We start from the raw sequence: 144,179 nt of genomic DNA, 5'->3' as shown, positions 1-144,179 counted from the left end.
AAAAGGCTCACTTGAGCAGTTTGTCACTTCGGGCTCACAAAACATTCGAAGGCGACTAGAGTCACCTTTTTGTCCTCTTCACGACTCTTAAAACATGAAAAGGTCAATTTCAGTTCCTTTGTCTTAAAATTTATTCGATTGCGTTCAAATTTACCCGGTTAGATCTCGTTTGCGTTAACTTGAGTAGGCTTCTTTTCATTCTCGATGGCAACTTTTCCGGGGTTCACCAACCCAGGGACCCCCTCTGACGAGAACCCTGGTCATTTCGCTCCTTTTGGAAATGTTGGTGCTCCTTATATGGCAACGTTGTCCCTCCCAGGGTTAACTGTTGGATTGCCGGTTTGGTTGTTCTCAACCTCTTTGGTCACTGCTGTCTCATCGTCTAGTCAATCCGTCCCTCCACCTGAACAAAATCATGTTGATTCTAAGGTGGATCTCTCCCCTTCTACGCCCAGTTCTATGTCCTCATCTTCTACTTCACCTGGTGAAAGTCTAGATTCGAGTAACCAGGTGGCTAAGAAGAAGAAGAAGAAGACAAAGAATAAGAAGGCCCCTAAGGGAGAGGTTGCAAGTGCAGCTACCCCCTCGAGTATGCCTAAAGTCGGGCCCCCTTCCGCTCCTCCGCGGAAGGTCAAGTTTCCTTGTCGATTATGCAAGGAGGACCATCTTCTTCGCGATTGTCCTGGCATTCCCAGGGTACTAGAAGTATGGTCTCGCGATCCGGCCCGCCCCTCATCGTCCTCTGAAGCTCACGGCGATGCTACCTTATCAGTTGGGAATGGTAAGGGAAAAGGGAATATTCAAATCCCCTGTAGACTTTGTGAAGGCAATCATCCCCTTCACCTTTGTCCACTCATGGGTAAAGCCTCTGTTTTCTTGGAAAGTCTTACATCTCCTTCACCCCAACTACCCGTTGGATATCGACGTCTCTCTGCAGCTGCGAATCATCCCCCTGCTGACAAAGAGATTGCTTCAAATTCTTCTCTTGTCCAGGCCCCTCTTCTCGAACCCGGCTATCCCCAGCCTGTTCCAGACCAACCATTGGTCAGAAAGAGTGTCGACTCGAGTCTGCCGCTCACTCACTCTGTTTCGGAAGAGAATCACGCCCATGTTCTTCTCGTCTCTTCAGATTCTCCTGAGTCCCGAAATGACTCTCCTAACCCAGCTGCTCCCGAAGGTTCTCCTTCGGTTCCTTTAGCACATGGGGGCAATCATACGATTCCCCCACCAAGTAGTCTGGTCGCTTCCTTTGATTGGAATTTCCTGATCGTCGGTCGCCTTCCATCCCATATGCCTTTCCAGATCACAGTACATGCCTGTGCTAAGGCAGTACCTGGCACTGTTTTGGATGAAGAGGCGTCTGTCAGTCTTATGCCGTACACTACTTGGCAAGCTTTAGGTTCCCCGCAGCTTGGGCCAGTCACTCAGAATCCGTTGGCCTTCGACGGAGGAGCCTGTCCATCTCTAGGAGTTCTCCCGAAGTTCCCTATTACTTTAGGAGGCAAAACTGTCTATATAGACGTCTTGGTTACCCAAGGTGTTTTAGACTTTAGTCTTCTCCTTGGTCGCGACTATGTTCACGCCATGGGGGCCCTCGTTTCTTCTCTTTTCCGTGTGGTTTTCTTTCCGCACGATGGAAGAATTGTGATTATTGATCAAGTGTCATTCTTTAGTCCCCTGATGCCTCCTGCGCCGTTGTCGTCCCCTCCTAGTTTTCATCCACCAGTTGCATCTACCCCACCACAGATCAACTACGTGGCCACCTATCCCATGCCTGGATCCAGTGATGCCGCCATCATGCATAATGTTCTGGGGGCATTGGGCCCTGACTTCCAAGATGTTTCCCTTCCACCGGGAGTGGCAATCTTGGAAGCCCCGACTTTCTATTCATTATGATGAAGTTCGGGTGGAGCATAGTTCCTTTGCGGTGTCAAGCTCCTTTAAAAATGAAACTAGGTTTGGTGGAGCATAGTTTTTTTTCTGGTGTCAAGCTCCTTAAAAAATGAAACTAGGTTTGGTTGGAGCATAGTTCCTTTCCGGTGTCAAGCTCCTTAAAAAATGAAACTAGGTTTGGTTGGAGCATAGTTCCTTTCCGGTGTCAAGCTCCTTAAAAATGAAACTAGGTTTGGTGGAGCATAGTTTTTTTCCGGTGTCAAGCTCCTTAAAAAATAAAACTAGGTTTGGTTGGAGCATAGTTCCTTTCCGGTGTCAAGCTCCTTAAAAAATGAAACTAGGTTTGGTGGAGCATAGTTCCTTTCCTGTGTCAAACTCCTTAAAAAATGAAACTAGGCTTGGTCGGAGCATAATTCCTGATCTTGTGTCAAGCTCGTTAACAAATGAAACAAGGGTTATGAGGATAGTTCTTTTACTGTGTCAACCTCATTAAAAAATGAAACAACCCCTTTTCCTAATCGAGTCTTTGATTAAGATCTCGTAAAATAAAAGTCGATTCTTTCCAAGATCTCGAAAGTGAACCTTCATTCCATCCACTTTGTTGAATGCAATGAAGCTTGGGGGGCATGTACCTCGTTTTGCATCATTATGCCTGGGGGCATGCGAACTCATAACAGGCATAATTTTTCGTTTCAAGCTTGTGTAAACATGAAACCGAATCCAAGCAAAGTTCTCCATGGTTCAAGCTTGTGTAAAAATGAACCCATACCCGATTTACATCTCGTGATTTCCATTTTTATCCGCTGAATTCTGTTAGATGAGCCTTGGTTGTTTCATTCCATCGCCACCATCTCTTTGGCTGATCATATGCTTTCACTTGGTTGTTTTTCCTTTCCTGAGGAACCGCAGCGATGAGTGGTTTTATTAGCCAGCCTCTTGACCATTACATGTTTTGAGCAGTTCCACCATTGCCGGAACCAGTTGCTACCCTTTATACCACTCGTTCCTCTAGCATGAGTCACCTTTAAGCTCTTTTCTGACTCGTAAAATATGAAAAGATTGCCAAGTATTTTCCCTTTTTGACTCGTTAAATAGAATAAAAATGGAGGTCTACTTTCAGCTATTTTCCGACCGTTTAAAGACGAAAAGATTGCCGAGTTTTCCCTCTTGACTCGTTAAACGTAAATAAGAGGTGGTCGTCTTTAAACTCTTTTCCGACCGTGTAAAAAAGAAAAGATCGTCGGATCCTTGTCGTTTCAGGTTCGTTAATGGTCACGAAACGACGTGATATTGATCGCTTTTTTACTTTTTCAGGTCGATGTCACTATAAATGAAAAGTACTCCTCGATCGTAATGGTCGGGCGGTTCTTTCGAGCATTGTTTTATACTTTTTCGGGCCCGGGAGACACAACTTTACGAAAAAGGACCCCCCTCGAGTTCTCTTTTCTGCTGTCTTTCCAGACTCTCTAAATAGGAAAAGACGTCGAGTTCTTCCTTTGTCAGACTCGTTAAAACTTAATGACATCGGATTTGTCATAATGACGCTCACAAGCATATGCTATCCCCGTCAAGCTTGTTAAAAATAACTGGGGTACTCGCCAGAAATGGTGGGGAAAACAGGCCCATTAATATTGTCGTGTTGGTAGTATGTCGCTCTTGAACATGGCACTATTCTGCGTTCGTGTCTAGGTGGGAACATCTCATCTTGTTTTTACACTTGCCTCCGTGGGTTTGGGTTATCCTATTTGACCTCTCATCTGCTCATTGCCTTGTCACCATGACCTCTACTCATTTGATGTCAAATACTGCCGAATCCACCGTCGTGCCGCCGATATGTTCAAGAGAAGTTGACCTCTGCAACAGTACAACCTCCTCTGATACCTCACATAATTTTGATTCACCACAACATTCTTCCTTTGTCTCGTGTCACTGATGTGGGAAACACTATGGCCCACCTTTGATCAAGGTCACTTTCTGTCGACTTCAGCTCATTATCCAGGAAGTTGATCTAGAGACTCCCTTCCGGTGCCTTGGAGCCTGCATGCCTCAATGGCAGGTTCTTCGTGTTCGACGAGAGGTTTTCATCATTGGCCTCCGATCGAATGATTCTACGGGTGTTCGACGCCAGCTCACTTATTCGCACACCATAGATTGTACCTATAGTACCTTGAAGGCCATTGTCATTATTGGTGGTACCTCTCGCGTCTGTTAACAGTTTTCATCATTGACTGGTAATCAGACGATGTTCATGCATGTTCGACTTCAACTCATGTATTCGCATACTTGGACTTGTACTCTGTTCGGGTCGAGATGGAGCGCAAGACCCTGGATTTTGTCTATTGGAATCCATGCTGCGATTTGTGGATTATTATGATCATTATATGACTCATACACTGGATGGATGCGACCATGCCTGGGTCTATTTATCGATCCTCTCTGGATGGCTGCGTCCATGCCTTGGATCTAGATTATTATGTACTCTATTATGGATGGCTGCGCCCATACCACATATATCATGTATTTGAGATATCAGTTGTACTTCTTTACGCAGGTTCTCCAGCGGCCATGTTTTCAGTCACACATGTTCTTGTAAAGCATTTCACCCCTCTCTCTCGGGCCTCATGCTTTAAGGGGCATCTGTTACACAGCAATTTGTCACCGTTTGTCACCGTCCCTGTTACCCCTCACCCGCACACTGGAGGACTCATTCCGGGAACTGTGAGAAGTGACATGACCTAAAACCACTTGCACCATATTCCTCTAAGTATGAGCTTCATTTTCCCTGAAGACATCTCCTGCAAAATCTCCATGAAAACAGCTCTTTTTGCATTAGCGCGGGTCTGCAATTCACTGCCCGCGCCAATGAGGGAAATCCTCTAAAAAGGGCGCGCCATTGGCGCTCTGTCCCAGAGTCGCACTCGCGCCAACCAAATTGAGTAAATTTTTTAACCAACAAACTCCCGAAGGTTATCTTCAACCCATTCACCAACTGAATCTATGTTGAGCTAGAATGGTTTGGCTTCGAATCTCCATAGAAGGGAAAGTGGTTTGCCACCTTTCGTGGAAGTTTCCAAGTGATAAAGCTAATCCCATGAATAATGTGGTTGATCCTATCTCTTTTCTCTCTATCTATAAAAGCTTGCCTCTATGCCTTGAGCAAGCTAGTCAGAGTTACAATAGTTACAATAGTTCCAGTTCTAGTATAGTGATAGAGAGTTTGAAGCTGCAAGAGCCTTCTTTGCACCCATAAGGCCAAATCTAAGTAAGGAGATTCTTGTCACCCAAAGAGAGAGAGGCTTGTTCCTTATCCCAACAAGCTTTGCAAGACTTGTGTAGCTAACTACCCAGCCAAAGGAGGATTTGACGTCAGAACAATGGTTGTATTCTTCTTTGTTATTTATTAATAATAGATGACTATCATTATGGTTCCACTCTCATTGTTTTATGTTTGATGTTGAGTTATATCTTTTCTGACTGATATATAATTGCATCTACTAGATTTTATGCTTGTTTTCGTGTTGCTCTTTGCATGTGCAGGTGTCCAATCACGGAGATCGTGGGGATCGTGACCGGCCAAGGCAAAGGAACGAGGGCGACATCTCTTCGACGAACACTAGCGTTGGAATCCAAGTAGGTTCTCACCATCCACTTTTTATTTACAATTAGGAACTTGCGTGATAGCATTGTGTGATTGTTGCTAGACCCGGTCTGGGCTAGTAGGGATCGTCTCTGTCCGCAGAGAGGATTTACTTCCACAACAAGATGGTAGCAAGGAGAGAAAACGTAGGTCTGAGGAGAAACCCTAGGTAGCAGCATTGAAAATGATTTTCGAAAAAAAAAAAATAATAATAATAATAATAATAATTAGAGAAAAATAAATTTCGAATGTAGCAGATAGGTAGCTAAAGAACCAAAGATATTTTCAGATTTAAAATGTACTTCTGCTTAAGACTTACCAGTGAAACCCTTAAAAAATTAAATTAGTTACAGAGTTAAGAAAAAAAAAAAAAAAAAAATGGACTGCAAAAATCTGGATAAAATCCCTACAAAAATGATTTTGAGGCTAGATCTTACCCTCCAAGGCCTAGATTTAGCTTCAAATCAAACTTCACCTTCAGATCTGCAACATGTACTTGAAAACAAAAACACCTAGAACCCAGATATACAAAAAATAAATAAAACCCAAGTCATAAAACCCAAGTCATAAAACCTCTATGCACAGGAATGAAATATCTACCAGATCTGGAGAGTGTGAGTCCAACTTCATTCTCAGATCCGATAATCTAAGGCTCTCAACAACCAGATTCATCAATTTCGCACTTAAAAAAATAATAATTTTTAAATTTTAAAGGAGGTATTTAGCTCAAAACCCTTCATGCATCACCAATAAAAATCTTATGATAAACCCAAGGTCAAATTAAGTTGGGCACTTTAGAAAACACAAATCGAGAGTTGGCTAGTCCAACTAAAAACTTTCCCGAACGCCCGATGATCTAAAAATCAAGATTTTCCTGCAAAACTCAATCCAGCAATCAAAATAGAGCGAGAAAATGATAATAAAATTCAGATAAATAGAGATACATGTTATTACATTCAAAATTTAAATTATCACTTAAACCCCAGCCACTGAACAAGATACCTGTACTCAAATCACTTTTTAGAAACTATCATCAATGACTCAAAAAAAATTACACATGAAAACAACACATTTTACAGTATTTCCATGAAGAGTAACACCAGCGAAAATTAACCCCAAAGTCTTTCTTTATTATCCGAATAAAAATTACACAACTTTACGCTTAGCACGCGACTCAAGGGTCGGATGAATCCACTGGCAAATGACTTCCTATTTAAAGATAAATCCTCCAACGACTAGTTCGAGTGATCCTCGTCAAAGCAATCTCGATCGTTGATAAAAATTAAAATTTCTTTTAATCTCATTCGTCGAAATATTTAAATATTTTGGGAAATTCAAATTTTTCAATTAAATGCATTTTAATTAATTCAAAAATTAAATTTTTGAATTAATTTCCCCAAAATTTTGACTTTGACTTAACCCTAGGGATCAAATGCTTAAAATTTATCAAAATTATTAATTTACTTTAGTCATTAGCACTCTTAAAATGTATTTTTTAAGGACTGACGAATTTTGCCTTCGAAGAATTTAAATTTACTTAGGACCTAGAATTAATTAAATTTTTGGCTTAAGATTTTAATTAATTTTTGGCCGAAAAAATTAATTAATTAACCTATAAAGGGATAAATTATTTTTCCAACCTTCAATACACTTTACATCATGATTTTCACATTTTTTACATCTCAAAAGAGAAAACCTATTTGTAATAGGCCCTCACAGACTACTCATTTTTGTGACACAAATATAATCCAACAAACCAAGCAATTTGTAATAAAATAACATGACCAAAGAGTTAGGATTATTTTCAAATCACTTTTACATAGACTTAATCTATAACACTAGGGTTCACCTAAGATCCCAGTGACAAAATCCATTCCGACTTTGGGGTAAGACTAAAGGAAAACTCTGTCAACCATCCAAAAATGGATCGGTGAGACAAAAAACCTCCCAGAATGTAAATCGTCACCAAAAAAGTAGGTTTACTTAAACCATTACATACACGACATGGATATGTTGAGATTATTTATATCAGATACATGCAGAATGGGTTTACATTATAACATAATGATCAGATCGATGATGATAGTTGTACGACATAAACATATCGATTAGGCTCTATCCCTCTTGAGAAAAAAGGGGATGTACTGCTATGGGTCGTTGACAGGTAGTGGTCAACACGACCTTATTAGGTGATTTCAACCTTTAAGGAACTGACGAGTCCAAGGTACACCCTTCAAATCGCAGGTGTTATGTGAAATAAAGATGGAACTAAGTGGGACAATGGGAAGGCTCCAAGCCACATGCCATGGTACAAGGGTAGATATGGTGAGGAAAACTCATACCTTGGGTGTATGAATGTAAGGAATGAGAAATCATGGCACATGAGTTATCCCAACCTTTGTTTTTCCACTCTTCTTCAATTTACTACTCAAGGATTAAGGGAACGAAAACATGATTTGTAAAATATAGTAGTGATTACCCCCTTAAGGTAGAGTAGTTCACCACCCAACAGGGGTTGGGACATCCATGGGTTTCTTAATGATGCAAGGGGAAATCATAGGGTTTCTAGGAACCAAGGTGATGTAAATAATGATAGGGACTAGAGATCATGTTTGGATTTTTCCTACATGCTAAATTTTAATATCCCCGCCATATTTTGTATTTTGTGGTACATTTCCTATTGTATGTGGCCATATTTTTCCTTTATCTTTCTTTTTAGCCACATCAACCTTCGAGGCATCATTAAAGGCTCAATCCAAGGTGTGGACAAGGGGAAGGGGAGGCTACGCCTTGTGGACCTAGATAGAGAAAATGTTAAATGACTTATAATGAACGAAGGGGAGTGAGATATATGGTATTAGAAAGTTGAACAATGCAAACAAAATCAAGGTTTCCTATGTAATGCCACTCCTAAAGCTAGTATCGAATAAAGGAGATCCCACGGAACTAGAATTCAAGATTAACCCAATAATTAAAACCCTTCTTCCAAGTCACCCAATAATCCATGTCCAAATGTGCTCAAGAAAAATAAGCATAAACATTTAATTACATAATGAAAAATCATACCTATGGGGTTGGATGGCCCACCTTTAAACATACAATCATGATAGATGAGTGAGGGTACACAATATCTATCTCAAGTGGCAAACAATGGTAGCACATCAAGTTATCTGATGGCAACAAGGCGTTGTTGGCTACCAGCAGAAGACAAATCTAGGATAAAAAAATTCCTATAAGGATCATCCACTGGTGGTTGTTAACAATGACACGCGTGACTAGCTGAGAAAGGTTTATTGATGTGTACAAAGGTTGCTAAGGAGTTATTGAGACTTTTCAAGGCTTGGACATGTCCTAAAAGTGTTGAAGAAGGTGTGCCAAAAGTTGGAAGTAGTTTTCTCGAGGTTTGATTGAGTTTTGGGGTGAAAAATAGGGTAACTTGAGTCATAGTGGAGAAACTCATGTTATAACTCACTTCCTAAATAGAGAACCTGCATTACTACTTTTAGAGTGGATTTTCCATATTGTATGCGCACTCAGAGTATTCTCAGGGCATTCACTATGGTATTTGCACATGGTATTTTTGTTGAAATTTGGAGCAGCTATTGAATGAATTTCCCATGAGAAACCCATCTACCCTAAAAGAATCCCATCTTGCCCACCAAAAAAAAAAAAATCAAATAATTAAATGTCTTTGGCACTGCTCTCATTATTATTTGTTTACTTGAGCAAGCAATCACCAAGGAAATTTGGTAAATATATATTAAAATAGTTTTTTATTAATTTATAGTGGGCTAAATGGTGAAGAGATCAAGTTGGCTCTACTAATTGAAGAGACACATTAGCATGCATGGAACCCCTTATCTACACCAACACATTGTATAGATAGAAGGCCTTGGAGTTCATTCAAAACACATCCTTAAGTAATTTTTCTATCTGAGGTAGCCACAGACACAAGATTCCCTACCCGAGCTTGAGAAAAGGTAGATCTAAGGTCTTTCACTTATAATCTAGTTTGGGACATTAAGAAAGATGTTGGCCAAGTTTGCAAGATGAATTCTGGGCATATGATGTGTTAATTTTCCTTAGGGATATATTGTTCTTTACTTTAGATAATTGCATTTTAAGCCTTTTCATCATTTACATATTACATTCACCCTATAACATCTTAACATCATTAGAAATCATATAGAAAGAACAATAACATCAACAATGCATCAGAAAAATAAGAAACAACAAAAGAAAAGCATACACAATAGAAACACCAGAATTTGGTTGGAGACCAGAAAAACCTTGTAAGAGGGAAACTCAAAATTCAATTCTTCTTTTATTAGATTTCAACTAATATACAAAATACAATGAAACATATTAATCATATTAGGCCACCTAGAGCCACCTAAAGATCTTACATGATCCTCATAAGTCAAACGGCATCCCTATCATTTCAAATGAGTTGCCATACTATCACTGTCATATATCATTGTCATCAAGGTCATGATACCGCTATCACGATTATTTCCATATCACAAGGTAATGTTGTTGTCAACCTTAAATATATACCGACATTCAGAAACCAAGGTATCCGGCATATTACGGTAATTTCATTGTTATTTATTGCTATACAAGAGATTATTGTCAAGCCGCCTCACTATCATATAGTGCACAATTTCATTGTAGTGTAAATCATTATCTCAAGTCATGTACTTGTCCATACTTCACATAGAGGTATATAGCAAGCCTTACAGTAAGTTACAAAACCATATATGTACACCATAGAAACAGAGTGCGATCACTGATCTTATACATGAGCCATTGTGTAAACAATGAAGAAATTTCTGTTTTCCCACCCCGGTTTTCAGTTTCTCCTTATTTCTCCCATGTAGTTAAATGCCCATTCCCATAACCATACATTTAACAGACTGAAAAAATAAATATTGCTGAAAACACAAATTCTGGAAAATTTTCAGAATGCTGGAAATTGCAGAATTAAAAATCAGCAATCAAAAACAGCCATTAAAACACATTAAAACACTGATATTTTTTGTCAACTTGACCCTGGAAAAACCCCCTACAACTCTTGGGGAAAACCAGTTTGAGAGCTCTTCTTTATTTCTGAAAATTGTCTTTTTACAGTGAGAATTATTCAGCAAAAAATCAGCCAGCAAATTTACAACTTATCTCCTTTCCCGTGCCTCACAGCAATCTGGAAATTACAGCAAACAGGACAGCAATAAATGTTGTACGGCCTCCGTTTTGTGTGCAGAAAAATCAGCAAACTGCTCCTCGATTTTTGTGCAAAAATCTGCCTTTCACTATGTGCTGAATCAGCTGTACAAATCTGCTCAACTGCTGCCTTGGAATGTGTGCCAAGTTGCTGTCTCCTTCTCCTCCCTGCTCAAAAATCTCTCTTGCTCTCTTGCTCTCCTTCTCCCAATCTGCTCATGAAAGAATGAATGACCTTTTCCTCCTTTAATATAACTCAAAGTGACTTTTTGGTGATCCAAGTGACTTTTGGGTGATCTCTAAATCCAATGGCTGAAATAGATTTAGATCAATGGCTGAGATTAAATGCTCATTTAAATCTCACTTTCTATTTTTTAATTCACCCCACTTTAATAAAGACCCACTTAGTCATTTATTTCCAAAGTCACTTTTCCTTTCTAATTTTTCATTAACTTTATAAAAGTTACTTTAAAATTAGACTTAGTAACTTTATCACTTAAAGTCACTTTTAAATTATATTTAACTTTATAAAATTATAAAGTCACTTTAGGAGAAAAATTAAATTCTTTTGGACACTTTTCCCTAGGCCAAAGATCAAAGCCTAAGGGAACCACCTGTCCTCCGGTACCAAATTTCAACACTCCCTCTTACCGAGGAAGGTGTTCCTCACCACACCCATCTTGTCCCTGAAGTAGACATGCTTGCCCCGTGGTAAGGCTTTGGTAAGGATATCTGCAACCTGCTCATCAGTGGAAATATACTCAAGCTTCACAACTCCCTTCTGAACATAGTCTCTGATGAAATGATATCTGATCCCGATATGCTTTGACTTGTCATGAAATACTGGATTCTCCGTGAGTTTAATGCAACTCTGATTATCACAGTAAATCACTGAAGGTCTCAACGGTTGACCAAATAAGCCAAACAACATCTTGCGAAGCCAGATGACCTCACAACTAGCTAGACTGGCTGCCATATACTCTGCTTCCACTGAACTCAGTGCTACTGACTGCTGCTTCCGGCTGAACCATGACACTACTGCTGAACCCAACCCAAAACAACACCCTGAAGTGCTCTTCCTATCAGAAGCACAACCTGCCCAATCAGAATCAGTGTATCCTGCCAATCTCACTCCATCTCCCTGCCTATAGTCCAGACCATAATCCACTGTCCCCTGCAAGTACCGCAAAATGTGTTTTGCAGCCACCCAGTGAACCTTCCTAGGCTCACACATAAACTGACTCATCGTGTTGACTGCAAAACAGATGTCTGGTCTAGTGTTGACCAAATACATCAAGGAACCAATCAGCTTCCTGTACAATGTGGGATCCACCAACTCGGAATCTGAAGCATGAAGCTTCTTCCAGTTGGTGATCATCGGTGTCGACATGGGTCTACAATCCTCCATGTGGAATCTGCTAAGGATGTCCACAATATACTTCCCCTGCCCCAGGAAGAAATGCCCCTCCTCTTGCCACACCTCCAAACCCAAAAAGTAATGCATCAAGCCGATGTCCTTCATCTCAAACTCCGCCGCAAGATCTCTCTTGCAGTGCTCTATGAGTCTCTCTGCACCTGTAATGATCAAGTCATCCACATACAGCACCAGAATGAGAGGCTCCTCACCAATCACAATAAAGTAAAGGTTCGGATCTGCCTCACTCTTTGTGAAACCCATCCCCTGCAAGTATGCATCTATCCTGGAGTACCAAGCTCTGGGAGCTTGCTTCAGGCCATACAGGGCCTTCTTCAATCTGCACACATGGGACTCCTTCCCATGCACCTCAAAGCCCTGTGGCTGCTCAATGTACACCTCCTCTTGTATGAAGCCATTGAGAAATGCGGTCTTCACATCCATCTGGTGGATCTTCCAACCCATCTCTGCTGCTATCGATATAATGGAGCGGGTCGAAGTATATCGAGCCACGGGAGCGAAGGTCTCCTCATAATCAACTCCCTCTACCTGGGAGAACCCTCTAGCCACAAACCTCGCTTTGAATTTCTCAATGCTGCCATCTGCAGCATGCTTTACCTTGTAAAGCCATCTAGAAGTAACCACGGATTTGCCCTCAGGCCTCGGCACCACCTCCCAAACATCATTCTTCATGATAGAAGAATACTCCTCCTGCATGGCCTCTCTCCAGACCTGCTGGCTAGCTGCCTCCTCATAGCTAGAAGGCTCAGAGTCAAGGATGCTGGTAACCATCGCCATATAGCTACAAAACCTCTCAGGTGGTCTACTCTCTCTGATCGGCCTCTTCGGCTCAGCGACAGATGTGGCATCTCTCAAGGTGTCCTGAAGCCACTTGGGCTTCCTCTTCCCTGAGCACACTTCTCCCACCGGAGAATGAAACTCCTCCTCCTCATCATCATCAGTAGCCTGAACTCCTGACTGTCTGTCTGCTGTCCTCCTGCCTGCACCTGAACCTGTAGAAGCTGAGGTACCGTGTGAACTGTCCATCAATGGACTCCATAGTGAACTGCTCTGTGAACTGCTCTGCATGCTACCCGAAGCACCACCCCTTGGCTCGACGAGCCACTGCTCACTGACGGACCTGACATCCTCATAGATGTACCTCCGGATCCTCCTGATCCCTGCCCACTGGATCCCTGCGACTGACTCAACTGCTGCTGAGGGTCTGGCTGATCCAGATACTCTAACTCCCGTGACCTCCTAAAGGCCCTGTCCTCCTCGAACTTCACATCCCGTCTGACAACAACTCTCCTCTGTGCAGGAATGTAAATCCGAAAGGCCTTTGAGGTCTCATTGTAGCCCACAAAGATACCCTTCTCTGCGGTGGGCTCTAGTTTGGTTCTCTTCTCCTTGGGTATATAGGAGTATGTAATGCATCCAAAGATATGAAGATGACCAAGATCAGGCTTCTTCCCAGAGAAAGCCTCCTCCGGAGTCATGTGCCCCAAGGCACGATGCGGACTCCTGTTCTGCAAGTAAACAGCTATGTTGCAGGCCTCTGCCCACAAGAACAATGGCAACCCCTGATCATGTAACATCGATTTGGCAGCCCCTATGATGGATCTGTTCTTCCTCACTGCAACCCCGTTCTGCTGGGGGTTGTAAGGAACAGTGAACTCCCTCCTAATGCCTGCCTCCGCACAATAGTCAACAAACTCTCCAAGGGTGTACTCTCCTCCATTGTCCGACCTCAAGGACTTGATCTTTCAACCTGTCTGAGTCTCCACAAGAGCTCTGAACCCCTGAAACCGCTTGAAGACCTCACTTTTGGTCTTCAAAAAATAAATCCAGGTCCTCCTGGAGTGATCATCAATGAATAACACATAGTACTCATATCCACTCAAGGAAACATGAGACATCCGACCGCTCACATCGGAATGAATCAAATCAAGTATCCCCGTCGCTCTACTGTCACTGCTGGGAAAAGGGGATTTGGCAAACTTGCCCATCGCACAACCTCTGCAAGTATCAAAGTGATCAGTACTGAAATCTGGCACACCTGTAGTGATCTCCCGCAATGTCCTCAAGGCTCCATGATACATGTGTCCCATCCTGCGGTGCCAAATCTCACACAGCTCAGAACTGCTAGCTCTGCTGTCGGTACTACAGCTCAATGCCAAAGGGGGCTGGAATGCAAACTTGTACACCTTTGCATGGCGTACACCTATCACTCTAGCTGAATCAGCTGGAGTGTCCCTGGGATACATCAACACCTGTCCTCCCCTGAACAGTACCTCATATCCTCTGTCCTCCAAAGCTGAGACGGATATGAGGTTCTTCCTCATCCCTGACACATAAAGAACCTCTGACACCTTCAAGGGAGGTTTGGACTCCCTCTGAAATGTCACTGTCCCCACCCCGACTGCTCTAACAACTCTGTCATCACCGAGTACTACCTCAATATCAGTGCCACTCTCTGAAAGCTCTGAGAAGTACTCCCAGACTCCTGTCATGTGACGTGAAGCCCCACTGTCCACATACCAGATACCTGTAGATGCTCCGCTAATCGAGGGAAAAGCATGCTCCCTCTGAACCTGTGTGGCAGGTGATCCTGCACTAGAGGACTCACATGTAGTGAACGCAAACTCCCGGTCAAAACGACCTGCAAAGTCCTCAATCTCAGCTGAAGCTGCCACATCCTGGTTCTTCCCCTTCTTCTTCTTCTTCTCCGGACACACAACTGCATAGTGTCCCATCTTCTGACAATTCCAACACTTCACCTTGGAATAGTCCTTCTATGTGTTCCCCTGTTTACCTTTACCTTTGCCTTTGCCTCCACCACCGCTTGTGGAAGCCTGCTTCTTCCCTTTGCCTTTCTTGCCTCCTGCCACCAGTGCTACATCCTCATCCTGCTCAACTGGCTTGGCTGCCCCAAGCTGACCTTTCCTGATCTTTGTCTGAATGCAATCATCCCAAAACCTCTCCCATGTGGGAAGGGTCTCACGTGCACAAACCCCATCAACAAAGTTCAACCATGAACGGGGGAGGCCATTCACTGCAATCCGCACCAACTCAGTGGGTGGAATGGCCTCTCCAATCGCTGTCAACTCATCTCTCACATTAGTAATCTTTGTGAGATATCCAGCTGCACTATCATTACCCATCTTAATGTTCTTCAGCTTCTCCTTCAGGACCATCTTCCGGTTCTCATTGGTACTCTGGTAGAGATTGGACAATGATGTCCACATCTCATGGGCATTGCTCTTTCCTCTCACATGAGGAATGCAATGGTCTTTGATTCCGTCTAGAATCAGCCTCTTACCCTTATTGTTCTTCTTTTTATACTCAGCCAACTGAGTAACATCAGTGGGCACAACAACAGGGTTCTGTGCGGTATGCACCATGATATCCCAGACTTCTGCCTCCTCAAAGATACTCTGCATTCTCTCCTTCCAAACGCTGTAATTTATATGCCCATCCAGCCTATCCTCCACCCTCAATCCCAATGACATCCTGTTGTCCTAAAACTGAAAAATAGCACTGTTGTAGTAAAGATAAAATTGTTGTTTATGAAAAAATCAGCTTGCTGGAATTTTCTGAGCGAAAAATCAGCAACTGTAATTTTTCCTTTTGCTGTCCCAAACTGCCCTTCAGCACTCAAGTTCTGATACCATGAAGAAATTTCTGTTTTCCCACCCCGGTTTTCAGTTTCTCCTTATTTCTCCCATGTAGTTAAATGCCCATTTCCATAACCATACATTTAACAGACTGAAAAAATAAATATTGCTGAAAACACAAATTTTGGAAATTTTTCAGAATGCTGGAAATTGCAGAATTAAAAATCAGCAATCAAAAACAGCCATTAAAACACATTAAAACACTGATATTTTTGGTCAACTTGACCCTGGAAAAACCCCCTACAACTCTTGGGGAAAACCAGTTTGAGAGCTCTTCTTTATTTCTGAAAATTGTTTTTTTACAGTGAGAAATATTCAGCAAAAAATCAGCGAGCAAATTTACAACTTATCTCATTTTCCGTGCCTCACAGCAATCTGGAAATTACAGCAAACAGGACAGCAATAAATGTTGTACGGCCTCCGTTTTGTGTGCAGAAAAATCAGCAAACTGCTCCTCGATTTTTGTGCAAAAATCTGCCTTTCACTATGTGCTGAATCAGCTGTACAAATCTGCTCAACTGCTGCCTTGGAATGTGTGCCAAGCTGCTGTCTCCTTCTCCTCCCTGCTCAGAAATCTCTCTTGCTCTCTTGCTCTCCTTCTCCCAATCTGCTCATGAAAGAATGAATGACCTTTTCCTCCTTTTCCTCCTTTAATATAACTCAAAGTGACTTTTGGGTGATCTCTAAATCCAATGGCTGAAATAGATTTAGATCAATGGCTGAGATTAAATGCTCATTTAAATCTCACTTTCTATTTTTTAATTCACCCCACTTTAATAAAGACCCACTTAGTCATTTATTTCCAAAGTCACTTTTCCTTTCTAATTTTTCATTAACTTTATAAAAGTTACTTTAAAATTAGACTTAGTAACTTTATCACTTAAAGTCACTTTTAAATTAGATTTAACTTTATAAAATTATAAAGTCACTTTAGGAGAAAAATTAAATTCTTTTGGACACTTTTCCCTAGGCCAAAGATCAAAGCCTAAGGGAACCACCTGTCCTCCGGTACCAAATTTCAACAAACAAAAATGATCCAAAAAGAAGTTATTGTATAATAATGCAAACCATTGATAAATATGAACCATACTGTTGAGAGCGAGGCCCTTAAGTGAACCAAGAGACGCGAGGTAAATTGATCATGATTATTCGAGCCACAGAGAAAGAGAACAAGTCACTACATAATACGATCACTGAAGATGTGATGTCACTCAGAAAATAACATTACGGCCATAGAAAATAGGGTGTATGATGCCACATTATATAAGATACTAACGTCAACAAATGTGTGTGTATAATTTCCATGTGATGTCTCTGAGTTTAGTTACCATGTGATTCCTCTTATTATAATTGCCATGCGAAGTGTAACGATGCCTCTATGAATGCGATGCCCATATGGAAATGTGATTCCCATCCAACAGTACAAGAGTGATGCCCATAGATACAATGTGATGTCCATACAATTGTTCGATTCCCATACAACAATACAACACCAAGAATAGTGTGATGCCCAGAGATACAATGTAATGCTCACACAACAATATAACAGTGATGCGCATAGATACAATGTGATTCCCATACAACTGTGTGGTGCCCATACAATAGTATAACAGTGATGCCCATATATACAATGCAATGTCCATACAATTGTGTGACGCCCATACAACAAGCAATGCCCAGAGATACAATGTGAATCATTGTTATAGAAAGCCATTGTTCATATGTAATTCCAGAAAAGTGAGCCATAAAAGAAGAATGTAATCCTCAGATGCATAAACCTCAAAAAATACATGAATCTCAAGGAATTGTGATCCAAACAAACAATAGAACCTCAGAAAATACTTGATATGCGAGTCATTGTCAGATATGCGTAATCTTGATTAGATGATATTGAATGAGCTCTCATCAATCTTTCTTTATACTAATTGATGGGGAGTTATTTTATGCCAATCATAACCCTTGCATTATAATGAGGTCTACTTTATACATGGAGGGAAAATTACAAAATTTGAATTTCCTTTTAAATATGTTTTCTTTAAAAATTACTTATGCAAATATTAAAGAATTAAAGAATTTATGTATCCTTGATGAATTTTCCTTTGGGGCATTTGATGGGGAATATGGGCTCTTATTGGGGCGTGGGTTTCCCTTTGGGGAAATTTGTCGTGACGTTGCCCGATTTTCAACACTCCCGCTTATCTAGGGGGAATTTCCATTTTCATCTTAAGTCTCATCTTGGATGACGTATCTCAATATAATAAGGCAAGTTGTTCCATAATCATTACATATTGTCTTGTCTCATAGAAGAAGAATAGTGCACAATCAAATGTACAGGAGATCAATCCCCAAACCCTACTCATGACTTCCATTTACTATAACAATAAGATATCCATCTCATCACATCTTGACTCAACTTGACTCCTTATATCATCAGTTGAACAATGATGTCTCAATATAAATAAGAAATATCATCATAGGGGAGCTCCGGCTACCACCCTATATCTACAGACAATAGGAGGGATACCATTTACCATGAGAGGTAAGAATCATGCCTCTCGTAATGTCTAGTGACAATAGGAAGAATACATTTACCACAAAGGGTATGGATCACACTACATCCTATTGTTTGTTGATCTTCCCATCTTGACCCTCAAGAATCAGTGGTAGAACACTTGCATCTAATTACTTGAGCAAGATACCAATTACCGTGAATGGCAAGGACCAAAGACTATCTCATGGTCACCCATTGGCTAGATGGAGAAAAACAATCCCAACAAGCCTAGCTTATGGGTAGGATGCCAACTGGAGTGTACTCTGTCAAATCTGATGAGTGACAAAAGATCGGATACGACTTACCGTGAAAGGTAAGGATCACAGACTATCCTATTGTCAAACAGTGGGTAGGATATGACCTACCATGGAGGGTAAGGATCACTAACTATCTTATTGTCCAGAGTTCCCTCAACCCCAAGAGCTCTCATGCTCAATTCCTATTCCTATGAGCTCAAATAGGGAGGGAAGATCATAGCTTAGTGTTCTCGATCAACCGTGACCCCTTCCTCTCATAAGTGTGTTCACTAGGCTTACGGTTGTTAGTCCTAACCATAGTGCATGACACCTAGAAAATATCAGGTCAACCACATGCTTACATGATGCAACACAATGATCCAATTGTCTGCCTGCTCATCAATCAAAATGTGAAGGAGTCTTATGCTCCTTTCTGCACACCAAGTCCCAGATATAGTGATGCTTGAACCTGTCATGGAACACAGGATTCTCTACATGTTGGATCCCATCATAGTTGTGCCTAGCATATGCCCAATCAGCTCTCGAAAGAGCTTTCTCAACCATATTGTCTTGCAACCAGTAATGCTAACAACGATGTACATTGTCTCTCAAAGCAACAAATTTATATGCCAATAAATCATCCAGGGAAACAAGGTAGACCTAAGGCAACACTCAGATGTGCTCTTCCAACCAACAACATTTTTAGTCTCGATCAACATCGATGTATCCATCAAGTTTTTGGCAGTGTGTCTCAATCCATGATTAATAGTTACAAGTAGATATTTCAGGACATATTTATCAACAGCCCAATATACAAATCCAGTCTCTATCTTGCTCATGTTACAAGGCAAGAATTAATCTGACTTCCAGCTCATCATAGGATCCATCAAACCTGAGTCTGAAGAGGAGTCTCTCTTAACTGCATCAAGGAAGTCAACTGCACAACTGACACATATTTGTCATCGACCTGTCTACCCAGTTGACCTGCTCATATATTCAACAAGTAGGTTATGTTCATGGACTGCATGGTTAAGTCAACTTCTAAACGAGTGTGGTATCATGAACAAGGTGGTGGAAGATATATTTGGTATCATAGTACAAGGAGGCCAAAAATGCGATGTTTTCAAATGTATCCTGTACTCTCAATAGGATACATAGGTGAATGGGTATCCTAGATACAAACTTAGGATGGAAATACTCTCAATAGCATACATAGGTTAATGGGTATCCTAGATACAAACTTAGGATGGAAAACCTCAAGGGAAATCTACTCACCAAAATGCAAATTGCTAAGTAAAATATTCATGTTGGTTCTTCTAAAAGGACTCCCACCTGTAAATTTATTACTAATACAAACTTAGGATGGCAAGCCTCGAGGGAATTCTACCCACCAAAATGCAAGTGGATAGAATGTCACAAGCATAGCCGTATGCAATATGGTCAATTACAATGTATGGAACAAAGAAGTACCCTTGCAACAGTCCTTTGTGATGAACTTTTGAACATGTGTCACCATCAGTGTCACTCCCATATTTCATTTGTATCTTAGGAATGAGCCTGGGAATAAGTTTCCTTGCAACAGTCCTTTGGGATGAACTTTTGAACATGTGTCACCATCAGTGTCACTCCCATATTTCATTTGTATCTTAGGAATGAGCTTGGGAATACATCTATTTATCCGTATCTATGGATGTTACCACATGAATGTGGTTTATCGAATGCAACCTGTTAAGGCATCAATGGCCTATTTATAGGGCCCAATTAGGGTTCATGAAAACAGCAAAAGTGTATGGAGATATAGTAAAAAAAATTGAATATTACAGCATTGCTGTAATGGCCCTAACCAAACAAGTATAATCTCATTTCCACATATATAAACCCATTCATGTATTTATTCTTGTTGCATATGTCATTTTCTGTTCCCGGTTCCATAGCTGCACTCTTATTTTTTTTCATACCTTGCAATCATTGGACAACAATGTATCTGAGGTTCAATAGAAAATTATCAGTTATGGAGTTGATCTGGAATATGGAAGACACAAAGTTGAGTGGTCTAACTAACAATCTAGCCATTGAAAGCTTCAATCCCTCTTGAATATGGTTTTACAAGGTTTGGGTAGCCTAAAAGCCTATAACTGATGCAGTCTCCAAGGCCTACTAAATAAGATTACTTTGCATCAAAGAGGTTAACGGTGTGCCTTGGTTTCTGTGTTAATTTGCAAAACTCGCTGTTTCCATGCAAGGCAAAGAATCTGCCATGAAAAAGAGTCATTGCAACTAAAACTCTGGACTAGGCTGATAAGCATGCACACGAGACTATGTGCCATAACCAACCAAATATTATGCTACTAGCATCCATTAATTCTAGGCTAGAAGAAAAATGAAATGCATATAGATTCTTAGATCTCCTGTCATTGCAGGTCTATGTTTTACCTGCTAAGGCTTGTAATGGTTCCTCCTTGCAGAATCTGCACTCTTCACTGTGCAGGATACAAGCACTTGTCTGTTGCATTTCAGAGTGAGAAAATAAGCTAAAGGACTCCATTGAGCTTATGTACAAGATTTGAAGGAAAAGAGATGACTGCAATATCTTCTTACATGCTAATTTGCAAAAAGCACCTCATGATCATGTCAATTAATAGCAAGTATTTCTATTCATTGCAATTTTAGAATAAAGATCACACTTGCAGTTAGTTAGAAAAGCTCCTATGATAATTTGAACAGCACAGCTCTGTGAATTGCAGAACAAATGAGCAGGGCTACAATTCATATGTTGTCAATCAAGGATAGCTATGAGCAATGTTTGCTCATCAGGGTAACTGATCCGTTTTGCCTGCTTCACACAAAAACTGATAAGAATAGAGTCGGAATTATCTTTGTGAAATATTTTTGGCAGGAGCTGTAGGATGATATAGGTAGTAACATTTGAAGGCAGATCAGAGAACAGAACTTCTGCATATCTAATATAGGGTACTTTCAGAGAAATCTCTGTTGAATGATGTTAACACTACTACGTTAGTGAAACAGTTAGTCCACCATTCCTGAAATTTATCCTTACAAAACAATCTGTGGGAATTATACTTTCAAAACATAAAATGAAGATTTTTGAAATATTATTAAAATGATTAAATACATTACCAAGGAATTGTTGAAATGTCAAAGTTGTAAGATACCTTTTAGGACATCCTGTGATTCTTCTATGGAATAGTTTTACATATTAAAATATGCATATATAGACACTAGGGTTACCCTTCGGGGTAGATTGTCAGAATTCCATTCATAATATAGCAAATCCAAATTTTCTATGTTAACATAGATTTTACAAATCCATCTGTTGAGATAGGTTCTCCAATGCTAATACTAAACTTACATAATCCATTACCCATTACACTTCATATTTGCAAAATGAACACTATATGATCCTCAAATCTAGACATTTCTGCAACTTCTTTTGAACCTCCACTCAAGCAGAGCAACAAGAATTTTAGTTTTGTACCCAACTAAGTGATTTTGTAAATGTTTATTGAAGGCCATATAGAAGCAGTGCACCAACAGCTCCAACACCAACAACTAGTGCAAGTATTACACCAATTGGAGGCAAACTGCCGCCTATTGCCTTTCCTTTAGCCACATCATACTTTGCAAAACGCTTCTTGGGTGCAGAGCATTGAGGGCAGACAAAATCATCCCGCTGCAAACATTAACAACAAGAACCAGATGGCTGATTACAACATCAATGTTATCAACATGAACACATCGAAATTTTATGAGACACTATTCATATGTACACAAAAATTAAAACATTATCAACAGCAGAGGCTAGGGTTTACCTGGTCATCAAATGATTTAGTCAATGTGTATATGTATCCACAATCGAGACAAATGTGTGTTGCCCGGGCCTGTTAGAGTCCAGGTAGTCAGGTCAACATGTTTTTCAATGGATCAGAAAAAATGGCACCAGAAATAATAAAAATGCACTGAATCACTGGAGGGGAAAATAACAGACCTTCTGAGCCTCAGTCAGTTTCCTCCCAAATCGAGGAGGGGCCGGTCTTTTTGGCAATCTTTTCACATCGACCTCTACACCTCTGCAACCACATATTCATTTGACTCCTATTCAAAATGGTGCCCCAAAATAAAGAGACAAAACAAGGTTCACTCAAAGCTCAAGTCACTGCCAACATTTGGTTTTGAGTTCAATTCTCAAACTCATGGTCATGAGCAGATACAGTAATCACAATATCAAATCAGACCCTGTACAAAACTATGCTAAAGAACCTCAATCTTTCTAATACAAATTACATATCAATGGCTCAGAAGCGAATTCCCTTCACAAACAGAACCCTGTTGACAAACAAAGGCACACTCTTGAAAGTGACCCCATTAGGCTAGAACAAGTAAAAGTTTCAATTACAAGACAATTAGCAAGGATATTGAAGAAAGGCTAACCTGCTTACTACAAAATAAACTGAATCCGGTTTTGCTTGGATGGCAGTTTTGGTAAAACCCAACTTGTCAGCTGGCCAAAGTTCATCTCCAAAAAAACTACTGGTGTACAGAACCTGATCCCCAACTTTCAGACCAGCTCTTTCAGCATTACCACCACTTTCAATTCCCTGGAAAAATGGGTGTCCAATTTTCATCATCCACAAACAAATAAACCCCCAAAACTCAGAGAAAGAGAGTGTTACAGAATTCGAGAGGCACAAACCGTGATTAAAACACCACCACCCGACTTCTGCCCTAAAGTCACCCCAAGAGGTTTATCGACGTCAACTTCTATGGTCTTTGAGGCACCTGCAGTCCTTGCTCTGACCTAGAAACCAGGTAGCCATTCATCCATAATATGCTCTTAAACAGTGGAAATAAGCCAATGGGAGCCGCAGTCGGAGAGAATTATTACCAGTGGCATACCAGTTCTGGTAATTTTGGTGTTGGGATTGTATGTTTTGGAGATGGAGAGACCCCTCTTGGCCTCAAGCAAGGACATCCCAAAGAAACATGATGTCTGATCATGTGACCCAAACAAGCAAGAATAAGTGTTTTTGGCAGGAAATTTGCTTGTCTAAATTAAATAAATTTGAAGTGGGTGATATTCTGTTTGGTGTACTCACCTGGATTCCTGAAGCATTTGGAGCAACCACTACATTGTAGGGCGATGAAATGGGCTGTTGCTTGCTGTGCAGGGTGGATGAAGATGGCGAGACAATTGCTGTGGACGCCATTTGGTGAACGATGGTGGATTGGAGTGGCGATAAAGTGCTTTGACAGTTTAGAGAGAAATTATAGAAGGTTGCTTGAACGAGATAATCGATTGCCGATAAGATGATATGAGGTGGGGCACGAGTCTAGGCGACGTGCCAATCGATAAGCCACAGACGGTTGCACTTTATTGTTCGTTTATTCTTTTTGTTTTGAAAATTGCAGTCCCAAAAGTGTCAATGCATTGATAATGTTTGCTTTTTTAGATTTTAGTAGTTAAATGGTTACACGCGGTAGATTTTTTTCTTATTTATAGAAGGTTTTAAAGAACTAATTTGTACAAAGAACTAATTTGTATCAATTTTGGTGTGAAATGAGATGTGGTAAGAGTTTTTTTTGGTGTGAAATAGGATGGTGGAAAAGGCCTAAAGAAATTTGGGAAGAACGGGTGTGTATTTTTTTTGCACGTCTCGGGCAGTGGAATCAGTAAAACATTTTATTTTGGAATGTGATGCATTAAAAGACATTAGAGAAAGTTATGGGAATATGTTAGCATATGTTTCTTGGAATTGTCTTTTTAGTCAAAGCATTGTTGGAAGGTTGGGCAAGCGCATCATCAATTTGAATAAGAAAATGATTGAATTGCAAAAGACTAAAAGGAGGGAACTAATAGTCTCATAGGCTATTTTTAGTCTAGTGGACGTTAAAATTTCATTTCATATATCAATTTGATAAATTTATTATTTTGCAAACAATAAAATCTTAGTATCCAAGTTAACTATATTTTTAAAATTAAATTATAATAATAATTCGTCATATATATATATATATATAAGGATTGGCTCTCTATTCACATATTCCAACTAAAATGTTTATTTTAAATATAATCAAAATAAAATGGATGTAGTCCATGGGGACTTGGATAGACGGTGATCACGTGCTCTGTTAAGGTGATATATTGGACAAGACATAGTCTTGCCAAGCTTACAAAAAAAAATAGATGTAAATTTGTTTGGAACAAGTCTTAATAATGTTAATGGAGGGATTTTGGAACAAGTCTTAATAATGTTAATGGAGTGATTAAAAGATGTTAGGTAGACATTTATTTTAGAATATTTAACAAAAGGATTAGTGTGATGTTATTAATTATTAGTAAGAATAATGTCTATAGGTTTTGGATAAATGGTGATTGGGTGTGTTGTCTAGACACTCCTAGATGTTAAGTCATTGGTTCAATTATGCGCCTTATTTGGGTGTTATTCTTGGGCATGACCATGATGTAGCCTCACCAATGTCAAACTTACTCTTAATAATTATTTTAATGGCTATCAATTATATTTCTATTTAAAAACTGAATATTTTAGGATATCAAATTATTATGTTCATATGTGTGTTTATTAGGTGGATGGTAGGGATTTAACTTTAACGAAATATTGTAGAATATTCTTAGTAATAATTACAAATCAAAGGTTGAGATTTATTTCAAAAATAGTTATGTCATTTTTATCTTTTTAATTAAATTGAGTAATTAAAAAAAATGCTATATGAACAAGTCAGTTATGGTTTTTTGGTATTGGCCCATGATATTGTAACAAGACCTATTTACAAGTTAAGAATCTCCATAATTAAGTGACAGTGAATCTTACATTTTTTTAAACGATATATGTTTAACTCGTATTAATTCATTTTATAATAAATAATAATAACAATAAAGTTATAATTTGATTCATTTTTATGTTTCCTTTTTCTTAGCAATATGAGATTTCTCATGAAGTAAATGTTTCGATGTTTATCATGAATTCATGTCTATCCACTTTTTCCAATCATTTAATTTATATGGTTGCACTAGATTATTTATTTTTGTTTCTTTTAAGGCATAAATATAGATAAGTAATTAAGATGAAGTTTAAATTTTGTAGAGTAATTTTGATGGACCAGATCATTATCATTACATTGTAGTTAAATTAAAGTGCTTACATTTTCGGTTCTCTTTCCAAAGATTGTTTCACCTATATAAGTGGGCTACCTGTGATGCTCAATCTGTTTAAGTAAATAGCAATGCTTCTATTCAATTTAAATGATTACTTTCAAAGAAAACATTAAACTTGTAGTAATAGAAGACCATTATTTTATGACCTAATAACAAAATGAATAATACATATCTTATTAATCGATTTAGTGTGCATGGTCATTTATGCACCAAATGCTTCTGCAATATTTGTATCAATAATGCTAGCATTACATCTTTATCAAATTAATAGCAATAACAAATAATATCATACAACAACTCCACCCCAGCTCATTTCACCACACAAGTGCCAACACAGTAGCACATTTGATGATAACATTTTACCCACTCAAATAAGGAAAAACACCTAAATTGGTGATCAAATTTGACATATTTAGCATGTATCCTACTTAATCACATTTCTAAGAATAAGGTGGAAACCCACCTAACGTATTGAGCCCAATGCCCATTCTAAGGGATGAACTCCAATCAACACAAATTGTTATATTTCAAAATGACACCCCTCGAGTCTACAAGGGTAGCAATACATGAAGAAGGTTGAGATGTAGAAAAAAACTTCCTAGAACCCCTAAAATAACCTAGTTTTACTCTTTAACGCCCCCTTGACACTAACAAAGAAATTTCAATTGCCCCAGATGACCTAGCAAGGATATTTGAATGCTTTGGCACCTCAAGCACAAAGTGTTGAAGCATCTAGGGTTGTTAAAGCACATGGATACAAGTTGATAGGGTCAAAAATGACCATAAATTCAAGATAAGGATGAAAATACCAAATCACACCCATTTAGAAAGATGTCCAAATTCATTTAATCACTTTGTTAACTCATCTATAAAAGAAAAGATCTCCATGGAGCAAAAGAGAGAGAAATGAACATAAGGGCATGATGTTGAATTGAGAACCTAGTTTTTCCTTCAGATAAACTAAAGTAACAATGAGGTTGATTATGTGCTTTGGCTAGAGGAGGAGTTGAGGACAAGGGCTCAAGGGAGTACACTTATCTAAGTGAATGGACGTAATAAGAAAACACTATTTCCCCCCCACTTGTGTGTATTTTGTATGATTTTGAATATATGTGTTTGAGTATTATATGTGTTAACACTAACATTGTTGCAGGTAGTAGAGTTTTGTAGTTGTTAATTGTCTATTTTTCAGGTCACAGGTGCAAGGAGTACGGAGCACAATCTCGAGCACTCTAACAACCAAAAGCATTCAACTATCCACCTTCCCATCTCTTCACTTGTTTTTTAGTTTTGATGTGTATGCACATATAGGGGGGTAAATAGGTCAGAGGAATGGTCTATCATAGGTCTTTGGTAGCCCTATGGGAATTGGTACTACGACAATAGAGAAAAGTCCAACTAAATGGAATTGGAAACAATACTGGGGAACACCTAAATAAGTTTCTTTTGGTACTTTAGTGTTTTGTTTGTTTCATTTCTTTCATTTTTATTACTTCAAAGTATTTATTAAGAATTTTGAGAGGAACAAGTCTCAAAATTTTCTACTTAAGAAATGAGTATTGGGTATAAAACCCTTTCAACTCTCCTACCTAGCCTTGACAAAGCATTGGACCCCTATTCAAATCCCTTCACATGTTATCATAGAGTGTTCCACTCTCTATTAAGCCTTTGAAAAGGTGTTGGAGCACATCCAAGAGGGTTTTTTTTATGGTTTTCCTTGCAAATTTCTTAGCTTTCCTACATATTCTTGAGCCTAGGGCTTAGGTCACTGTGGGATCTTGTCCACCAAAGCTTATACTCAATCAATCACCCTGAGATTCACTTCAAATAAGTGGATTTGAAGTTATTTCTAGGGTCTTGAATCCAAACTTAGGTTTGATACCCTACAGAGACATTGGAGCTAAGAGCAACTTTATTGCCATTTTCATGTAACCCTTTAGTTTTTTCCTAATGTGTAAGTATGTTCAATGAATAGACTCATGTTACATGCTTTCTTGTAGGTAGGGTTTTAGTTTTTAGATGTATCTTTCTTTTTATTCATTTTGGATTTTATTTGAGTGTTTCAAATCAAGCATTCTTGTGAATGTTTTGGAGTGACAAAATTGAGAGTGATAAAAATTTGCCTTCATTTTGCATTGAAAATATATCACCTTACTTCAGTTTGTTTTCATCAAAAGTGAAAAGTTATATTTTCATATCCTATAATCCTTTCTTTGTAACCAAGTCAATCACACCATTCAAGTTTCACACCATAACCCCTAACTTAATAACAACCACTAAAAGCAATGTTAATAAAATTTATCATACATATTTTCATTTTTCTTTGTAACACAACATTATATTAGGATTTTAGGGACTTAAATTAACTTAGACATGACACTCTCAAATGCCATAAAACAAACACTAGAATTTGGATTTAGGGAGTGCAAAATCCATTTACAATCAAGTATTTCCTGGAAAGCCCTTCTAACACAAGGGCCAAACACTAGGATCAAACACTAGGTCATGTTGGTATCGATGGAGTGATGGGCCCACTTCATTTGATCTCGATAGTGTGGTCTACACACATACGAGGGTCTCTTTTGGGAGATTTTGAGCTCGATACCCTACCTTTGTGTGTGGACCCAACCCATGACTATTCCCCAAGTCGATTGGTTTTCAGTGTTGTTGTGAAAAAAATTGGTAAAAAAATTTCAAAATATTGTAAATAATAAAAAAAATGCACTTTGTAATAGTTTTTTTTGGTTAATAACGTTGTATTATATAAAACCGCTATTATAAATGGCGGTTCCTATTATGTATCCTATAGCATAGTAAATGCCCCCTGACATGGGGCCGATATAACACCATATAACACGCCGCACGTTTTTTTCTCTCTCATCACCACGCGGAGTGTTATATGGTGTTATATCGGCCCCATGTTAGGGAGCATTTACTATGCTATAGGATACGAAATAGGAACTGCCATTATAAACTTTGTTTCGAGTGAAATTTTATTAGGTAAAGTCAATAAAGAGTGCTTTATTAAAGTGCTAACTATTGTCAATGGTGGATGATCGCACTTCATAAAAGAACCACCCAGATCAAAATGTGGGACCCTCACTTGTCCAAAGTTTAATGAGGGTGGGGTCCGCTATCCATGGATTTTCAAAATAGTTGATGGGGTATGTGGCGGAAGCTAGTAAACAGCAGACACTCCCCCTCCCTACCCCGAATTTTTTTCAAAACAATCGTACTCCCCTTCGTTATCCCATTGTAGTTTTAACCAAATCAACATTACGTCATCTCTAGCATGGCAGAGGGACCCAACAAGTATCGTGCATGTATCGTCCAACATAAATAATAATATAAATTTCATTTCGGGTAAATCCTTTGTCTTTATCTCAACGTTTTATTGGAAAAATGGCTAAAGCCCAACCAGAAATCAAACCCTCACATGAAGTTTTTGTAAACCTAGGTGAATTACCATTGATACATAGAGATGCACATGTAATTGAAACTAAATGTGAATTTGACCTTTTCAAATTAATAGATTGGACACTACATTGTTTTCGAGATAAAAATTATGATTTTTTAGTGTGGGAATATTTTTTAAGTTCAATTCATCATTCCTCAAACCCATCATTTCTTGCACTGGTTAGTTGGTATTATGAGCATTATTTTCTTAGTAAACATATTGTGATATCCAAGGATGGGGTTCAATTATTTGAGGTTACTCCAAAATCTATTTTGGAAATGCTTAAGATTATCATGCCTATCCAAACTCAGTCGTTGTCTAATCAAATCTTATATCAACTATTCTAACAATTAACTATTGAAGAAAGAAATTTTTTGCTAGAATCTTTTTTACCTAGTGAAACTAAGACTCCTCAGAGTAACCCACCCTATTCTTCCAGTATATTTCCTGAAATTTCAAGATAGGGCATCTCAATGATATCTTTCATATTAAGGTATGATGATGACCAAATCGTAGATGAGGTTATTTTAGGGTTTTTGTCTTCAGTTTCTCCAGCGAAAAAATATTTTTTTGCATTCAATTTCATCCAATACTTGTCTGATGTCATTAATGATCAATTGTCAAAGTTTAACCTTTTTAGGTCATTCAAGTACCAGTCAATCCTGGTATACTTGTTTGTCTACTTTCAGTCAGAAAAAATTTCTCACCTTTTCTTACAGAAGCAAGATGCAAAGGGAAATGAATTGTCAGTTATTTATTGGACTTCTATCATAAGACGACACTTTGAAGAGTTTATCTTTTAATATTTTGTTAATAAGTTTTTATCAATATTTTTCAATCTTTTAAAGATGCAGCACCACCAAGAAACTTGCCAGAGATTAAAGCAATCTTACATATCAGTAAAGATGCTAAAGTGGTAGATTGGTATCTGTTTGATAATTTTACATAGATTAGGTTGTATGGATGTGAATTGGCCCCTTACAAATTACCAATTTTTCTACCTTTGAGAATCTTTGCACTAGAGTTCATGAGGCAAAGTTTAAATTTGGATAAAGTACATTTCCAACCTATTAAATGTCGTGCACTATTTAGATTGAAAGTCGAAATTGGATCATTTGTGGTAAACACTAGAGAAACATATGTTGAGGGGGAACTTATGCTATGGGAGATGAAAATTTCCAAGGGAGAAAAATGGCATTATGATCCTCTAGGTAAGACCTGAGCTTTAAGAGTGGAACAAGGTTCATCAACTTATATCCATTTGTCAAAACCTTGAATGGAGAAATATGCAAATGAAGGAACCTGGGAATAACGTACATTGGTGGACACATCAAGGAAAGGAGAAACACATCCAGATCTTAAATTAAGTATCTTAGCTACTCCACAACAAAAATAGGAGTTAAAGATACCTATCATGAATATTCAACAATCTAGTTCGAAATCAGAAGAAACAAAGTTCAGAGTATTAAAAAGGAGGGGTACAGAAGAAGAAAAAGTTTTAGTCTCAAATACTCTTTCAAAGGAAGTTTTTTCATTTATGGAAATGGTCACATCAAGTGAGCTTTTGATCACCTTGGAACATTTATCATCAAATCAGGGATAGTCATCATCAGTTGCAGGCATTAATAATGACACATTTGCACAATTTATGGAAATGAAGAAGAAGAATGTGACCCTTAAAATTATCTTATAATGAGTTCAAGAAACAAGGATCCTTTACAAGAAAATAGATTATTGTCAGCTTTACATGTTGAAAAAGCAAAGTTTTAGTTGGCATTCTTAGAGCCAAAGGTCCAAAATGTTAAAGTTGTAGAGGATTATAAAACTTCAATGTTTTATTTCCATGTAAAGAAATTTCATCTGATTGATCGAGTTGATCTTCACAGACAAATAGGGGAAATGTTATATAGTACCCTAACAAGTTCAACAATCAATGTGGAAAATTTGCAAAAATCATTACAGAAAGTAACCAGTGAACTCAAGAGAAAAAAGAATGTCTTCTAATGCTAAAAATAACAAAGTTAAATTTCTAGAAGGAATAATTATCAAGTTGGGAACTGATCCAAATGATATTAATGCAGTTGAAGAACTAACGAAGATCAAAGATACATATATTCAATCACTCAGAAAGAAGCTCAAATTACCAATTATTAAGAATCTCAAACTCAACAATGGAAGGCTATAAAAAAAAAAAAAAAATTACTTCTTTTAGTGATGATTAAATAAAATAAGCAAATGGAAAAACTAGAGTTGTAGGTTGAACAATTGTTAAAGGAAAGGATAGAGAAGACAGGTACAATCACTCCTACATCTTAAGTGTGGAAGAATATTCTTCAAATAAATTGGTAGAAACTTTGGCATCCCTTACTTAAGGATCAGGAAATTGACAATTTAAAGAAAATATTAAACCAGACTCATGAAGAATCAAAAAGAAGGATGGTATTCTAAACGTTGAACTTCAAAATAATACTACTCGCAAAAGTAGATTGAATGGTACATTAAACAAATTATCGGCACTCAATGTTTCATTTGAGCCAAAAGATGCATATGGATAGGCATCATTACTTTCATTTCTGAAATTTGTGAATCAATTGAAATCATTACTATAGAAACTAAAATATCAAACCTTACAAATACAATAGTAGATCGATTTGAGAATGAATTGGGGAAAAACCATCACTAACCAACAAAATCATCAAATTCCTTAAATCAAGAATAAAATTGCAGTTAAGAGAAATGGGAATTACTGACAGAACAATTGTAGTTATGGAAGCTAAGAAGGTTTTAATGAAGAGAAACTTCACAAGATATGTAAAGTACAAGTGCAGGATACTACAAGTTGAAATTAATAAAATCAATGTGAAGTTCAATATTTTATAGCAAAAGGGTTTGTCATCATTCAGGAACTTAGAAGGGAAATTATGTCCTTAAATGCATATAAGAAGTTGTTGAATGATTGTGGAAGTGATGACACAAAATTTATTGGTTTAACGGGACCCTTAAGTGGTGAAAGAATTCTCAATAAGTTAATTGATGATTTTTACCTGCATTGTGAAGTTATTCCCTTTTTGCAGTAAAACATACTTTCTAGAAATGCACTAAGTTATATGAAGCTTACAGGAAGTTAATCTCTTATACATATTCAACCATAATAGATTGGTATAGACTTGTTAGAATTCTCCCACGAATTTGTTAAATTGCAAAAACAATATCCCAAAGATTAGCATAGTTGGAGGTGGAGAATAAAATCAATCCATATTTCTAGGCATTAAATGAGGAGTCAACAAATCAATTCTAGATTATAAGGCAGAGGATTTTCAAGTAGTTCCATATTTCTTGTGACGGATCAGAATTTGTTTTATTTTTGATATATTTTGTTTTCTAAAAGCTAATAGAGCTTGAGCATTGTAATACTCTATAAATATTATATTATTGATGTAATAAGGGTTTGCTTTTGGGCCAAAAGAGACATATGATAGTTTTGTTTCATATGTGAGTACTTTCATGTGTTTCATTATCATATTTTTCATACATTTCGAAATTGTGTGGAACATAAAGAGATTCTAGGCTGATAATCACCCTCTCTTATTTCCCATAGAAATGTTATTTTCAACACTAAGTATATGATATAGATAGATTGTTTATATTTGTCTCTCTACATCTAGAGATTGTTGCCTTCTATATAATCGTGATTTGTATTGTTGTTGAATTGTTAAAGAATATTCTTATGCTTTCTAGTCTCATTAGGTAATATAAATATTCAAATTGAGTATTTATGGTTGGATATTAGCACTTTGATTAGACCATAGAAAGAGAGGATTTTATTTGTTTAAGAAAGGATTTCAAACCCTTAGCATCATTGGGGGAATTTTGAGGTCTAAAATGGGCCTCCTAAGTAAATTATAAAATAATAGTGGAAATAATAAAATAATATTAGATTACATCATCAAATTTTAGAGGGAAAAAAAGGAAAAACTATTTTTTCAACTCGCATTTTCAACTTATCTCCCTATGGATTTACTCAAATTTCAAGCGACAACACTTGTTGGATGCAAAATTTGATTCCTCATCAAAGGAGTACTCGTGTTGCATAATTTTGATGGACCTTTCTACATGAAAAATGAGAAATACATGAATCATGTATTTCTCATTTTTTGTGTAGCAAGGTCCATCAAAAGTATGCAACATGGGTACTCCTTGGATAAAGAATCAAAATTTGCATCCAATGAGTACTCCCACTAGAAATTTGAGTAAAACCTTAAGGAGATAAGTTGAAAATACGAGTTGAAAAAAGTAGTTTTATTATTTTATTATTTTTTAATCTTTTTACTTTTTTACTCCAAAAATGGTGAATCGTCCCCCATGGTTGACATCATCATCTTGAATCTTATTTGTTCTTATAGAGTTTATTTTGGTTGTATATTTTTCTTAGGAGGCCCATTTTAGACCTTAAAATTCCCCTAATGCCACCTTCAAACAAAGCCCTCATCTTGATGCTTTGGCACATTTCCCTAGCCATGAAATATCTTCAAAGTGGTAGCCATAGTGGCCATAATCCTAGGGACCTTACACAGGTGACAAAAAGTGGGGCATGCATGCTTTACTTGGGACAAATGTTGGTTAGTACTCACTCAAATCCCCCAAAGGGTTCCTACACATAATTAAGGGAACTTACATCAGGTATTGAGTTGTTAAGTAGGCGTCTAAGGTAACTATCCCATCCATATCTTCACGATTGACTTGGGCCATAATAAACCAAGATCCAAATAAGATTCATTTGATACACTTGTTTTGCTTTCTTCTCTCTAAATTTTCTAAGTTTGTGTTTTTTGGTTGAGTCTCGTTGGTCTTACGTGTTTCTTTATTCTATCACGTACATCATTTTTTGTAATTGTGGTTGAGTTTATTCCACATTGTTGTCAACACCTTATGGGCCTTCCACTTGAAGAGGAGGGTCCACCAATTCATAAATGTAGGATTAACCCAATTACCAATTTATACTTACCTAACTTAAGGGCCACTGTCGTTGGCTCTCAAAGGGTTGAACCTATCGTTCAAGAAGTGATTGGCAAGGTCATGGGACACATATTCCAAGTTGAATTTTGGGAAAAACATAGTGATGGGTATCAGTGGTGATTAATTAATGGCTATGGAAATTAGTAAGGGTATTAGCAAAGGCAAAGTGGCATTTGGCATTTTATTTATGAAATAAAGGAAAATAGGAGAAAAGGAAGGTGAAGAGACACATATTTGCATGAGAGGGAAATTGAAGGAAAATGAAGAAAATAGAGGCCTAAATGATAAAAAGGCTTCTGAGGATCAACTCACAACTTTTGTTGGTTAGATTTTTGTCAATTTTCTTTTGCAGTTCTCTTATATTCTCTCATTCTCTCACGCTCTTGCACACTTAGAATATTCTTGGAGCATTATTGGAGAGCTTTGGCATACATTGGATTTGGAGAAAGAAGGAAAAGGAAAGCAAGAAAGCGCAAGGGAACAAGTGGATCAACAACTACAACTGGATTTATTTTCAAGTAATTGGTTGCATGTGTGATTTACTTGTTGATTTATGGATGCATGGTATATGCATGTGATTTGTTGGTTATGTGTTGTTATTGGCATGGAGATTTGCCTAGATTGATAATGGTTTTACCCTTGCCTTTCCATTTCCTAGATATCCATGGTATTGTGGGTTTTTCCAACGTGATTATTTTTCTGATTGGTGCTCATAAATCCTTATGGTTGTGAGTTGGAACAATCGCTCTACAAGCCCTTGAACAACTTGGGTTGAGTTACTAGTCTTGGAGTCTAAGTTGGGACAAAGGTTCTGGAGCCCTTGGTGGGTTGAGTTATTAGTCCCTGGAGCGAGGTTGGACAAATTCTCTAGAGCCCTAGAAGGTTGTGGGTTGAGTTACTAGTTCTTGGAGCCCTAAACAGCTTGGGTAGAGAATGATCTGGTTGGTGTTAGTGATGTTCGACCATGGAGGTGGAATAATTATGGTCGAGGGTTGAGGTGGTTTGGCCTCTGGAATCCTTGGTTTGGTTTGTTTTGGTTTATTACATGATATCACGCATTCATGCCTAGAATATGACATAGGAGTGATTGGTTGAAAAAGAGATTTAGTTCAGTGCAATCTATGTTCGAGTGGTACATGGAAGCCCCTAACTTAGTTGGTATTTTCATATGTTAATATGATACATTCCTTATTGTGATCTATGATAATTTGTAGTGATTACGTTGGTGATATTATGGTTGAGTTTCCATGGTTTCTATGTTGTTTATTTAATGGTTATATGTCGATTATATGATGTGTATCATATATGGATCTTGTCATGAATTTCTTAGTTATTGATTGATTGATGAATGTATGGACTAATAAGTATTGTTGCAGTTATGCAGAGAGGGAAAATGACCTTCTTAGTGATTCTCAGATGAATATCAAACTATTATGATCATAAATGCATTCATGACATGTAGCTTACATGTTTCCATGTGTTTGAAAAAATGGTTAGTATGTTCTGGCCAGTCTAGGTCAAGTTCATGTCGACTCAAGTTTGTAATTTATGATTCTAAGAAGTCTCTAAAAGTTTTGAGAAGTGGTATAGAGGATGACCTGGAATTGTGGCTCAAATCTTAAACCGCACCCTCTGAACTGGGTAAGTTGGGTCACAGCCGCACTTAGAAAGTGTTGTGTGTGTGATTGGAGGCCTTCAACCACACCCAAGACTTGTCATGCATGTGGTTGGGAGCTAGGTCAGTGGAAATGAGCCCCTACTCAGGGTTTGGTCACCTGGTTTAGTTCTTTGGCTTGTGAGTGTCATGTAGCCCTGAGGGATGTTGTGATTTATCAGTCAATGGTCAGTTTGTAGGCCCCACTTCCATAATTACAGCTTGGAGGTCGGGTCAGTTCATAGTAACTCTTTATCTCATGTTTACTCTAGCAAGCCGATGAAATTGGGTAAATGTGGGAGGGGGTGGTTGCAGATTGGTATCAGAGCTTCCATGTTCAAAAACTTGGACTGGATGGGCAGGATGTGTTTCTCATGCATGCATGTTAGTTGTCGATATGTTTGTTATGCATTCATTATGATATTCATTGTTGCAATTGTGTCATCATGTAGAGGTTGATGATGTTGATATTGAGACAATTGATATGTTGATTTCATTATATACACATATGTTATGATAATCCAGATTGACTGTGCAAACAAGATAACCTACCTTGAAGTTCATTAAGGTACATTCAGTTATGCTTATATTTAGTTTATCTGACATGGTATGTTTTCAGGAAGTGGAAGATCAAAGATGACAAGAAAAATGGTGGATTACAGTTCGTGTGACTCTCCTTATAGATCATATGAGAATGTAGGTTTTAACCATGTACATACATTACCTACAAATGAATTCTTGCAAACATAAAATATACAATGGCGAGAAGCACAGAACAAAAACACAAAGATTTTCCCATGGATCCCAAAAACTGGACTACCAGGTTGATTTTTCATTTTTTTGTTTCAATGTTACAATACATATATATATATACATGTCGAAGAATTCATAAAACGCCAATCCATTAACCCTGCATTAGAACATACTTATAGTTCCCTTGACCGTATCTACAAAATACCATGGGCATAAAACCATCATGCCCAAAACCATGTGTGCAACTCATGCACAAAACCATCGGTAGGTCCACCCACCTAATATAGGGTCCAAAAAAAAATTCCTAGGGCGATGCCTTGGACCCCATGCAGGGGGGCTACCACCCCTCGACTGGGGGGTTGTCGCCCCCCTTGTGACCCCCCAGCTACGCTCGGCGCAACGAAGGGGGGACTAGTTGCCCACCCTCTAACTCCACATCTTTGTGCGTGGGGCTAGTCATGGAAAGAATATAACACACACCCAACATTCTCCCTCTTGTTTTTTTCTTTTTCACATAGGGGGTCACAACAGAGCTTAGTCATTGGTCCAGCCCTACAATGCCCATTGTTTCTCTACACCAAGAAAATTTCTCAGTGCTCACAGACTTTGTTAATGCATCTCCAGTATTCTTCAAAGTGTCCACCTTTACCAGCAACACCTTTTTATCCTCAACCATATCCCTCACAAAGTGATATTGAACATCAATGTGCTTTTCCTTTGAATGATAAGCAGGGTTCTTCGTTAAGAAAATTGCACTTTGGTTGTCACATTCTATCCTTATAGCTCATTGTACCAACCCCATACTTGAACATAATCTCTGCAACCAAACTTCTTCCTTGTTTGCATGAGTGGTTACCATGTATTCTGCCTCTGTAGTTGAAAGTGCCACTATAAATTGTCTCTTGCTCATCCAAATGACTGCACCTACGAATAGGTTAAACACATACCCACTTATAGTGTTAGGGTCCAACCCTAACCCCCTTATTTATGTAATAGGATCAAGTCATAGTTATAGTTAAGTAAAGAGTCAATAAAGCCCATATTAATAATTGTAAGTGGTTGACCTGCATTTAAAGAAGGGACCACAGTTAGTTGCAAATGGGTCATGGTATTAGATAGATGGTATTAATAAGAACCATGGTACTGACCCATGGTGTTGTGGGGAAAAATGCCTATGCATGACGATCCTATCCACATAAGGTGTGACAGTGCCTTAGCAACAAACAGAAACAACTATTCTAGTATTCTTCCTTTATGAATTAAGAATGAAGAGAGATGGATGGACTAACCGGTGTCTTCCGTTTGTCCCTCGATCCGGTTTCTCTTCTCTTTGAGAGTTCCCAGCTACTTGATTTCTCGCTCGCCCAGCTTCAACAGGTCCCTGCAAGATCACAAGAAGAGAACACTACACAAAGACATAGATTCATATTCATAACTAGTTCAGGATTAGAAATAAACTAAACATACTAATGCAATCATACATCAAAGATACATTAGTATATAGGAGAAACCAAGATAGCTTTATTGATGAATAACAAGGTTCAGGAGGAGATACAACCAAGAGAGTTCCAATCCAGCATCTCCTTCCCAGCAAATGAAATTCCTATCTTCGCCTCCCTTCAAAGCATTAAGCACCCAATGATTCCAGTCTAAAACCAACAACAATTCTTTTCAATAACAAAATTCCAGCCTCCTGGATCTCATGGAGGAGAGATCCATATATAGATGTTTGGAGAGAGGATGAGTCAGCTTGAGATCTGACTAGTGTCCTCTCCCTCTGTCAATTCTTGCTTCCACTTGGAGACTAAGAGCCTCTTACTCATCACTAGTCGAATTCATTGAGGCAAGTGTCATTGGAGAAGATTCTGGAAGCTTCCAGGGTCTTTCCACCTCGTTGAATGAACTTGCCATTTGTCACTTCCCGCTCAGCGCACCCTGGTAGTGCTTCTACCTGCGTTGCAGTGCACCTAGCCAGTGTAATCTCTGCATTTGAGCGCAGACAGCTAGTGGAGCCTCTGAATTGATCCTGAATTGACTTGTTTTTGAGCAGTTTCTGGTGGAGAACTTCTGTGAATTGCTGTGGTTTGTTAGCCTTGTTCCTCTAGGGGTAGGAAAAACATGTTTAGGGACTTTGGATCCCTTAGATTATGGACATTTCATGCTTATAGCTGTAAGGCACAAAAATGTCTATAACAGTTGCCCCCCTAAAGTATGAGGCCGTTTATCGGGTGAAATGCTTTATTAGGAGGATCCGAAGTTCATCCAATGCTGGGAGGAGACCTGTAATAAGATACAATACAATACATTATTTTTCATACTGCTTTCATGATCTAGCTGAGGCGGGAATTCCCATGCTCAGCTTTATAAATTCATTTTTCTGTACATAGAACAGACAATCGTCTGATGGTAGACTGATAATTTTGATGAAATTATCATCCTTTGGGTAGGATGATTATCTGCTGCAATGATGTACATGTCAATGTCTTTATCTTTCCTGAATATATATCGCAGCCCGGATGGATGAAACAAGATCCGGGGTCTTCAAACTCATTCGATCTTCACTCTAAGTACAAGTCGATCCATGTGAGAAATGTTTTGAAGTCGAACATGGAAAGACATCGCTTGATTACCGGTCAATGAGGTAAACCGTTAACAAGCGCGAGAGGAATCACCGATAATGATAATGACCCTCAAGGTACTGCAGTACAATTCACGTGGTGTGAATAAAGGACTTGGCGTCGAACACCACGCAAAATCTTTCGGTCGAAGGTCATTGATGTATACCTGTCGCCGGAAGTGAGAAACTTGCCATTGAGGCATGCAAGCTTCAAAGTACTGAAGGGGTTGTTCCTAGATCAACTTCTTGGATAATGAGCTGATGTCGACAAGAAGCGATCCGTCAAAGGAGGGCCTTGATGTATCCCACATCAGTGACACGGAACGGAGTAAATGATTTTTATGGAGGTGAAAACGATCTGAGGACATATGATTCAGGGTGGCGGTCATGAAAGGATGAAGGATAATGTACGGCAGTGGATGGGACACGGTTGACTTCTCTGAACGACTTCTCTTGAACATATGGCGACACTTATGCGATGGATCGGTAGCATTACCCCAAATATGGATGGTATGGTGAGACCATGGTGATGTGACCGGTGAACGAAACAACCCAACCCGATTGTGGTACGGAGGAAAAGTGTCATGTTCAAGAGCGACTTGCTACCATCAAATTTTTCTTGAGTTTCTCCCAATTTTCCCCAGTCATTTCTGACTAGTACCTCTTTATTTTTGTCAAGCTTGAGGAGGATAACATATGCTTGTTCTATAACTTGCCCTTCGGGCAAGCCCATCGCTATGTTTTAACGAGCCTAGCGATAGTGAAACTCGTTCTCGTCTAAAGACAAGTTTGTCGCTATTTAATGATTTTAACGAGTCTAACGACAAAGATAACTCGGTCCTTTTCATTTTTAGAGAGTTTGAAAAGGTACGTAAAGTCAACTCCGAAAGTCCTTTTTCGTCATCTAATCCCTTAAGTCTGAAAAAGTATAAAACAATACAGAAGGGATGAGTTTTCGATAGTTTTAACGAGCCGAACAAAACAAGCGCTCGATCTTTTTGTGCAATAATCCCTCAGGTCCAAAAAGATTAAAATCTAGAGGAGGGATAGCACTTCCGGTCGCTTTAACGAGTTGGAAGGCCAAAACTCGGCAATCTTTTCATATTTTATGAGTCAGATGAAAAGAGCTTAAAGAAGACTCGTCTTTTGAGGAACGAGTGATAAAACGGGTTAGCAGCTGATTCCAGGTACAGGTTGGAATTTTCCAATCACGGCAGTGTCACAAGGATGGCTAGTGAAATCACTCTTCGCAGCTGTTCCTCAAAATGGGTAAACAATCATATGGAGGTGAACGATCGGCCAATGGAAAAGTGGAAGTGACGGTGCAAACACGACCAAGGCTTTAATGGCTGATAATGTTACATTCACAGTGGTTATTTACCGGAAGATAGTTCATTTTTTAACGAGCTTAAACGCGGAAAAACACTGCTCAATCTTATGTTTATTTTTTAACGAGCATGAACTATGTGCTAAAACTGCTCGGATCTTGCGTTTATTTTTTAACGAGCATGAACTGTGTGCTAAAACTGCTCGATTCCAGTCGTAAGATAAGAAAGTCTCATTTAAGATGCCATTTTTTATGGGGCTTGCACCTCATAAAGCTTTGCCCCGGAATCCTTTCGTTATGCAAGTTCGGAAACGACTAATCCTACGAGTTTAAAGGGTTAGACCTACAGGTTTAAAGGGAGGACCTAAAAATTTAAAAAATAAATAGCCGCCCCTTACTCGCATTCCAAAAGGTTTGCATGCCCCCAGGCATAAAATAGAGTTTCAAGGTTACCCCTCAATTTGCAAGAAAAACATTTGTTTAACCGGGAGAGGCCTACCTCTTTCAGGTTACCAAAGATTGTCTCATTTGCGCAGCAAACAAAACATTTCTTCGGCAATGTCCACCGAGATGAACAAAGGTGAGTGACAACGAGCGCCAAACACATAACTTTGACAAAAGAATCTTATTCTAGAACAACCCCTCTTCCATGACGGACGGGGTACGGACTAGTCATATTCTCCTGCGGAAACCTACCCTATACCCAAAGTTTTCCTGCCGAAGCAGACCAGGACGCATGCCCCCTGGGTTCCAGTCATATCTTTCCGAATCACTCGCGCTCATCGGGAGGACGGACCGTGGGTTGAGACATTTCTTGCGTGAAGAGACCATTTAGGGATGGTATGTGACTATTTGCGATGCGTGATCCGGGAAATGAAAGTTGGTCCACGAGCTTGACCACTCTTCCTTTGTGCGAAAAACACATTACTCTAAAGAGTGAGGAGACGATGGCTCCCATGCAATATATATAGTCTCGTCCAAGGAGTAGGTTATAATCCAAGAGTCCTTGAATGACCATCACGTTCATTTGAACGGTCTTCCCTTTCAATGTGATAGGCACATTGGGGAGGATCCTTAAAGGTCGACTGGTTCCTTTATCGAAGCCTGATAGATTTCTCATTTCAGGCAAAAGCGCTGGCGAACCAAGCGCTTTCCAAGCAATAGAGGAAAGGATACTCACAGATGCCCCCTCATCAATGATTGTGCCAGCCATTACCATTCTGTATATTTGAACGATAATTCTGAATGGTATGCTGGCTGGCAAGCGGGGTCTGCCTAGTTGGTTCCAGTCGAAGGACACAACTAGGTTGCTTGGTGGTGGGACCGAATAGACGGCCGGATATCGCTCTGACGAACTTCCTTCCTGCGATAAAGGAATGGGTGCATTGCCCCCATGTTCGTCAGAGTCTGTGTTGATGAAAAGAATCTGGATGGCGTCATCCTTATCCTCTTAAGTGACTGTATCATTCGAAGATAAATCCTCTGAAGGCAAGACCGGGTCAACTGCCGCCTCGACCTTTTGACTTTCGTCTGGTATGGATTCAATCGGTTTATCCTCAATGATAGACGCTTCAGCTGACCACTTGAGCGGGCCAGCTGGATTCTCAACTAACGAAGGACTTGGCAAGAATCTTTGATATCCAGGAGGAAGTCGTAACGGTGAAACCGGACGATCTTCCAAGACTCTTTTAGCCTCGTCTAAGAAGGGACAATGGAGGAGGGCATGGTCGCCTTCGCACAGTCTACAGGGAGGTCTGGCCCTCCCTTTCTGTCCTGGAACTTCACTTTCGCTAGTTGACGGTGTACTTTCAACATGACTATCAGAGGTTGACGACACTAGATTGTGCAAACGGGGAGACCAGTCCCTTAGTATCCGAGGGATGCAGGGACAATCTCGGTGAAAGTGGTCTCCCTTGCAGATGACACATGGCGATCTAGGCCTGGTCAGTGCTGTGTGTGGGTTTTCATCAGACGACACTTGTTTTCCCTTATTTGCCTTTGGCTCCCTCTTCTTTTTCTCTTTCTTCTTCTTTTCCTTCTTCTCCTTAGGAACTTGGTTTTTAGTCTTACCAGTTCCGTTACGTGAAGAGGAAGGAAGAGAGGAAGAATTATAAGAAGTAGAAGGTTGGTGGGAAATTCTAGACTCGTCTAATTGTTGATTCGACTGTTCAGGAATAGTGGTGTTCTGAACAACATTGGTTGAGAAGAGCCAGACTGGCAGGCCAATTTTCAGTCCTGGAAGCGACAATGTGGCCATATGGGGCGCACCAACATCTCCCCAAGAGGAGAAGGGACTAGGATTTCCACCAAGGGGAATTCCTTGGTTGGTGGGCTCCATTTTCTCAACCTAAAGATCAACGCAGGACAAAGGGTGATTGTTCCGTTTAAAATAAAATTTTAACGACGCTTAGACACAACTTGCTTTTTCACTTTTAAAGAGTCGAGAAAAAGCTAAAGATGACTCTAGTCTCCTTCGATGTTTTAACGAGCCCGAAGTGACAAATGCTCGGATGGACTTTTTCTATTATAGAGTCTGAAAAAGGCCAAAAGGAACTGCTCTGGAGTTCTAGGCAGAGGGTGTGCCAAACTTTTCACAAAACTGCAAAATACTTTTTAGGGTACGGGCGGTCGATCTTCCTGAATGTTGTGTTCAGTGCATTGCGATCAGTAGGGCGGCCGACACGGCTTCCTATGGATAAAGGTTATATTCCTATAGGGGTCTCCCAATATATACGCGACGGTATGTGGGAGCACAATCCGTACTGGTACTAATCGTCTCTCAGGAGGAATCACACAACCATCAGCGAGGCGACCAGTGACCAGGTTTTACGACGCCGGAACACGTCTCTAGCCTAGACCTCTATGTTGTGTGTTATGTTGCAAAGCGTTGTTAAGTTCATTCAATTTATTTTAGGTTGATCTTCTTTAGAAGTTTGCCTTTTTGGATCACCATGAGATGTATGATACAATTCCTAAATGCAGTCTAAAGATGATAAGCAAGCTTTATATCTTTTCAACAATGAAAATCCTAGCTACAAAGGGAAAAGAAAGACACCATCTTTTCTCAAAGAGCAATCAACACACTCTACTGCACTTTTCCTAAATCAAGCATGCAAACTATCAAGATGCAAATGCACAATGCAGGTGTTTGTTTTCCGCTTTCTTAATATTGATGCCTAAAAAGAAAGCTTTTTGTACAACTTTGAATTTGCTTTTAAATGACAAATACAAACAAGTTTACTTTTTCGAAATCAGAAAGGGTAGAAGAGAATACAACACTTTACGACTTTCGAAATGAACACTTGTTTCGACACTTAAAAGAGACAAACTCAAACCAAAAGCAAAAGTAAATGTATAATCAACTGTTAAACAGCCAATGAACTCTCTCCTAAGATCACAATCAACAGATCTGAATCAAGGGCTACAGGATGATTATTTCACTCTTGCAAAGGAAAACTGTAAATGACGCCACAAACACATAAAAACACTCACAGTCTTTTTGTACAAAAGGAGGCGGAATTTAAGCAGAGAAAAGGAGTTATCAGACAGGTACCTATGCTGGTTACAGGCTGCAAAAATCAGAGATCAAAACAAGGCAAAACAGAGCAGAGAACCCCAGCTGCACAAGGCCTAACTGGATCAACGCACCCTCAACACAGAGGTTTTGGCATTCAGCGCAGGTAGCCTTCACGGGACCTACGTTGAAATGCAGAACCTCTTCACAGAGTCTGCGCTGAAGGAGAAACGAGAGTTCCTCACTAGGTTCTGGGTCACAGTTTGCTGATTAATCTACGGTTTCAGGCCAAATAAAAGCAACAAGCAAGGTACAATCAAAGGGATGCTTTGAGGGAGGACTAAGATCTATCACAAAGGATCATCAAATCATTTGTGAGTCCATTGTTCAGATCATAGACAAATCCAGTGATTGGATCAAAGCAGCAGCTGTCTACTTTGCATCTGAGAATAGCAGATGCAGTTCGATTGTTGTTGTTGAGTCTATGAAACAAACAATGATAGAGACACAAATAAAATGACTAAACAGATCTCCCCAGTGGAGTCGCCAATTTGTTGTGGGGAAAAATGCCTATGCAGGACGATCCTATCCACCTAAGGTGTGACAGTGCCTTAGCAACAAACAGAAACAGCTATTCTAGTATTCTTCCTTTATGAATTAAGAATGAAGAGAGATGGATGGACTAACCGGTGTCTTCCGTTTGTCCCTCGATCTGGTTTCTCTTCTCTTTGAGAGTTCCCAGCTACTTGCGTTCTCGCTCGCCCAGCTTCAACAGGTCCCTGCAAGATCACAAGAAGAGAACACTACACAAAGACATAGATTCATATTCATAACTAGTTCAGGATTAGAAATAAACTAAACATACTAATGCAATCATACATCAAAGATACATCAGTATATAGGAGAAACCAAGATAGCTTTATTGATGAATAATAAGGTTCAGGAGGAGATACAACCAAGAGAGTTCCAATCCAGCATCTCCTTCCCAGCAAATGAAATTCCTATCTTCACCTCCCTTCAAAGCATTAAGCACCCAATGATTCCAGTCTCAAACCAACAACAATTCTTTGAAATAACAAAATTCCAGCCTCCTGGATCTCATGGAGGAGAGATCCATATATAGATGTTTGGAGAGAGGATGAGTCAGCTTGAGATCTGACTAGTGTCCTCTCCCTCTGTCAGTTCTTGCTTCCACTTGGAGACTAAGAGCCTCTTACTCATCACTAGTCAAATTCATTGAGGCAAGTGTCATTGGAGAAGATTCTGGAAGCTTCCAGGGTCTTTCCACCTCGTTGAATGAACTTGCCATTTGTCACTTCCCGCTCAACGCACCCTGGTAGTGCTTCTACCTGCGTTGCAGTGCACCTAGCCAGTGTAATCTCTGCATTTCAGCGCAGACAGCTAGTGGAGCCTCTGAATTGATCCTGAATTGACTTGTTTTTGAGCAGTTTCTGGTGGAGAACTTCTGTGAATTGCTGTGGTTTGTTAGCCTTGTTCCTCTAGGGGTAGGAACAACATGTTTAGGGACTTTGGATCCCTTAGATTATGGACATTTCATGCTTATAGCTGTAAGGCACAAAAATGTCTATAACACATGGTATTGCATGTATGAATCCTATATAAAGGATAGAGACTTCCCTTGAGGAGCATCGTGTCTTATTTGGTAATTGAGCCAACTTTATTGGAGGTTACCCCCTCGAAGAGGCAAGTGAACATTGCTTTCCTTTTCTGAATAATAAAATACTTGCTATTATTTCTTATTGTTCTGTGTTCTGGGTATATTTCTTCGCATATTTGGTATTCTGGTATCTTCCTGCAGGTCAAGAGCATAACAAGTGGTATCAGAGCACTTTCCAGGGTCGGTGGGATCTCCATTTTTAGAAAAAAAAAAAATTGGCTAGAGACGTGTTCCGGCGTCTTTAAACCACAGGATCTGTCATTGAGCACATAAACCTGCAGATTTGGGGATGCATGCACGCAGGAAATACAAGAGGTGGTCATGCTTTTTGGACTCCCTTGTAACCCCTGTGGGTACCCCTTCGAGTAGTAGTGCATTAGACAGAACCGTGCATGGACTGTCTTCCAAGTACCCTCTGGGTATATCGGAAGCCCCCTAGGCTCTCTTGAAACCTCGCCATAGATAAACTGTCGGTCATCTTGCTGCTACAATACACTGATAATAGCACTCGGGGAGATTACTCATGTGTACGATAGGGTAGTCGGGTTGTACGACTAAGGGTATGGTTGATCCTCCTTGGTTAGTGCCCTGAAATATTGGGCCGAGTACTACTGTCAGACCCTTATGTATATTGCAATTTGTAGCACCTGACACTCCTTGAGACCATAGTTCCCTTGTCTCTCTCTAGATCACGCATCATCTTTGCTAGATCAGATCTAGCAGGTGGGGTTCTATCGTAGCCGCAATAATCAGTTTTGCCATTCAGATCTCTCAGATCCGCCATTCAGATCTATCAGATCCGCCAATCAGATTTATCAGATCTTCCATTCAGATCTAGCCATTGGGTTCTGTAGAAGTCACCACAATCAGATCCGCTATTCAGATCTAGCAGCAGGGGCTCGATCACTACCACATTCCTAAAGTCTGAGACCCTCCCGGGATGCTTATAGGAGACTTAGCCCATAAGAATCAGGTCGACGAGCTGAGCAAGGTGGTACCATTCACTTGTTAGCGTCAAAAATTTCGGGCGGTCCCAAATTTTAAGTGCACCGGATTAGTGCATGGTACAAACTAGAGCTCAAGCTATGGCTAATGAGAAGATCGACACCCTTGAAAAAAAGTTGGATGCAGTACTGATGTCGTCAAGACCTTAGCTGACACACTCACAAAGGGCAAGTCAGATGAACACTCAGAGGCATATGCTTTCAATGAAAACATTGAGGGTGAGTCTAGCCATTCTCTTCACCTCTTTGGAAACCACCAACAGTCCCAGACGTGACCACCCAAGCTAGACATGTATAAATTTGATGGCTCTCATCCGGCCACACGGCTAGGACAAATGGAGCAATATTTCACACTGAATCACATCAGAGATGATGCGACTCAGCTTAGTGTGGGTAACATGTAGTTGGATAATGAAAGATGGCAATGGTGGCAGTGGCATCAACGTTGTTATGGAAGGCCCGTGACTTGGCAGACATTCACAAAAGCTCTTACGAATCGCTTTGACCATGAATCTAACTTTTTGGGTCATCTCACTAAGCTCTGACAAACAAGAATAGTGAACGAATATATTACAGCCTTTGAAGCCTTAGCCTTCCGCATAGGAGGTCTACATGATCAGTTCTACTTGGAATGTTTTGTCAGTGGTCTCAAAGAAGCCATACAAGCCCACGTCCGACTGCAACACCCAACCTCATGGCTGGATGCTTGCAAGATAGCTCGTGAAGTAGAATGTGCATTAGCAGCCCAGTCCAATCGCCCAAATTTCATAGCCAAGGGTCACCCTACCCAGGCTCAAAGCACTACCCAAACACTCAAGGTTCAAAAGGTGTCACCAGTAGAAATGGCGGAAAGAAGAAAGCAAGGATTTTGTTACTACTGTGATGAGAAATACTCCCCCGGGCATAAATTCAAGGAGCCCAAATTCTTTCAAATTGATGCTACTGATCTCAGTTCATCGGAGGAAGCCCCACCACTTGAGGAACCAGAGGAGGAAGATTAGGACAGCCAGCTGGACAATGTACCTGAATAACTAGTTATCTCGCTTCATGCTTTGGCAGGGATTTCTTCTCCCCAAACTCTCAAAATCAGATGTTTTATTAAGCATCGCCCTGTAGTAGTCTTGATTGATAGTGGCAATACACATAACTTTATCCATCAAAGAGTCGCAGAAGCAATGCATTGTTTTGTTAGAGCAGTCTCTAACTTCCAGGTCCAAATTACTGATGGGGGGACAATGAAATGTGAAGGCCGCTATGAAAATTTCAAACTTCAAATGGGGGATTATCAGTTAAAGACCCACATATTTTCCATACACATGGGAGGGTGTGATATTGTCTTGGGTGCTGAATGGCTCCGCACACTCGGCCCAATCACAATGGATTTCCAGGAGTTATATATGAGCTTTAAGCAAAACAACCACACACATACCCTCCATGGACTCCAAGCGGGTGATCCCTCTATCATCAGCTCACATAGGATGGAAAAATTGTTAAAAAAGGGCCACCATGGAGTTATAGCCCAATTTAATGCCATCCAGGCCTTTGAACCCACTTCTCTTCATATTCATCCTGAGATGCAACAGATCTTAAACAACCATCTGCCAGTCTTTGACAAGCCTCATGAGCTTCCATCCTCGAGAGGGGAAAATGATCATAGCATTACTTTGGTGCCAGGGGCCCAACCACCAAATGTGCGCCCATATAGATATCTATTTTCCCAAAAGAATGAAATTGAAAAAATCATCAAGGAACTCTTGGAAGCAGGCGTCATTTGTCCTAGCATTAGTCCTTATTCATCACCTGTGGTCATGGTGCTCAAGAAAGATGGGGAATGGTGTATGTGTCCAGACTTTAGGGCTCTCAACAAGTTGACGGTCAAAGACAAATTTCCCATCACGATTGTCGATGATTTGCTGGATGAACTAAATGGGGCTAAATTCTTTACTAAGCTCGACCTTTGCTCAAGCTATCACCAAATTCGCATGAAAGAAGTAGACATTCCAAAGATTTCTTTCCGAACTCATGAAGGCCATTATGAGTTCCTGGTCATGCCATTTGGTATTTGTAATGCCCCATCCACTTTTCAAAGCCTCATGAACCACCTGCTCAAACCATATCTCAGAAAAGTTGTCCTTGGTTTCTTTGATGACATCCTCATCTACAACTGCACCTAGGCCACACATCTTCAGCATGTAGATATGCTCTTGCAACTACTCCAGAAGCATAAATTATTTGTCAAGATGTCCAAGTGCTCTTTTGGCATGGAAGAAGTTGATTATTTGGGCCACATTGTGGGGTGTGAAGGTGTCAGGGTGGACCCCAAAAAGATCCAGGCAATGCAGGATTGGCCTCAACCAAAGACCTTGAAGAGCTTGAGAGGATTTTTGGGCCTCACGGGCTACTATCGCAAATTTGTTTGCAATTATGGTCGCATTGCTAGACCCCTCACTCACCTCCTCAATAAAAATTCATTTCTTTGGAATGATGAAGAGCAACAGAGATTTATAGCTCTTAAACATGTCATGTGTTCCACTCCGTATTAGCACTACCCGACTTCACCAAATCTTTTGTGATTGAATGTGATGCTTCAGGTACGGGTATAGGGGCGGTCTTAATGCAGGAAGGTCGACCCTTGGCCTTCAGTATCCAACAACTAAGTGGGATAAATCTGGTACAATCTACCTATGAGAAGGAGATGATGGCCATCTTACATGCAGTATATACTTGGCGACCATACTTATTGGGGTGGCATTTCCAAATCCGCACAGACCATCAAAGCCTTAAATATTTTTTGGAGAAACGCCTATCCTCGCCACAACAAAATAAATGGCTTGCCAAAATTCTGGGATATGATTATGCGATAATTTACAAGAAAGGGCGCAAAAATGTCGTAGCAGATGCGTTATCACGCCAATTTAAGGAAGAAAGCACCCTACTCGCAATCTCCCTTCCCATTCCAGAATGGATTGAAGAGGCTCGCAAGGAATGATTTTCACATCCTTTGCTCTCCCAACTCATTAATAAATTGCAGGCAAATCCAAATTCCACAGCAGGATACTCTTGGTAGGATAAGATTCTTCGCTACAATGACAGAGTCGTGATATCACCAACATCCACCCTCAAAAGTCGCATTTTGGCAGAGTTGCACTCATCTCCCACTGCAGGCCATTCATGCTTTCAGAAGACTTATGCTCACACTCGACGTTCATTCTTTTGGACAGTTATGAAAAAGAAAATTCTTACTTGCGTGGCTGAGTGCGACATATGTTAGCGCCACAAAGGAGAAACAGTCAAATTTCCAGGCACATTACAACCATTGCCCATCCTGGCCTCAATCTGGACGGATGTTTCTATGGACTTCATTATGGGTCTTCCGAAGTTAGGCAACAAGTCAGTCATCATGGTGGTTGTGGACAAACTTTCTAAGTATGCTCATTTTTGCGCCCTACCCCACCCTTTTACACCGACTTTGGTAGCTCAATCTTTCATGGACCAGATCTTCAAATTGCATGGCATGCCCACTTCCATTGTGTCTGATCATGACCCGATCTTCACCAGTAACTTTTGGCAGGAACTCTTCAGGCTACAAGGTACCCAACTACAACTTAGTACTTCCTATCATCCCCAAACTGATGGTCAAACTGAAGCAGTCAACAAATGCCTGGAGACCTACCTTAGGTGTTTCACTTGAGAAAAGCAACATCTATGGGTACAGTGGTTACCTCTAGCTGAATGGTGGTATAACACCAACTAACATGCCACCACTAAAATGACTCCATATGAAGCAGTTTATGGTCAACTCCCTCCTTCACCTACTTCTTATATCAAGGGATGCTTGAAGGTACAAGCAATGGATCAACTCCTACAGAACCGCACAACCATGCTGGCGCACATTAGAGAGAATCTCCATCAAGGTCAAAACCGCATGAAGCAACAGGCAGATCAACATCGTTTAGAATGCCAATTTCAAGAAGGGGATCAGGTATATTTGAGGCTACAACCATATAAGAAAACATCACTCAAAGACAAGGGTTGTCAAAAATTATCTCCAAAATTCTACGGACAGTATCAAGTACTTCAACACATTAGAGAAGTCGCCTACAAGCTAGCTTTGCCACCCACTGCAAAAATCCAACCAGTCTTCCATGTCTCATGCCTCAAGAAAGTGATTGGGAACCATTGTCAAATTCAAACTAGTCTACCTGAATTGGATGAAGAAGGGTCAATCTGGCTCCAACCTAAATAGGTTCTTGACACACGAGAACGGCACCTGCGCGGCCGCACGATCAAGGAAGTCCTCATCAAGTGGAAAGACACCTCTCCGGAAGATGTGACCTAGGAACCAACCACTATCCTTCAGTAGTTTCCGCAGCTTCAGCCTTGAGGACAAGGCTATTCTTATGGGGGAGGGCATGTTAGGGTCCAACCCTAACCCCCTTATTTATGTAATAGGATCGAGTCATAGTTATAGTTAAGTAAAGAGTCAATAAAGCTCATATTAATAATTGTAAGTGGTTGACCCACATTTAAAGAAGGGACCACAGTTAGTTGCAAATGGGCCATGGTATTAGATAGATGGTAAATTAATAAAAACCATGGTATTGACCCATGGTATTGCATGAATGAATCCTATATAAAGGATAGAGACTCCCCTTGAGGAGCATCGTGTCTTATTTGGTAATTGAGCCCAGCTCTATTGGAGGTTGCCCCCTTGAAGAGGCAAGTGAACATTGCTTTCCTTTTCTGAATAATAAAATACTTACTGTTATTTCTTATTGTTCTGTGTTCTAAGTATATTTCTTTGCATATTTGGTATTATGGTATCTTCATGCAGTTCAAGAGCACAACATGTAGATCTTCTCTAATCTAGATCTCTAGCCCAGTCTACATTAACAAAGCCACAAATGTCCAAAACTCTATCCAATCTTGGCCTTCCTTGGTAGCACATACCATAATCACTAGTGCCACGCAAATACCTGAAAACCCATTTTATTGTTTTCCAACACCCCTTCCTAGATTTTGACATAAAACTGCTCAATAATCCCACTCCCACTGCATGTGCAATGGCCAGTCTAGTATAGACCATTTCATACATCAGGCTACCGACTGCACTTGCATATGGAACACAGGACATGTCCTCTTCCTCTTCTTGTGCCTTGGGACAGTGTTCAGTGGATAACTTTACACCTACAAGAATATGAACCTTCACCGATTTACTATCTGCATATTAAACCTTTGTAGTATTGTCTCACCATACTTCCTCTGGTTTAACCAAATCTTCCTATTTTCTTGATCTCATTTAATTTCCATGCCCAAAATATAGTGGTTGCACCAAGATCTTTCATGTCGAATTTGAAAGACAATTGGGTCTTCAAATCCTGGATAATTTCTTTGTTATTTCCAATTAGCAACATATCATCCACGGTTTTCTTTTTGTTGATTGACCTTTGATTATTCTTTTACGTGAAAATGGCTCTGAAACCGCGCTCCGCAGAAGACCGCGACGGTTTCGGTTGAAGACATCTCAGCACGGCCGCAGGACCACAGGGAACGGTAGTTCTGTCGGGCGTTAGGGTTTTTTTGGAACAGGCGACAGCACGACGGCGACGGGAGCAGTTATGAACTCGGACGGCATGGAGGACTTTCTGGTAACGGACCTCGTGGACTATTCCGAGGATCCGCTATCTGGACAGTCAGTGTTCACCGAACCCATTTTCACATCTTCGGTTTTCGCATCTAATCCTACAAATGACCTTCTGACTAGGGTTAACCTGACGTCTATTGCCTCGCCGGAACAGGATCTCGAGGCTCCGCCGTTATCTCCCGGGACCGCCTTCTTGCTCGCATCTTCATACCCCGAGGCTCTGACTCTCGAAGATATCCCTCCCACACCGATTGTTTTACCTTCCTCGCTCTCGAAACCTAGGGTTCATGTGCCCCCGCAGTCGAACCCGGCTACCCCCTCCGCGTCAAAAGGGCCCAAGCCCTCAGGATGTTTCGGTACTCCCGTGGTAAATTCATGTGCTCCAGGGCCTTCCTCGGCGGGCAATTCAAACCCTCTTTCAGATCATCCATCCGCCCCGAGAACAAAGAAGCAGAAGGCAAGATGCGTTAGGGCTATCAGGAAGGAAACCACAGTCACTTTCGGGAATTCGACAAGTTTCGAGGAAACTATGGCGCTCGCTTGCACCGTCTTGGTGGGTCACGTGCGAGGACGCACATTCTCGGCGGACCGCTTGCTTCGATGGGTTAAGGAAATCTGGGGCTCCCTTCTCCCTCAGCTCCCTGAGGTTGAGGTACTCCCCCGGGGATGGTTCACCCTCCAATTCGTTAAGGAAGATCATACGAACATTGTACTTGAGAACTATTGGCACATTGAGACAGCTCCCGTACTCTTGAAGCGATGGACCCCTTTATTTGATCCTGAAAGGGAGCAGATCGCTGCTGGACCTCTGTGGGTAAGGTTACCTGGACTCCCCCGGCAATATTGGAATGAGGAGGCCTTCATCAAAATTGGAAACGCTCTGGGGACATACTTGGATCACGATCGCTCTTATGTAGATACTCGGAGAAGAACCATGGCGCGCATCCTGGTACATCTTGACACCAGGGAAGGATTAGAGGAGGACATCACCCTGCAATGGGGAAGGCACAAGCACATTCAAATACTAGATTATGAGGGTGTTCCATTTCGGTGCAACCGGTGTCACCAGGTAGGGCATCTCTATAAGGATTGCCCTCTCAATAAACGCGAGAACAGCCCTCCTAAATATACTCCTATCGTTCCTCGAAGAACTGCGCCTCAGATCTCCCCGCCTCAGATGGTTACATCAACTCCACATGGAGCGCTTCATCATCCTCCGTCTACTACTGAGGGCACATCCACTCCTCCCATGACAAGGACAAGGGCAGCAGCTGCAGCAATTCAGAAATCGGGTACTGATCTATCTCCTTCATCTCATACTCTTTCCCTATCATCTGATTGCATTAATTCTATCTCTGTATCAAAGGCTCAGTGCTCTATCCCGCCGCCCCCTCCTTCTACTGCTACAATCCCTCCTTCCCTTACCCTTGATCATTCCTCGTCCCCATCTCGCCCTATTGTGCCTCTCCCTGAATCAAAACCGCCTCACCATTATTCTCTCCGGCCCCAACCCTCACAATCTGTCTCTGATGGTACCTCGGGGCTGAGCATTATTCCCCCTGATCCTGGTCACACCTCATCCAGGGGACGAAAATCAAATTTGAACAAAGCCATTCGGCGTGCTGGGGCTGAAGTTGCTTCAGGACGTCAATCCACCATTGTCGGGGCCCTTAGAGCTACAAACCCCCTACAACGGGGTCCCCCATGAAGTGCCTATCCTTTAACTGCAGGGGTTTAGCTAGCTCCCCCAAAAAACTAGCCCTAAAACGACTTTTTCAGGTCGAATTACCAGACATCATTTTCCTTCAAGAGACTTTGGGTTCTGCAGAATCTATATCTCTTGCCCTAAAATCGATTGCGCCAAAGTGGCAGTACATTGGGCTGGATGCTATGGGCCGTTCGGGTGGAATGGCCATTGGACTCAATCCTTACTCCATCAGACTGGACTCTTCATGGGGAGGGCCAGGATATTTGGGTGCTGACATTTTTTCCAAAGACCTTGGGTTGCCACTGCGTATCATCAACATCTATGGACCCTGTCAGCAGAGAGAAGGATTTTGGCGCACCCTCCTTGATCGATCATTGATGCAAGAGGAAAACCTGATCATTGGAGGAGACCTAAATTTCTCCTTGGGATATGGTGAATCATGGGGCTCATTGGCACAAGCAGACCCCATATCAGACTTCATGAGGAACCTGCTCGATCAACATGATCTCATCGACATCCCCATGAATCACCCTCTTCCCACATGGAGAAATTGAAGGATCGGGCCAGCAGCTTTGGCTCGTAGACTTGATCGTTTTTTGATCAAAGGACTGCTGCTTCGCCATCTCCATCATTATAAGCAGTGGGTGAGTACTGGGGGAATTTCGGATCACTCTCCCATCCTGATGGAAATTATGGGTCCTCACCCTAAACCAAAAGCCCCTTTCAAATTCAACCATCTATGGTTGCAGGACCCTGGTTTCTCTAAACTGGTCACGGACTTCTGGGCAGCACACCCTATTAGCAGGGAACCCTCTTTGGCTAGGGGTTTTGTCAAAAATCTGACGGAACTTAAACATATTGTGATTGAATGGGCAAAGATGAAAAAAGCCAAGGAAGATGAACTGCTCATCTCGATAGAAGCAGACATTCACGCTCTGCTGGATGAACAAAACCTGGGCTTTATCTCTGTGGAAAGCAAACACAGGCTGGTCGAACTAGAGAAGCAGAAGCACAGTATACTCAAGCTCAGAGAGGAATCGATCAGGTTGAGAAGTAGAGCTACTTGGCTCAAGGCAGGGGATGAAAACTCCAGATTTTTTCATAATTTTGCAAATGGGAGGAGAGTGGCAAATACCATTTGGAACCTACCCTATCCTGATGGGGGTCTGGCAGACTCCTTCATCAAGCTATCCAGTCTAGGCACTTCCTATTTCAAGGGTATCTTCAAATGCCCTGAGGGAACCAACCTTGCTGAGATCATCCGCGTAGCATCCCATTTCCCGAGGTTTGTTAACAATGAAGACTTGGAGGATCTTAATGCACCGGTCACCATGAATGAATTGGAGCACACCATAAAATGGTTTCAGAAGGAAAAGAGTCCTGGCCCCGATGGATGGACCATTGAATTCTATCTGGCCTTGTATGACATCATTGGAGAAGACATCTTGAAGGTGGTGGAAGAGAGCAGAACCTCTGGTCAGATCTATCATGCTATTAATACCACCTTCATTGCTCTCATACCTAAATCAGACTCTCCATCATCCTTCGTTGATTTTCGTCCCATTTCGCTATGCAATGTTCTCTATAAGATCATATCCAAGATCATTGCAAATAGGATCAGACCCATTTTATCCAAACACATCGCTCCACAGCAATTCGCTTTCTTGGAAAACAGGCAGATTCATGAAGCCATTGGCTCTGCACAGGAAGCCATTCACTCTATTTGGACTAAGCACCTCAAGAGCATTCTTCTCAAAATTGATCTCTCTAAGGCTTTTGATAGAGTCAGCTGGCTTTACATCAAGATGATTCTCATCCATCTGGGCTTCCCGCATCAGCTTATCACTTGGATTAGGGCATGCATTACTTCACCAACTTATAGTATTCTGATTAACGGCGCTGCATCCCATTTCTTCCACTCAGAGAGGGGACTCCGTCAGGGATGCCCCCTTTCCCCCCTCTTGTTCCTATTGGTAACAGAAGCGCTCAGTCGACTCATCATTTCTGCAAAAAGGGAGGGAACTATCCGAGGCTTAAAGATCTCAGAAGCATGTTTTCTAACACACCTTCTGTTCGTGGACGATGTCCTTATTCTCCTTGATGGAAGTATCCGGGACACCTCATCCTTCAACAGAATCCTTAAACTATTTACTCATGCCACGGGAATGGTGGTAAATCTGGAGAAGTCCTCCATCACTTTGGTAGGTACTTCTGTAGCTGAATCATATTCGGCTATGCAGGCTTTTCCATTTATCACTCAGCCTCTGGATCGAGGTCTTAAATACCTTGGATATTGGCTAAAGCCTACAAATCAAAAAATAGCTGACTGGGTGTGGCTTGTCACCAAGATTGAAAAGAAAATATCATGTTGGTACTTCAGATACCTCTCCAGAGCGGGAAGGTTAACTCTGATCAAATCAGTGCTGGAAGCGACCCCTGTTTTTTGGATGGCATTAGCATGGATCCCCCGGAACATCCTCTCAAAGATTCAGAGACTATGCAACAGATACTTGTGGGCTGGAAAGGAAGAGAAGCGCACCTTTGCTTGGATCTCCTGGAGCAAGATTGCTCTCCCCAAGAAATGGGGGGGATGGGGATTAAAGGACCTGGCATCCTTTGCAAAAGCTCTTGCTGCAAAGATGGGTTGGGCGCTGCTGACTTCCCACAGTCTATGGACTGACATAGCATACCATAAGTACATCTGGCCTCTCGACATCATCGATTGGGCTAGACTTCCAAACTGGAACAGAACGGGCATCTCTTCCATATGGAAAGCCCTCCTACACTCCCTCCCCCTTCTCAGAAGCAATATCGTGTGGCGCATTAGAAGTGGAAACAGAGCTCGCATAGGTATGGACCCATGGAGTGGATGCGGAGGTAGACACAGGCTTCCACCAGATCTGATTGCCCTCCTAAACTCCCGTGGCATCAGGGTGCTTGCACAGATTGCTGATCCTGAGGGCTCTGACATACTACACCAGGCTTGGAAATCTGGCACTCAATTAGATATCCCGATCAGATGGCACGAACCCTGGAAAGAATATTGCGATGCCCTCTCTGAATCCCATATCAGAATTGTGGAAGGGCCGGATGAACTCATCTGGCAGATTGCTGATAGTGGGATTTACTCTCCTCGTGAAGGATATAAACTCATCATTAACCACAGAAAGCCGGAAGTGCTAGACAGATGGTGGCACCAGATATGGAAGTTAACTGCATCGCCCAGATCCAAATTATTTTCTTGGTGTGTCCTCCGCAATCGCATTCCCACTGATGAATACCTCAAGCGTAGGGCAGTATCGGGACCCTCGCGTTGTGTGCTGTGCAAAGCAGACACAGAGACCACTGAACACTTATTCTTAAGATGCCCCATTGTTATACAAATATGGCATAATATCAAATTTCACATACAGTACACGGGAGACTGGTCTGGTACAGACCTTATCAGCGCTTGGATAGATTGGGGGAACAAACACAGTGGCTCGAAAATTGTAAACCTCCCTATCATTGTTAACTGGTCTATTTGGAAGTCCAGAAATAGAATGATATTTGATGGATGGGAGGCTAGGTGGCCACTCGTTGAAGCTGGCATCATCACAGCATACAACGAATTACCAAATCCTCCTCCCACAAAACTGCGACGGCCGACCCCTCCTCCCAATATCGACATGGGCTCGCCATGGGCTTATTTCGACGGGGCTGCAAACGAACATGGCTGCGGAGGGGGTATCATTTTACACATATCCTCGAGGCACTTCTTTCATATCAAAGTAGGATTGGGGGCTGGCACAAACAATTATTCTGAGCTCATTTCTCTCCGACATCTGTTACATTTTGCACTCAGTCACCAATGCACCAGCATCAACATATTTGGCGATTCTCAGATTGTTACAAACTGGGTCAATAGAGTTACCACATGTCACTCACGCACTCTAAATGTATTGCTTGATGAAGTATTTATACTAAAGGATGCTTTTAACTTTTTTCACATCTCTCATATATACAGAGAACATAACCAGACTGCTGACAAGCTTTCCAAGGAGGCCGCGGTGATGGAGAATGGGTTATGGGAAATCACTGAATTTTTGGATCAGCAGGAGCAGAAATACTACCATCGGCCATATATAGACCCGACATATCCTACTGCGGGTCAACAGGCGACATAACATAACAGTTTTTTGAGGATTTGACTGCACAACATGATATAATTTGAAATAGATTGAGGATTGCCAAAAATGGCACCAATTTTGCACAATTTTTGAAAATGTAACAGACAGATATACAGCACAGACATGCAAATTTTTTGTGAAAATGTACAGAACAGTTGGCATATGCTTCAAAGCATCTACATATGTAATCTTTCATATTTATAATGAAATATTACGGATTTTTCCAGTGGAAAAAAAAGCAACATATCATCCACATACAAGACTAAATAAATAACATGGTCACCAATTAATTTAAAATACACACAATGATCTGCTTTTCTTCTGGTGAAGCAAAGTCCCCATATATATGTATCAAATTTCTGATACCACATCCTTGGTGATTGTTTTAACCCACACAAAGACTTTTTTAACCTGCATACTAGTTCTTTCTTTCCCTTCACTGCAAACCCTTCAAGTTTCTTCATGTAGATCTCTTCTTCTAGATCCCCGTGAATAAATGTTGTATTCACATCCATCTATTCCACCTCAAAATCAAAATCAGCAGCAATAGATAAAAGTAATCTAATAGAAGCTAGCGGGGCAACAAGAGAAAAAAATATCACCAAAATCAATTCCCGGCACCTGGGAATAACCTTTTTCTACCAACTGAGATTTGTATTTCTCCACATTGCCTTCTAGATTCATGTTCTTCTTAAACACCCACTTTCTTCCAATGGGTTTCCTTCCAGTCGTCGAATCCACCAGATCCCAAGCCTCATTTTTGTCCAAAGATGCCATTTCATCAACCATGGCCTCTTTTCAGAGTTTTCCATCCTCTCAATCTACTGCCTCCCTGACAGTTATGGGATCATCATCAGTAATAGGAAAAGAAAAATTTGAACAGAAAGAAGATGGACTATACCTTTCTGGCTGCCTTCTTTCTCAAATTGATCTCCTCACAACTGGAGTTTGTGGCTCTTCATATTCTGATTCCTCTTGTGTTGTAGAGTCTGATTCTTCCTCCTTTAGCTCAAACGCTATCTTCTCAGGTTCTTTCAGTAGGACTTCATGTTTAATAACATATTTCACCTCTCTAAACACTACGTCTCGATTGTACCAGATTGATTTTTTTAGATGTGTATTTTTTTTGTTTTTCTCCCTACATCAATACTAGTGTTCCTCAAACCATCTTGTAGGTATCTTTCTCGAACATTGTTTTTACACCTGCATCATCCATATTTCTTACAGAAATCAGATTTCTTGCCAATGTGGGAATATGCAGAATAATCAGAAGTGTTCTAATCCTTACACCTTGCAACTTCAACTTGAATTTTCTGCAAACGATGATTCTAGCCTTCCTATCATCCCCTAAGAAGACAACACCACCATCATATTTCTCATACTTTTTGAACCACTCCCTATGGGGAGTGAAGTGAAAGGATGCACCTGATTCAATCAACCATTCCTCGTGATCTACATGTGTACTTGAATAAGGAGCATCATCATATCCCTTTCCTTTCTCAAGATATTTAGATCTATAGTCATTTTTGAAGTTCCCTTCCTTTCCTCATTTCCAGCACACCTTTACAGGTTTTCCTAGCGATTTAGATCTTCCTCTAGATTTAGATCTCCCACTCGAGGACTTTTTTTTGTTTTTGTTCTAGCACTGTCCTCATACATACAAGGCATATCCATTCTGGCCCTCCATATTTTTTCATCACATCTCCTCCAACAGTAAGGATGAGATTATTTCATCAAACTTCAAGGTAGTTGTATTGCTACCTATTGTAACAACCAGACTACCCCACTAATCTGGTAGAGAATACAACAAACTGATGCACTTATCTTCATCTAAAATTTTAATATCAATAGATAACAACTGACTTATCGTAGTATTAAATGCATTCAGATGCTCTATCATCGAGTCTCCATCCTTCATCCTCAGGTTATACAGATTTTTTTGTAGGAACAATTTGTTCACTAGAGACTTAGATTGGTGCAAAGTCCCCAACTTGTCCCACAAAGCCTTCGTTGTAGCTTCCCCTGATACATTCAACAATATTGAATCTAGGATACACATTTGTATTGTGTTATTTTCTTTCCAATCCAAATTCCCCCAATCTTAATATGACATTTCCATTTTTTTAGTACCTGGATCTACCATGATCCACTGATCTTTAGCCACCAACAGATCCTCCATCTTGAGTTTCCACAACTCAAAACTTTGAACATTAAATTTATTGATCTCTATCTTTCCACTGCTCGCCATCTTCTTTCACCGCAAGAAACGATCCCGCAGATCTCCCATTGAATAGTGTCTACCACAAGCCCGAGAAAAACCCCTCAGCAGTAAAGGCATCCCCTTGAAGCCAAAACAACTCTGATACCAAATGTATGTTTTAACCCTGTGCAAAAATTACTTGCAAATAGAAAAATATATAATGGCAAGAAACATAGAACAAATACACATAGATTTTCCCCTGGATCCCAAAACTTGAACTACTAGATTTATTTTTCGATTTTTTCCTTTCAATGTTACAATACATATATATACATGTTAAAGAATTCATAAAACCCCAATCCATTAACCATGGATTAGAACATAACCGTATTTCCCTTGACTGGATCTACAAAATACCATGGGAAGAAAACCATCGTGCTCAAAACCATGTGCGAAACTCATCCACAAAACCATAGGTAGGTCCCCCCACCTAATCTAGGATCCAAAAAAAAAATCGAGGCACTACTCCCGACGCAACAAAGGGGGGCTTGGCTGCCCCCCAGCTTCGCGCATGGGCCTAGTCGTGGAAAGAATATAACACACACCCAATAGAGAAGTAAAGAGATGAGTACTCTCCTGACATAGCAAACACCTTGAGAAGTTTAAAGGCAAAAATCAAAATTTGTAAGGCGGATAATGACAGAATCATCCAATCACAGGAAAGACTTGCTAGAGCACAAGAAAAATAAGAAGAGGTCAATGCAGTCATCCTTCAAAGTTTGTCATATTTGCAGAGAAAATGATAGCCACATATCAGTTATGGATAGGAGGAAAGGACTAATGGGGCATATGGTAGTAGGTCTCAGGGTGGGCATAGGTCAAACAGGGATGACACTGTCAGAGGTGGCAGATGGATGGATACACCTATCAGGAGAGGTAGCAGTTATGGATTCTATTCTAGTTCTGGTTTAGATAGGTACCATGTTCATCATCGTTATCATCCTTATAGGGGGGCTAAGAAGTAGTACTTTCCATATGAATTCAAGAAAGACAAGCCTCCTACATTCGATGGAGAGCTGAAGAAACCAAAAAATACAGAAGCATGGTTGCTTGGTATGAAGAAGTTCTTCAAGCCACATGACTACATGGAGAACATGAAATCCAGGATAGCCATTTTCATTCTTAAAGGGAAAGCAGACATCTGGTGGGAAGATGTGAAGTGTGTTAGAGGCATAAAAACAAAGGAGTTGAGTTGACATGAGTTTAAGAGACTTTTTAGAAAGAAGTACTTGGAAGAGAGATACTATGATGGTAAGGATAAGGAGTTCTATGAGCTTAAGATGGGTTCTATGACATATTAAAATGAAATGGATTAAGTGAATAATTAAAACATAATTAAATATTCCTAATCAACTCTACTATGCATTTAGTGCCACATAGGCTTTCTATAAGGTCCATGTGGTAGCCTCTGGTTGGTCCACGTGACATCCTATGGTTGGTCCATGTGGTAGCTCCCAATGGTTCATGTGGCTCCATTTGGTAGCATTACATCCAACATATGTTAGTACTTGGTTCCATGTTTCAAATTATGAGTGAGCCATGTGTTACACTATCTCCATGCCAGGGGCCATTCTCTGGGTGTGTCATGTGTCAACCTTGACCCTTGTTTTGTCGTCAACTTCCGAAGGCCATAAATTTTGCATATGATGTATGTTTAAGCCCATTCAAATTTTGTTGGAAATATATTGATGAGCTATTAAACATGAAGAAATTTTCATCAACATTTGACATGACCAAAGTGGATCGATTCAAGAATCCTCATGATGAATCCTCCCCACTAAGAAGCTTTTAAACAACCAAAAGTTTGATTTCATTCAGCAAGTGATGGTATAGCATCCTCACTCTTCCTATTTGCATCCATAATGATTTACTTGGATGCATTCCTATTGGAAATACACAGATATATTCCACATCACCTCTTCGTGAAGTCCTAATCCTTCTATTAAGAATGACATCTTCCTACAACTTATAAAAATATTCAGGAAAAAAATCAACAACTGGAGGAACTTGAAAATTTTCACCTTGATCCATGATCATAGGAGGCTCATATAGTTTCATTTTTTCAACACTCACCCTTGAATACATATTCATATAAAGAGGTAAATCTAACCAGAAAGCATTGCCCCCAATATTTTCCAAAATTGTAAATGGACCATACTTTATTAGTTTGAGATTTCTACCTTCACCTTTAATATTTTCTTGTTAATATATAACCAAACCTAATCATCGACTTGGAAATGATGATCAAACCAATGCTTTTCATGCTTAGCCTTCTAATTGGCTTGGTTCTTTTCCAATTGTTCCTACATAACTTGCTGAACCAATTGAATATTATGGATGAAATCCATGGCTTTGTTTGCATCACTATGTCCATCCAACACTACATATTTCCCAAAAGTGAATTCCAAACGATACTTAGGAAAATATCTAAAACATGTCTTAAAAGGAGACTTCTATGTAGAAGAATGTATGCCACAATTGTAGGCATGTAGTACATAATGAAACTGCTCATCCCAAAGCTTAGGATCCTTGCTAAAATAGCCTAAGAGTATATGTATTACTATCTTGTTGGCCAATTTTGTATGTCCATCTTTATATGGATGAAAAGCAATGCTCTTTCGAAGCTTGGTGTCTATTAACCCCCATAAAGTTGACTAAAACTCCCCAAGGAAGCGAGACTCTCAATTAGATGCAATGAATGTGGGAAAACCAAAATTAACCCAAACATTTTGAAAGAATGTCTGTGCATTCCTCCCTCCTGTCATCTACTTCTAACAAGGCATCGATACACACAATTTTTTAAATCTATCGACCACCACATACAAATAATCATGCCCTTTTCTAGACATAGGTAGACCCCAACAAAATACATAGACACACTTTCCATTGGATGATAAGGTAAATAAAGTGGCATGTACAAACCTACTTTTCTATTACTTGGTTTGTTAATAGTGGATATGACACACCCCTTCACATATTTTGGAATAGTTTCATTCATTCGAGGCCAATAACATAATCTTGCCACTGAGCTATTATTTTTCCTACACCAAAATGACCAAGAATAAGAGAAGGATGTGTTTCTTTAATGTACTTGTTTATCCCATGGAATACACAATTTACCAAGATGATATAGCATTTTGTCATGAGCATGATAATATAATTCTTCTACTTGAGTATCATGGATTAGTGTTTCATACATATCCCTAAAATATACACCTCTAGCATACTATTCAATATAACTGTCATGAGCTAAAGAACTATGTTGTAAAATAATGGATGTAATACTAGAAGGTCTCGATAACATATCAACAACAAATATACCTTTCTTATATCTAATGGCCAAATGAAATTGTTGCAATAATCCCATCCACTAGAAATGTTGTGAATATTGTAGCTTGGACTGTGATTTAATATATTGCAAATTTTAATGATCCTTATGGATGATTGTCTCCTTTCCCATTAAATAGGGTTTCCACTTCTCCACACTCTAAACCAAAGCATAAAATTATTTGTCATAGGTATGATAGTTTGTTATTGCACCACTAAAGGTCTCATAATGCTAACAAATTGGTTTCCTTCATTGTATTAACATTAATCCCATCGAATAATCACTTGCATCAGTTTCAATCTCAAATGATTGTTGTAAATATGACAATGCTTGAATCGGGGCTCTTCTGATCTTCTCTTTCAAATTTTGAAGGATTTTTGTTGTTTTCCTCCCCATTAAAATAATTTCTTAGTACTTGTCAAAGCATATAAAATAGACGCAATAAATGAAAATCTAGCAATAAACTTCTTCCAATACTAAAATACTCCTAGGAAGATCCTAACTTCTATTACATTATTAGGCTTAGGCCATTTCATGATGGATTCAAATTTATAGGGATATTCAATTTTCAACTCACGACACACTACGATATATCTTAAATAAACAAAAGATATTTCACCACATTCACATTTTGACATCTTTTAAAATATCTAATACTTTCCTAACATCAATTACGACCCGAGGGTTAGCTCAATTGGTCGATTCCCCATCGTTAAATCACCTTTGTTATTGAGAGGTCATGGGTTCAATTATCTTAACACTCTCAAGGTCATGCTCCATGGTTGAGCCGACTGGAAGTGATCCCTTTGGGTGGATCTACCTGGTAAAAATATTTCATGGACATAGAAGTCACCGATGTTTGAGGTCTGTGAACCACATAGAAAAAAACATGCATTACATGATCTTTCCAGTTTTGAATGAAAATTGGGATATCATCTAAGTATACTATTACAAAATATTCTATGAATGGCCTAGATACATCATTCATGCTCGCATGAAACTAGAAGGAGCATTATGAATCCCAAAGGGCATAATTACCCATTCAAATAGACTTTTTTTTTTATTTTAAAAGTAGTTTTCAAAATATCACCTTCAAAAAATTACGATTTGATGATAACCACTTCTTAAGTCTAACTTAGTGAAATAGATTTCATTCTTCAACTATTGTAAGAAATCATAAATATGAGGAAGAGGGTAATGATTCTTCACCATGATATTGTCCAATGCTCGAAAATCCATACACATTCTCCATGTAATGTCTTTCTGTGCTACCAACACAATAGGTGTTCCACATGGAGAAGTACTCAGTTGCATGACTAATTTCTCGAGCAAATCTTGGACTTGCTTCTTGATTTCTTCATTCTCAGACATTAATAACCTAAACATGCCAATGTTATGAAGAGGGGCATATTGTTGCAATTGGATCTTATGTTGTATATCTCTCATGGGAGGTAATCCTTTAGGTTCCTAAAACACTTCATCATAGTTATAAACAATCTTAACTAATTAATTTTTATGTTTAGGATTACATCCTTTGAAAGCATTGGATTTATAATCATCCTTAGCTTTTACAATAATGAGTACAAAAATTTCACTAGAATTTACAAGCCTTTCCACATGTTCTATGGTAACAAGAGACATATTAGTCTTCATTCAATGGGTTCCCATGATATACTCAATCCCATCTTTATAAGACTATATTTTTTCTCCTCCCTATACAAGACAGATTTCCTATCATAAAATAAGGAATGCGTAAAATAATCCCACAAATATCAAGTGGTATGACATCTAACTCTACCTCATCAGTGAAATTAAATGTAATTGCAAATCTAAGTTTGCATTTTTTAGGCACTTGGAACTTAGCATTTTCACATAGCCATACTAAAGGATATGGTTTTGGATGAGGCTTAGTTTCAAGTCCCAATGTTTTAATAGTTTCTTTAGAAATAAGATTAGCTTGTGAACCACTATCAAATATTTTATCAATCTTTGTATGTTTTGACATGACTCTAATATGAAATATATCATATTTTTTTCATCATGCATAGTTTTAGATTTTGAAGAATGAGTACTATATCTAGAACTAGCAACAAAATATATACCTTGTATCCCCATGGTTGTGATATTGGTTTCATCACCTGAATCTGGTCCAAGATCTTGTTGGATTGTAGCAATGGTCTTCTTATTACCTTCTTATTTTTTAACCTCTTTGGAATTATTTCTGGATTAATTTTCCAACTCCTAGCCTCATCAGGTCCTCCCTTTTTCAATGTGAACATGTATGCTTCTCACCTTATTTCTTCATTATAGTTGATATTTAAACTTTACCCTTTTCTTTGATCTTGCTTGCAATTGGTTAAATTGGTTTCATTGAGAAGTTCCCATGGAAATTATTTCCCCTTGACTCAATGGGATAAGTTTGGATGCAAACTTCACTAAGATTATTTGGGTTAAATATAAGTATAGTATGTCTCAAATAACTCTGGAACCCACCAATATACTTCAAAAATTTGTATTGCGGAAAGGGGAACATCCAATGTTAATGCCCTCCTTTATAACTCTTGAGAATAATCTTGAAAAAACTTGTCTTAGATTTTTCCAATCCATTAATGATTGTTGCATATATTCTAATGGATAGAATTACTCGTTTAATGCAAATTTAAATTCATACCAATAAGATGTCATTTCACCTTTAATACAAAGATCTTCTTAAACCTCACTCTCCCACCATATCAATGTTATGCCTCCAATTTAAAGTAGCTAGTTGAACCTTGGCTCCTTTGTCCCCAATTCTTTAAATGCTGCAACAGGCTCCAATCTGCTTGATCCAATTACCTAGATTATTTGCATCATGTTCGTCATTATATTTTGAAATATTTAATTTCACATCTAATTTTAACAAAGGTAATTTAGAATCAACCTTTTATGGTTTCCCTTTCTGAGTTTAAGATGGAGGTGGAGAAGAAGAAGGAGGGTTACCACCATCTCCTTCACCTTTAACCTCTTGTAGATTTACCTGTAGATTCAACAACTCATGTAATTTCCTAAAACACAAGACAAGAATATACTATACTCTTTACAGTGGAAGCCCATAAATATCGATGAAAACAATAATCAGCAAGAGGAGGATAATCAATGGCACATAACACAATATTTATCCAGGGAAAGCCACTGCTCAAAACCCTTATTATCTATATTGTATTAATTAGAAGATCTGTGAAAAAAATACAAATCTTGTTCACACTAGAACAATTCTTTCACAAGTATAATCAACTCTCTTCTCACAAGCTAGCTCAAGCCAACACTTAGCATAATTTGCTACTCTCCAAGCCCCTACTTCCTTGAGCTCTTGGTCAAAGAGTTTGGAAGAATGCAATATGCTCCGCTCAACTTGCACAAGTATTTTCTATCCAATGCCTGATTGACTTCCTTTGGCCAATACTTAACCAAATTTCCAAGCCCCCAATCTTCTAATTCATTGCACAATTCCTGAGAGAATTAGCCCGTATTTAAAGGGAAATTCTCACTCTATAACTACGCAACCCAAACATAGGTCCTCAACTAATTGCATGCACTATCTGTACAACTCAGAAAATTATACAACTGATAGTACATTGTCCTTGCACTCTAGTCTCAACTAGGTCTTCCTCTGAACTGACATTCATGAGTTATTCTTGAGTGAATCTTTAGTTAGCTGGTGTGGCACTGAGGATGCACTAGTGCACCAACTCACTACTAGACCTCTACTAGTTCCTCCAATAGTGAGAACTAGTTTAACTGTCTATAACTCAGTCAAGCTGAGTTATCTAATTACAACTCAAATAAACTCAACTTGGACCCCTAAAACTTAGGGATCACACTTGCATGACTCCAGATAGACTTCCAACTCGAAATTCCTAAGCTAACTAAGTCAACTTAACTTAGTTAACTATTACAAGTTTCTATGAGAAAATAATTACAATTTTAATTCACAATTTAATTCAAGGACAAATTAAATTGGAATTTCTGGATTCTATTTTTAACCTTTCTTGTTGCTATTTTCAACACTTGGCTTGGGCCTTCTCCGTTTTTTCTCCATTCTTTATACAATTTTTCCATATGGCTTTCATGTTGATAAAAGCTTACTAAAATGCCCTTTTAGACTCAGTAAGGCTTTCTTCCCCTTCACATTCCATTATTAGTCATGGAAATGTTCATCTCTTATCGATCTTAGGATTAAACTCTATAAATGATCCTTCTCCATGCATGAGCTTATACTCGATTAGAATTCAACACTTTGTAAATCCTTGATCAAACTTTCTCTAATGCCAAAACTTGATCCAAAACTAAATATCTATATTTCCTTTATATGCAACTTTATTAATTAAATTGAATTAATAAATTTTAATGAGAATTTAAAAGGAGAATTTTGAAATAAAAGATATAAGAAAGCTAAATAACAAGAAGTTGTTAATGGAGTTCGCCTCTCATGGGCTATGTCTCTGGATTTGCTTCAAATGAGCATATAATCCATTAAAAAGAGGAAAAAAAATACATCAAAAATACCTTCTTGCATCAAAAGGATCTCCAACGTACCCAAAAAATGTCTCTAAGACTCTTATAGGAAGACTGTAGGACTGCTAGAACATTCTCCCCTTCCTCTTCCTACAAATAGAAAGGATTTATGGCCTTTACTCTTCAAATTGTTGAAAAATTTCACCTTAAAAAAAACTCTAGGCATAATACTTGACATGCAAGAGTTGTGGTGTAATGGTAAGGCACATGGGTTATATTAGCTAGCTTTTGGGTTCAACTCTAGTTGTTACATGATTTTGTGGAATATTAGTTTCCCAAAATATAATTTTTTTGAAAAAAAACCTTTTAATAAAGTTTGTGCTCATCCCTTTATGTGTCCATACTTTGGCATCATGGTAAAATGTTTAGTTATATATGGCATGGTCATAGGTTTGACCCTTGTGTGATTATTATGTTACATTATTCTTTAGGGACCCAAACATACTTTTTGGAATTAAATTTTATTTAATGCCACAAAATGATGATTAAAAAAAATTAAGTCTAAAATGGATTAAGTGAATAAATAAACCATCATTAAATCCACCTAATCAATTTTTTCGCACATCCAGTGCCCCCATAAGCTTTCTAGAAGGTCCACGTGGTAGCCTCTGGTTAGTCCATGTGGTAGCTTATGATAGGTCCATGTGGCATCCTCAAATTATTGCATGTGGTTCCATGTGGAAACATTACATTAACCCATTTGTCAAATTTTGGTGCCATGTGGCATCTAACACCATGCCTCATTTCATCCTTTGAGTGCTTCATGTGTCAGTCTCAAGTGTTCCATGTGTCAACATTTGACCCTTGTTTTGCCTTCAACTTTTGAAGGGCATAACTTTTGCATACGATGTCCATTTAAACCCATTCAAAATTAATTTGGATCAATTATGGGAATCTTCCTGGATAATCAATCTCCAAGAATGGAGGTGTCACTCAAGTTTCATTAGCAAGCCTTGATATGTATGAGAGGAAGCTAAAATGTACAAAAAAAAACCATCTCTAACCTCATGCTCTAATAAACAAACTATTTATGATGAATTTGTCTTTCGAATTAATCACATCATTAAGATTTGGTCGACGTTCCAAATCATCTAATGTGGCTCATCCTCGGGACAAATGTTTCGAACCTTTGTCTTGAGGATGAACCACATCAGATGGTTTGAAACATCGACCAAATCTCAATGATGTGATTAACCTGAAAGACAACTTCATCATCGATATGGATCACAAAAGTATAAGATCTAACAATCTATTTATTCATTACATTAACCATCAGACTTATGTTATACCATTTATTATAGTATACCACAAATGTCATCATCATTACACCCCTTAACACTTCTCAAAAGAGTCACAATGTAAAATCCCCTCTTTCTAGACAAGAAACTCAACTAATATACCCAAAACCAAATATCGCAACAAATAAATTCAACCAATATAACAAATTTGCTTATTAATACCACTATAAAATCCCTTCTCGTTAAAAAAATAACTCAACCATCATACCACATGAAAAATTACCACAGCAAACAAATTCATCCAATATATTTTGATCTGTTTTATTAATATAACCTAGAATTACATGCTAGAGAAGCCTTTTGAATTACAAAAATATATTTATGAAAGCCCATAAGCAACAATGGCTAATAGAAATATTTGCTGAGAAAATAGGAGATGATGACAATGTTGAAATGTCCCCTTACACTAATGTAAATTACTATATTAGAGCAGATTTGATAGCTAGTCTAACTTTCTCTTTTGATGCCATGGACCAACAAATGATGGCTCAAACTACCAAGAAAAAAATGGCACTATATACGGCGGCAAACATCTGGGTTGAAACTACCCACAAAAAAATACCCTCAACTTGTTGATAAAATCTGGTACAACCTCCTCAAGTGAACCAACAGTGTGGCAATGAGTGAATTGGGCCCCCTTTTTCTCACAAAAACTGCAGATAGAAAATTTGACCTTCCAACAATACCCAGATTTGTGGGTGTACCCATGACTTGGTAATGAGATGAATCTTCAACAATAAATAGTCGTGAAAAATCTAAGTGATATTTCCTTTTGATCAGCTAAGATGGATTTATTTCACCACCAAAAAAAATTCGCTCAAGAGTTTCACCCTTAACACTCCAAAGCCACGAGATCTCTCCAAATTGATATAAGGAAATGAGTATGCATGTCAAAATAATAAGCTCCAATCTCTCTTTTATCATCAGAATACCATGGATTTTTCTTTTATAACTTTCTTTTTATCATTTGTAGAGGGACATTACACACAACTCAATATAAAACATAGGCTTAACATTATCCTTCTCACTTGCAAACCCTTTACAATCCCAATCCTTTACACATATACTCATGTCTATGGGTATTTGTGTTCCTTTAGACCATTAGATTACTACTGATGTGTTGGAATCACAATTGTTGTTACACAAAACCTGCAGGTGTTAGTAAATGGACGCATTGCTAGAGTTAATGGATCCTCAAGATTCAGTTAAGCACATGTTGTGAAACACATGGGGAGCAGTGGATTATCCAATTCCCAACAATCTCCCCCGCAACACGAGTCGGGGGTGTTTCGAACTTGAAACCTTTGGCTCTTATACAAATTGTTGGAAATTGGTTACACTGAAAGGGGGGTGAATCAGTATAACATTGATTGGATCATCATTAACCAATTTTTACTTCTCATTAAATGATTAACTTATTCATCAATTAACCAACAGAACATATGAGCAGCAAATCAAAACACAATACATGAAAATACAAACTCAAACTACATACGTAGCACAATCTTAACAAATGAACACCAAAGATTTTAGGTTGAGCCCTTCCAAGAGAAAAACCACCAAACACTTTGTCTTCTTATTCTTCTTATTCTTTTATTGATCATCTTTTACAATGTACTGGCACCAACCAGTATGCAAGCACCGACTTGTGATATATGCAAGCACTGACTGCTCTAGGCCATGACATGGTGGAAGCACCCACTTCCACAACTATTTGCATACACCCATCTGTTGGAGGCACTGACCCCCAAATACTTTCTCAAGCACCCACCTGAAGGAAGCCACTACTCCCTAACCAGAAAGCCACCACTTTCCCTTAAGGCACTGACCTTCAATTCTCAGTATTAATACAAAAACCCAAACCAAATATAGTTTTGCAATACAATCCTCTACCAACAACCAAATTCTCACTAAAAAAACCCTGGCTCATCAACAACTCTATCCAATACATCTCAAACTAGTAATATATCAGACTAACAGACCTCGGCAACATACTCTAACTCAACAAGGCTCAAATAGCCATATCCTAGAAGCAATATGCACACAAACTCAGTGAGCATTGTACAATCAAACAAGATTTCAACTAAGAACTTGACACTAGTAGCTCTATCCATTGTCCATACAGCAACAACCTCACTTTGTCATACTAACTTAGCATCAACTTTATCTCTGTATTTCTCTCTTACTGGGAAAATATGGAACCAGTTTTCTCAACCATTCACTCGACTATTTCATTATCCATTCCCAAAAATAATTCTTTATATAACTTATTATGTTATCTATTTGTATTCCATTTCAGGGATTTGAAATGAAAGGGTGGTCTACTAATTCGTTTCACATTCTTCTTAATGTTGAAATCAACATTTTCATAACAAAATGCTTAGCAAGGGAATGGATATTCTTCAGCTTTTGAAATTAGGAATAAGACACTTGGCAAGTCATCACCTCTTATTTGATGTAGATATTATGCCAAAGGTTCCACGTCGAATTTCAAAACTCCTCCTCGTAACTCCATTGGAACCTCATTCGACATGGAAGGCTCGTTAGTAGCTAAAGTTCTCTTAAATTTCTTATTCTGTATAGCATTAATTTCTAGATCTCTTGTAGATCTGAAGCTGTGATCCAATTCTTCACCGTGGCTTTTTCATTTTCTTAGACAACCCAACTAATAATATCCTTTATGTTAGTGAGGAACTATTTCACATGTCAAGTCCTTTTAATTACAGGTGATAAAGGAACATCCACAGAAGTATCAGAGGCAAAAATGGTAGCTCTAGAAGCCAAACTAGATACATACTGAATAGCCAAAGGAAATTTACAAAATGTAGATCCATAGAATTGGCTTCAATTCTTCAATCATTCTTCACAAAGCTTCATTTTGAACTCAGATGATTGAACAATTGTTCCTTAGAGACCATATATTTCAATAGTTCAATACCCATTCATCAATTTCTTCACTAGTCTCAACTTTAGCAGGAGTATTTTGTGGAGCATGAAGAGTTTCATTCTACAAAGAACTACTTCTCTTGCCAACAGTATTTTGATAAGACTAATGAAGAATATTTAGTGTATCTCTGATTTCTTCATGTATAAGGAGGAGACTCACTTAGATCCTATGTAATTAAATTATAATAAATGAGATTTAGAATTTGAAACATAATATAAATAATTTGTATAGTGAGTAAAGTAGGTTGGGTGCATAGAACAACAACAACATTTGAAACAGATGATAGACTAGCTAATATTTCTACTCACATGGTATGAGTAGCCCAACCTCGCCATCTCCTCAGTCTTCATCTTCTTCATTTCCCCAAATTCCATTTTGAAAACTAAAGTCACCATCTAAGCTTTAGAAAAAATATGCTCACTTAAGCCACTTCATTGTCAGAGTTAAAACTTGCTTGCCTCCTCTAGAGTTGATTCCAATCTTTGGGATTCCTTACGAATTCTTCTTATGCATAATAAATTGCAGTACAGGTGATTTTCATTTTGATCTTCAATAAATGTCAAACAATTTTAAAGGATCATAAAATTGCAATTGAGTGACCTCGATATCAAAACTAAACTCAAAGACCATCCAAGCAATGGAATTTCTACTAATGTTGATCATCAACTCTTAAATATAGGCTTAACTCATCCTTTTTGGTATACAGAGTCTGTTGTGCACTGAGTCTGAAACGCACAGTGCTTCCTCCAACCTATTTGTTGGGAAATCCTGAGTGACTAGTAATTTCAAGATCTATTTAATGGTGAACTAAATGTATATTGCACAATCCTTCACTCAACTGGAATTTCAAGATTGGAACCAAGCCTATTTGACTAGACATTTGACTGAAGATTCACGCTACATAATGGAAACCTGAGCATGAATGGAATAACTCACAACCATATTGTGCATTCGGTCTTCAAAACCCATGTGCTCGATCTGCACCAATACTCCTCAAAGTATGATAAACATTGAACACTTGATTCAGAACTGAACTATGTAAGAAGGAATTAAACTCTGTGAGTAGGAATCCTTCTGCTGACACGAGAACATTGCTCTCTTTGACACCAATTCCATGCCAACAATATCCCCCTTTGTCAATGATGGAAATACTAAATTCGGTCCTCCCTTTTTCCCTGAGAGTTATTTCCCCTTTGCACAGACTAGCATATTACTCCCCCCTTTGACATTAATGGCAAAGGGTCATTTTTTAAGGTAAATTTTACTTTCCTTCAACTTGCATACTTGCTCTGGTATCTGCATACCTTTTTCTTTAGAATTCTTGACTTCAGCTTTGGATTTTATATGCTTTGGATGCTCAGGTATGTATGCTCTAGATTTAGGTAACTGCTCTGATTTGGATTCCTTGGCCTGTGTAACTATTCTAATGTGTTCGCTAGGTAATGTTCCATTGTAACCATGTGCACTCTAACACATAATGTTGGTCTGCAGTATACTCATAGGTAACACATATTTCAGGTAACTGCATCTCTAGCATACTTCAAGTTGACACTTGTTGATTTGACTTGGAAGAAGGTCTACTCACAGTAACATTATTCTGACTCGGCATATTTTGTTCTGACTCGGAAGAATTTTTTCTCACAAAAACATTGCGTAGAACATGTAATGCATGCTTATCGAAATTATGTACGTTATGTATAAAACTGCGTATTCTTTGTGCTATGTATGCCATGTAATGTATCAATGTCTTATTTGACTATGTAACATAGAATATGTAACGGTCTCCTCTCAATCAGACACAGGTGCTTCCAATCAGGAATTCTACCTTCAATCAGGAATAGATATTTTCCCATTGGTCAGGTGTAGGTGTTCCCTTCATAACTTAAGTTTAGCCTTCAGGGTAAATGTATTGATCAGAGATAGATTATGTAATGTTCTCATGACTAGAGCATGTAAAGGTATCAGCCAAGATATGTAACGGTGGTTGACGAGCTATGTAACGGTGTGAATCCTATAATTGACTCAGTAATTCTCTCATCCAGTCCATGTAACACATACTTGTTAGTCCTGTGCACATTTGTTTATTTTCCCAGTCTCAGCATCACATGCTCATTTTGGTTTTTCTTACTCCATTACCCGCTCCAGAATTAAAGTTTAATTCAAAGGTCTTGCTCAACATAGAGTTCTTGAAAACACTTCATTGGTCTTCATTTTCGTCAACCAAAACTCAAGAACTCCTTTTTCTTATTCTCTGTTGAAGTGTTATTCTCAGGCTCATTCTTAATTTCAACTCCTGGTCCTTAGACTATGAAACAAAGTTGCTAAGGGTTTGTGCATTTATTACATTGATTACCAACCACATATATACACTTGTTCTTTGGTTCTTTTAATGCATGTATTTTTTGGTTGTTTTAATGCATTTTGCAGGCATTAGACTTGCATAGGACACTAACAGAGGTTCCCTAATTTTTCATTTTGTCATTGTTCATCTGTGTTGCTTCCCTTGTTCATTTGAATGTTATAAGTTTAGCTCCCCCTATGTTTATGTCTTTCGTAGGCACTGCAATTTATTATTTATTTCTCTATGTATGAATATATGTGGCCTTTGTATTGTATTGTACTACATCATTATAAGTTCTATAAACAATAATGATGCATGTTGTTATATCATCATAGATATATGCTCGAATTTTTTACTCTATATGTGATTCCTTTCTGCTACGTTAATTGTATTTGGCTCTTTGTCATGCAATAATCATTTTGAATCAAGCTGGAGATCGTATGTTGTGATATATCCATCTTTAAACCCTTTGTTCCTATATTTTTTGTTCATGAAACCTTCAATTTCACCCATTTGCACAAATTGGCCTTACCACTAGTGCAACCATAATATATGATATGTTCAATGATCTGCTAGTACTCCTCATTGACATGTCAAACAATAATAGTAAATTTGTCATGCCTGAAGTGTGATCCCTTAGTCCTACATTTCAATATTTTTAACTCACCATATCTTTAACTCAAAGCACACAAAAATAGTAGTAACACTCGTATATACCATGCATTTATCGTGGCAAAGGACCCTTTGTTCATGGTTATTTTCCCATGGAAGTTTTTGTCATATCCTTCTTCATTAAAAACTTGTCCATGGTCCATTTTCTCCATGTTGTCCTATGTTGAGATATTATTACTAAAATATGAATGTGAACTAACCATTAAATCAACATTTCCATCGTTAGTTTGCAAACTTCCCATGACAGAAGTTGTGTTTTCTACCACAACAAAGTCATTACTAAATTTGATCAAAGAAGCATCATCATAATGCCACCTTAAGGAGTTGTGCTCTTCAAATTGTCTCTACCAACCAAGACCATTACCATCATCAAAACCCAAAGCATTGGTCTGTAGAATCTATTGATTTCGGGTAGCATCGTATGTGCTTTAGCTCTGAAATTTTGTGGAGGTGCTAGAACACATGAGATCTCCAAGACCCAGAAATCGTTTGGAGAAATTCCACCCGAATGAGAATTTATTAAAACAATTAATATTTTTAATGAGTTCCTATATTTAAACTTAGGAAAATAAAAATATTAATGTGTATTAATAAAAATATGGGTGAGAAGGTTCTAAGTGATGAGGATAAAGCCTGTTTTAATCTTAGCCATTGGGAGGCTCACAAAGAAGGTGACGCAGCTCCTAGAGGAGGTGATGCAGTTCCAGCACAGATCTTGGAGCAGCCATCGCTACCCAACACTGGGGACAACATTGTCATTTGTGGGGTTTGATCATCCAGTTGTTGGATTCACCAAAATATCTATCTCTGGATAGAGGCACTTCTGCCAGGTTTATTCTATGTTGGGTGAGCTGGATTTGGCACCCTAGTTGTATTCAAAAATATGCTTAATAATACAAACCCTCTATATGTTGCACCAGTTTTCCCAAATTTGGTTTTTCCAGGGACGATTGTTCAAAAATAATGGTGTCCCTTATGTGATTGTCTCAATGTATTTCAGTTCATGATCTATATGTATGTGTAGTCTACAATAGTGTTTTCATCATTGTTTAAATAATTAAATAACTTGTTGAATGTAAAGAACATGTAGGATATGATAAACCAGTCATTGCAGTAGGATTTCTGATGTGCAGATTCATAAATTTTCACATGGTACCAGAGCATTGCAAATCATAGGAGATTGAAGACACCAGCCGAGAGATCCAAAGAATTTTCTGCCATGAAGCAGTTGTCCCGAGTGACAGCATTGTTTCAGAGGTAGAGGAGCAGCTGCAGGAGTGACACAGAGGCTCACACAGTGCCTGCGTCAGCATTTCAAGCCTGTAGAGGGTGACGCAGAGCCAGAGAGGAGCCCACGCAATGACTACGTCAGCTCTCTGGGCCAGTGCAGAGCCTGAAAGGTTTGAAACAACCATTTGTCAGGGCTGGAGGAGCAGAGCATATTCGATTTGAGGATTTGGTGGGACGTTGTTTCTGTTGGTGCATAACAATGTCTATGGAGATAGAGTCGAGGTAGAGGGATTCACTGCCTTGATAGATTTTTATCCAAATAAATCTAGATCTGGGTTGTAGCAGCAAAGGAGGATTGGAAAGGAGTGATTCAACATTTGGCCGGAGGATTTCTATGAAGGAAATCAAGACTCAGAGGGAGCCTAAAGGAGTTTGTTCCTTAGAGGGTTTCTTACGCCAAAGAAATCCAAATCCAAGTCTTTCTAGATTGACAATAGGAGAGGGAGAAGAGAACTAGTCTTATTTTGGAGCATAGATGGCAATGAATGGGTTGAGGGATCAAGATAGATTAGATGGAGCATCCAATTTTGTCATCTGGAAGGCCAGGATCCTGGCAATCCTAGACAAACATCGCATCAAGGACTATGCCTTGAATGTAGTTGATGTGCCGGTCGACACTGATCCGATGAAGAAGTATGAGGAGGCCAGGCTAAGGCCAAGTGTGTGATCCTAGACGGGGTCAAAGATCATGTAGTACCACATGCTGCTGAGAAGGACACGACAAGGGAGGTGTGGGAGGCATTGACCACCTTGTACTAGGGCTCTTCCATCCAATAGAAGATGTGATTAGAAAATTAGTTGAGACAATACCAGATGCAGAAGGGAGAAGAGATCAGTCCCTTCCTTCTCAGGTTGCAAGGGATTCGTGACCAGTTGACTTCCGTGGGGTCTACAACAGATCCTGAGTTCATGGTCAGGGCTGCCCTGAATGCAGTCAGAGAGGACTGGGAGACTTTTTTCCAAAGCATCTTAGGCAAAGCGACTCTCCCTAGTTGGGAGGAGATGTGGGCTCAGGAAGTTGACTAAGACATGGGGTAGTGGCAAAGGAGCTCGGGCTAAGAATGAGGAGGAGGAGGATGCAACTCTCACATCAATGGGACAACAAGGGCAGCAGAAGCGGAAGAAGAAGGACATAACCAAGGTCAGATGCTTCAATTGTGGGGAACTGGGAAATTATGCCACGCAGTGCCCCCGAAAGAAGGGCAAGGGGGAGGCTTCTGAATCAAAGGATGCTCCAGCGAAAGTTGACAAGGAAGGTGATAATGACGATTGTTCCATGAGTGCTCATGCACCTTTGGACAAGAGGTGGGGTGACATGGAGTTTTGGTCGAAAGGACTGCATGGAGGGGTAGGATCCTTGAGGTACCCAAACTCTTGGATCACATATGGCTACAGTAGCCCTTAATGACAGTAGAAAAATGACTGGTGTCAATTGGAGCGAGGTGTGATGGAGCAACAGTGGAATTGCTAGAGTGCCAAAGTCTGAGGCAGCATAGTGGATGTTGTAGCAGTGCGAGAGGCACAAAGCAGTTTGTAGCAGCAGAGGGTCAACACAGATTAGCAGCAGAGGTAGCTTCAGCATCACGAGGCATCTAGAATGACCAGCATGTCAGTTTTTGGGTGAGTTTTCAGTTGCTTACTTCTCAGGAACTGAGTTGCAGTGCAGTAGTTAGAAGCGGCAGTGTTATGGGCAGCATGAGGCAGCATTTTAAGAGGGAGTTGTAGTACAGATGCAGCAGTGGTAGTGGCAAATTCATGGGAAGTAGTACAAGAAGCAACGGTGTAGTGGATGAAGTGCATCAAGCCAAGCATCAGCAGCACAAAGGACCGATGCAGTGGATCAGTGTAATACTTTTGTTGAGAAGTATTGCTAGAGCACATTCCTCTCTAAGAGGGAGTGTTGATTTTGGGTAGCATCAGATGTCCACTAGCTTCAAAATTTTGTGGAGGGGCTAGAACTCATGAGATCTCCAAGACCCAGAAATTGTTTGGAGAAATTCCACTCGGATGAGGAGTTATTAAAACAATTAATATTTTTAATGAGTTCCTAAGTCTAAACTTAAGAAAATAAAAATATTAATGTGTATTAATAAAAATATGGGTGAGAAGGTTCTAAGTGATGAGGATCAAGCCTATTTTAATCTTAGTCGTTGATTAGAGACTAGATCATGGCCGTTGATTCATCAACAGGAAAAGTATAAGAGGCTTGAGGGTCAGTTGGAGATACACCAAGAGATCAAAGAGTTCAATTTTTATGGAGCGTGGTTTGCTAAGAAAGTCGAGCTAAGTGATCTGAGTTGCAGTGAGAGGGGCAGTTCGACAGAGGGACTTCAGTCCAAGGCTGAGGATACATAGCAGAGAGGCAGAGCAGCAGCAGGAGAGACAACGTAGCTCTAGAGAGGGTGACGCAGAAGCTAGAGGGGATGACGCAGACCCTTAGAGGCAGCGTTGGGGTTTTCTGTGGGGCAGAGAGAGCGGCAATTCAGCATATCAACTTCTGAGCAAAGGGAGGCTGACTGAGAGGGTGACGCAGTTCCAGCGCAGAGCTTGGAGCAGCCATCGCTGCCCAGCACTAGGGACAACATTGTCATCTGTGGGGTTTGATCATCCAATTGTTGGATTTGCCAAAATATATGTCTCCAGATAGAGGTCCTTCTTCCATGTTTATTCTCTATAGGGTGAGCCGGATTTGGTACCCTAGTTGTATTCAAAAATATGCTTAATAATACAAACCCTCTATATGTTGCACTGGCTTTCCCAAATTGGGTTTTTCCGGGGACGATTGTCCAAAAATAATTGTGTCACTTGTGTGATTGTCTCAGTTTATTTTAGTTGATTATCTGTATGTATGTGCAGTCTGCAATAGTGTTTTCATCATTGTTTAAATAATTAAATAACTTGTTGAATGTAAAGAACAAGTAGGAGATGATAAACTAGTGATTGCAATAGGATTTCTGATGTGTAGATTAAGAAATTTTCACAAATTCTCAATCATCAAAATGTGTCTTCAAAGGTATATCCAATAAATCAATCTTGAAACTTAATGTAGGTATGCCAACTGTCCAATTATATTATGCTTCCATGAGGCCAGAGTTGTTGTTAATCATATGATGTTTGTTAAAGAATATTCAATTCTTGTTCTTAATGCTTAGCTCCCAATTATTTTTATTCCATAGCATAAGAAGTACAAAATATCTACATATATTTACACTTTACCAGAGTTCTTGATGCTCTATAGTACAAGGTCATTCCTTTGATAGCATTTTTTATAACCTTATTATTTTGTTAACATAATTTTCTCTCTTTCAAGATGATCCAATGCAGTCATAAGTAGTCTTAATCTTTGATCCTTTTCTCATTTTCTCTTTGTCCTTGTAGCATAAAAAAAATGACATCTTGCGTCCTTATCAACCTTGGAATGTTATTCTCTTCATTACCTTTAGTAGCTTCCCCTAAGCTCATACATTTCTTCTTATCCTGCAGACATGTCTTTGGATTTTAGGTACTAAGACACACAATGCTTCTACTAGAGCTTCATCTTAAATGAATCCTCGTGCTACTCAAGAAGGTGCTATATAATCCCCCTAAGATGACACTGACTTCAATTTTTTTATTGAAGTCACTTGCTTCTCTTTCTTCTTTTTCCAAACTTTGGTGGGTTGCCTTCTAATATGTGCATCTCCTTCTGGCTTCGTGTATAGTTTTCTTTAAATGATTTCCTCCAGTTGTCTGGTTTGCTTTAAAGAACTAGTCAACTTGCAATCTTTAGCCATGTGGCCAAGATTATCACATTTATATCATCTTATGTGACCTAGAAAAGGGGGAAAAGACTTGTGTCTTCTCATGTTGTTATCCACATATGAATTTCCCTCAACATACAATGCACTCCTACTCTTATTTGCATAGGGTTTGAAATTAACACCCTTATGGCCAAAATTATCACATGAATAATAATAGCCATAGAAAGAATTTATATACCTGATGGCTAATGATATTCTTAGGGAAAAATCTTCCTTGATTGCTTTCTTGAGAGATCTTACTTGTATACTACATATTTTGCTGATGAACCCTTATTTGATTTCTCCTACAATCATTTGCAACATGTCCAACATTATTGCAAAAGTAATATTCAACATTATTAATCAAGGGAGCAAAGGAGTTGCTATTTCTCCTTTGGAACCTTGCAGATTTACTAAATTCATCTCTAGATGTAGATGAAATTCTTTCCAGAAACACTTTCTTTGGCTCATTCCTCGACTATTGGTTTTGTTGCTTGTTCTTGCTTGCTTTCTTGCTAATCATGATGATTCCATCTTATGGTACAAGCTTTGCTTCATTATCTCCTTTAGCTACCTTTAAGCTAAATCTACTCTTTTCTAGCTCATTTCTTTTTTAAACTACCTTGGCTTCTAATCTTTCACATTGTTCCTTTCTTTCCTTCAGCTAGTTGCTCATTACCTCTTCAACTCTTCTTTCCTCTTCTAATTGAGTCTTCAAGTTAATAATTTCTTCTTTAAAATCATGCTTTCTTTCTTCAATTATTTGCAGAAGTTTCTTTTGATCTTGGTTTTCCATTGAGAGCCTTTCTATTTCAACCAAGGTTGAGTCAAGTTTGGCTTGGTCTTCAATTGATTTCATTTGTTTACAATTAGTTGCTTTCACACTAGGATAATAGATCTCATTCAGCTGAAAATTTTCTTTCTAAGGGGCCTTTTTCTTCTGCTTTTCTCCATTGTTGTTGTTGGAATCTCCTTCATGTAGGACCTGCAACCTGTCCCATATATATTTTGCATATTTGAGATATATTACTGTCTCAAGACCCAGATTGTGAAGTTTGTTGTAAATTGTACATTTCTCTTGGGCATTCCATTATTGAACTTGTTTTGAAGGGGGATCTTCACCATAACCATTAGTAACTACCTTCTAGACTTCAAACCCTTGAGCAATTAATTCATATTTTACCTTCTCTTTCCATTCATGAAAGTTTGTGGCACTGAGTACAGGCACACTTTGATGATCCATGATTCAACCAGGTCTACCTTCCAGTAGTCAAGCTGAACTTGAAGGAACTCGCTCTAATACCAATTGTTGGAATCACGATTTTCATTACACCAAAACCCACATGTGTCAGTAAATGGATGCATCGCCAGAGTTAACGGATCCTCAAGAGGTGGTTAAGCACATGTCATGAAACACACATGGAGTTTTGGATCAACCAATGCCCAACAAACGTAGTAAACTATATCTATTAGTTGATTATTCCTTTATTCTTCAATGTTCCATAGTTTTTAGTTAGTCAATCATTCCTTTAGTATTTTAAATTTTGTAGTGTTTTTTCAATCAACTCCTTTAAACTTAGGATCTCTCCTTATTCTCTACCTCTCATCTCCTACCTCATCTATCATATTTTATTATTACATATTGTGTTTAGGTCTAAGCATCGTAATGTAGGTCTCATTGTCTACAAAATCAACAACATTATGCCTTCATAAAAAACAATTGGGCCAACACATGTCAAAGGCATAATGGGTTGGGGATTGGAGAATTCCCAATGTGTGAACGATTTAGTGCTAATTGGTTTTATAACTTTTCACTAACACAATAGACAATAAAAAATCCACTTCTAGATTTGCATATCATGTTAGTTGAGTATATATCAATTGGCATGATAAAAGGCAATGCATAGTTGCATTGTCTTCAGCGAGCATAGAGTAAAAAGGCATATTAAATGTAGGATAGAAGGAAATTTAGTTAAGAAAATAATTTGCAAAGATAATAGGTTTTGTGCAAGAGAAAGATGTGTCTCTTGTGTGATAATTGAGTTGTTATAAGAAATAATAAGTTTGAAAAGTTCAAATTAATACTTGTATGGAGGAAAATGATTTTTCATTAAGGGGGGCTAATAAGAAAAATAATAGAAACATTGAATGTGGTAAAGGAAGTGTTGATGGTGTTGGATCATGCCAACATATAGGGGATCTCCCTGATATGAAGTCTCAATTAGACCTCACATCATTTGGTATAGAAGTCCCATCCAGATTATGTCACGGCCACTATGTACTTAAATATTTTCCTTGGCTTGAGGAGTTATCATGAGAGAGAAGCGTGCATGTACTTTTGAATGAGAAAGAAAGTAAGTCTTATGAAATTTCTAATTATAGAATGTATCAAGGTTCTTTCACTAAAAGGAACAAAAGTGAGCCTTCAAAAGACAAGTATCAATATTGATCTAGTGAAGACACACAAACATATGCATGAAATAATCTTTAGACATCAAGAAAAATAGTTCACATAAATGAAACGGTCATTATAACCACAACAACACACTTTTAATAAGATAAGCACCAAATCCATAGAAATGGTTCAATTTCTTCAGTACATAAGAATGCCAACATAAACCACAAACATTCTAAGAATAGTCTCAAAACATCCACGATCTATGCATTAAAATGTGTTGGCCCAATGGGCTTCAAGTATTAAGAAAACGTTCCAATATACATGAGTACAATGAACACCACTTGCTCCAAATAGTGGAGCGTTAGAGCCACCACTTTCTCTCCAAAAGAACTATCTCTATCTATCTAATGCCTTATGGGAGAATCCAAGGTGAAAAGTCCTATCTTTGAGTAATGAGGCCCCTTTTATAACTAGAGACATTACTCTTGATACACTCACGACTCTTGAGCTTCTCATATAAATTTTCAACTTCTAGTGATCTTTGGACTTCTAAATAACCCTTGGTCTTCCAAATGGCTTTTGAACTTCAACATGACTTTTGGACTCCTTTGTGTCTTTTGGAATTCTACATGTGACCTTTAGACTTCCACATGTGGCTATTTTGTCCACACATGACTCTTGGACTTCCACATATTTATATTTACAATAATTACATCGTTATTTCCACATCATGATGTGGCGAAAACAAGACAAGCCACTAACATTAATGACTTGGACCCATAGTGACTTGTGACTAGGACTGACAATGTTGCCACATAAGTCTTCAGTTCTTAATGTAGATTCCTCATTGTTGTTGCCATTTACCCTCCAAAGGGTCTTGATATGTATGGAATCTATATGGATCACTTTGGTCATTGGAATATGGTGTTCTTTCACTTGTCGCAATCACATATTCTTTGTCTTTGAATTCTTTTTTGTGTTGCTTCCTTTGATATATCTTCTCATGCCTCCTTGCCATGATGTTCTAGTAGCACACTTGCAAGTAAGATCACTCATGGCAAGCAAACATCTGCCCAAAAAATCTCCTATTCTATCATGTTTCATGCAAACTTTCCAACTATGAATCAACAATGAACTCACGAAAGGAAGGGGAAGCTCCTAGGCGTAGGGCACACTATCAAGAGACAAGGGTTGTGTGTTGAGCACTAAGAGTGCATTGTGCGCTCCACTGGGAAGGAGGCTTGATTGAGAGCACAAGGCGCAGTCTCAAGTGACTAGGAGGATCAATGACATTTATTTATGTGCCATGCACTCAACTGAGGAGGCTTGATTCATAAAGAAGGTGCAGGGCACAATGTCAGGGCTCAAGGGAGGCTTGATTTTCAATGTTGGTGTGCCATGCGCTCAGCTAAGGGCGCATGGTGTAGTGTCAAGGCTTAAGAAATTCCTAATGACCATTATCGATGTGCGATGCGCTCAGCTGGGTGAGAGGCTTCAAGAAGGGCACAGTTCAGAAGAACAAGGAGAACTTGTGGCTTGAGAGAGCATTGTGCGCCCAAGAGAGAGGGAAGGCTTAGCTTGGGTGCAAGGTGCATCCTCAACAAACAAGGGGGGTGCAACTAAGGCTTGGGAGTGCATTTTTCGCTCTTCCTTACCTAATGGGCAGGTTTTGTGAAACCAAAATTTATCTGTCTGGAGGGTAAGGCGTGGAAAAACACGAGTTTAGACTATAAAAAAATGCAACACATACCAACTCATCAGTAAAAATTAGACAAAACCCAATACTAAGAAGTATACATCAAAATGTTAGTTTACAAACACTCTCCAAGTATAACAGACAAAGTATGTGAAACTGCGACCAAAAGTGTTGTTTTGTGAATAAAAGTGTATTAAGACTATGAAGTGCATTGTGGATGTTCTTGATGATGCGATGACACTCGGGAAAGAACAAGGGCACTTGAAACATATGAAATAACATGAAATGACACTCGATGACGGAAAGCGACACTTAATATGACAAAGGGTGGGCTCCAAAATTTGAATGTAGCCAAATTTTGGAGGGTGTTGTAGCAGCGACAGCAAGAAGTAAAGAGCTTAGTGAAATGGAAAATGCAATCATGCATTATGAATCTCATTTAGCACTAGCATAGGTTAGTAAAGATAAGAGAGTGTTGAGGAATGTTCATGAATGCAATTTAGCACAAGCATAAGTTAAGACTATAGAGATGAATGTCATTTTATTAGACTATAGGCAGAGTGTGAAAGTTTTGATTGAAAGAAAAATGCTCAACTGGCATTGATGATTAAGTCAACTTAATTAATGAGATTGCCAAATTTTAGGCTAGTCATGGTTATTTAGTCAATTTTGAGAAGTAAATAGCAATTGGCTTTGAAGTTATAAACCTAAATTTAAGGAGATGTTTTGGAGCATGATCGATGACCTTGTTAAATTTGATGATTAATCTAAATATCTATTTATAAAGAACAACCTCTCTTGGTGGAGATATTAATTAGAATGTTGCATTTGAAAAGCATAAGTAATCACATGTTAGTGAGGAAAACTTGTATCAATAAGCCAAAGTGTTTCAAAATAGTGTATACTATAATCACATGTTGATGAGGAAAACTTGTATCAATAAGCCAAAGTGTTTCGAAATAGTGTGTACTAAGAAATGTAAGTGAACCATTATAATAAAAATGTAAAATATTATGTATATGAATTTGTTTAAATAAATCACATTCTTGTATAACCTAAAATCTAAAACCATTAATAAGAAATTTAAATTTTTTTTACACTTCTATTTTCCACATTCACTTTTAATTTAATATTATAATAATTATTTTGTATATATATTAACTAATTAAATTTAAGTATTTACTCATTTTTTAAAATATTTGTATGGTTATATTAACATTAAAAATTTATACATTTTGGATATTCAATTTTAATTTAATATTATAATAATTAATTTTGTATATATTAACTAATTAAATTTATATTTTTAAAAATATTTGTATATTTCTACTAACATAATTTTTAATAATAATGTAAATCCATAAATAGATTTAACCCAGAAACACAATTAATTGTTTTAGCATGAGTAGTAACGTTGTCATTATGGGTTTGTCCTAATGTATTTTGTTGACCATTTAATAGTACGTTTATAAGTGTACTTTTATTAAAAACTGCGAACATTAAATCACGATACCAACATAATAGCCTTTCACCCAACGGTCAAAAATCAACACCACAAATAACAGGTTAGTCTGAAAAGGAGCTTTGAACCGCTAGTGAGCCTTGAAATAGTTTTGGTCTTTTTTTCAAAAACACTACCCAATTTTAGAGTAGTTTTATTAATTTGAGAACAGATAAGAATGGGTTTAATTCATGGCCTCCGCTTGGCTGGTGACAAGGGAAACAACAGTATATACCAATGCCCTCCACCCCTCTTGGATTCCAAGAGCCCTCCAAAAAAATAACCTCTTCCGTGCAATGAAATTACATGAGATTTAATGCAAGTACTTCTTCCAAATCACTCCTGGTTCTTTGACATTTGTGGCCTTGTACATGTTGATCATGGTTTCATGAATCTCAGTGTCTTCAGGCAATCCTGTTTTTGAATTAATTTTTACTCTCAGAGGCTACCACAGATGCGTGAATGATTAAACTTGGGATAAGTTAAAAAATGTGGAATATAGTCGTGGGACAAAGCCATATGCTGCATACCTTACCGCGAATAAACAATTTCAATGTATGATACAAATTTCTGCTGCAGAGGTGTTCATGCTTCAGAGGGCTACCTTATGTGAATAGTTTTCAGTGACAAAGCACTTTCATCTGACTGAAGGGTCTTTAGACCGCCTCTGTTGGGTGCGCCAAACAGCTTCCAGAAGCGAAGCGTTTCATCGGCTCCGGCTGATACAACGGTAACTCCATCTGGGCTCTGCAATGACAAAAAAATTGACAGAACAAGTTTAGTTTGGAGTTAGCACCAACATTAAAAACTTCTAGTTTAAAGTTGAATTACAAAACTTGAAAACTCTGATCATGGCCACGAAGCACAATTCTTCTCTGAGATGATTGATTTACTGAATTACTGAATTGAAATCAGATTGATTGATTTAGAAGACCTGTGCAAGATGCAGGACACGTGCAGTGTGGCCAGTAATTTCACCCACTTTGACCATAGTAGGATATTTCCATAGACAGAGTTGATTTTGACTGAATCCATGGCTGCTCAGGAGCTCCTTCTGATGTCTGTTCCACTGCAGGGCACAAACCTGGATTTCCAGATAAAAAGCTGTCAAGACCCATCACAGCGTGCAAACCTTTGAAACAAAGAAGTTGAGAGTTATATTCCTTACCTGAGATCTCGTGTCTTGATTGTTGACACAGGCTCCAGTTTGTGTGTTCCAAAGCTTTATGCAGCGATCAGCTGTGCCTCCACCGGAAGCTAGTAAATTTGCTTGGAAAGGACACCATGCAAGAGCTTTTACAGCAGCTTGGTGCTTGTCGCATCGATGGAGATATTGAGTCCCCGATGACGATGATGATGACATTGCTTTTACATCCCAAATGAAAAGGAGATTATCATTACCTCCACTTGCAAGTTGCTCACCAGAATCTGACCACTTAAGACCACAGACCTCCTGGGAGTGCCCTTGAAACTGGGAAACAATGTGATTCCGTACTCGGACTGTAAGAAGAACTTTTGTCAGATTTTTTCATGTATATCCTTGATTTTATTAGGGGAAAATGAAGCGAGTACCATTTTGATTTCTCTACTTCAAGACTCCCATCCATCCTCATTTTATACCAGAAAACATGGAAAAAGAATTGTAAAACAAGTAACAATGAAACTAGAACCACCAAACTTAATCTCTAGATGAAAAAGATAATAAGAAAGTACAATAAAACAGGGGATGTAGTCTCGCTGGTTCTCCATCTGGGGATGAAGCAAATCGACAATCCTGAAAACTATAAACAGTTCTCTATTCTTTAGTTGACTATACTCATTAATTTATAAGCAGATTAAGAGCAGTTCTATTGCAATTTCTGAATCACAAAAAGACGAACATAGTGCAAAAACAGGTACAATCAAAAAGACAGGATTAGATCAGAATGTGTCCTGATCTCTGAAAAGAGCCAGAGGCAAAATATTTGAAGAAAATCTTGTCAGGATCTGCGCTGCAGCCTTCCTTTGAGAGGCGATCTGGTTCGCCATTCTATCTCTAGATAATTTGGTTACCGGATTCCCTTGACAGTTTCTAAGTTATTAAAATTCCACAAGAATTAAGTATATCTTACTTATCTAAGGCATCAAAATTCCACAGGAATAAATATCTTCAGTTATTAATAACATTGTCGCTACAAACTCTAAATAACCCACAGGCACACCCTCTCTAGAATTTTATATAACGTCTAACATATTTCTTCATCTTACTGTTTTGTAATTGACTGTCCTTTACAAACTCTTGAACGAAGACTAATATCAAGACAAATCTCAGAGAGCACCCAAAATTCAGTGGAAGACCACAGAGAATAGCAATGGTTCCATCTGACATCTCTAGTTATTTTAGAGACTAACTATTTATTGTTTGCCTAAATTCTAATTCCCTTGGAAGACGTTAGCAAATTTCAATTTCGTTTAGAGTTAAAGCCTCAAGCAAAGGCAACATACTGTAAAATGTTGTCTGAAATATTTGCATTATATCATGTGGTCTCAAAGATCATCCCTGACAGTTGTGTAAGACTGCCCCTATTAACCCTTTATCACAAGAATTAATGGGATAGGGCAACCTGTGTCTCTATAACCTTAGCCAGAACAGGGCATTTCCACCCAGATCCAATCCCCTGTGCTTGCCACTTGAAAAATATAAATGCTTATATGACCCTCTTATGTTATTAAGAAACCTAATAAGAAATGTAAGCCTATCTGGTTTTTCATATTTGAACAAGTTGTATCAGCCAGACTTCAAGCAATAACGTTGCAGCATTCCACAACCATGATCAGAAAAACCTCCACTTTATTGTTTAATTAGAACTTTCATTTCAATTAAATGATACAGAATGTCGCTCAAATTTTTAAACTCTAGGCCAGCTAATTTCAACGTTATGTATCCTATTACTTATTTCTTTTATCGTGGTGAACAATTGAATTGACTTGTTCATTATAGAACTGAAAGTAGGATGGTTACAGTGATAGAAGCATTTACCGTCATGGTTTATGATACGGCTGTCCCTGCTTCCAGATGACAAAACTGGGCAATTCCAAGCCAGACTCCCGACTCTAGATGAGTGACCTCCCAATTTCCGCATCTACTCATGTAAATGCCTTTTATCAGTCACTAGATGTGGCGCTCTTGCACAGAGGATTAAATTTACAGGAACTAGTAAAATGAAAATAATAAAGATTGAGTAACGGTTTGTACAACTCACCAGCTTTAGTTTGGTAGCATCCCATAGCTGCACTTCTGTATTGTTAAGGCCAATTGCAATGTGATTGCCATCAGGTGCCCAAGATACACTAGTCAAATAATCATCTTCACCATTTGTTTGCATTAGCTGCTGTATGTTTGCATTTTCAGCATTCCAAAGGTATAGGGTTGATCCCAATGCAACGGCAACAATATTATTGCATCCCCAGTCCAATAGATTTAGGTAATAATCGTCTACCAAATCTGGTGCGTCTAGTATTCGATCTGGCGACTGATCCACAGTTTTGCAAAAATATACTATGAAGATACAACTCCTTTATGATTGCTAAATGCCAAATATGTTAAACGCAATAGTGGAAAGTAATGACCACCAGTAAGTATATTCTTGCAACAGACAGATTCTAAAATGAGAGAAACAGGCAAGCTAAACAAAGTGTTATAGGCCAAAAATCTACTCACCATTGGAAGCTCGCGAAAAGTTTTATTAGCTAAATGGGAATCATCTTTGAATAGCTCGTCAAAAAGGAAGGCCTGTCTTGAACCAGTCTTTGGTTTTCTCTTGAAAATGAGGATTTTCGATCTTTTCCCATTTGAATTATGGAGCAAGCTCTCTGCCAGCTTCCTTCTGTATTCTTCCTAATACATGCGCATCTCTAAACAATGAGATTTGATCAAAGTACTACATTTCAAATCCTCTCAATACATCTGGGAAATGAGAAACGGAATTGCTAACAACTAGAGCAGGCCTACTGTCTAAACCTTAACAGAAAATGGAACACTTGAAGTTGAAGCTGAATTCTCCTTCTCTCGGCATATCAATGTAAACTTAGCAACTTCCATATCCATAGCACTACGAGCAGGAATGAACCGATCGCCCTGTTCAATGGACAAAACTTATTAGCACGAGGTACAAATCGCAGCTTCAGAAGGATTACAGTTAATTGGACTAAAAAAGATTTGCAAATCGCAGCTTCAGAAGGATCATAGTTAATTGGACTAAAAAAGGTTTGCACTCGATTAATAGATCGAGCACAGTAAAATCTGACATCCCAAAAATTGCTGACAAAAGGGTTCCCAGTGAATGGTAAATTTCGTTTACTAATTTGAGCCGCATTGGCCACAAGAAACCATAGTCTACCATATTTGCACTAATTTCACAAGCTTTGCAATCTCCCAAAAGTCAAAGGTTAGGCTTTAATAAGAAAGAAAGATTTGCAAAAATAATTTGGAAAAAAAAAAACAACAAAAATGATAGTGGAATTTTTCAATTTATACACTGCAGAAATCACGCATGCTTTATAGATTCAATAAAACCCTCAATATACGGTGCAAGAGAGATATAGGGAATTTTGATGGATGGTTGTCTCATGAACGGTGATGATTACCTGTGGTTCCTTAAATAGGTGGTTGCTTAATCCTGGCGAAAGCACTGACCCCGATGCCTGCCTTTTGTAGGTTGCCAAGGCATTCGACATGATGAATCCTGCAACCAAAACGGTATGTGAAAAATTACTGTAAAAACACTGAAGACTGTTTCCTTGGGGAAAATTTAATAATCCACACAAACCTTCCGAATTTGATAGTATTTTATAGTTGTAGATTGCCTGATTAGAGGACTCCTCCAATATAATAAGCTCGAGAACACGAGCTGCAATATAGACTTCAGAAGGCCGGTTTCAAGAAGATTTACTTCTTTGACACTCATAAATTAAGAAGGGCACAGAAATACCTGATCATCGTGTTCCGCCCGAGTTCTTTGGCTTTAAATTATCAGGTCAGCTCATAACATGCAAAAATTGTTAAAGAAAACGTCGCCGAAAGAAAATCATAAGGTTTTATTTTAGACTGGTTTGTTGGCGTCAATTTTGCCTACGATTGCTTTGTTACCTATTCCCATCCCTATGAACAACATCTGAGATTAATAATGGGCCGTTCTTTTGAAGATAATCTATGATGATGAAGTTGAATGAAAAACTCAATATAAACCGATTAATTCAGACATTCCATTTTAAATGCAGGCAAGGATCTTAAACAGACAAGATACTGCTTATTCAAAATTTTCCCTGAATTTGTGCGAACTGTCTCTTTATCGAGTCATTTTGAACGACTTTAGCTGTTTGATGCTCAAAATATTCTATTTAAATCGAGTCATTTTGCACTAGTTTAGCTGTTTGATGCTGAAAACATTCTATTCAAGAAACGAATTCGGGCGAAAAACACTCAAAACATGTCCAAAACTGCAAAATCGTAGGCGCTGCACCGCCATTGTCGAGTTGAAAATAGCGAAACCGGATCGTTTTCGCGGCAGAAAATTTGGCTTCGAGGCTGAATTTATCGAATTCTGTTAATTTCCAAAAGACCTTTGGTGATGTATTTTCCAACGCAACAAACTCAATCCTCGAGTACAATTTTATCCGATTATAAATATGAAATGCGGCCGAACTTTTCACCTTTGCAGTTTCTCCACTCCAAACAGAATTTCCACGAAATTTATAATGTCAACAAAGCCCTAATTCAACAATCTACATTGATATTTGTTCGGCTTTCGCGCCAGGCTACAATCACCCCTGTTGATAAACTTAAAGACCGAAGAATCTCCGGAAATTTTTGAGAAAAAAATGCAGACAGACTGGAATTATATAAAGTTGATCTCAAATACTTCGGATCTTATCGTCTTTTGTATTTCTGAATACTGAGCTTCAATGGCCGATCCGAGAGAATTTTTCTTTGCTTGGAGTCGTGATAGTCCTTGCAGCCGGCGTTATCTTGGAGACCAAATCTTCATGCTCCTGGGAATCTTGTTGTCCATCGGGTTGAACACGTAATTTAAAGAAAATAGATAACTGTCACCAGCTTCCGACCGTTGGGAAATGGTCACAATTCCTATATTCTCGTCAGTTGACGGAATTGTATAAATCTCGGTAACGAACTTGTCTCCGGTCAGCAGGTGCTAAGTGCCTAGTAGCACAATTAGTACATAGAGAGAGCTTACAAGTTTACAATGATCAGCATAGATCATCTTCACCTTTATAGATTATATAGATATTTCTTATTAATTATTTATAGATTATATGGAAAAGCATGGTATTATTTTTGTCTATTCATGGTGTATTAATTTGTTTTTATAAAAAGAATTAAAATTCAGGGTTTATTATGGGTTATTTAGTAATTTTTATTTATTACTGATGGTTTAGTAACTTCTGTTTTTACGAGTTATTATTTTTTTTGTTTTTAGTTTTTTTTCATTTTTCTTTTTCTTTTTCAATTTGGTTTTGAGTGCTTATTAGTTTGTCTTTGACAAAAAAAAATTACATAGTTTAACATTGAGAATTTATTTTTATGATAGGTGAGGTTTTATTATAGGCTCTTTAATAACTTCCACTTCGGTTAGTTATTAATTTTTTGTTTTTAGTTTTATTTCATTTTTATTTAACTTTTTTATTTTGATTTTTTTTTCCTTTTTTTCTATAATTTTTATTTTCATTTTCAATTTAAGATTACTTATTATTATACTAAAAACATATTTTAATAAATTTAATTTTATATATAAAATAAACATAAAAGTAGCAACGGGAATTTATGGCCTTCTAAAAATTCATAAAATTGGGGTTCCCTTGAGACCTATTGTTAATACAATAGGTGGGCCTACTTATCTTCTTGCTAAATTCTTGGCCCAAAATCTTAAACTTCTTGTTCCTCGCACTGATTCCTATGTTAAGGACTTTACTTCCTTTGTTAAAGAATGGAAAGATATCAGGTTGGACCCTGGAGATTTGTTAGTAAGTTTTGACGTTGTTTCCTTGTATACCAAAATCCCTATTCAAGAGACCATTGATGTCATAAATCGGATCAGTGATAATGACACTACCAAATTAGTTGGCCTCTGCCTCACCTCAACGTTCTTCAATTTTCAAGGTGAGTTCTATGAGCAAACTTACGGGGTTGGAATGGGTTCCCCTCTTTCCCCGGTAGTTGCTAACTTATTTATGGAAGATTTTGAGACCAAGGCCTTAGCCTCAGCTCAATTTAGCCCTAAAAATGGAAGAGGTTTGTCGATGATACTTGCGTCATATGGCCCCATGGATGTGAGAAGTTAGATTTGTTTCTTAGTCATCCGTCATATGGCCCCATGGATGTGAGAAGTTAGATTTGTTTCTTAGTCATCTTAATTTCCAATCAGACTCCATCAAGTTCACGATGGAAGTTGAGGTGAACGGGTGTCTTCCCTTCCTTAACATTCTCCTCTCTAGAATGAATGATGCTTCTGTTTCTCACCCAGTATTCCGCAAAAAAACTCACACGGAACAATTTTTCATGCTAGTTCTCATCATTTTCCAACACATAAATTTGGTGTTCTTAGCACTCTTGTTACCCATGCTTTGAGAATCTCTGATGAGAACCACCTAGAGCAGGAGAAATCTCATCTTCTTGAAGTTTTTAAAGATAATGGGTATAGCAGAACTCAAGGCCTCGAGGCCTTTCAAAAAGCTTGTAAAGGATTGAGGGTTAAAATTGCTTGTGTTGATCCTATCTCCAAGGTTCATCTCTCATTTATCCAAGGGCACACGGACAGGATTGCCAATATCCTTAGAAAGAATAATGTTTCTTCTTCATTCAAACCTCTTAGTACCATTATAAATTCCCTTGGATTTGTTAAAGACCATGTCGACCCTAAGGATATGAAAGGTGTCTACTTGATCCCTTGTTCCTGTGGGATTCCCTACATTGAAGAAATTGGTTAGTCCATTAACCAAAGAATCCATGAGCATGCAGCGAACATTAGGCACAATCGTTCCCGTTCATCAGCTCTAGTTGAACATGTGGAGAAATCCAAACACTATGTCTGCATTGAGGACTCTAGAGTTATTGCTAGGGTTTATCACTTTTGCCATAGGAAGCTTAGAGAGGTTATCCAGATTGAGAGGCATGCTAGTAATCTCAACAGGGATGATGGTTGGAAATAAAGTAAAAGTTAGATTCTGACCCTCTCTTCGCGATTCCACCCCGTGCCTCTCCCCTTGTTTTTTTCTTTAATAAATATTCTATTTTAACCCTTGTAGTATTATAAACATATTAAATTCTTATAATTTAATAAATGAAGTCTAAATTTAGTTCTAAATATTATTTATATTATTTGTAAAATTATTTACTAATTACTTATTACCATTTCTAAACCCCTATAACTTTATTATTTAATTTTTGAAATATTATAAATTTATTTATTTATATATATAATTAAAACCTATCTCAGGAGGCCTTCACTAGGATCTGGTCTCGTGGCGCATAACTAAGACAGAGGATGGTGTTGTCCGTGCAACCGGCCTTACGATTTATAAAATCTTTTTTGCTTGACAGCTTTTTGGTTTACTCCTCTTATATCAACAGCTCATTTTGTACTTGTTATACTTTTGTTACTATCTGGTGATTATGCTCTGTATATGTTTATTTTTAGACAACTTTATATTGTATGTTCTGTATATGTTTATTTTTTTAGACAGCGTTATATTTTATGCTATGTATATGTTTATTTTTTAGACAACCTTATATTTTTGGACATATTATGAGCTGTTTTCTCTTTGGTACTGGACACTTTATATTTTTGTGTTTATGTTTGTGGCTGAATGCATAAGTTGCTTTTGGACAATCTTGTCCTTATGGGTGATCTTTCTACTTGTGGAATGCTTTATGCATATACTATGTAACTTTTTATATACTTAATAAAAAGTTTAATTTTTCTTTCGGAAAAAAATTATATATATATAATAAATAAACTCCTAACAACTACTTTATAACTAAATAATATTTTGTAACTAATTCCTAACAACTTATAATATTATTTTAATTAATTTAATCATTATTCTTGCTATATTATAAATTAATATATATAATTAAGATAAATAAATTCCTAACACCTACTTGATAACTAAATAAATAATATTTTAGTACATAATTCCTAACAACTAATTTATAGTGGGCTAATTCTAGGCAATGATGCATCCATGCTATTCATTCTTGAAGTTCGATTGATTTTTTCACTTTTGTCCTAAGGATGAACCACATTAGTTGGTACGAAACGTTGGCCGAATCCTAATAATGTGATTAATCCGAAAGACATTACTATTTATTAGTTAATCATATTTCTTAACTTTTTGGTAATGGCATTAAACAATACAACATTTTATTAGTTATTTTATTTTTTAGTTTAATGAAGTTATATTTAAGCTAGGCAGTGGGTACTAGCTACTATGTAGTCCTTGTTAATTATTTATATATATATTTCTTGTTTATTAATGATTAATTGTTGATAAATTCATGGATAGTTTAATTCATCTCCCTGTTGTGAATTCATCTCCCTGTTGTGATTGAACCAGTGACTTCACATCAAGGATTTCCTTATAGAGCACCCAGTCACCAGCTATCAAAGACCTCTTGGACTAAAATAAAAATATTTAAATTATTAATATAACTTTATAATATAATTATCTTTAAAAATAGACCAACCCTAAGCTCACTGGATTTTTTAGCATGTATCTTCCCCTTAGCACAAGGCACAACCACCCCCCGTGAGGTTTGATCCAGGGTCATCTTGCTAAGAAAGTCCATCCTCAACCGGTTATGCTAGTGGGACTTGACTAATTATCAATAATTATTCAATGGATGGTAGAGATTTAATTTTCATGAAATATTTTAGAATATTTTCAATAGTAATTTCAAAGATTGAGATTTATCTTCAAAGTAATTATGGTTTTTTTCTTTTTAATTAAATTAGTTAATTAAAAATGTCATATGAACATGACTATGGTTTTTAAAATACGTGATATTAGTAACTTATGGTATTGGCCCATTATATTATAACAAAATATAGTTATAGGTGAAGAATCTCCATGATAAAGTGGGGTTGAATCTCCATGGTTAAGAATATCATTACATGTTTGTTTAGATGTATATATATTTAACTCTATACTAATTCTTTTTATAATTTACAATAGTAATGATAATTTAAAATAAAATTGTCAGCAAGCGTAAATAGAAGTGATTCGCGCTCAAATCCCTCCAACTAACCTTTGTCTACGGAAATGGCTACGTAGACTACCTAGGGGTTATAGTAGTAGTGGTTGGAATCGACTCGATGTCACGCAAGTACGAAACCAGCCTAGTTGTCAATTCCCCAAGTCACAAAAAAAAAGATAATATTTTTTTGGTCAATCAACAACTTTCATTAAATCGTAATCAGATTACATCATTTCAATATCTTTGCTAAAAATGTTGAAGCCTTACTGCAACCGGATTTGTTGGCCAGCAAGTACAAACAGAAAGTTTAAGATAACAACAACAAAAAAACTATACGCCCATGTATTAATGGCCCATAAGGCCCAAAATTGTGCAGAATACAAAAATTAACCAGTCTTCTTCAACATTCCCAAGCATTGTTTGAATACGGAACTGCATTGTCACCCTCACCATGACGGTGGAAAGTTATTCATTTTATCCTAAAGATGTTGTTGGCCTCTGCGAAGGGACTCTTGGCAGTTCATGATATGTCACTGGCTATGCTGGATTTCATTGAGAAAAATTATCACCTCGTTGTGACCATCATGCCGTTGTTGGGCTTGTTGGTAAATACCTGCCTAGATAACCTAAATCTAAGCTTCTAATGAGTCAAAGGGTGGCGATAAATCTACACGGTTAGAGGAGTCTCCTAATGGTTGCTCTATGTCCCCCGCATCGGTTGGTTGATCAACTAGTGGGTGGTTTTCATGGCCATGTTGCCCTCCCCCACGGCGTGGGCGGCCCCGTTGACGCAACATGAGAATAGCAACCCAATTACTGAATTCTTTCAGAACCAGACCACTAGGACCCATAGACCAAACCAATCCCTTAAAATACCACAGTTCAACCTTGTTGGGTTGGTGAGGGTCGACCAACCTTGCCCTGCTTTGCAAATACCAGGGAGGAGGAGAGGATGGCCTAGCACCAAGGATCCAACCACCACTGAAGGTTCGAACACAAACTAGAACCGGCTAAAATACTAAGGGGAGCCCACTACAAATCACTTCGCCACTCACCACTACAAACAGATGGGATAGGGGCTAACCACGGGCAACTAGTAACCAGCAAACACTCCCACAATCCCACTCCTAGAGAATAATAGTGCACTCCCCCAAACTCAACTAAACAGAGACTACAATGAAACCAACACCCATAAAGGATTTAGGTAAAACTCCCATGGGAGGGAATTCCCCACCACCCTAATTCCAAACGAAGGATATTGGAAAATACCACCCACCAACACTTTCCATACATAAAAAAGGGAGAAAAAGTTGCCCCACGCAATTCAGTACATAATGGAAATGAAAACTCCAGGCCCTTCTGGTGGGCCCCAGTATGGTAGCAATAATGCTACAACTCCTGGAACTCCCTTCTTTAATTTTATCAACCTGGTAGTTCGTAACAAACTTGGAAGCGACGGTGCTGTATGCACAAGTACTAGCTCTTGCCGCAGCTGTCACTTGGTCAGTTGGCACAAGTCCGCTAGGGGCTTAAGCCAACCTCTATGAGCTCTTAGAAGAAGCTTTTTAACTGATGGATGAAAGCTAACTCAAAGGAAGCTAATCTACTTGCGGAAAGAAACTGAAAGCCAAAAAGAAACGCAAACCCTAGCAAACCCTAATTCTACCAGCTAGTCCTACTGACGCAAAGGAGAGCATGCAAACTACTGAAAGAGATGCCATTACTTCTATGAAGGTAAAATACATGTGTCTAGACTACCTCTATTTGAAGAAAACATCTTTTTGTATTTTTGTTCAAGTTGTTGGAATTATCATGCATGTGCTTCTAACTGGCTTTTTACTATGCAGGGGTAGATCAAGGGGAGAAATGCTTCAGAAAGGTTGGGAAGGTTCAGAGAGGGTCTAAGGGGTCCCTAACACCCTTCCATAGAGTTTCACAAAGTTTGGCTGCCAAGAAACCGCGTTTATGAGCTTTTACAGGAAGTCTGCAGGGGTTCTACAGGATGTTTAGTAATGGAATTTTGGAGCATGGATGGAGGGAAAAAGGTGGAGGAATGAGTATGGAGGTGAAATAGGGGTGTAGGGGAGTTCAAGACTTGGAGGATGGAGTTGAGGAGAAGGTGTAGATGGCTAGACTTGTTCCAAGAAAGCTGGAATAATGTTGCACAAAAGGTAGGGTTATGAGGGCAATGTGGCAACGTGAGGCAAGAAACCAAGTTAGGAGATGGAGAAGATGGGTTTGAGGGAGTCTGGGAAGATAGATAAGTGGTATAGGTGCTCTGCAATTTGTGTTTCCAACTGAACCAACAAAGACATGCAAGAAAACAAAGATCTAGTTATGCTACCCTAATATGATCTGGCTAACAGTAACGAGAATGGACAGCAGCTCTATTTGCAAGGAAACCATGTATATTAACTATGAAATGAAGCATTCAAAGATCTGAACATGTAACCAACCTCTACAAATGAAAACAACACTCTAAGGATTGCATGGTAAAGCAAACTAGTGTTTTTGTTTGGGACAACACGGTTATTCCAACTCTAGCCCCTGATCCAATAAGGAAGAGGTGAAACCAAAAGTGTTTGCTGACCCTTTTTTGGAGCCTTTTTCTTATTATTATCCTACCAATCTATTCTAAATTGAGAAGCTACTTTAACCATCAAAAGAAATATAAATAACAAAGCAAGATTTAAATATAAATAACATATTTTATTCTAAGAATGCAGCAAAAACACATAAAGATAAACAAAGGAGGTATTGGGCGCTTGATATGGGACCAACCCCAAGAGCTACAGCCTCCTAAGAGAGATTTAGAGCTGGTGCAAAGCTGGATTCATCTTTATTGAGCAAGAAAAGAAGAGTTACATCAAAATTGTCCACAAGGGAAACTTGAAAATGTGTTGAAAGCAAAGCTAATCTACTGCCTAAAAATCGAACTACAGACTAGCTAACTTCTGCCTACAAAATGACTAACCACCAGCTAGCCCAAATGAGGCCCTAAGCCTTCTTATTTATACAAATTGAGGACCCCAACAGTCCTCCTAAACTTTAGGGACTCGACTGCCCAAAACTTGTAGTTAACAACAGTCCTACTTGACTTGCTTGGCTGCCCTTGTGCTAATTGATTTGGTGGCCCTTGAACTCCGAGCTGATGGTGGAGAATTTGAGGTAAGGGCCCATAAATGAAGGGGACACCTTCCTACAAATCCTCTCCCTTGTTCTCCCACGAATTTGGCTACCAAGTGCTCATTAAAACCTTCAATTTTGTCTCCAAATTGACCAAAAAGGCTGCACAAAGCACACATTAGACTTGTTGGCATAATGACTAACCCAATTCACTCTATTAGCATAAATATAATCAAAAACATGCAATAAACTAATGAGAATGGTGGATTAAGTCGAATTAGGAGGTTGAATGAACCCAAATAATTATCCATTTTTGGGGCTCATCATCACCCCCCTACTGAAAGTGTTGCTCATCCTCTGAGCAACCAATCTATCTCCTCATCTTTGATGGCCTTGGTGGCCTCCCTGTCATGCCAAGCTTCTGAAGTGATGTCCTCTTCTCTGTCATGAAACCATGCTTCTCTCTTTGCTTCTTCCCACTGCCTGTGCTTCTTTTCCTAGAGAATTCTCAACTTCCTGTAGAACTGTCTCAGCATCCTGTAGAACTGTCTTTGAGTCCATTATCTGAATTCTCTCTCTTCAAGTGAAGGTTTTTGGCTTCCTCATTCATAGGTGATGGACATCCTTGAAGGAGGCTCCTCCTTTTGTTTAGCTTTTGTGTCCTTAATGACAATTTTCTCCTTTGTCTGTGGTTTGGGTCTGCCCACTTTGATCCGTGTGCTCCTTCTCGCCTTAAAATACATGGAATGCTCCCTCTTTCACTTCTCCTTCTGCTTGGGGGATGTGCTTAGGGTGGCCAGCACAACTGTTGCCTCCCTAGCTAAAATCTCGGCCAATTTCTCCTTCTGCTGCCCTTTCCCCAGACTTCCTGTAGAAAGTCCTGTAGAAGCAGTTTTCTGTCTTCCTGTAGAAACAGTTTTCCCTGATTTGGCTTGCATGGCTGGGGGTGCCTTCTCTTTGACTTGTGCTGTGGTTGCCTTGGGTGTGACAACTCCCATTTGGGCTTTCTTGGCCTTGTTCCCAGCCCTTTTTTCCTTTTTCGCCCTCTCTATTTTTGTTGTTGTCTCCTTTTCTGTCTCATGCTCAGCGGTCATGTCAAATTCCTCTTTTTCCTTCTGTTCTTCCTCTGTTTTGCCCTTTGTTTGCATGTCTTGTGCTCCCTCATCAATGTTCTTCTCAATTTCTTCAGTTGGCATGGTGTTGAGTTTGTGTTTTAACCAAAAAAAGAGAAAATGCTCAAGTGGAAAAAACACGGTCAATCACTGAAATAGAGGAAAACTGAATTCGGTCTTTTTTTTAACCCAAGAAGGAATTTTTCACGTGCTCTTTACAACATCAAATGGCAGTAATTCCCTTGTGTTAAAACTACTGTCACCTCGAGTTGGTCTGTCTATTTATGAAAGAAAATTTTCACAGATCAGAGCATAAGGACACTGGTCTTCTCACACATTGATAGATATGTAAATTCGGGTTTTTCCACACATAGGTTGGTCTGCTGCATGTCTTCCTTGCAAGGGAATTTTTTATTTTCTTCTTTTTCTCTTTAAAACTGATGAGGAGATTTCGGAAGCAGAAGAAAAGAATGGGTAAACTCACTGAATCATGCAGGCAGGCTTCCACTGCTCTCAATGCACAGGCAGACTTTTTACTCTCATTTTTCAATTTAATGTCGTGTTCAATTCACCATTTTGCACCAACAAATCATGCACAAAGAAGTTTCCCTGATCCTACCTTGTGTGGAGCTTGAAATTAGCCGAAAATCCCAGGTTTTCTTTCTGCATGGTTGTTTTCTGTGTTTCCTGTAGAAACGCCTGTAGAGTGCCCCTACGCCTCTGAGCGAGCCTGATACGCAGCAGAATCTTGAGGACAAGTAGAGAAACTAGTGGAGGATGACTAGTTAATCGTTTTGTGCATACTTCAGTTGAGGATGTGGCAAGTGCAGATGAACAACAGTTTGTGAGTTTCAGCCGAGCCTTCTTTAATTGTTGCGTGATTTGTGGTGAAGGAGTGAGGTGGCCAGGTGTAGGTGGCCACATGCAGACGGCAATGCTGTGATGAGCTGCATGTCCTCTTCTTGTTAATCAGTTGCACTGGAGTTAAAGCCTCTACCACTGTCTGTTTTTTTTATATATTTTTATTTTTAATTTTCACGTGAGTTGTCTAACACGTACGCTGCATGATTCCTGGCTGATTGCTAGAGAATTGGACAAGGAACTATCGGCTTAATCCCACCACTTCATTCGTTATGCACTTTCGAATCATATTGATGCAAATAGAGGAGTTGGTTTAGACACATACCTGCAAGTCGAATGGTTGTTGTGAGGTGCTGTGGCCTTTCATTTGCTGCATGCACTGGTTTCTGTGGTTGCATGCCTGGATCCTTTATGTTATAAGCTTTTTGTTGTCTGATGTGTGGTTATTTTTCTTGTGCAGGTATCCTCTGGCCGGATCTAGGCTGCAGGAGTTCGTTTCCACGTTCAGATCTGCACCCTCAAGCTGCTGCTGCTGAATTTTCACAGGACCAAAACTTGTTTTCGCCATTGCTCCCGAATGATAGATCGGATCAATCTAAAACTTGCTGAGCATGTTCCTATCATCATGATGCACCTCCCATAGAAAAATTGAGATCAATGGATGCACAGATTTCGAGAAAAATGGAAAACGGCTGAAGATTTTAGAGATCAATTTCTCGGAAACCGTGCATCGGAATCAGCTGAAACTGCTTGGGTACGTTACTATCACTCATATGCATCTCCCCATGAAACAGGTTTTGAAATGGATGCACGAATATGGAGAAAATGCAAAAATGGTTGAAGGTGATGGAGGCTAATTTCTTGGAAATCGTGCACCGGAATTGGCTGAAACTGCTCAGGCATGTTGCCATCACCCTTGTACAATTCCCCATAAAATGGTTTTTCAAATGGATGCATGGTTTTCAAGTTAGGGCAAAAACAAATTCCATTCTATGTATTTTTTCTTCAAAGCATTCTGCAAGTTTTTGCATGGTGAAAAAGAATGAGCTTGGGCTGTGATGTAGGCATGGAGATGATGGAGGAGGAGTTTGAAAAGTGCAGGAGGACTTCTGAACCCTTGAGGAAGCTACCATGTCCGCCAAACTACTTTTTTGCAATCCATTTTTAACTTCTTGTAATTTCTACAGGAAGTTCCTGTAGAAAACACAGTTTTCATAAAAGAAGCAAAATGAGGTGGAAAAAATGATGGAGAAAGGCGAGGGATGGACACAGAGGTGCTTGCAGGCCTAACCAATAGATTCCCACCATCAGATTCCCTTTTAAAATTGAATTTGGTTCGTCCAAAGGTTCTACAGGATGTTTCCTGTAGAAATACAGAACTTCCTGTAGAAGGCACAAAAATTCCTTTGTCTTTGCTTTGAGTGATCCTCCTGACCTGCAATGTCCTTCTTACAACTTGCAATTATCCAATGGAAATTAGCTTTATTTTTCTTTTCTTTTTCTCTTTTTTTTTTGAAAACAACTAGGGCGCCTCATGGAGGTTTTCACCCTAATTGCCTGCCCTGGGCGCCTCCAAGGGAGGTTTTCACCCAGGGATCTTATTCTCTTTTCTCTTTTTTCCCAACCCATTGACGCCTCATAGAGGTTTTCAATCAATGAGCCAATCTAAGGCGCCTCCGAGGAGGTTTTCACCTTAGATTTTTATTTTTCTTCTTATTTTCATTTTTTTTTCTTTTTTCATTTTTTCTACGCTACCCTACTTGAAAAACAAAATCATTTTCAAGTATAAGAATACTTCCAATGGAGCCATGTGCACATCGAGATTAGAGACAAGATGATGTGGCAGCTTGAAATGCATGCTTTGACAGCTATCCAGATCTCAGAGACCGAATGATTTGACTTTGAAGGGATCAAACATAGCTGAGGAAGAGAGTACCGCTGCAACTTAGTGACCGTCTGAAACCATATCTCAATATAGCTCTGATATCCTTGGTTCTTTTGCTGATCTGGGTCATGTTTCATGTCACCTTCTAACATGACTTCCTCATCTTCCTCTTTTTGTTGATCTTTCTCTTGAATACATGGAGGATTTGATGGTAACCATGAGGGAACTCTCTCGATCTCTGATTCTGATCTCTTCTCTTCATCAAGTGCAGCCCATGGTTCTTTGATCTCCTCTTTTGAATCTTCTTTTGTCGGATGTGGTCCTTCAATGCTTTCAAGATAATCTCTTTTTTGCAACACTCTTCCTGAGCTATGGTGAAGATCGTTGAGCTCAAGAGGAGTCATTTGGACATGTTGTGCCTCAGCTTTGCAATTGGGTTGAGCTACTCCATTGTATGGTTTTGGAAATGGTGGTACGGGTAGCTGAGTGGGGGTGTATATTTGAGATGGATGTGGATGGGGTTGTGGTTGGGCAGGCATTTGGGGTTGCCTTGGTGGAGGAGGAGGTGATGGTTGCGGTTGAGCAGGTGGTGGAGGAAAAGAAGTGGGAGGAGTGTTGTATTGGGGCCTCCACCCTTGATGAGGTGCATTCCATTGAGGCTGTGGCTGAGCATAAGAGTGAAATGAATGAGCAGCTGGTTGGGCATAATATGGATCTATGAAGGAACAAGGAGGAGGTGTGAACCAGGAAGGATGAGCAGGGGGACCCCAAGAAGGCAAGAAAGTGGCTTGATAGGGGTCATAATAGGTCTCAAATGTCCCTTGCAGTCCCTACTGGTAAGATCTAGGTCCATGTGGCCTCCTTTGGTTTATATAATAGAGTGGTTCAGTGGCTCCTTTAGCCCTTTGATAGGCAGCTTTGATTCCAGGCAAGGAAGGGCACTGATTCGTAGGATGGTATTCTTCACAGACGAAACACACTTTTAGGGAGTGCATTGGACATTCGTCCCTAGGATGCTTTCTAGTGCACCTGGGACAAAAGATGGCCAAAACCCTCTTGGCTTCCTCTTGCTTCTTTTGGATCCACAGGGTATCCAATGCATGGCAAGAAACTGCCTCATATCACTCTTGAAATCTTCCATCTGATCTTCAAATTCGTCTTTGGACAAGGTGCTGCTCCCAACATTTCTGCTTGTAGCCATTTTCTCCAGAGGAATGGTTTCTTCTTCTTCTTCCCTAGAGGTTCTTTAAAGATGCCTTGATGTCCACCTAGGGCTTCTTCTTAATCACGGCCATCGAAGAAGAGAGAAGGTTGGCTGTGTGAAGCAGTGGGGGGTGTTGTGCAAATATTTTTGTAAATTATCTACAAGGCATGAAAGGAAATCTTTTTGGTTGTTTTTTCTTTTTTCTGCTTGTACCTGCAAAAACTAAAATCGATTGAACTGCAACTAACTATCTTGCTGAAATGAAAATGCGGAATTGAAATGAAAGCAGGAAATGACTAATCTATTTTGCTCAAATGAAATTGTAGGAATGAAATGCTAATCTATGAAAGCGGGAAATGTCTACTCTACTTTTGCGGAAATGAAATGAAATGAACTACTTAGCAGAAGGTTGTAGTGGAAAATAGAATAAAAGCAGCAATCACCAATACTCTGACGCTTCCCCGGCAACGGCACCAAAAAGATGGTGGGCCCCAGTATTGTAGCAATAATGCTACAACTCCTGCAACTCCCTTCTTTAATTTTATCAACCCAGTAGTTTGTAACAAACTTGGAAGCGACGGTGCTGTATGCGCAAGTACTAGCTCTTGCCGCAGCTGTCACTTGGTCAGCTGGCACAAGTCCGCTAGGGGCTTAAGCCAACCTCTATGAGCTCTTAGAAGAAGCTTTTTAACTGATGGATGAAAGCTAACTCAAAGGAAGCTAATCTACTTGCAGAAAGAAACTGAAAGCCAAAAAGAAATGCAAACCCTAGCAAACCCTAATTCTACCAGCTAGTCCTACTGACGCAAAGGAGAGCATGCAAACTACTGAAAGAGATGCCATTACTTCTATGAAGGTAAAATACATGTGTCTAGACTACCTCTATCTGAAGAAAACATCTTTTTGTATTTTTGTTCAAGTTGTTGGAATTATCATGCATGTGCTTCTAACTGGCTTTTTACTGTGCAGGGGTAGATCAAGGGGAGAAATGCTTGGGAAAGGTTGGGAAGGTTCAGAGAGGGTCTAAGGGGTCCCTAACACCCTTCCAGAGAGTTTCACAAAGTTTGGCTGCCAAGAAACCACGTTTATGAGCTTCTACAGGAAGTCTACAGGGGTTCTACAGGATGTTCTGGGATTTCTACAGGATGTTCTGTAATTTTTCTACAGGATGTTTAGTAATGGAATTTTGGAGCATGGATGGAGGGAAAAAGGTGGAGGAATGAGTATGGAGGTGAAATAGGGGTGTACGGGAGTTCAAGACTTGGAGGATGGAGTTGAGGAGAAGGTGTAGATGGCTGGACTTGTTCTAAGAAGGCTGGAATAATGCTGCACAAAAGGTAGGGTTATGAGGGCAATGTGGCAACGTGAGGCAAGAAACCAAGTTAGGAGATGGAGAAGATGGGTTTGAGGGAGTCTGGGCAGATAGAGAAGTGGTATAGGTGCTCTGCAATTTGTGTTTCCAACTGAACCAACAAAGACATGCAAGAAAACAAAGATCTAGCTATGCTACCCTAATATGATCTGGCTAACAGTAACGAGAATGGACAGCAGCTCTATTTGCAAGGAAACCATGTATATTAACTATGAAATGAAGCATTCAAAGATCTGAACATGTAACCAACCTCTACAAATGAAAACAACACTCTAAGGATTGCATGGTAAAGCAAACTAGTGTTTTTGTTTGGGACAGCACGGTTATTCCAACTCCAGCCCCTGATCCAATAAGGAAGAGGTGAAACCAAAAGTGTTTGATGACCCTTTTTTGGAGCATTTTTCTTGTTATTATCCTACCAATCTATTCTAAATATGAGAAGCTACTTTAACCATCAAAAGAAATCTAAATAACAAAGCAAGATTTAAATATAAATAGCAGATTTTATTCTAAGAATGCAGCAAAAACACATAAAGATAAACAAAGGAGGTACTGGGCGCTTGAGATGGGCCCAACCCCAAGAGCTACAGCCTCCTAAGAGAGATTTAGAGCTGGTGCAAAGTTGGATTCATCTTTATTGAGCAAGAAAAGAAGAGTTACATCAAAACTGTCCACAAGGGAAACTTGAAAATGTGTTGAAAGCAAAGCTAATCTACTGCCTAAAAATCGAACTACAGACTAGCTAACTTCTGCCTACAAAATGACTAACCATTGGCTACAAAATGACTAACCACCAGCTAACCAAATGAGGCCCTAAGCCTTCTTATTTATACAAATTGAGGACCCCAACAGTCCTCCTAAACTTTAGGGACTCGGCTGCCCAAAACTTGTAGTTAACAGCAGTCCTACTTGACTTGCTTGGTTGCCCTTGTGCTAATTGATTTGGTGGCCCTTGAACTCCGAGCTGATGGTGGAGAATTCGAGGTAAGGGCCCATAAATGAAGGGGACACCTTCCTACAAATCCTCTCCCTTGTTCTCCCACGAATTTGGCTGCCAAGTGCTCATTAAAACCTTCAATTTTGTCTCCAAATTGACCAAAAAGGCTACACAAAGCACACATTAGACTTGTTGGCATAATGACTAACCCAATTCACTCTATTAGCATAAATATAATCAAAAACATGCAATAAACTAATGAGAATGGTGGATTAAGTCGAATTAGGAGGTTGAATGAGCCCAAATAATTATCCATTTTTGGGGCTCATCACCTTCCCACAGGAGCACTATGCTATCGAGGTCGCCACTTAAACCCTATAAAGAAAACAGACCATAATTTTAAGGTTATGAATTGCCAATGTAACCATAATTTACCTGTCAGTGTTCGACGCTTCCTACATCAGCCTGGAGGGATCTAGGTGAAGGACCTGGGTCCTAAATGACAAGTTTGTCTTCATCAGATGACCTTACATCTACATAACATGCACTAGAAATCACATAAGAGTCTCCCCACCTAAATACTGGCCTGCAAGGAACTTGGGAGCATTACCCTACAAAACGCACAATGGAAAAGCCTCTGGCAAACCTTGCACTCATCTCACAAGTCTGAGTAATACCCATAGCCAGTGAAACCCATAGCCAAATAATCATCAGTGCCTCGAGAATGTTTTGGTGTGGGTTCCCATAACCTACACTTACCACTTCACATCATCCACTTCCACGTGGAATGGGCACTAACACCCCAATATAGAGCCATTATAGCCTCGTCTATCACCCCAGTGGAGGAAAAAAAATATATAAATTAAAATAAAGTTGTAATTTAATTAATTTTTAAGATTTTTGTTAAATTTGGTAATATATATTATGAGTCTATCATTCAAACATTTATTTATTTTTATAGTTGCACTAATTTTAATTTTATTTTCAAAATAAAAATATTTAAGTTATCGATATAACTTTATAATATAATTATCTTAAAAAATAGAATTATAATTTTAAGTGATGGAAATATCAACTTTAATCTTTATTTTTATTTATATTTAATATTTTTCATTTAATTTAATAATGTCTATTTTTCAAAATAATAATATGTTTTATCTTTTTAAATTAAATTATTGTATTTTTTAATGATGTTTTATTATGTCATTTCTTACGCAGTGACATCTATGATCAGTTCGGAGCTAATAGTTTGTATGTACTGCTACAATTTTTCATTTGTCCATAGTTAACATTAGGATTTTAGATGAAATTTTTGGATGATGTCAGCGCGCCGCCACATGCCTGGCTCCAAATTTCGAGGGTTGACGTCATCCCGAGAGTAGACAGATCAGTCTAGGTACAATACAATTATGTCGAACGTCATCTCGCATTGAATGAGTCATCCCATCCCTTCACCATTTTGTACTTTCCCAAAATTTGTCATGAGCTTCTCAATCTCTTAACCATGTGATCCTATTATTGGAGATCGAGTGCGAGAGTTTTGTCATTAACATAGTAGTGATCTAAACTTGCAAACAAACTAATTGAACAGAGAAGTGTTATAGTAGTTGGATGTAAGACCCTCCTCCCATATCTACCTAAGCAACCGGCCAACCGAGTTAAACATGCGACGAGAGGCCACTATGATATGATTCGACCTCTTAAGTCACGTTAAGGAAGTGGAACCGATGTAAACACACCATACAGATATTCAACAATGTCATTAGGACCCTCATGAACCAATCCAGCATTTCTGCCAATCATCCCCTGGGTCCCACTGATCTTTTGGACATCTTAAGCTCTTGATGCTCTCATGTTATGGGCATGCCAGCATCCAGGGACCTTTAGATGCTCTCACAGACCTGCAAGCCAATGTCCAAGGACTCTTTTTGTCAGCATTGTGCTAGCATCCCTGGGATTTGAGCCACTTTTTCAGGCCCATAGCCCATGTCACTGCCCAGAATTGAATCATATCTTCAAAACAATAAAATAACAAGGACATGACGGTATAAATTCAAGCACTTGAATGAGCCCTTGACTGGAACCCTACTAGCCATGACAGACATTTCGTCAAACATATCACGAATATGTAATCTACATGTGTAAATAACTTATTTGAGCATAGGGTCTCATACTTAGTTGAGAATCGCTAAGAGGCATTGATGCCTCAACACATTAATTGTCATTTCATCAATTAGGTCATAGGTACATTGATCATTCATTTACATGTAAAAACATGATGAGAGTCATACATAGCTATTGTTATAAAACACATATATAACCAGCATAATAGCAGCAGAAATACTAATTAAATCACAACCATATAAACCACATATAATTCAGTATAATACTCATAGAAATACAAGGAGAAGTAATCTCATATTGGTGATGAAAATTCCAAACACGAGATGGGACTTCCACATTCCACTTGACCGTAGAATGGCTGAGCCAAATATCTATTTAGCCATTCACCCTCATGCCATATTCCAAGAATGAATGTGTAATCTCATAGAACACATCAATCAAAAACCATCAAGGGCTTCCAGAGGCCCTCCACCTCAACTGATCAAACAGTGATTCCACCTCATGGTCAGACAACACAAAAACATCATCAAATTGGTCCCTATCGAAGCCTTCCAGGGCTCCAGAGCTTTTGTCCAACAAAGGCTCCTAGGACTAGTAACTCAACCCACCAAGGGCTTCTAGAGCGTTTTTCCAACCAAGACTTCCAAAACTAGTAACTCAACCCAAGTTGTTACAGGGCTTCCAGAGCGTTTGTCCAACCAGGGCTTCGAGGACTAGTAAATCAACCCAAGCTAATGAAACATGAGAACCAACCAAAACAAAACAAGGAAAACAAATCCACAATCACCATGGTTATCTAGGAAATGGAAAGCTTAGAATCCACTGTCAATCTTGGCCATCCTCCATGTCCATGACAGATCACAATCAACAAACCACATGCATGTGCCATGCATGCCAAAACTGGTGAGGAAAACAAACATGCAACTCGCTACTTGCAAGCAAAATCTGATGTAGCTGTTGATCTCGATGTCCTTTTGCACTTTCTTGCTCTTCCTTTGCCTTCTTGTTCCAAAATTCCAAGTATGCCACACCCTCTAAGAGTGCTCCAAGAAAACTCTAAGTCTCTAAGAGTATGAGAGAGAGAGAGAATAATAAGAGAGCTCCAAAACTGAACTGACAAAAGGTTACCAATTGATCCTCAAAAGCCTTTTTATGAATGAGGCCTCTATTTTCTTTATTTTCCATTATTTCATTTTCCTCCTCACATGCAACCTGTGGCCTTTCACCTTCCTTTTCTCCTAATTTCCATACTTTTTCATAAACAAATGTGTCAAAAATGCCATTTTTTCTTTCCAAACCCTCAGCCATTTCCTTTGTCGATTTCCCTAGCTATTAAACAATCACAAGTGATCCCCATCACTAGGATTTTTCCCAACATTCAGCTTGGAATAAGTGTGTCATCAACCATGGTTATTATTTTCCCTTTATTAACTTTTATTGCATGGAATTTTCACCAGGATTGTTACAGAACCCTCCCCCTTGGGGGAACACTGCCCTCAGTATTCAAAAACACTTATAACCACAAAACTATTGTAAGCAAAATATATTGTCGATGGAGCTTTATAAATTATCTCGTTGCAGTATTTACAATGATCATCCTGTTGAGAGGTAAACCAACATGAAAACATAACATCACAATGACATGACACCCATACCGCTTATTGGAGCTTTATAACATAGCTCATGGTGGTATTTACATCCATATACATATGTACATATACCAAAATAACCAAACATATACCAAAACATATACCAAGACATATACCAAAACACCATACCAAATCTATTTGCCTCAACTGACAAACAAGGAAGGATACATAGCCCGCATCTAATCCTCCATCTCCCATGTAGCTTCATTGGGACCAAATTTCTTCCATTGCACCTTAATTTGCTCAATTTCTTGGTTCTGAAGCATGAGCACATTTTTCTGCAATATACACTGAGGCTCCAGTTGGAATTCTCCATCTAGTTTGACCTGTAATACAGACTAGTCAATCACATTATCAACATCTTTAACATACTTCTTAAGCAATGACACATTGAAAACATCATGGACTTTCATTGTCAGAGGAACTGCAAGTCGATAGGCTACTGGCTTAATACTCTCAATAATGATGAAGGGTCCCAAAACCGTGGTGCCAGATTTCACATGATCCAATCTGCAAGGAGCTCTTCTTTGGTTTAATGCACAAGTACACATGTTCCCCAACTTGGAACTCCTTGAAAAACCTATTCTGATCTGCATAGCTCTTCTACCTATCCTATGTTTCCTTTATATTTTTCTTGATTACCTTCATTTATTGTTCCATGTTTGCCAACATGTTTGGTCCAATCAACACCATGTTAACTAGATCACTCCAACTGATGGGAGTGGTACAACTCCGCCCATACAATGCCTTAAACAAACTCATCCTCAATGATTCTTGATACCCATTGTTGTATGTGAACTCAACAAGTGCAAGGTACTCTTCCCATTTTCATTGTTGATGCATCACATACATCCTCAACATGTCCTCCAATATCTTGTTTACCCTCTCTATCTGTCCATCAGCCTGCGGATGATAAGTTGTACTGAAGGCGAACTTTGTGCCCAAACCTGCAAACAACTCCTTCCAAAACTTGGAATTAAACTTCGCATCCCTGTCTGACACAATCTTCTTTGGAACACCATGCAATCTGACCACATCTCTGATGAATACCTATGCGACATCGCTAGCTGAGAACACAGACTTCACTAGAATGAAATGTGAAACCTTTGTCAACCTATCCACAATAACCATGATGGAATCATGTTGTCTCCGTGTCCTTGGAAAACCTGTGATGAAGTCCATGGAAATGACTTCCCCTTTCCACTCTGGTATCGCAATCGGCTATAGCAGTCCACCTAGATGTTTACACTATGCCTTCACATGCTGAAAATCAAAACACCTAGCCACAAACTCTGCTACATCCCTCTTCAGGTTCGGCCAATAACAAAATCTCTTTACTGCGGTCAGTGTCTTTTGATAACATGAGTGACTCGAATATGGTTCCGTATGAAACTCTCTCAAGATCACCTTCTTGAGCTCACTACTGTCTGACACATATATCATGTCTCTGAATCTAACCAATCCATATGATGTAAGGCAATAGTCCACATCATGTGCACCTACACCTATACCTGTACATGTACCTATACCTATACATGTACATGTACCTATACATGTACCTGTATTGTCACTTGTACATGTACATGTACCTATACATGTACCTGTATTGTCACTTGTACATGTAGTTGTACTATGTTGCAACCTGTGCATAATCTCCATATATCTGACATTTTTGTTGACCTCCTTGCAAGATCCTATCCTGTAATTCTGTCCCATAGGAGCTCATAGTTGCTAAGTGATTTACCTATATCTGCCTACTAAGAGAATTTTTCACTCTGTTCTCTTTGCCTTTGATGTACCTGATCTCAAAATTGAACTCATTGATCGTAGCCAACCACCGAGCCTGTATACCATTCAGATTCGGTTGGTCAAATAGATTTTTTAAACCATTGTGATCACTCATCAATGTAAACCTCCTACCCAGAAGATAGTGTCTCCACATCTTCAACGCATGTATAATCACTGCCAACTCAAGATCATGTGTGGGGTAGTTCTGCTCGTGCTCATTCAGTTTTCGTGACTCATAGCATACCACCTGTCCATCCTACATAAGGACTCCACCAAGTCCCTTCTTGCAAGCATTTGTGCATACCACAAACTCTTTGTCTGGATCTGCAATCTTTAGCACTGGTACATGTGTCAACAACTGGTTAAGCTACTCAAAACTAGCCTCAAACTCGTCTGTCCATTCAAACTTCTTACCTTTCCTTTGCAATGATGTGATAGGATAAGCAATCTGCGGGAAGTTCTTGATGAACCTCATATAATATCCTATCAACCCCATGCAAGATCTCACCTCATCTACATTCTTGGGAGCTACCCACTCCATGATGGCTCTTATATTTTTTGGATCTATTGCAATGCGCTCCTTGGAGACAACATGCCCCAAGTATTGTACCTCAGTCTGAAAGAAACTACACTTTCTAAGCTTAGCATACAGTTGATGCTCTCTCCAGATGTTATGAAACTAGCTCACAAAAGATATAAAATATAGATCAACACCTTAGAAATCAGCCTCTTCAAGGGAGCAACCTCCTTTACATTACACAAATGAACAATTCTTTGATGATACAAATGACAAAACCTTCTTTCTATATATAGGAGTCTAAGGGGTAACAATATAATCAAAGCCGAAATAACAATAATAATATAAGGGCACAACAATAAAAATAGTGGGCTTCTATGGGGCACAATGGGGACAATAGGGGCACAACAATAATAATTAGGGCTACAATGACAATAGTAATGGGGGAATCACTAGTATTATAGGGACCTAACATGCCCCTCTCCTTCAAAAAAGTGTTGTCCTCAATGCTTGAGTATTTCTGGATGCTTCTGTATAAAATTCTCATCCTCCCATGTGGAATCATCAACGGGTAAGTTCTTCCACTTGATGGGATACTCTGAAATTGGTCGATTTCGTAGCTGTCGAGTTCTTGTTTCTGTGACTGCTTCAGGTTCCAATATGATCTTTCCTTCCTCGTCAAGTTCTGGCAATATTGTTTGAACGGGGAGCTTGTCACTAATGACCTTATTTAAGCATGAAACATGGAAAACTAGGTGCACTCGGGAAGCTGCAGGAAGCTCCAATTTGTATGTCATAGTACCAATATTTTGCAACACCTTGTACGGACCATAATACTTTGGTGATAATTTATTATCCTTCTTACCTTGCTTGAGGGAGATTTGTTTATATGGTTGTAGCCATAGAAATACCAAGTCATCTACATCAAAACTTCTTTCGTTGTGATGTTGATCTGCCTATTGTTTCATTCTATTATGTGCCAAAGTTAGGTTATCCTTTAAGAGTTGGAGAACTTCTTGTTGATGCTTGATGTGATCTTCCACTTCTTGAACCTTATAATTCTCTCTTAAATATGATGTGATGGATGGTGGGTGATATCCATAAAGTGCCATAATTAGGGTCATTTTTGCTGCAGTATGGAAGGAAGTGTTATACCACCATTCATCCACAGGCAACCATTTGACCCATTGTGTATGTTTATCAGATACAAAGCAACGAAGATATCCTTCCAAACATTTGTTTACTATCTCAGTTTTCCCATCAGATTGAGGATGATAAGATGAGCTATGAGCTAACTGAGTACCAAGACAAGAAAATAATTTTGTCCAAAAATTTCCAGTGAAAATGGGATCTCTATCGCTTACAATAATCTTTGGGTTTCCATGTATCTTTTGAATTGCTTCTATAAATGTAGTAGAAACCATATTGGCTTTAAATGGATGAGATAATGCACAAAAGTGTGCATACTTGGTAAGTTTGTCAACTAACACCGTGATGACACTCTTTCCTTCAGACTTGGGTGAACCTGTGATAAAATCCATTGAAACCTCCTCCCAATGTTGACTTGGAATGGATAAAGGTTGTAATAGACCTGGGGTCTTAATTGTTTCAACTTTATTTTGTTGGAAAACCAAACATTCTGCCACAAACTTTTGAATATCAGATTTAAGGCCATCCAAAAAAAAATCCTTCTTAACAATGTGGTAAGTCTTTAAAAATCCCGAGTGCCCTCCTAAGGGAGAATCATGCAATTCCATAAGAATATTTTGTTTGAGTTGGGAATTTTAACATAGGTATAAGTGATCTTTGTACCATAATGAATCGTTTTTCCAACCAAATGTATCAGATGTACTAGCTTTTGAATGAGTGCTCACACTTCTTCATCATTCTTCCATTCATCCATTGCTTCGTTTATCCAATCTAGTTGGATAATAGAAATGGCACAAAGAAATGCTTCCACATCCTCATCCTTTCTTGAGAGTGCATCTGCCACAACATTTTGCTTCCCTTTTTTGTAGATGATTTCAAAGTCATAACCCAACATCTTTATGACCCATTTTTTCTGCTCTTCCGAAGATAATCTTTGTTCTAAAAAGTATTTAAGACTATCATGATCCGTTTTTACCTTGAAGTGTCTTCCCATTAGGTAGGGTTGCCATTTCTTAAGTGCATGTAGTAATGCCAACATTTCCTTCTCATAAATAGATTTCTGTAAATACTTTCCTTTGATTGGATGACTTTCGAAAGCAATGGGTCTTTCTTCTTGCATTAAAACAGCATCAATTCCATTTCATGAGGCATCACATTCCACAATAAAGGTTTTTGTGAAGTCTGGCGTAGCTAAGACCGGTGCTTGGCACATTGCCTCTTTAAGATGTTCAAAGGCCTTCGTTGCTTCTGGAGTCCATAAAAATGCATATTTCTTCAATAATGTTGTTAGAGGTGCTGTTATTCTCCCATAATTCTTAACAAACTTGCGATAATACCCTCTGAACCCGAGAAATCCTCGCATATGCTTTATGGATGTGGGGATTTTCCATTCCCTAATGGCTTTAATTTTGTTAGGGTCTACCTTAACACCTTCATGAGATACAATATGACCCAGATATTCCACCTCTTGTACTCCAAAGAAACATTTGGATCTTTTTGCATATAATTGTTTCTCCTCTTTTGAGCACCATATCAACGTGTTGAACATGATCCTTCCAAGACTTGCTATATATTAGTATATCATCAAAAAATACTAACACAAATTTTCTAAGGAAGGGTTTGAAAATGGAATTCATCAAACCTTGAAATGTAGAAGGTGCATTGGTAAGGCCAAAAGGCGTAACCAAAAATTCATAATGACCCTCATGAGTTCTAAATGTTGTTTTCAAAATGTCTTCAGTCTTCATTCTGATTTGATGATATTCTAAATGAAGATCCAACTTGGTGAAGTAAATTGGTCCATGCAATTCATCCAATAGTTCATCAATGACAGGAATCGGAAATTTATCTTCAATAGTGAGCTTGTTGAGCTCCCTATAATCCGGACACATGTGCCATGATCCATCCTTCTTGTGCACCAATACTACTGGAGCAGAGAAATAACTTTGACTAGGTTGAATTATACCAACCTCTAGCATTTATGCAACTATACGTTCAATTTCACTCTTTTGGGCATAGGGATATCTGTAAGGCCTGATGTTTGGAGTAACACTTCCTGTAATCAAATGAATATCATGATCATGATCACAAATAGGTGGGAGACCTTTGGCAGTCTCAAATACCTTGGAATGATTGTCCAATACTTTTTGGAGATCTGGAGAAATAGATGATTTCAATGTGGGAACATCTATCGAACATAATTGTGCAATTACGCCTAATTTTTCATTCTTTAGAAGATTTGTCATTCCATTAGAGCTGATTATCTTTCTTGGTTTCCCTGCAATACCTCTTAATTCAACTTCCTTTCCTTCCGAAGAAAATTTCATGAAAAGTTCTTGAAAATTAAAAGCTATTGTACTCAAGGATTGTAGCCATTGGACTCCTAGTACAACATCCGTACCACCCATTGGAATGGAAAGCATTCGGATATTCAATACATATTCTCCCATGGATAGCTTGATATTATGGCACTTTCGAGAGAAATTTATGGTTCCTCCACTTGCAACCATCACTTGACACTCTGGTGCTAGATATAGGAAGCAATTCAATTCCTGGGTTATCTTACAAAGAATAAAATTATGGGTACTGCCCAAATCAATCAACACTATTACATTTTTCTTCTTGATATGTCCTTCTATCTTTATAGTTTGAGGAGTGGTAATTCTAGCCAATGCATTACAAGATATGGTTGGATTCATTTCTTCTTTCTCTAAGGTTTGTTCCTGGCATATATCCTCTTCTTTTGACGTTTCTTGTTACTTTTCTTCCTCCTCTTCACAATCTATGTAAAATAATTTCTTCTTAGCACACTTATGACCTGTAGTGTATTTTCTATCACAACTGTAGCAAATCCATTTTTCTATTTTTTCTTCCAATTGTTGGGGTGTCAACCTTGTAGGTTGTGGAAGGCTAGGGGAAACAACACTTCCATCCTTATAGTTGTGAGTGGTAGGCTTCCTTGTTGCCATAATTTTGCTTTCCATTTTTCTTGACAACCTGAATGCCTTTTCCAATGAGTCAGGTTCCCAAAGGTGAACCTCATGTTGGATGTTATCCTTTAAAGTCCCTATGAACACATCAATCATATGCTCCTCTGGAATGTCTTTTACCCTTATATTCAATTTTGGAAGTCCTCAATGTGTTCCATCATTGAACCCTTTTGTTTGAGGTTTATCAATTAGCTAAAAAAAATGTTGCTTTTTGTATCCTCACAATGTTCTATCATTTCTTCTGTAAAAATTGCCCAAGTGACAATTTGTTAACAAGAGCAAAGCCATCGATACCATACAAACTTATTTGGTTCCAAATATAAAGTTGCAATGCATACCTTTTGTGTGTTTTGCACATTATGGAGATAAAATATTGCTCCATCTGTAGTATCCATGTTACGGGGTCCTTGCCTTCAAACTTCCTCATATCTATTTTTTGAACGTGGTGGGTCTTTGTTCCAACATTAGAGTCTATGAAATCATGATTAACATTTCTTTTGTTCTCATCGTGAGTTTCCTCTACTACCTTTTTGCCATTAAGAAGCCTTTCTTATATATACTTTGTCAAACCTTCCTTCAAACCTTCCATGTCTTTCTTCAAATCTTCAATGTTGTCATTCTTCGAATCATGATTAACATTTCTTTTTTTCTCATTATGAGTTTCCTCTACTACCTTTTCGCCATTAGGAAGCCTTTCTTGTAGCAACATTGTCAAACCTTCCTTCCAACCTTTCATGTCTTTCTTCCAATCCTCAATGTTGTCTTTCATACCATCCATCTTATCTTCCATTCCATCCATCTTAAATTCCACGCCATTCATCTTAGCTTCCACACCATTTATCTTAGCTTTTGTTACCTTTTGTGAGAGTGAAATTTGTTGCACTTGGTCTCGTAATTTTGATATATCATGTTGCATTTCTTCCTTTTCTTCATGAGTCATGCTAGAGATTTTAGGTTGCTTACTAGGTGTTTCCATTTTATTTCTTCGGGGCATCAATTAATGATAATTATGCTTCACTATGCCCTTTGAACTACAAACTAATTTTTCAACCCAAACTTATGCAAAATTTTAAAAAGACTACACACCTTTTTTCACTTTGTAGAAGCTCGATATTGAATATGTTGTATCTCTATAATTGCGGATATCCAAGGTCTAAAATTGCTTCCTGTGGTAGCCCTCTGAGTCCTCTTTCGAATGCCACCAGTATGATCAAAATTGGATTCTCCAAGAAAGATTTATGCCCAATCTACCAACATGCCCTGATTATATAATGTTTCCGTAGAGCAAACTTTTATGATGTGCCACGTTTCACTATTTCTACCTTCGGATCTGAAAAATCTACACAGAAAACTATAGTTCATCCTATTTTTGTAACTTCTTAAGAAATTTCAATCTGATGCTCGGAGAGAAAGTTATGACGATTTTCCCAAGGTCACTTGTTTGGAATGTAATTCGGGAGTGTGCAAAAACCCTAAATTCCTCCGGTCATACCTCTAATATATCGAGACAAGATCTAAAATTTGGACCTGAGGTTCAGAACCATTTCGGCTCAAATGGGTTTTTTTTTAGCTTTTGAAACTTCGTAGAGAAAAAGTTATAACGAAAATTCCATGATGGCCTATTTGGAGCAGCGAAACCCTAGAATCCAAACCTCTGATACCAAATGTTATGAAACCAGCTCAAAAAAGATAGAAAATATAGATTAATTCCTTATAAATCAGCCTCTTCGAGGGGGCAACCTCCTTTACATTACACAAATGAACAATTCTTTGATGATACAAATTAAAAAACCTCCTTTCTATATATAAGACTCTAAGGGGTCACAATATAATCAAAGTCGACATAACAATAATAATATAAGGGCACAACAATAACAATAGTGGGCTTCTATGGGGCACAATGCGGAAAATAGGGGCACAACAATAACAATAAGGGCTACAATGACAATAGTAATGGGGGAATCATTAGTATTATAGGGACCTAACACAAGAACCTCAACACTATTGCTAAATGCTTGGAATGCTCTTCCTCATTTTTAGAATATACCAATATGTCATCAATGAATACAATAACAAACTTATCCAAATACAGATGAAACAAACTATTCATCAAGCACATAAATGTAGTTGAAGAATTATTTAATCCAAATGGAACTACAACAAACTCATAATGCCCATACCTGGTCTGGAAAGTTGTCTTGTAAATGTCCTCCTCTTCGATGCGTACCTGATGATATCCGAATCTCAGATCAATCTTCGAGAACATTGTTGCTCCCTTCAACTGATCAAACAAGTCATCAATCCTTGGCAACAAATACCTATTCTTGATGGTCACTTTGTTGACCTACATGTATTCAATGTATAATTTAAGAATACCATCTTTATTCTTCACAAACAATACTAGTGCGCCCCATGGTGATACACTTGGCCTAATGTATCCCTTGTCCAACATTTCCTTCAACTATAGCTTCAACTATACTAAATTAGGTGTGCTCATCCTGTAAGGTGCTTTTGATGTCGGAGTTGCCCCTATCACCAACTCAATAGAAAAGTCTACCTCCCTGTGAGGTGGCAACTCTGTAATTTCCTCAGAAATAAATCCTTGAACTGCTATAAAATTGGGTACTGACACAATACATTTGCATCCTCAACTTCCTTACCTTTGTCACTAGAAATGTGCACTGCAAATAACATACACCCTTTCCTGTGACTACGCTTTGCTTGCATAGCTATCACCATACTAACTGATGTGTCTTTCTTATTGTCCTACAAGACTCTTGGTTCTCCATTGTCATTAACACACTCAGTGGATTTGTCATAACAATCCACCTTGTTTCTATGAAGATACAACCAATCCATGCCCAACAACATATTTTATGATCCTAACAGTAATAAATTCAAATGTGTTGCGGTAGGCATACCATTCAAATCAAATGCACAAGATCTTACCCAATGATGAACTCGCTTCTTCGTACCTATATCCAACTGCAGTAACCAAGACTCTGCATGCAATTCCTTACTCAAAGCACACTTATCCACCAATTCAAGACTAACATAGCTATAATTAGATATAGGGTCAATTAAAATAGAAATAACTTGATCACAAAGCTTACTTTCCATCTCAATGATAGATGCTTGATGGTTTTCTTGTTTGTTATCCAATGTTTCATAAATACAAAGAACACTCTGGCCAACATCCCCAACAGTTTGTGCCTCCTTTGCACTATATATCTTAGGCCTACCACCTTGATTCTATGGAAAATCTCTCCTACGATGATATTTTCCACAAGTCCAACACCCTATAGGCTTCCAGCCTGCACCCTTATTCTACTCCTAAGATCTATGTCCTTGTCCTCTATCTGATGCATTAAAACTCTTAGGTGGTACAACATTCTCTTTATTACCTGAATCATGTGGTCTTACTTGATTTTTGTCCCATTTTCATTTTTTCTTTGCATTTCCCTTCCAGCCTAGCTTAATCTGATATCTGCACTTCGATTGTTCATAGTAATGCTTTAGCTTTTGGATGGCCTCCTCCAATGATCTAGGCTCAATGAACTCAATCCTATCTTTGAATGTCATCGGTAACCCACTAGTGAATCTTTGAATCTTGGCCTTCTCCTCCTTGAGGTAAGGCACATACCTCAGTAGCTCCAAGAACTTGCTAGTGTACTCATTATCTGTCATAGACCCCATCGTTAGCTCACATAATTTTTTTGCCCTGTAATCAAAGTATCTCTATGAAAAATAATTCTTCTTGAATAGCCACTCAAACTCACTCCAAGTCAAATATTCCTCATTTATACCTCTGACATTCTTCACATCTTCCCAACAAATGTCTAATTTACGTTTGAGACTAAATGTAGCTACTCAGGCTTTCATGTTCTCCGAATAATCATGCAACTTGAAGAATTTCTACATACCAAGCAACTATGCCTCTGCATCCTGCGACTTCTTCATCTCTCCATCAAAGGTAGGTGGATTTTATTTCTTAAAATCATCTGGAAACTATCCCCTATCACTCCTCTTGTAAGGATGATAATGATATCGATCATAATGCTTGTCAGAACCAGAACTATAATGGTACCTGTCTATCTCTCCTCCTATCCGGAGTGTCCAACAATCTGCCATCTCTTACCGTATCACCACCATCTGACCTGTGACCACCATGCAACCTACTACCATATGCCCCATTGGTTTTGTCCTCCTACTCATGGCTGATTCGAAGTGGTCCCTATTGCTACAAATCTGTCAAACTCTGAAGTATCACTACATTTACCTCTGCTAGCTTCTCTTGTGCTTGTAGGATTCTATCATCATCTTCCTTACAATGCCTTATTTCTTCCTTTAAGCTTCTCAGTGTATTTGCCAAATCGGAAGTGTTCCTAACATGATACTGCTTTTTTGATTCATAGGGAGATTCTTTGTAGTCTACCATCTTTCTAGCCATTTGAAAGTTCTTCTTGCAAGGTATATCATGTCAGCTAAACCAAATCATAATAAACCAATGTACCTTAGTATAGCTCGAGGAGGATACCTTGTCTGCAAGATCACCAAATCAGTGTGATACATGTATAACATAATCACGATAGCATATATAAACATAACACACAAGCATATAACCATGTAACCATCATTCTAGCTACTGTCTAGCCATCAATGCATGACCTTATCAACAACGCATACCACGACCTTATGCATTACGAAAACCATTACATCATTGTACACTTGACCACATGCAAACATGAACATGTATAAGCAATGCGTAACCAATCACACACATGCATAAACACATATGATCAAACATGAACGAACGATACTTGAAACCAAACCTACAATAATGATACATGAAACCAAGCATACAAGAATGAAACCAAACATACAATAATGTAATCAAGTGAGATATAACAACATGTAAGCAACATATAACAACATGTAACCATTCATACACTAATGACGATGCACTCCACAATAACAACATCAAGATCCTCATGACAACATCACTACAACCATGATCAACATTATCCAAATGCAACAACCACATGGAACGCAAGTGTAAGAGAAACACATGCAACTAACATGCATGCATGACCAACACACAACCCATCCAGTCTGAGGGGTGAACCATGCTTTGATACCACTTTGTAACACCCCCCTCCCATATCTACCCAAGCAACCAACCAGTCGGGGTAAACATGCAATGAGAGGCCACTATGATATGATTTGACCTCTTAAGTCACATTAAGTAAGTGGAACCAATAGAAACACACCATGCATACATTCAATAACAACATTAAGACCCTCAGGAACCAATCCAACCTTTCTTCCAATCAGCCCCTGGGTCCCACTGATCTTTTGGATATCTTGACCTTTGGACGCTCTCATGCTATGGCCATGCCTGATCCAAATTTAAACAAGAACACAAAAAATTATAGATATATAACCATAAATGCAAATATGCAATAGAAATAACACTTCATTTCATTAATATCAAATACTAAAGTATGCTTACAAACATAATGGAAATAAGACTAGCTCGGGCGATGGTAGTTTATCTCTGAGAAGAGATGTGGCAGCTACATGCCTCTGAACTGTGTTACAATGAGGCTCAAAGGCCCATTTATTATTTAGAAACAATGGAAAACCCTAAACATCCAAAAACCTAACCCTAGGAGATGAAGCACCAAACTATGGGCCCCATTTGGGTAAATTGGTACATCAACTTCCCAGGGTCATAACTTTGACATACGGTCTTCGTTTGACACGCACAATACCTCGTTAGAAAGATCTATCCGAGGACTACAACTTTTGAGTGGCCAACATTAGTTAACAACCCAATTTAGCTTGGTTTTCTCAAAAAAAAAAAAAAAAAAAAAATATATATATATATATATATATATATATATATATATAAATAAATAAAAATAAATTCGTTTAGGGCCTCAAAACGGCTCTGAAATTTCAAGACCCAAAAAACTACCAAAAATAGTAAATTGTGCTACAAATAAGGAAACTAAAATAATGAAAGAAACAATGGTGGGGGTCCAAGTGGAATAGGCGGGTGGCCACTAATATCCACCTGGATCATTCCTCACCCCTTAGGAAGCAATGGTCCCCATTTCATTGAGTTCCTCCATGAGATGAGGAAACTTCTGCTGAACTTGGTACCTAGTGAGCCACTTCCCCTGGTAAAGGAGTTGGCATGCCTTGACAAATCGATATATTTGGATCCTTTATTGATCTGCGTGTCCATGATCTGATCAGTTGTGGTTTTTTCCATGCAATCTGGATTTAAATCTGTAGGTGTGAGTTGTTCTGCAATGTCTGATGTGTCTAACAATGGTGGGAAGTATGGTCAAAGGTGGTCCACATTGAACACTAGGTGCAGGCCAAGGAATGGGAGGAATGATGAGCTCAAATGCAACTATAATTTTTCACCAACCTAAAACTTGTGTGGCACCCGATGTTGATCATGTCGTTGCTTGTACTTGGCATTTGATTTCTCCAGAATGTCCTGGACCTGCTTGCGGATGTGTTGGATGTGCTCAATGAAGTTGTTTTCCTTGTCAGCTTCGGACTGGACATGAGCCAAATCTACTTGAGTAGTTACAAATGGTATGGCCACATCAATGGGACATAGTGGCTAGAATCCCAAGCCCACCTGAAAAGGGTTTTGGTCAGTCGAGTTGTGGAGAGCCCGATTATAGTTGTATTGGACATAGGGGAGGCTCTCATTCCATGTGCATGGATGATTTGAGTTGTACATGCACAAAATGTGTATGATCATCTTGTTGATGACCTTTGTCCGGTCATCAGTTTGGGGATGGAAATTTATGGACTTAGTGAACTTGGTGCCCAGCATCGACAAGAAACTGGACCAAAATGCACTGAGGAACCTGTTGTCCCAATCTAAGATGATAGACTATGGGATCCCAAAGTGTACCCACACTCGTTCAAAGATGCAACAGGAACAACAGATTACAAATATAACGATAAATACAGAGATGCAGCATAAATAACACTTCATTTCATTAATATCAGATACTAAAGTATGCTTACAAACATAATGGAAATAAGACTAGATCGGGCGATGATAGCTTATTTCTAAGAAGAGATGTGGCGACTACATGCCTCTTAACTGTGTTGCAATGAGGCTCAAAGGCCTATTTATTATTGAGAAACAAGGAAAAACCCTAAACATCCAAAAACCTAACCCTATGAGATGAAGCACCAAACTATGGGCCCTGTTTGGGTAAATTGGTACATCAACTTCCCGGGGTCATAACTTTGGCATGTGATCTTCGTTTGACATGCACAATACCTTGTTATAAATATCTATATGAGGAATACAAATTTCAACTGGCCATCATAGGTCCACATCCCGTGATGGCTTCCATTTTCCCAAAAAAACATAGTTTAGGTCCTCAAAACAGCTCCGAAAGTTTAGGACTGAAAAACTGCCAAAAGTAATAAATTGTGCTACAAATAAGGAAACTAAAAAATTGAAAGAAACAATGGTGGGGGTCCAAGTGGAATAGGAATGTGGCCACCAACATCCACCTAGATCAATGCCAGCATCTAGGGACCTCTGGACGCTCTCACAGGCTTGCAAGCCAGTGTCCAGGGACTCTTTTTGTCAAAAATGTGCCAGCGTCTCTGGGACTTGAGCCACTTTTTCAGGCCCAAACCCTAGGTCATTGCCCAGAATTGAATCACATCTTTGAAACAATAAAATAACAAGGAAATGATAGTATAAATTCAATCACTTAAATGAGCCCTTGACTGGACCCCTACTAGCCATGGCAGGCATTTCGTCAAACATATCTACAAGTGTAAATAACATATTTGAGCATAGGGGTCTCATACTTAGCTGAGAATCGCTAAGAGACATTGATGCCTCAACATATTAACTCTATTTCATCCATTAGGTCATAGGTACATTGATCATTCATTTATAAGTAAAAACATGATGAGAGTCATACATAGCTACTGTTATAAAACACATATATAACCAACATAATAGCGGCAGAAATACCAATGAAATCACAGCCATATAAACCTCATTAATCCAGTATAATACTCATATAAATACAAGGAGAAGTAATCTCATATTGATGATGCAAAATCCAAACGCAGGATGGGACTTCCATGTTCCACCCGACCGTAGAATGGTTGAGCCAAATCTCTCTTTAGCCATTCACCCTCGAGCCATATACCAAGCATGAATGTGGGATCTCATAGAACGCATCAATCAAAAACCATCCAAGGCTTCCAAAGGTCCTCCACCTCAACCCATCAAACAGTGATTCCACCTCACAGTCGTACATCACAAAACCATCATCATATTGGTCTCTATCCAAGTCTTCCAGGGCTCTAGATCGTTTGTCCAACAAAGGCTTCCAGGGCTAGTAACTCAACCCACATCTTTTACCGAGCTTCCAGAGCATTTTTCCAATCAGGGTTTCCAGGACTAGTAACTCAACCCACCAAGGGCTTCTAGAGTGTTTGTCCAACCAAGGTTTCCAGGACTAGTAACTCAAACCAAGTTGTTACAAGGCTTCTGGAGCATTTGCCCAACCAGGGCTTCCAAGACTAATAACTTAACCCAAGCTAAGGAAACATGAGAACCAACTAAAACAAAACAAGGAAAACAAATTCACAATCACCATGGATATCCAGGAAATGGAAAGGCTAGGAAATCCACTGTCAATCTCTATCATCCTCCATGCCCATGAAAGATCACAATCAACAGACCACATGCATTTTCCATGCATGCCAAAACTAGTGAGGAAAACATACATGCAACTTAGTATCTGCAAGCAAAATCTGATGTAGTTGTTGATCCTGATGTCCTCTTGCGCTTTCCTGCTCTTCCTTTGCCTTCTTGCTCCAAAATTCCAAGTATGCCACGCCCTCCAAGAGTTCTTCAAGAAAACTCTAAGTCTCCAAGAGTATAAGAGAGAGAGAGAGAGAGAGAGAGAGAGAGAGAGAGTAATGAGAGAGCTCCAAAACCAAACTGACAAAAGGTTACCAACTGATCCTTAGAGGCATTTTTATGAATGAGGCCTCTATTTTCTTCCTTTTTTCCATTATTTTCCTCCATTTTCCTCCTCACATGCAACCTGTGACCTTTCACCTTCATTTTCTCCTAATTTCCATTATTTTCATAAATAAATGTGCCAAAAATTTCATTTTCCTTTCCGAAGTCTTAGCCATTGCCTTTTCCAATTTCCTTAGCCATTAAATAATCACAAGTGATCCCCATCACTGGGATTTTTCCCAACATTCAGCTTGGAATAAGTGTCCCATCAAGCGTGGTTATTATTTTTCCTTTATTAACTTGTATGACATGTAATTTTCACCAGGTTTGTTATATTGGAAGGTTGATGTGTCGATGCTCAATTGTTGAAAAGTATGCAGCAAGAAATGTAAAAATAGAAATTGCTGAAAATAGCAGTTTGGCCAGTGTGGAATTTTGGCCACCTTGGGTGACAGGTGAAACTGCTAAAAATAGCATCTTCTAAAAATAACATTTCTGGGCCCCTTCCTATTTATAGCAGTCCCTAGTCTATCTATAGGAAGTAAATTCGAATTTAGTCTTACTAGCAGTTTGGAATATTAATTAATTAATTCTCCATGAGTTAATTAGTTAAGGAAAAGCAAACTTGAAGTCTTTGTGAGAACATGCAATTATTTCTCCATTAATTGAGGAATGTGTCATTGATTTGCTCCACTGATTGAGGAATTAAGGATGAGTTCTATATTGAGAGGATCAGTTGACTAAGTTTAACTTAGTAAAGTTCAGTTAGATTAATTTAACAAGTTGTTAAATTAATGAGATATAGTTTGTTGATGCTTGCATGCATGTGACAACTATTATTTTTAGATAACTGAGTATTCTCTAATGGATAAGTGATGCATGGCAGTTCAGACAGAGACCCGGTTGAGATCAGATGGTGGGACAGTGTTCTGTCAATTGCTAGGATATTTCTAGTAAGTATTCCTTGCATGCAGGAGGAACTTGAGTCCTAAAGTATTGCGTAATTGGACCTAAGGTTGATAGCAAGTACGATCAGGCAAATTTACATGTTTTTGTAATTGGACCCCAATCAAAACTGCGCAAGGAAATAGGAGCTTGGACCTGAGGTGTAGCCTTTATATACAGGGCTAGGTAGTCCATGAGCTACATCATCAGAGTACAGAGAGAGCAGGATAGCTTTTGAGCTGATTCTTTTTGTATGTTGTTGAGGATTTCCACTTGATTGATAATACAGAGATGGGGTTTTAGGCTGGTGCTTTTCCCGGATAAATTCTTCTGTGTTATGTGTGATTGATTCCTTCTTATCAGTTATATGTGTTCATGCTTGATGTTGCTCATGTTCAATTAAGCTTCCACAAAGTTTATGGTAGATGTAGATCTAGTATTATGCTTTAGTACATTGCATATATCAGTTTGATCTGTAGGTGAAATTTCTACATGATATCAGTGAGCTAGCTGATTTGTAGAGAAAATTCTACATGGTATCGGAGCACAAGTGATCAAGGAAGAAGAATATACAAGAAGGAATTCGAAGTTTATTATTCGGGATATAGATCTCAAGTTCTTATCACATCTATTTCATCGATGGCATTCTATGGTTTGAGGCTGGAGCATGCCCTTGATGGCAGCTCAAACTATATAGCTTGGAAGGATTGCATGGTGGCAGTATTGGAAGATAACGGCCTTAAGGACTTCATTGATCAAGAAGTCCCTAATCCTACTGATGCTACTCAACTGGCAGAATGGAAGAAGTGTGTGGCTAGAGCTAGGAGAATTCTCTTGGAGGGAGTGCGAGATCACATTGTCTCGAGCCTCCATGGGAAGGAGACTTCGTTTGAAATGTGGAAAACATTGAAAGATTTATATCAGAATAGCAGTGATTAGAGGAAGCTGGCACTGAAGGACAAACTTTGAAAGATCAAGTGTGAAAAGGATGAGACAATCTCTATGTATCTGACCAAGCTCATGAGCTTGCAAGTGTAGGGGTCATGACAACTGATGATGATATGGTGAGTCTAGCACTCCTTGGCCTTCCTAAGAGCTAGCATAGCTACTAGGACTCGGTTAATGGAAGGGAGAAACTACCAGATTGGGAACGATTATGGTCAGATTTGATGCAGGAGGAGATCAGACGGAGCACCAGAGACGGTTCTTCATCCATGGAGGATGAGGAGAACTGTGCCTTAGCCAGTAAGGCAAAGAAGGGGAAGGAGAAGGTTTCTCTTTCCGAATCCAATTCTTCCAATGGTGGGAGGAAGGTTGACAAATCAAAAGTGCGATGCTTTCGTTATCATGAGGTGGGCCATTATGCTGTAAATTGTCCACAGAGGAAATCCAAGAAGGGATCCAGGGAAGGATCTGAAGGTGAGGCATTTGCTTCACAGTTCAAGTTGGATTTCACACTCTTCGCAAGCATGGTTTCATCCATGGTGGGAAGTGGTTGGTTTCTTGACAATGGAGCTTCTTTCCACATGACCAGCGACAAGATTTTGTTCAGTACTTTAGAGGAGAAAGATCTCCAGATACTCATAGCAATGGATAATGATGAAATGTATAGTGTCTCAGGTGTAGGCACGGTTATTTTTCAGAAGGAGCATGGAGCTCGCCTTACCTTGACCGATGTCAAGTATGTACCAGGACTGAAGAGAAACTTGGTGTCGATCGCGATGCTGGAAGACAGAGGCTATGATGTAGTCTTTACTAAGGGAAAGGTTTTCCTTAGACACATCATCACTAGACAGGTGAAGCAGATTGGTTCACGGGTCAAGAAACTGTATGCTCTTGAGATTCAAGATGCACGCAAAGCCTTGAGCAGTAAGGAAACTGATGGAGACTTGGTGGTTGAGAGGGAGAGTATATTACCTCTCAACATGCAGTGCCAGAATAAGTCTCAGACGATTGTGGATTAGCCGCGATTGGTGCAGCAGCTTCAGGAGGTTGTGGAGCAGCCACAACAGGAGAAGCTAAGAGGAGATCGAGTAGAGACATCTACTCATGCAGAGACCTCCAGTAGGGGGAAACTTTGAGCCAAATGGGTAGAGGGATCACATGCAGCCATACCTCCAGGTAGGAGGTGGGGCGATATAGAGTGATCGTCCCAAGGAGGAGGGGCAAGATCCTTGAGGTACCCAACCTCTTGGATGAGAGCTTGCTACGGGAACCCTGATGTGGAGTAGCAAGAACTGAGTGATTGGGTAGAGAAAGATGCGGATGGAGCGGTAGAGAGAGCTACAATGCAGGGAATCCCAGGACAACGCAGAGCATGCAGGCTGCAGCAATGCGAGAGGCACAAGTGTGTTGCACAGTGCAGGGTAGCACAAAGAAGGGTGCAACGGTGCGAGATGCATGGAGATGTTGTAGTAGCGCAGAGGTCAGAGAGGGAGCACTTGTCAGCAGCAGGTAGAGCTTCAGCATCAGAGTATGTTTCTAGCCCAACAGAGTGGTCAGTTGGGAGTTTTTTTTGTTCCAAGTGTCACTGGAGCAACCGCACCTGGTAGATGTGTTGCATGCAAAACATTCCAGAGTTACAGGATCGGGTTTGAGAGGAAGCCTTTCTTGTTGAGAGGGAGTGTTGAAAAGTGTGCAACAAGAAATGTAAAAATATAAATTGCTAAAAATAGCAATTTGGCCAGTGTGGAATTTTGGCCACCTTGGGTGAGAGGTGAAACTGCTAAAAATAGCATCTTCTAGAAATAGCATTTATGGGTCCCATCCTATTTATAGCAGTCCCTGGTCTATCTATAGGAAGTAAATTCAAATTTGGTCTTACCAGCAGTTTGGAATATTAATTAATTAATTCTCCATGAGTTAATTAGTTAAGGAAAAGCAAACTTGAAGTCTTTGTGAGAACATGCAACTATTTCTCCACTAATTGGGAATGTGTCCTTGATTTGCTCCACTGATTGAGGAATTAAGGATGAGTTCTATATTGAGAGGATCAGTTGACTTAGTTTAACTTAGTCAAGTTCAGTTAGATTAATTTAACAAGTTGTTAAATTAATGAGATATAGTTTGTTGATGCTTGCATGCATGTGACAACTATTATTTTCAGATAACTGAATATTCTCTCATGGATAACTGATGCATGGCAGTTCAGACAGATACCCAATTGAGATCAGATGGTGGGACAGTGTTATGTCAGTTGCTAGAATATTTCTAGTAAGTATTCCTTGCATGCAAGAGGAACTTGAGTCCTCAAGTATTGCGTAGTTGGACCTGAGGTTGACAGCAGGTATGATCATGCCAATTTACATGTGTTTTGTAATTGGACCCCATTCAAAACTACGCAAGGAAATAGGAGCTTGGACCTAAGGTGCAACCTTTATATACAGGGCTAGGTGGTCCATGAGCTACATCATCAGAGTGCAGAGAGAGCGGGATAGCTTTTGAGTTGATTCTTTTTGTATGTTGTTGAGGATTTCCACTTGATTGATAATACAGAGATGGGGTTTTAGGCTGGTGCTTTTCCCAAATAAATTCTTCTGTGTTATGTGTGATTGATTCCTTCTTATCAGTTATATGTTTTCATGCTTGATGTTTCTCATGTTCAATTAAGCTTCCGCAAAGTTTATGGTAGATGTAGATCTAGTATTATGCTTTAGTACATTGCGTATATCAGTTTGATCTGCAGGTGAAATTTCTACATGATATCAGTGAGCTAGCTAATTTGTAGAGAAAATTCTACATCAATCACAATGTAGAGGACTACTACAACGCGATGGCTTGTAGCTGGCTTCACCCCACCATTTACCTCTATCTCGAACTATTGGTTGAGATGTAACAACTACTTTTCATCATCGAGCCATCCATAGATAGCGGTCTTATATACGTCATAGCATTCTCAATTCTCTTCTAGAGGGCCTTTGTTGCTCCTAATCTTTCCCCCTGGCTTATAGCTTGTTTGCAATTGCAAGGTTCCTCAAATTTGCTCATTACATGAATTGTTATGTCTCTGGTCTTATCATAGGCCAAAATGATGTTTGTCGCACTAAGGGTTTCATTAATGGCGGATGATGCGAGTTTTTATTCTCATACCTCAAGACTGGAAATGGATAACAGCTCAGTTCGAAACCCAAGCCTCTAGTGAAAATGAGTGTCAATTTTTTTGGTTTTGATTATGAGATATTCACCGTCAATAGGCAGGGATATTTTTGTCAAGAAATCATGTGTTGTGCACATCCAGGTTATGAGAATCTGCGAAGAAGATGAGCATATTATTGAGGATTTAATGCAGGCGTGAATCTGAAGGACAAATTTGTGTTTTTTCCAATCGCGACGCAGATGAAGGACATGTTCTTTGAGTATTTGAGGCCAACATTCTCGTCGCCGCTCGGCATGAATGTTGGAGTTCGCTCACTTTGAGAAGACTCTATCACACATTTGAGTTTTGAGAAGGTTTTGTGTGTAGATATTTGGCTCTGACCCATGAGGCATTTGAGGCCTTCTATATATTAAGCATTGTGAAGTTAGTTATGTCTATAAATGCTTTCCCTTGTCGTTTTGTTTAATACTTGATGTTCCAGTTATTGATTTGGTTTGAGGGGAATTTTGTCAGGGCCTGAAATACATCACAGGGCGTTAGCGAAGAAGATTGCTTGTCTCTTACTGCGACCCCGTTTGTGTTATCACATTATAAAGACTTACCTTCCATAATGCGCTTTGGCCAATTACAAACGATCAGTTCATGATTACAACTGACTAGACTCAAGAGATATCTTACAAATCTACTCTCTTAGGAACAATAGAAATAATAAGCTTATCTCCATTAGTATTATAGGGTTAATAAGCTTTAGGAATCTTAGGAGCAATCTGAGACTTTACTAATACTGAACTTAGACTAGACTTAGGAACACTAAACTCTAATCACTTTAACTAAACTTAGCTCCTCTCACTAAACTTCATCAATATAACTAAACTTGGCTAACTCCAACTAAACTTAGCTCAAGCAACAGGAATCTATCTCAAGGAACAACAACAACAACAATGACTATCATCTCATAAAAACAAACGATCATCACTAAGACAAATCAACGAGAACATAAGCCCGGCGACTTGGAAACGAGGCAGTTTCCTTCTGCCAAAATAATGTAAATGTGTTACAGTAAAGATTAGAGTTCCAATCATTAAATATAACCACTCGATGAAATAATTTGTCTTTTTCTATTGTCAGAATTAAGAGAGACATCGGGAAACAACTTACTCAAATAGAAATTTCAATCGATATGTTGAGTTCTTAGGTTAATTGGTCTATTGATATTTGGGGTACTAAGGCTATTTATTCATGTTCTGCATCTCTTTCTTTTTTGAATATTAAGTGCACTTTTTTTTGTGAAATGAAGCCTTATTTACTTAGTTCGATATTTGTTCTACTAATACTAGATTAGAGTTTGTGCATGGAGTCTGAAAAACCATTATGGCCAAGCTCAGCAATGACTTATTCATCAGTTGTTGGCCAGTGGTCATAGGTTTGCCCTTTGAACTTTATGCAACTGAAAAGTCTCAAGACATCCTGACCCCGACCTCATGTGTGGGTGCCACCAGAAGTTGGAAGTCAATCTTCTTCACTGTGAGCAGAAGAGAAAAACCCAACCTTTGTTATGTCCAACTCTCCGACCTGTGAGCCACATTTTTCAAGGTTTCAAGATCTCCTTTCAAATTAACGTTTAGGAAATATTGGTGAATGTCTTACAAAGGGTGCTTCCCATTATTTTTAAATATGATTTTTGATGTCTTAGTAGAGTTCTTAAGAGTTCCTTCCTAAGCTCTCGAGGGGATGGAAGGTATTGTATACGGCTCATAACCGTGAAAAAATGGTTCTAGGGCTTGTGAGAGGTTCCTCTGAGCCCTTTTATTCTTCATGCATGTAGCATCAACTTTTTCGATTGGATGCTCTACTTACACGTGTTACAGTTGTAACAATAGGGTGAGTTATTTCCTGCTGTTGTTGTGTTAACCTAATTAATATTTGATTATTTAATATTTATATTTATTTTATTTATTTACTTGTTATGAATTATATTCATAACATAGCCTCTTCCTTCAAAAGCTTTGTCGTCAAAGCTATATCGCTGGCAATTGTCTTTGTTGTCGTCGTCTCGGCATATGGAAGGTGGAAGGTCTCCGTCACTGGTGGCTCGCTAGTAACTCTATTTTGAGTCCAAGGTTGTCTTCCCTTTTTTTTTAAGAATTTTTTATTTTTATTTTTTAAATAAGTTTTTTTTTTTAATTCAATTTTTTTTTTAATTCTAATTTTTTTTGAATTAATAGAATTTATTAATTAACTAGAAACTATATATTATAACTATAATAAAATATAATTATATAATTCAATTATATATATATATATATATCGGTGTTAAAAGGGTACGACGTGACCATTGATGGAGCCAGAACTTCGATTGGGTTTCAATGTTTGACGGAAATAGATATACTTGACTGCGGTGAAAAAACATCCAGACGGGTTTGCTGTCAGAGGGTGTCGGAATGTCATCGAAGAGGGTGTTTTTTTGTTGCAGCGGATAACCCACACAAATTCAGGTAGACTGTGGTATTAGTGTAGCGACGGGAGGGTTGTCCTAATAGTGGTGATTTGGAGTCATAGTGGTAAAGCAACCTATGTAAACAACAACATTTTCCAGAATACCAAGCAGCAGGGACTTGCCGTCGGGTTTCTGTGGGACAATGGTATGTGGCAGACACAGAATTGAAGGCGAAGGTATTTGTTGGAACGGTGACTATTTGAACAACGGGAGCCGAGGGTGGAATCTGGTTTGAGTTTGGTGGATTATTTCGATATACGATGGGAGGGTATCAATATCGTTTGAGTTGACAACATCATGGGCTATCACATTCTCATAATAGTTTGTTTCTATCCGGTGCCGACCCAGCCTTTTGGCGATTTTGTCCGCCTTTTTCCTTCACACGTTCTGAGTTGGTTCCTTGTGAGGATCGAATGCTGCACCAGCCTCTTCTTGTCGAACAACATGCTAACGAATATGAATAATTGCAAGGACAAGGCTGCATATGGTCACAGAGAAATATGAGAGCATGTATGTATCGATACTGAATGTGAAGAACACAACAAATCTCTTTCTGAGTTGGATGCCTCAGATGAGGCTTTATCAACGGTATGCATTTCATTAGTTGTCACGTGCTCCTCATCAGGTAGCATTGTCATCTCAAACCGGGCATTTGTCTCAATCTTTAACTGCAGTGTTTTATTTTGGCCTTACAAAGCATTACCATCATCATCTTCTTCTAATTCATACCAATCCACTTCATCATGTATTATATCTTCTTTTATAGATTCTACATGTGTAAGTGTTGTATTTTCAATGACTTCATCCTCTTTGACATTAATATCAGCTTCATTGGAATCATTATCATCATTCTGGTCAACATCTTCTTCTTTTTCTTCTTCCACATTTTTCTCTTCATCATCTTCCTTGTTATTGATTTCCTTTCGACATTCTTTAACTTCTACAATTGATTTTTCTAATTGTTGAAATGCTTCTTGAATACTAAATTTCTTAATGCAATCAGAACGTGAACGTAATGGCACATTGTGTGACGAACAACGTTCAAAGACTCGCATCATTATATTGTGCGCCATGGCTCTGATACCACTGAAGCAAGAAAACTGATAGGTTGGAAACTTGAATGTAAAAATACACACAGGTATTTGTAAATAATAATTTATTATATATAAAATGTATAAGTGATGAATGTTACAATGAGGACCCGCATTTATATACCTAAGTAGGTGTCATTTCGTGAATGGGCATGTCTTTTAGACATGCCTTTTCACTTAACTTAATGACTATTTAGCCTAATTAATATTTGATTATTTAGTATTTATATTTATTTTATTTATTTACTTGTTATGAATTATATTCATAACATGTGCTATGTTTGCAGTTTGAGCATACAGTGAGTCCAGTTATGCTAGTCTAGTGACTGGAGTACATTCTTAACGGTTTGAACTTCTTGGAAGGTAAATTTATTCCTATAGTGTTCCCTTAATTTAGGGTGTGAGTTAGTTATTGCATTATTCACGCTTGTGTAAGCCCTAATAGTTAGGGATGCATTTAACGGTTAGTTATGTTGCTCTTGATTTAGGAGTAACTTTGTTACTACATTCCTCATACTCATGTAAACACTAATAGTTGCTTTGTACAAATATTATTATGCTTTCTTCTATTGCAAAGGAAACTATTGAAAGTTGTATGTCCAATGATGTAAACATAAATTGATTAGACTGGTTGTTTGTGCCTTCTTTGTAAGCTCGATGCTCCGCCTCTTTTAGTCCTGGATTTGTTAACCAAAAGGTCAAACATTGCCTTCAGTATGCCTTCACTATGTTATACAGTATCATTAGTTTTAAACCTTACTTCTATCTTAACTCCACCATTGATCTATTCTTGCTTTTCCCCGTTCTTTCCTTTTCCATCTCAACCCTCTCTATCCATTGCCCTCATTACATCATTAGTTTCAGTGCATTTTTCCTTTCAAATAGTATTTGTGGAGTAATGGGGCTGCATTTAAGGGTCGGGCTTACTCTAAAGGCACTTACTTTGATGCCACCAATGAAGGCTAAGCTATGAGAGCTGAGGACATGATATGATTTTGCAGTTTCTTGTTTGACTTGGTTCTTAATGTTCAATTGTTTATGTCGTTGGCTATGAAATTATGATTATTATGGGTATTTTCCAGTCCCAAATCTTTCTTTATTTTCTCGAGGGAAAGTAGCAATTAGACATATTTTTGGTATAGATGGCATCATCATCTTAACATTTTCCTAAGACTATTTTTATGCGTCACTACTACTGGAGTCCTAAGAATGAGTTAATGACCATTTCAATTTAGACTTCTTAAATTGGTGTTACCACATTTTCATTTTGTTGTTCTTCAAAATTTGTGATCTGTGTGTTGATAATAAGTTCGTTGGACATACTTTACTTATGGTGGTGGATTGTACAAATGGGCACCGCTCACTGGTCATCAAATTTTGTGATCGAAAGTTCATAAAATTTGAGTGGTTGATTGCCCCTGCATCACTCATTCCCACTTTGGAAGGGCACTGCTCACTGGCCATCAAATTTTATGATCGAAGATTACAAAATTTGGGTGTTTGATTTCCATAATAAATATTCTTGGAAGAAGTTGTAATCCACTATTAAAATTTTCTAAAGAAAACTTACTATTGGCTTTATCAATGTTATAACTTGTTTTATCAAATTTTCACCAAATTTTGAACCTGCAACATAACTTTATGCCTAGTAATTTATGTTCTTATGAAAACTTAACAAATTGGGCTTAGCGCTTGATATTGAAGTAGTCCCCCAAGAAAATCATATATTTCCATTGAATATTTTGAAACTTCCAGCATTCATATACGAATTAGTAGCTATGGAGCCGACATTGTAACCACCATTGATTATTTCAAAGAGTTGATATGGTGTTCGCTAGCAAGTTAGGAAGTTTGATCAAGCAATCTGTAGCTAAACATGTTGGTTCAACTCCTTCTGTATACGTGACAGCCATCTACAACGCATTCCGGTGCATGTCCTCTAATTTTTTTGTCGAAGCTAAGCATAAGAAGATAAAGGACCACCGTGCCCAAGCTCAACAATGGCTTATTTGTCGGTTGTGGGCCAGTGGTCAGAGGTAAGCCCTCCGAACTCTATGCAATTGAAAAGTCTCAAGATAACCCGACCCCGACCTCATGTGTGGGTACCACCGAAAGTCGGAAGTCAACGTTCTTGACTACGAGCAGAAGAGGTAGCCCCGACCTCTGGTCGATCCGACTCTCCAACCTGCGAGCCACATTTTTCAGAATTTCCCAAACCCATCAAAATAAATAAGTCAATATCCCAAATAATCTTGTTAGAGCTAATTATTACCAAATCTATTTTAAAATTTATACAACCACAAGTAAGATCTAACATTCACGTTATCGCTTATGAGGATACTATATTATCTTTATTGCAAATATTATCCGAGTTGTATATTATGTTGCCATGACATAAATATATTTAATTATAATATAATTCTTTGGAAAAAATTGTATTTCATAAAATATAACATAATTCTTTGGAAAAAATTGTATTTCATAAAATATAACATAATTCTTTAAAAAGCATTTTATTTCATAGAATCATAGCGTAGAGAAGAAATTGTAACCAACTGTGAATCAAATTTCAAATCTGTAGGGACACGCAGAAAAAATAAGTTGAGAAAACACATCACAAATTCAAAGACTTGTATTTATCGGTGCCGAAATCAGTTGGGTTTCGTAATAAAAGAGATCAACTTATTATTACTAGTAGGTAAATAACATATATTCAATAATAAAAGTGTATTAAATATGCATGTAAATAACATTTAATTGTTATATAGATGGAATATACATTATTGAATATAAATGTTGAATATTTCATTTCAGTATATATTATAATAGATGGAATATACATTATTGAATCTAAATGTTGAATATTTCATTTCAGTATATATTATAATATGTATAGTATGCAATATATTATACACTTGTTATATATGGTCAGCGAAAATTTGTATTTAGTTTTTTATTTTCCGTTTACAATTGGTAAAATTGTGTATGGAAATTTACTTAACAGGAATCCATGTCCATAAGATCAGTGGGAACATCTCAATTTCGTAGAGAATGGATTATAACAAGAGCAGCAAGCAGTCGTAGTCCCTGTGGTCTGCTATCCCTATGGTGGTCCCAACAACCTAGTCTAATCTTCTTATGGTGGTCACAACTACCTATATTTCGGGTATGGGTATGTACTATGGCCTTGTTCAGGGTCGTGCCACACGTTTAAATTGGAGTTTGATTTACAATTCCAAAGTGTGGGACCTACGATGCATAACAAGCTGAAAAGTCATCCAAGTAATTTCACACATCAATAATTTGGGTCACTGTGACATACAGTGATACGTCATTAATTGTTTTATCAAGTTTTATTTACCATTGTTTATTTTGTTTTGTTTTAATCTGAATTGTTAAAACTATTAGGTTGAAAAGCCAGAACATATGTTGTTAAGTATTAATTAAAATATTTTGGATCGGTTTGTAAAAGAATTGGAGAAACAGTTACTTCTGAAAGAAGTTACAACTTTTCTTTCACCCTTTTCCTTCAAAAGGAAAAAGGACAGAACCCTGAACGGGGTGAGAGGAACTGTATTGTGATGAATTCTTCCTAGAGATGGGCAAACTTAGTTAGTGGGAAAGAAAACTGTGATAACAGTTGTGGGGTACAAGACTTGAGGCTGGACAGAGTCCTGATGCCCAAGGTACCAGATTGTTTATCATTGTCAAAAGTGGAAGAGATCGGAGGGGGAATCTTGAAGTAATTGCCATTTCCGAGGCTAGGTGGAGAGACCTTCCAAAATAAAAAGGTTATGTGCATAACAGGAAAACAAATAAGTGATATTGTCATGTCAATAATTATTACTAGGAAATGATAGATTGTTTACTGTTACAATAGAAAGTAAATTAATAGACTAGATTATAGTATTAACGTTATGTTGTTACTAAATAGAGTAGAAAACATTATCTTTTGAAACCATGCATTGTTATCAGATTTTCACATATAGTATTAACGTTATGTTGTTACTAAATAGAGTAGAAAACATTATCTTTTGAAACCATGCATTGTTATCAGATTTTCACATATAACTACAGTATGCGAGAAGTAACGAATGTATTAGCTTACTTGGCAAGATATTTACAGTAGACATTGTAATGATTAATTCAAAGAATATTCTAAGCATGAACTTAAAGGACTTAATTTAGTAACTCAATATTCCTTTCTGGTCTTTCTGTATCTACTATATCACTGGATTTGCACACTCCGTGGGAGAACACACCCAATACATAAAAATATCAACTCACAGAATTTACACTAGTATCTTCCCCTTATTGATGATAGAAGGAAACTTTATAAATATAATCGACCAACTATCCTACGTCTTTATGTTGCATGTAGCAACGGCCTAGGGTTTATTGGCTCTCAGTCGAGTTCTGGAGATAACTCACCGTGAGCCAAGTACCCAGGCATTGTTAAAAACCCTGAACCTCTGAGCTATTAAACAGTAACTATACTCGAATAGAACTGAAAGACTTTGTTTAGGAACCGAGTATCGATAGCCATACAGATAATATCACAATCGAACCCTTTTTATAATAACCCTTGAATTCAGTTCATTAAAATTGATATGATACAGAAATGAATCTAATAATCAAGAAATCCCAAAAGTTACCATGGCATATTTTATACAAATAGTTAATATATATATATATATATATATATATATATATATATATATATATATATATATATCTTATGCCAAGAAATGTCTTGTAGGTTTTCCGCGAAAAATACTCATGAAATTAAATAGCTAGTCCAAGCCACTATGTTGGCATTGCAAAGGCTGACAATTTTCAAATTAATTAAATACAATCATTAACAGCCACAAGCATTAAAACCCTATATATTTACACTGATAAAAACCCTATGTCATGGGAAGCTCGCTCTAAGAGCTCAATACATAGAGACAAAATCCAAACCCACCTAGAAAAACGAAGGCAGAAGTTTAATTTAGAAGCATGGTTGTTCCCCAAGAGCTCCATGCCGGAAGAAGAGAGTTTGAGCCATCAGTGGGCGTACCTATGCAGTGAACACCAGTAATGAGGACCTGAAACCATGTAATAGATTGACTTCCAATATGAAAAAAAACATGCAATAAGTCGAGGGGGTTTACCTAAGTGAAAGTTTGGCATCACTCGAAGCGACGGTCGAACCTGTAGGTGCATAGATAGTCTTAGTAAAAAGATGGAGATTAAATTTTAGTGTCAACTCTATGAAAATCGATGCTTAACTCTTGCTGCCGCGGGATCGACCCTCTCCACCAGGATTTTGGAACCCATCCCGTAGCCATTACACTTGTTCCAGAGCAACACTAAAACCCCCGTCAGACATTCTCAAAAGTCACAATGGAATACCTTAAATTCACAACAGAGGAGCTTTAATGGAAAGATTCCGAGGCAATAGTGAATGAGGTCTTGCATATACCTGAAGTTGCGGGCACAAGCATGGAGGAAAAATGAACCAGGTTGTCGTTGCAGAGCCAAGAGTCAAAACGAGACATAACCAATGAACCTCCCTCACCGCTGAGAAAGTCATTAATCTACTCTGCCAACCTTGAAGCAAAGAGACCGTAGATCTAACTGGATCTCATGGTGGATGGAATGTCATTTGCAGTACTTCGAGACCCTTCCAAACAGACGGAGTTAAGGGCATTAACGCTGATCTATGTGGCCAGCAAGGAGAGGGATGGTGGTGATAGGAAAGGACCTCGAGGCTCTCCCGCCTTAATGAGGAGGGGCCATCCCGAGGTCAGCCTGCTTGGGCAGAGTTATTGCAGGCTACAGTGTGGAAAACTATGTGGAGGTCCAGCGAGGAGTCCAAGCGGATCCACAGAATTATCAAAATTAACATTAATCAGTTCAGGCAAATCAAATGCATAATATAAACACTAATAAATCCTTCAATCATGTTTGGGATTTTAGCATAGTAAAGAGTCATGTAATTCTTCTGTTTAAGGAATAGTTATACTATCAGTAAAATAAAAAAATTTAAGGGTTAAGGATGTTACAAATGGTATCAAAGCCCAGGCTCACATACTGAGACTTCTGGGTTATTTTAACACAGTCAATTAAGTTATGATGTATGAATATTGATGCAAAAAGAAAAACAAACTGAGTATGGGTGAATATGAACATAGAGAGAGAGAGAGAGAGAGAGGTCAGCACCAAGGAGTGAGGATGCGGAGGAGACCCAGATCATCAAGCCAGTCGGAAGTGCCTTATCTAGAGGTCAACTCAAAACTATCGGTACAACTAGGAGAAGAATCACGGTAAGCCAACGCTGCCCTACTTGAAACAGTGCAACAATTACGGGCAGAGATGATGAACTTGAGGATGGACAACGAACGGCTAAGGCATGAACAAGAGAAGATCCTTAAAATTCTATCTGACTGACAAAATCAACGGGCACCAGACCTCAGTACAAAGAATAGGGAGAAGGCCCCAACTGCCTATAATGGGGAAGATAATGCAGAATCAGCGGAAGGCCATAAGGAGGAAGAAGAAGGGAATTCAGATAATGTTTCTAATCAAAGGAATACTAAAAGACAAAAGAGAATTACAAGGCGAGTTCAAGAAAATCAAATTGTCGTTGTTTGAAGGAGAATCTGAAGAAGCAGCGGAAGCCTAGCTGATAGACATGGGTAAATATTTTCATATTTATGAATATACTGACAAACTTAAAGCATGGCTGGCAGTTTACCAATTATGGGGAAAGGCCACCCTTTGGTGGGAAGAAATTAAAATTGTGAGGAAGATTGACAAGGAACAAGTAACGTGGCAAGAATTCCATAAACATTTTAAATATAAATATCTAACTGAACGTTACTATGATGAAAAGGAAAAGGAGTTCCATGAGTTAAGACTAGGAGCCTTGACCATGGATGCGTATGTAAAACAGTTTACCTCCCTGTTGCGATGCGTTCTGTATATGCAGGAGGAAAAAGCTAAAATTCAACAGTTTATTAGCAGTTTGCCCAACTTCATGAAGGAAAAATTAGAATTCAATTATCCTAGAACAATGGATGATGCAGTACAAAAAGCCTGCATCTGTTATCAGCAGATGGAATAGAAAAATGAAGGACCCAAAGGAGCCATTAGCAAGAAAATGAGGAACTTACCACTAAACAGGAAATCAAAAGTCATAAATGGAAAAAATAATCAGCAAAGAACTTTCGGAAAATTTGCTAGAAATCCGCCCAAAGCTCAGACATACACTGAGAATAGACAACCAGAGGGGGTTAGCAAAACTGCTATTAACCAGCCGCCAAATCTGCCACTGCAATGTTGGGGATGTGGGGAAGTGCAATATTCCAAGAACTGTCTGCACAAAGCTCAAACAAATTTCAAACATGCAAAAAGCCTCCACAGTGGGAGATATCGCAAGGAGAATGCCCAGAATTAATGTTGCCTTGGACGATCATCAAGTAGAATATCAGCTCACCATGATAGAATGTGAAGGTATGATTGTTGATCAACCTGTTTCTGTTTTATTTGATCTAGGTGATAGCATAATCTACATTAGTCCTAAAGTGGTAGAAAAATGTCAACTGCAAAGCAGTAAATTTAAGAAGTCTTAGCTAGTTCAACTAGCCACCGGAACAAAAAGGAAGGTGTCTACAAAAAAAATTGCCCTATAACATTTTCAGGACAACCCATCCATGTTGATTTGAATATACTTCCCTTGGGTTCGTATGATGTATTATAAGGGGTGGATTGGTTGGAAGGTTGCTAGTCCCTGTGGATTGTAAAGAAAAATCTGTAAGTTATCTTACCGAGTCAGGGCAACAAAAAGAAATTCAAGGAATCAAGAAAAATATCAAATTACGCCCTATTGCATCCAACCAGCTTGGAAGATGCATAAGGAAGGGTTTCCAGATTTATGTTGTCCAAGTAGGGTACAGCAATGATAGAAATAAGATGACCTCTTTAGAGAATATTCCTATAATTCAGGATTTCGTGGACGTGTTTCCTATATCCATTCATGGATTGCCACCAAGGCATGATATCGATTTTACCATTGAACTAGTGCCTGGAGCAGCCCCTATTTCGAAAGCCCCCTACTGCATGAGCATTCTTGAGTTAACAGAACTCAAAATACAGCTTCAAGAACTATTAGATAATGGATACATTTGCCCTAGTGTGTCCCCTTGGGGAGCCCTGTGCTATTTGTACGAAAAAAGGATGGAACCTTAAGATTATGCATTGATTATCATCAGCTAAATAAGATGACCATTAAGAATAAGTACCCTTTACCTCGTATGGACAATTTATTTGATCAAGTACAGGGAGCTAGCGTGTTCTTAAAAATTGACTTAAGGTTCGGTTACCACCAGATCATAATAAAGGACGAAGACATCTGCAAAACCGCATTCCAAACTCGTTATGGACATTACAAGTTCATGGTACTGCCTTTCGACCTTACCAATGCTCCAACCACTTTCATGAGCTTGATGCACGACATTTTCCAGCCATTTCTAGATAAATTTGTACTGATTTTTATCGATGATATACTAATCTATTCAAAAAATCAGGAGGAACATGAGCAACACTTGAGAACAATATTGCAGATTTTGCGAGATAACCAGTTGTATGCAAAGTTTAGCAAGTGCGATTTTTATAAAAGTCAAATCCAGTACCTAGGCCATGTTATATCAACAGAAGGAATAGCAGTGGATCCAGAAAAGATCAAAACTATTATGGAATGGACCACACCGAAAAACGTTGCCAACATAAGATCCTTCTTGGGCCTGGTATGGTATTACCGTTGATTTATTAAAGGCTTTTCAAAAATAGTCTTTACAATGACTTCAGTTCAGAAAAAGGGGTGTGCTTTCCACTGGACAGCGGAATGCCAGCAAAGTTTTGAGCAGCTAAAGCAACTACTTACTACCACTCCGGTGCTAAAAGTAGCAGATCCAGAAAAATCCTTTATAGTATGTACAGATGCAAGTAAGGAGGGTATTGGTGGAGTATTAACACAGGAAGGAAAGGTCATAGCCTATGAGTCACGCAAACTGAAGGATTATGAGCAGCGCTACTCTGCTTATGATCTAGAGTTGACCGTGGTAGTGCATGCA

General features: G+C 38.7%; 2 protein-coding genes across 2 annotated transcripts; both read right to left on the bottom strand.

The window, feature by feature from the left end:
- Positions 1-21,873: 21,873 nt before the first annotated feature.
- ENH1 (rubredoxin family protein) lies at positions 21,874-23,921 on the bottom strand. Its single transcript, XM_089456435.1, has 7 exons — positions 23,743-23,921; positions 23,532-23,636; positions 23,340-23,444; positions 23,078-23,244; positions 22,635-22,716; positions 22,459-22,527; positions 21,874-22,319 (listed from the first exon to the last, which is right to left on the bottom strand). Exons 1-7 carry the CDS (start codon positions 23,851-23,853, stop codon positions 22,149-22,151), a joined length of 810 nt encoding a protein of 269 aa, XP_089312561.1. The 5' UTR covers positions 23,854-23,921; the 3' UTR covers positions 21,874-22,148.
- A 63,104-nt stretch (positions 23,922-87,025) lies between these two features.
- On the bottom strand, positions 87,026-139,513 carry LOC149250434 (cell division cycle 20.2, cofactor of APC complex-like). Its single transcript, XM_089453649.1, has 11 exons — positions 139,492-139,513; positions 134,673-134,942; positions 91,234-91,314; positions 91,052-91,149; positions 90,426-90,542; positions 90,126-90,302; positions 89,668-89,937; positions 89,445-89,547; positions 87,594-87,925; positions 87,360-87,509; positions 87,026-87,172 (listed from the first exon to the last, which is right to left on the bottom strand). Exons 1-11 carry the CDS (start codon positions 139,511-139,513, stop codon positions 87,026-87,028), a joined length of 1,767 nt encoding a protein of 588 aa, XP_089309775.1.
- Positions 139,514-144,179: the final 4,666 nt, after the last annotated feature.

The sequence above is a fragment of the Pinus tabuliformis genome, chromosome 7 (assembly GCF_031772625.1).
Source record: "Pinus tabuliformis cultivar Carrire ecotype Pingquan chromosome 7, CPIR1, whole genome shotgun sequence".
NCBI lineage: Eukaryota > Viridiplantae > Streptophyta > Pinopsida > Pinales > Pinaceae > Pinus > Pinus tabuliformis.
This window is presented reverse-complemented; position numbering and strand designations above follow the sequence as displayed.

Bases quoted from the DNA above. Each gene is read 5' to 3' on its own strand.
- ENH1 (XM_089456435.1), bottom strand. From the start codon at position 23,853: ATGGCGTCCACAGCAATTGTCTCGCCATCTTCATCCACCCTGCACAGC. The intron at 23,637-23,742 runs GTGAGTACACCA...TCACATGATCAG, and splicing joins CAAATGCTTCAGGAATCCAG to ACATCATGTTTCTTTGGGAT. The intron at 22,717-23,077 runs GTTAGCCTTTCT...ATGTGGTTGCAG, and splicing joins GTTTATTTTGTAGTAAGCAG to AGGTGTAGAGGTCGATGTGA.
- LOC149250434 (XM_089453649.1), bottom strand. From the start codon at position 139,513: ATGCCTGGGTACTTGGCTCACG. The intron at 87,926-89,444 runs GTAAATGCTTCT...TTCTTCTTACAG, and splicing joins CCGTATCATAAACCATGACG to TCCGAGTACGGAATCACATT. The intron at 87,173-87,359 runs GTCTTCTAAATC...TTGTCATTGCAG, and splicing joins GTGTCCTGCATCTTGCACAG to AGCCCAGATGGAGTTACCGT.